The 144,179-nt window shown below is 33.6% G+C and overlaps 1 protein-coding gene across 1 annotated transcript; it reads right to left on the bottom strand.

Annotated features, from left to right (window-relative positions):
• Positions 1-37,634: 37,634 nt before the first annotated feature.
• LOC126771975 (lachesin-like) lies at positions 37,635-96,714 on the bottom strand. Its single transcript, XM_050492178.1, has 8 exons — positions 96,654-96,714; positions 52,689-52,795; positions 50,421-50,606; positions 46,066-46,258; positions 41,050-41,178; positions 39,013-39,132; positions 38,090-38,260; positions 37,635-37,888 (listed from the first exon to the last, which is right to left on the bottom strand). The coding sequence occupies exons 1-8, from the start codon at positions 96,712-96,714 to the stop codon at positions 37,635-37,637; spliced, it is 1,221 nt and encodes a 406-aa protein (XP_050348135.1).
• Positions 96,715-144,179: the final 47,465 nt, after the last annotated feature.

Raw genomic sequence — 144,179 nt, 5'->3', positions numbered from 1 at the left:
ACGAGATTACTTTTCTACAAATAGGCTTTTAAATTTTACACCATCTTAATAACGTTCAAATAATCATAAAGCGATCATCACAGACCGTAAAAAATGAATGTAATCTGGTTTTTTTAGATTTACCGTTTCTTGTTTTACAACTCAATATTCTAGAGGTTACGGGGAGTATTACAGATTTTATCGAATAATTTTATTTTTATGATCGACGTCAACATTCCTCGAATATCATCAAAATATTAGGCTATTCATTTATTATTATTAATATTGAATGTTTTGGTCTCATGTGTTATTTATTCCGGGATGCGGGATAATGGATCTATCGGTCTGGGAAAGACAGGTCAAAAGTAGGATTCATTAAATGAATTAAATTTTTATCTACCCACGTCTTGTCAACTTTGAAGTCGTTAAAATTAAAAGCATTCCACATTTTTAATTATTTTTTTTAAATGAAAAAGTGACTTAAAATATCCCTGCATGAATACTTATTTTACTTGGTGATAGGGCTTCGTGCAAGTCCGTCCGGGTAGGTATCATCCACTCACCAGATATTCTACCGCCAAACATAAATACTTAGTATTGTTGTGTTCCATTTGGAAGGGTTAGTGAGCAGTGTAATCACAGGTACAGGGGCCTTCTTATTTTCCAAATTTGTTGGCGTTTTAGGCAATGTAAGGAATGGTTAGTATTTCTACGAGTTCCAATATTTATTGGCGGTGATAACTTACCATGGTGGCCAATTTATTCGTCCGCCGAAACACGTAAAAGAAAAAGAATGCCAACACTACAAAAATTTTTATGTATTATTACATAGTTGCAACACAAAATGCAGTGAAAAATCCAATAGTTTTGCTACCCTTACGATTAAGATAAATTATATTAAAGAATCAATAAAGCAAACTTTACGATTTAATAAATTATCATCAATCATCACATCAGATTCTACCACCAAACAGAAATACTTAGTATATATTGTTATATATATATCGTTGTATATATGGTGGTGACCACATTAATGGAGGGCCCTTAGGTGGGCCAACCGTCGGCGCGTAATGGTAGAGTGCGTAAGCAATCCCCTGACGTTGACTACATATCATCACTTCCTCCTATATATTTTAATGAAGTAAATATCAATTAATTTTTTTTTATAGAATAGGAAGGCGGACGAGCATATGAGTCACCTGATGGTAAGTGGTCACCAACGCCCAGAGATATTGGCATTGTAAGAAATGTTGACCATCGCTTACATTGCCAATGCGTCACCAACCTTGGGAACTAAGAGGTTATCCCAAGGTTGGTGACCAACCTTGGGAACTAAGATGCTATGTCCCTTGTGCCTGTAATTACACTGGCTCACTCATCCTTCAAACCTGAACACAACAATACCAAGTACTGCTGTTTTACGGTAGAATATCTGAGGAGTGGGTGGTACCTACCTAGTCGAGCTTGCACAAAGCTCTACCACCAGTAAATACATATACATGAAAGTATTTAACAATTTTAAATTAAAGAAACATATTTCTCAAGTTACCTTATTATAAAATTAATAAAAGAGCAGTAAAAAATTATATCAACGCAATTATAAAATATAATAATTCGTGTACTTTTGCCAAGTACCAATTTGCAAAGTTGTTTAGAAACTTAATATTTGAAAAGTTATAATTACTAATTTACATACAACGCAAATTACATGTAAATTTGTTTCCATAAAATCGAATGAATCGTTAATTCATTTGATTCATTTATTTATTTCCGCTTATAGAAGCAATTACAAGCATTAATAAAGATTAACAAAATTCCATAAATTTGAATGTATCCATAATATGAAAATATGTAATATTGGTCTCAAAAATTGAACAAAAAAAAATTAAATCGGTTGCAATTTAGTGCGTAACAGAAGAGAAAACTTTTGTATCAGAATCGTTTCACAGAATCGTTACATGTATAAACGTTGCACATGAAAACAACCGTAAAGTTCAATCTCACAAATCCCAAAGAAAGATTAATAATTTTCTTATATCATTATTATTAGGATGTTTTATTAGGATATGAAATAACTTCTTACATGCTATTTTATAACTAAATGATATTTTACTATATAAAATATAAATTCCAATCGTGTCGAATTTGCACACACACATTTTTTTTAATATATGCATACATATATAGTATTCTACATGTCAAATCCTCAATAGCTTTAATTTTACGAAATCACTGAACTAATAGTAGTGTGAGAGCTTTATTTGTTAAGTTTTATTAGTTACATTTTCTGTATTTTTATTTTATTTTTGTTACTGTCTACTCTACTGAGCTTACATTAATGAATCAATGTACACTACGGTACACAGGACCAACCTAGCCTCAGTGACGCATACTGCGGAGGGAGGAGGGGTGCATAGGTATTTTTCGACGGAGTGGGTCAGCGGAGGCATTCTCCTCACGCTCCTGCTCACCATTGTTTCTGGGGCCAAGCAAACCGTACTAAGCTACTAATGTCTTAAAATTTTTGTTTTATATCAATAAAGAAATATTTTATTCATGTATATAATATAATTAAATTTTAAAATAATGAAATGAAATATTTGCTTTTATATTTTTTGGTCTCACCTTCCTCGATACGAGTACGCTGACACAGCTTTGACCAACAAAATCTGTACGACAACGCGTACAATTTCACCCAACTTTTAATATAGTTACTCTTCAGTTACAGAGCTTTTTAAGCACATTAAATATTAACAGATCCTTTGTTATACGGGAAAATACATATTTTATGTAAAAGAATTAATTAAAATTAAACATTACGTTAATATTAATCGAGTATATTTGAATGTTAACATTTATAGTAATATTTAAGAAACATTAAAAAATACTAAAGTTCAGTATTATATTCTTGATATTATAATAATAAAGAGTTCTAATATATAGATAATATAGATATAGGAATTATATATTATGTGCGCATACACAAGCTGAGATGGCCTAGTGGTTAGAACTCGTGAATCTTAACCGATGATCGTGGGTTCAAACCCGGGCAAGCACCACTGAATTTTCATGTGCTTAATTTGTGTTTATAATTCGTCTCGTGCTTGACGGTGAAGGAAAACATCGTGAGGAAACCTGCATGTGTCTAATTTCATTGAAATTCTGCCACATGTGTATTCTACCAACCCGCATTGGAGCAGCGTGGTGGAATAAGCTCCAAACCTTCTCCTCAAAAGGGAGAGGAGGCCTTAGCCCAGCAGTGGGACGTTAACAGGCTGTTACTGTTACTGATACACAAGGAAATAAACAGGAGAAAAGAGCAGCAGCTGCGGCCCAATCCTCCCCAATATAAATTTCACATAAAAATCACTTATAAAATATGGATAAAAAATTAATAGTATAACTTGTTTTTTGCGTACAACGCTGTGTCGCATTTCATATATAGACAATAACCTAAAGAAATAGTGTATATATATATATATATATATATATATATATATATATATATATACACTTATTATTATATATATCATATCATATATATCACTTTATATAAATAAACAAATAAAATTTAATGCGCAAAGTAAAAAAAAAGTGATTGTCTGCATTTATTATTAAGTGAATCTATACTTTGTTTAACATAAAAGGAAAAAATACCGCAAAAGGACAATGAATAAAATGATTATTATGAGTTTTTTTTTTTTATAGAATAGGAAGGTGGACGAGCATATGGGCCACCTGATGGTAAGTGGTCACCAAACGCCTATAGACATTGGCATTCTAAGAAATGTCAACCATCGCTTATAGCCAATGCGCCACCAACCTTGGGAACTAAGATTTTATGTCCCTTGTGCCTGTAATTACACTGGCTCACTCACCCTTCAAACCGGAACACAACAATATCAAGTTTTGCTGTTTTGCGGTAGAATATCTGATGAGTGGGTGGTACCTACCCAGACGAGCTTGCACAAAGCCCTACCACCAGTAGTTGCTTACAGTATCTTAATTAATATATACTTACTACTACTACTGTTAAATAATAGAAATTACCTCCAGCCAAGAACATGCTACGTATATTCAAAACTAACGTAGACAGTTCGTTAATAAAATAAATTAAAAATAATTTAGCTCGTTTCTAGTTACAAAAATCTCATAATTAAATTCTGAGATCTCTAAGAACTATGAAGTGTTAAAACTATATTAAAAGTAAAGTTTTCGTAGAACATTTAGCAAGAGAAGTACTAGCGACGCTTTACAATTTGTAGATTATAATTTACAGACTAGTAATAAATTCTAGACTTGTATGAACAATAGCCATTGATTATATACAAACAAACTTCGAACAGATAATCGGTATCGTTATTAGCAACCCTCGCCATGACATCGTCCGAAAAAATATAACAATGAAATAAAGTCTAAAGAACTGATGGCCTAGTGGTTGGAACACGGGAATCTTAATCCATAATTGCAGGTAGATAAGCCTGAACAAATACCACTGAGATTGTATGTGAACACGAGAAGCGAAGCTTTCTTCCTTTCTTGGGTAAGGTGTTCACTTCTATAGCAAACTTCCTCAAAAATTTCAGCTAATAAATAAATGCAAATTTCATATTAACTGATACTTCATATTAACTATACTGAACGTGAAAAGTGTAAAAACTGCGAACAGATTTTCATAGGGTTTTCACCCAACGTCGGAAAGATTCGTGAGGAAAGTTTGGGTGTATAATTTTTATGTAAAAGGTTTTATGAAAACTGGCTGAAATATTGCTGATATTGATTGTTGCTAGCATTCGTTGATTTATATCAAGAATAAATAATAATTAAATTATATTAAATTGCGTATACAACTTAACTGTTGAAAGAATAGCAGATAATAATAATAACTGAATTTCTTGCCGGTTATTCTTGGTAGAATCTACGTTTTAAAACGATGGTAACTTTAAATTTATCTTAATCCTATGAAATAACAATTCAATAGTGCTCGCAAGATTTGACGGGCTGGTTGGCGTGGTTGGTAGATTCTTATCTTTCACGCCGAAGGTTGTTGCTTCGGTTACCACCCAGGACAGAAATTTATTATTATTGTATGAACATGTTTGTCCTGAGTCTGGATGTAATTATCTATATTATTTATTTACAAAAGAAAAGTAGTATATCAGTTGTCTGGTTTCCATAGTATAAACTCTGCTTAGTTTAGGATATTATTATTATTATAATAGCCTGCTTGAATAAAGTATACTTTGATTTTGTGCTTAATTTGTTATTTTAATCATTTGCCTCAAATTCTGTTAGCATAACGCATAACACGAGTATACCAATATTGTTTAATAACTTCCTCATATCAAAATATTTACATACATTTCAATCCTTATTCATCATATCATTCATATATTTCCAATATTTTCAAGAAAACTGTGATATTACATTATTGCATAGATTTGTAATTTTTAAGTTTTAATTTTTTTTTTTATTGGCGAGCGGACTAGCGTATGGGCCACCTGGTGTTCACCAACGCCCATAGACATCGGCATTATATTGTGTTCTAAAATATATATATTAATTGACGATTTTAAAATGTTATTTTAAAATGAGTAACTTAAATATGTTGCTACATACTCTACTGGTTCAATCATAAATATCTGATAATGTTCAATGAGAAAATTAAATCGATATAAATTTTCAAAAATTAAAAAAAAAAATATTGATCGTTTGCGTAATGAATTATTGAGCTGACTGTAACATTGTATTGGGTAATGTACAATAAACGTAAAATTTATATATGAATGTTGTATGATTAAGATTTTTTTGTAGCTGTTTTAAAGTAGTTCTAGAATTAAAATTGATGTGAACGTACTAGTGCGATGTATCGCAATTATAAGGATCTTACATAAAGAGAAGTAAGTAAATATATAAAAACATTATTTTGTCCTTTGAAAAATAAGTAGAAATAGTCCGTATAACATGTGTATGGGCAAAATATAAAACTCTGTTGCACTGAAGTTGACGCGGTACTTAAACGAGTATTCATTCTACTTATCCAACCAAAGTATTCATGTTTAAAACAAATAAAATATTCACCCGCGGTGCCGGACGATAGCTCTGGTGGAGGCATGTTTTCCATGTTCCACGCTTATAATGTATGTCACATTTTACTTGTATATAGATATATACAGTTGCGAAGGCACCCACTATTTACGCTATGTATTAATCAAAATTATATAATTTGTTCCTAGAATTGAATCACTAGCGACATCGGACTGTGCAATAAAATAAAGGAAATTGTTTTTCAGATGTGACACTTAATTAATGGTTAAATAGAAATAATTGATTATTAAAGATCATCAACAAAAAATAAATGTGTATTTCTTATTATTATAATAATATATACAAACGCAACACAACGAAATATATAGTAAACGCGCCAAGCAAGTTTTTCTTTGTTCTTTTTTCTGACGGCATCAGAACGTTCATACCGCTTGTCGTGACGATATACGGTCGGTCGGTTAAACCCGAAGGCGTGCCAATAGATGTTTCACAGTAAAATCATATCGGACAAATCAATAAAATATTTAAGTTAAAATAAACTAATTTAAATCAAACGGCTTAGAACACGTATTGCAAATTCACGATTATGTCTTACGCCCAAATATATTCTCGAATGTTCCTGATTAGTAGCGATTAAACTAGGTGACTGGAATGCGTATAGCAACGAGTAGGTGATTAAGCCGCTGTGACAATTTGCGACGGTTAGGGTCTTAGACGATCATGACATACATATAGGTTTCATAGTTATTAGCACTGAGAATTAGGTTGAATATATGTAAACGGTATAATTTGGTTTGTTACTATTTCAGCTATAAAAAAATAATTTAATTACATTTTTAAAGTCAAGTCAAAATAAAACTTTATTCAGTAATTAACAGTGTTAAAATTATTATCAATTTCATATATTGTTATTGTAAGTTAAATAAAAAAAAAACATTATTCTGCAATTGTTGTATATTACTTGTAATTGTAAAGGATGAAATAAATAAAAAAAAAATCCGCTGAATTTTTTTCGCCGGTTCTTCTCAGGTCTAAGGTACTTATTTCCGAACCGTTGAAAGATTTATGCCAATCAATAAGTAAGTGTAACGCTTTTTTTTTGAATAAAGATTCTTGACTTTGACTTGTTTTTAGGATGGTTAACGAGCCAAAAAGACAGTTAATCCTTTCTTCGTAAACAATTTAAAAAATGTAAATCGCTTCTTATGCGAACAGTTACTACAGAGATCAGAGATATTATATTCCACTACTGAAGTTAGAACACAACAATAAGAGTATTGATTGATCTTTGGTTGTAGAATGGCTGGTAATTAGTAATAATTAATACATGTCTACAAAGTAAATTAGTAGCATACATGTCTACAAAGTACCAGTGGTGACTTTTTTTTATTAATTCTTTTTGTTCTTATTTTGGATATTTTTTTTATGTATAAGCTATTTTTATTTATTTTATCATTATATATATATAGAGTGATGAATATATAGAGTGAATGAACTTCGCATATGTTTGAAACTTGTATATTGAATTAATCGTGTGCCTCTTACTAAACTATATATATAATATATAAATAATATTTTCTAAATATATATATATTAAATAAATAAATAAATAAATATATTTCATTTATCATATTTAGTTAATTTTGTTTGACGTTCAGCTAATAAATTTGTTTCATTCATCAATTAATTAATGATGTTATGTGAATGCAAATAACGGGACATTCTATAATTTTAATATTTGCAATATTAACTGAGGATGAGGCTTCCATTTTGCTGTGTCACATTATTGCATTAAATTATAAATAAGTATATGTATATATTTAATATTATTTATAAATGATTTCATTAAGTTATTTATTTATATATATTATTATTGAATAATACTGTTTTATTATATAACGACGAATTTAGAAAGCTATGTTGGTAAAATATTTTTTTACGTCAAAATTAGATTGATCAACGATTCAATCCAATCCAATATCCTAAAGCAAAAATACAGCAATCGTTTTCGACTAAAAAGCAGTCGCCGAAAATTTTCAACCGCAATATGCTATTGATGTCGGTTTGTATAGCAATTGATTTGATTATTTCGCCCAGTTGTTGTTAACAACCCGTATTCGGTTTTACTCAATTTCAATATTTCACATTTTCATATTTACGTAATGTTGCATTGACACGTCTGGATTAATAAAATAATCTAGTCATATTTTCGATTTATTCCTTCCCGATGTTATGTTTCTGATTTTTTTAATTACGCCTGAAAAAAAAATTTAAAATATATTTTTCTATAAATAAAATATTACTCACGGTACTCTCTTACAGACAAGCTCTAGGTAATCTCTCATCAATCAATAAAAATATATTTAACTTAAGTAGGTACCTTTGAATTTATTTTACAAGGTTTCATTTAATGTAAAACTCCAACATTTAGAAATATAAATTTAAATGAGACAAAATTGCAGTTACTCTTGTTAGAATCTTAAATTAGATAGGTATGTTAATTAAATACAATTGAACTATCATTTATCATACATGAAAATCAACGAATGTTACCTCCACTGTTTTTAATAATCTAATCATCTATTTTAAAATCTTAATCCAATAATACGCCGAAATAATTAATGTAATTTTTAACACACAATATCACAGTAACAGCCTGTTAATGTCCCACTGCTGGGCTAAGGCCTCCTCTCCCTTTTGAGGAGAAGGTTTGGAGCTTATTCCACCACGCTGCTCCAATGCGGGTTTGTAGAATTCACATGTGGCAGAATTTCAATGAAATTAGACACATGCAGGTTTCCTCACGATGTTTTCCTTCACCGTTAAGCACGAGATGAATTATAAACACAAATTAAGCACATGAAAATTCAGTGGTGCTTGCCCGGGTTTGAACCCATGATCATCGGTTAAGATTCACGCGTTCTTACCACTAGGCCATCTCGGCTTTAACATGAGATTTAAATAAAAATTAAGATATAAAAACACACACTACTTTGTCTTATTCTTTCGTCATGAAAATTATTTAAATGATTATAATATCTTTTATAGAGAAGATAGTGCTGTTAAAATGACCGGTACAATCAGAATTTAAAGCGTCGAGACGCGAGTTTCCTGTATCAACGTTGATGCTAGCTCTAACAACTTTTGCTTTGTCGTAACTCCAAGTAGAGCGAATAAACTTCGCATATGTTTGAAACTTGTATATTGAATTAATCGTGTGCCTCTCACTAAACTATGACAATTTCATACACGTAAATATCCACAGCAGACTTGGCATTTTGAAATTCGAGTTTTGTATACTTGGGAGTACAAAGGGTGAATTGAGAAGAAAAATTTCTCAGTTTGTCACATCTTACATATATATTGCCGTGTTGTGTGCCATAAAACTGTGGATCAATTGAACGATTCTTATCTAATATTAGGTTTATTATATATAATGGATCATTTTAGTGCGTGAATTTAGACAAATTATATATGAATTTAGATAAATTATTAATAAGACTATTAAGTTTAAGGATTTTAAGCTTTTAAGTTATATTTGTTATATTCGATTTCGGAATATGGAGATGCCTTTGAATTACAAATCGTGGAATAATAATAATGATGTCTTTCGGACTGATGTTGGCCGCTGCTCCAATGCGTGTCGGTAAAATACACATGTGGCAGAATTTCAGATGATGTTTTCCTTCACCGTATAGCATGCATGCAGTGCAGATTTCCTCATGATGTTTTCCTTCACAGTATAGCATGTGATTATGATGAATTATAATCACAAATAAAACACATTCAGAAAATTCAGTGGTACGTGCCCAGGTTTGAACCCGCGATCATCTTTTAAGATTCACGCGTTTTTACCACTGGGCCATCTCGATATAGATTAGCCAACTGCATAACAATTCGACACCGGGCTTTACCTGCTTTCCGAGGCATGGGAGTGTACACACTTTCAATTTTTCGACAGAAAAACTCAATAACTTTTAAAATAACCCAATCTGGGATTTGAACCAACGTCCTCCGGGTCATGTAACTAGAATATTTAGATCTCGTAGAATACAATAACTAAGAAAAAGCAATTCTTTTTTTAAATAATAATAACGGATCAAAACGTTCGAGAACGTTTGTAGCCTGTACGATGATGTAATGATAATTATGTGATTAATTGACGTGATAAGAAATCTCCTTTCTAATCTACTTACTCGAACATTTTCTTTGCTTATAGTCGAAGCGTACCATTAGTTAGTGGTAAGAACGCGTGAATCTTAACCGATGATCGTGGGTTCAAACCCGGGCAAGCACCACTGAATTTTCATGTGCTTAATTTGTGTTTATAATTCATCTCGTGCTTAACGGTGAAGGAAAACATCGTGAGGAAACCTGCATGTGTCTAATTTCATTGAAATTCTGCCACATGTGTATTCTACCAACCCGCATTGGAGCAGCGTGGTGGAATAAGCTCCAAACCTTCTCCTCAAAAGGGAGAAGAGGCCTTAGCCCAGCAGTGGGACATTAACAGGCTGTTACTGAAGCGTACCAATTGCAAAATCACTTTCCTTGTTAATTGATATCCACGATTACCTACTATATACTTAACAGTTGCTAGATACTCAATAGTTGCTCAATCAAAACAAAGCTTTGGATGTGATCGAAAAATAAAATTTGATCAAAGTAAAAATTCAAGGTAAAATTTAATTGCATGTTTGTATAATTATGTAATTCAGATTTAATTGCTTTTGTAAAACAAATACCTAATAAGTGGTAAACACCAAAATCAAAATTGCACGCGAAAGAGTTAAGGAATCGACTCGAACTATTGGACTGGTGTCAGGCGAACGTGACGTGAACGTGCCTAATTAAGTCTGTCTGGATCACGATCCTTTCAGCATCACAATGCCACCAGTCCCATTGGACCAGTTTACCGCACAAAAGCCTGAATCGAACTAATGACGCGCAGATAATCAACGCAAATTTCTCATTCATTGGAAAATTTTAGTTTCATTTTTATAAATCAAGGTAATGACTTACACGGCACGAGGAAATCATTACGTTTTAACTTTTTGTGATCGCTTTTTTATTAAATTCTATTATGAAGTGAATTATGAGATGAATAATGACTTTAAATTTCGAACCTAATTCTGGGCAATGTTCAAATAAATTAAACTATCACCAAAGGGCCACTTATGACGCAACCGAAATATTATGTTCGATTTATCAAGACATGAATTGTAATTCATTAACTATTCGCGGTTTATTTTAGTCCACATGTATTATGACGTGTCAATTATTTTGTCTTGTGATATATTTGTTGTTTATTGTTGTTGTTGTATGTGCTCGTCATTAGCGGATCTTACTTTTAACACGACAAAATAGAATTCGATAACTTTCATGCCCTGCAACATTTTAATTTACAAGGTAAGTAAATTAATTAACTTTAATAAAATTACAATTTCGGGGCCTCGTGTTGACATTTCTGCTGATATATTAAAAAAAAATATTTTGTGTATAATCGTATATACTATATGACGTTTGCAGAAGATATTAAAGTATAGTATCATTTTGTATGTTTTTTTTTCTCTGTAATAAATTATTAAAATGTACCCAAATATCGCTGACACGTAAATTCATTCCTATTTGCGTTATTAAACTTTACGCGCGGCGGTCTTCAGGGAGGGAATATATCTTGATGCCTGAGAGTACCGGTGTGTTCATTATTCTTCCCGGAGTACCGGATTAGCGCCTTTCACAATGTTTGCTGTCAACTTTTGTATTTTAAGTAAAAACGTGTTTCAGCTTCTTAATATTTATAACATACGTAAAAATTATGATTTTATTAAACAATACATGTATTAATCACAAGTCTATAATAAGAGACATTAATAAAATATCTTATACAGTGACTTCTAAACTTACGAAATGTTTTTTAATACGAAGCTTTTGAATTACGCCTCGAAAACAAATCTATCATCCGTTAGTAAAACGAATAATTTCTTGAATATTGCAACTTACATAATGAGTAATCTCAAGATAGACTAGCCAACTGCGCATTAGATATTATAGTGCAAAAATGTGTGGGAATAGAGAGTACACAGATGAACTCTCTATTCCCTAGCTCTCATAATCCGATAGGACGGCAATCCGACACGACCGGAAATAGTTCAGGCGCGTGACCAACGGTTTTACGTGCTTTCCCAGGCACTGGAGTGTACACAGTTCTAACTTCCAGACTCCGGGCTGCTACTGAGATATTTCTGATAGAAAAGACAGAAAAACCCAATAACTTTTTATTGACCTGACCTGGTAATTGAAGCCAGGACCTCCAGGTCAGCGGTCATCTAGCCACTAAACCAACGAGGCAGTCAAATTAGATAATATACTAAAACATAACATACATACTAAAAGTCTGTAATTCTCCTCATTGAAGAGAAGGTTTTTGGACTTAATCCACCACGATGCTGTAATGCGGGTTGGTGGCTACACATGTGATAGATTTTCATCCGACACAAGCAGGTTGACTCACGATGTTTATTTTCCGAGAACGAAATTAATTATAAGCACATGAAAATTCAGTGGTGCTAGCCTCGCATTGAATCCGCAATCATAGGTAATGTAAGGTATATAATATATATTATATACACAGGTATTTACATAATTGAAATACTTATATATTTTGGTATAATTTAATAACATTTTATCTCCATCATTATATGTTATAAGTCTAAGCGCTAATAAATATGACATCGCCTCAGCAAAATTTTCTTAAGCTTTGAAAAACCTCTCTTATCCGAATAGTTTGTTCTTCATTTAATGTTTCTATAAGCTGTTGAATGTTAAGCAAGTTCCAGACGATCGTTAAACCTAGAAACTAATCACTCAACCTTATAACTCCAAACATTTGCCCAAATCAAATATTGATCCGTTTTTAGCGTATAAACGCTTTGTGTATTTCCTATGCGTATAATTTAATAATTTCGTTAATATTGTTTTAATTGTAAACATAAGTATTTTTTTTAATTGTTTTACAAAATTCCAATGGCAGAGTAGCGATAAAAAAAATCAAGTTACTACTTGAATTGATATGACATTGGTCGACTTATCAAATAATCTGTGGTATCCATTATGGATTTGTGAAAAAAAAAACCTTTTGAATAGTCGACACAGTTGTCATCAGAACTTTAGAAGTAACATTAAAACAGATATACGTAATTAAGTGGAATAGTTGTGTTTTATAATGATATCAATAATCTGTCTATGTTCATTATAAACTATTGCATACAATTTAACGATAATTTATAATATAATTATATAAACACTTCACTAACTACATATTATCGGTGTTTAGGGTATTACGTCAGCCTTAGAATAGTTTCAACATAATTCAGTTTTAGTTTAAAGTTTAAAAGGTTCGTAAAGTACGTTTTGTTCGTTGCGTTCTGCAAGAGGGAAATATGCCGATTCATAAATCTGTAAGAACTTAAAGTTATATATTTGAAGGAGGTATTAAGGCTAGCACGGAATGGGGAATAAGCTGGAAAATAACTTTTCGTGAAACCGGGACTGTGCTGCATAATAATTGCTTTATACCGTATATTTGGTTCTCAACGTTTGAAGTTCGTACGATTTCGTATTCAAAATAAAAATTATATGTTTAAATAAAAGTAACATGAGTAAAGTAATTGTCCCACTACTGGTCCAAGGTCTTGTTGAGGAAAAGGTTTCGAGCCACCACGCTGGTCCAATGCGCTTTGGTGGCTATTACTGTAGATGTTATAGTTTTTCTATCGACAAACACTTCGTCACATACTTTGCCAATCCTATATAATTAGATGCTTCTCTCGATTGCTAATAGACAGTTCAAATGGATCGATCTCTACGTTAGTCTGTACTGGATTAGTAAACTTTATTGAATAAATAAAACTGCCAAAGTCTAGACAATCACTTCATAGTATTAACACCTTTTAGAGTCAGCTATTTTTAAATTTCGATAGCTGGTTTAAAAAAAAAATTTGAAATAAGATACCAAAGGATCATGCTTTTGAAAATATTATTATGTGTGAGTATCTGTGTATCTGATTAGGTTTTTATTAATGAGATAATATTTTTATTTAATTGTAATTTTAATATATTTAAAATTGAATTATATATTTTTATTATAAATAAATCATTATTAAGGATATTTATCACCTCTTTTAACCACATTCAATTAAAAAAATAATATTTTTTTATTTAAAAAAAAAGTATCGGCCAGATGATTAAATATAAGTAACGATTTAATTGAAAACAGTAATAAAGAACCACGTTTACAATTCCATGTATTTAATAAAGAAAGTTATATTTAAAAATTATGACTGTATTCTTATTATACTACTTAACAGAGTATTGTTACTCGTTTTTGTCATTTTTCGGAATAAATACCTATGAGAGGAGTTCAGAGGAATACTGTTCTTTTTTACATAAACTATAAATATATATATTTGCTCGTATGTTTTTGTAAATCTGTCTTATTTTAAAAAAAATAACTTGAAACTGTTTGTAGTTGTAAATATCAAACGAAGCTAATTAAGCATTATATAATTGAACAATAATACGGATTTAACAACACAACATTGTTGATCTATTCCAGAATGAGTTTTGGTTGCAGCAAAAGTTGTTGAAACTAGCGTAAATGTTGATACAGGAAACTTGCATCTCAGCGCATTGAATTGATAATGTTACCTCATTCAACTACGCTTCGCCATTTTCCCTCAACCTGTTTCTGTTGCGATAAATGATCAATGAATTTGAATTTTAAATTTTAAGATGGTTTAGATTTTGCGCCTTTAATATATCGATAAGTTGTAGAATTCTCTCTTTAAAAAAAATATGATTCATTTTTAGTAAAGATATCATGTGGGAAATGGTTTACAAACTATAAAACACCCTTATATTTTTAACATCGTTGTTAGTGTGAACAAACAGGAATCGAAGAGCATCGAAAAACAAGATAATCAAATATTGCATGCGATATCGTTTTACGAGTATATCGAGCCTGAATGCAAATATGAAAATTTGTTTTATTGGAATTGGATGAAAAGCTTTTTGACTACAAACGGAAGTGTATGAAATAATCGAATTGGTCTTCGTTAACTAATATTTAAATGATTTTGATATACTTTGATTAATATGATTCTATTACAAGGTTTTACTTCTGATTTCGCTCTTAATTCCTTTTTTATATCATGTTCTTCTCCAAAGAATGTTTCTACTTATTTTAATATCAATTCACAAAACTATACAACAAATTACTTAATCGTATAAATCTTAGAGTAATATATCTTTAGATGTATAATTCTTCTGTTCGCGTGCGTTACTGAACTTCTCCTAAACGTTTGGATTGATTTTGAGATTCTTTTTATGTGTGTTTGCCCTGGATAGCTTAGATGCGATAGGTTGAGCTGCAATGGAGTTCAAGTAAAAATTACATTACCTCTAATTTCGTCTGTACGAAGTCAGGACGGGCCGTACTAGTATATACCTTTACTTTAGATGTAATACTATAAATATACTATTGTAGCACTATATTCCTTACTTATCCTTTTTCAGTTTATAAAAGAATAATAGCAATGTACGTATTTTAAGGAATTACTCATATTTCTATGTATCCCTCCAATTAAGAATACAGCTTGTGTTAGGGGATGATAATAGCTTAAGGGGTTAAGATTAAACCTGCAAATTTTACATCACTATCGGCCCGTAAATCATTGTGTTAATAATAATAATAATGTCCTCCAGACCGATTTCGGTCACGGTGGCCAATCGCAAGAGAGATTAGCCAACTACGCAGGAGATATTATAGTGCACAAATGTGTGCACAAACACAGGTGCACTCTATATTCCCTAACTCTCATAATCCAATGGGACGGCCATCCGACACGACCGGAAAGAGTTCCGGCGCAGGACCAACGGCTTTACGTGCTTTCCCAGGCAGTGCAAAAATGTGTGGGAATAGAGAGTACACAGGTGAACTCTTTATTCCCTAGCTCTCATAATCCGATAGGACGGCAATCCGACACGACCGGAAATAGTTCAGGCCCGTGACCAACGGTTTTACGTGCTTTCCCAGGCACTGGAGTGTACACAGTTCTAACTTCCAGACTCCGGGCTGCTACTGAGAAATTTCTGATAGAAAAGACAGAAAATCCCAGTAACTTTTTATTGCCCGACCTGAAAATTGAACCCTGGACCCCCGGATCTGCGGCCTTGCATCAAGCCACTAGACCAACGAGGCTGTCGATCGTTCATTATATCATTGTGTTATTGACGCTTTAAATCACCATTTCAATTCACCACTTCGTTTTTATATCATACGAGCTATATGTATGTCCTAGCTTCACACATGTACCATTGGGGCTACATAGAAATTTTATATTGTACAAGATACATTTATAGATAAAATTTTGTTTTTTTTGGCTAGGAAGTTTTATGGGTATACACGAAATAACTAACCAGTTTTGGAAAAGTTAAGGAAACATAGACAAACATTTATTTTTATTTATTTAAATATAAGACTAATCTAATGGAATGACTGTTTATATATCATTATGTCAATCTTTAATAGCATACTGTATAAATGTATGGGGTGGTTCTAACAAAACGCACATAATTGAAGTTGAAAGAGCTCAAAGAATGATACTTAAAGTAGCTCTCTCTAAGTCACGCATATTTCCTACTGTAGACCAGATAGATAGATAGATAGAGATACAGGGAAGCAAATGTTCTAGCAGTCAGAAAACTTTACATTTTGAATATCATTTAAAAAAAAAAATTCCAGGATTAAGGCCTCACTGATTGCTGACTCTAGAAGTTCTTATGAAGTATGTAAATCTGTAATGGTCAAAACTTTTTTTGCCCAAAAATTCTTTGATTTTAAAGCAGCATGGTTTTACAATATATTAAATAAATTACTCTCTATTTCAAATTTACTAAAATTCGCATGTAAGAGGAAATTAACTGACTGGCTTTTAAAACTGGACTATGAAGAGACAGAAAAATTATTAATTTAATACACCCATACACATGCGCTCACTCCTTACTCAAGAGGGGGAGAGAGGAGACCCTTAGCACAGGGCAACCTAGTTTGGGCTCCTGTCTCCCACTGTATTTAAATATATAACTGTATTTATATATATTATTAAAAAAAAGTAAACATTACTGTCTGTGGGAGAGAATAAATAAATTTATTATTATATTATTATTATTATTAATGGCAATCTAAATGTTGGAAAGAAGTAATCACTCTTGTAACAGTAATACCGTATTATAAACGTAGCTTATTATATTATATTATACTCGTTAGAGTTATTAGTTAAACAATCCTTTCTTCTTCTTTAAAATGTCAAATTAATAATGACAGAAAGAGCGAAATCAGTGTTTAATTAAAAACCACTGAACAACATTTATCGTTTGTTTTTAAGTAAAATTCGTACTGTAGATGGTTATGTGCGTTTACTTGGTAATTTTTCTGTAAATTGTAGTGTAATATTATTATTAGTAATTGTAGTGTAATATATATCTTGAAAGTTTCATATATGTGAATGTTAGTTTATTTGACTGCCGACATGGCTCAGTTTAGACTAAATAACCCTTCCTAAAGCTTGACGGTACAAATCCGAGGAAGTATTAATTTACATGTGTTTAAATTGTTTTTACAATTCATCTCGTACTTGATGATGAAGTAAGCTGGTTTGAGGAGAGTGATAGAACAACTTCGAACTTTCTGTTTGAAATGAGCGAAGGGGCACATTAGTGCGTCATTTATAGGATATTACTTTACTTTAACTTCTTTTTTAAATGTGTAAAGGAAAAGAAACATAAGCCCATAAATGAGTATAATGAAAAACCCAAGCAGATATACGTATTGAATATTATAAAATATCTCTTAATATCTTAGTATGTTACCGTGTGTCTGCTATGGTTTCAGATTATTCCGTACAAAGTCCTAGTTAAGGCAAAACTACAGGCACAAGGGACACATCTTAGCTCTCTAGGTTGATGGCGTTTTGGTAATGTAAGGGTAATGTAATGTAAGGTAATGTAATGTAAGGAATGGTTAATATTTTTTCCGGTGCGAATGTCTCCGAGCGGCGTTGACCACTTACCATCTAGTGGACCATCAGCTCGTCCACCTATTAAATAAATACTTTAAGTAATTATATTTTTAATAAACATCCTTAATAATAAAATTAAAATAAACAGAATGTAATAAAATTTACGTAAAACGTAAAAACAATGTATTATTTGATATACAACTTTAGTACAGTAACACCCTGTGAATGTCCCACTGCTGGGCTAAGGCCTCCTCTCTCTTTTTGAGGAGAAGATTTTGGAGCTTATAACAGTACCAATTTTATTATAATTAAACCGCTATATCCATCCATTTAATATTCCGTACTAATAAATTGAAATACACATATTAATGGCCAAATTAACATTATTCTACTACGTATAATCTCTATAGAATGTTAATTATTATTAACCTCTGGCTTATACCTCATAAACTTAGGGATACAGCTACGGTATCTCATTCGGGTAGTTAAGGAAACTTTCGCGATAAGTAATTTTAGACTGAGGGATTCAATTTATACATACATATTATATAATTAATCTTCTTAATTATTGAATAAAGTTTATATGAAATTATAGACAGTAAATTTGTTATCCTATAAAGTAACCAACTTCAAATATTATTGTACGCCTCTAACACATCAATGAAATTGTAATCGGACCATTATGGAGCTACACTGAACTTAAGCCAAAAAACTAATATTGTTTCATAAAAGTAAAAGTTGTACTCTTTTTTTATAAAATTGGTAGGTCGACTGGCTTTGTTAGCATTGTTGCGTTCCGGCTTAAAGGGTGACCTGAGCCAGTGTAAATATGTAACATCTTCATTCCCAAGGTTAGTGGCGATGTATGAAACGGTTAATATTTCTTACATAGCCAATATCTATGTGCGGTGGTGACCACTTTACAGTATGTAGCCTGTTTTTCCGTCCGCCTACCTATAACATAAAAAAAAAACATCACAATTGCGTCACCAAACTTGTAAACCTAAGATGTTATGTCATTTGTATACTGGCTAACTCACATTTCCAACTGGAACACAACAATACCAAGTATTACTATTTGGTTGAATATATAATGAGCGCGTTATACCGACTCAGACGGATTTGCACAAAGTATTACACTAACTTCTTCTAACACATTGTTTTAGTAACATAAATTAATATATTGCTAATTTAATAATGGAATTATTAAATAATTATATTTGTTATAATAAGTTTTTTTTTAAATTTAAGTATGTATTTATGTGTTATATACAAAATTAAAAAAAAAAAACAAAATACACATTTAACAAAAACACGCCGTCTAAAAGATTGTCCTGTGGCATTGTACCCAAGACGCTGGCACTATTGCCTCCCGCAAAAGAAGAAATTAAATAGAATGGATTAAAAAATATAGTTAAAATAAGGTCAAAATATGTTATTTTATCTCATATTATTTTAACCATGATAAAGCTTGAAGATATAACTTATATTAACAACACACACAACTTTCGTATTTATTATATTAGTGCGATTATTATTATTCTAGTAATTATAAATAAATATATACATTGAATTATTGTAATGGCTCCTTACAATTTACATGCACCCTTACATATTTAGTGTAGTATTTCCATTTGCTACAACGATACATTAACAATCATTCTTATTTAATTAAACTATAAATAAGGATAAAACTGAACAAGGTTACCTTAAAAGTAGAAAGTAAAAACCAAAAATCTATAAAATTCACAACAAAAATATTACTTGAGAAGCTGTTGCGACCTAAAGTCATAAAGTGTTAAATATTATTAATGTAAATTGTAATAATGATATTAATGAAAAAACACAACAATCAAACGAAACGCCAACATATAACAAAGAACGAAACGCGAATATCAATATGTATTCAGTTATTTCAATATGTAATTTTTAGCCGTTTTATAGATTAGCTTGGACAAACAGATATAAACACAGACAAAAATAAAAATAATGATTGTTTTGGTTTTGTTAACTCGCAAATAGCCTATATTAACTTTAAAAAAATCAAATTGAAATCAACGACAGACACTTCAATGTATTTGTATAGATAATAATCTATATTTAGTACTGTTGTGCATATCTATAAATAGAAATGCAATTATCATGTATGTTTAATAATTATATAATTTTTATGTATATTATCTTTGTAATAGTGTTGGCATTTCTGTTGGTGATCCTAATAGACTGAGAGCCAGCGATCGGCAAACTTATTGTATGTTAGAAAACTGCATATTGATGCTAGATTTACTATTTACTAATACTCCAGAACAACTACTCGGCTTATACAAAGGACAAGTGAGGTCATGTATGGAGTACTGCTTTCACCTTTGGGATGGCTCTGCTAAGCACCACCTTCAGGATTTAGAGTTGATCGAGAGGCGTGCCAGGAGGTAGACAGGCTAATCCGTGCCGTGACGGAGAAAGAATACATTTCACTGCCCCTCTCTTTCCCATGGGTGTCGTAAGAGGCGACTAAGGGATATCTGAGCGACCATCTGCTCATCTGGTGGTAGGATGCTAACATCCGCCTGGCTTGTTACCACCGTACGCATGGTGAAAAACTCGTGAAGTGGCTTGCAGCCGCGTTTCGAGGTCAGCCAGCGTACAGCCAGAGCCCGAGCGAGTATTGCCGCGATGGGTGTTGGTCCAGTGGAGACGGCTGTTGAACCAATGCCGGGGGAAACTGTATTGACCTGCCGGACAGGGAGACCCGAAGAAACGGCTGTTCCGCTGGCCGCCCGTGGCATAGTACAGGGGCCCGAGCGTGCCTAACCAGCTCGTGAGGCTGCCCCACCAGGCCACGCATAATCTCGGGGTGGACCGTCGTGCCGGTTGGTGACCGGTAGGTGGGGTCCCGGCGGCCACTTCCGGGGGGGTTCGGGGGCCCTTCCGTCCGGCGGGTCAGTGTATTTTTCCTTTTGGCAACCACTTGGGGAAACACGCCTCCACACTTTGCCCATCCCTATCGTGGCAATACATCGCTCGCTTCACGTCTCTTTTCCATTCTATTTTTCCCAAATGGCGCAACAAAACAGAAATAACGGTCGTACAGCGGTGCACACCCCCACCATACCCTCGCTGTTTGAGGTCGAGTTCTCTAACATCCGAGGACTCCACACTAACCTCAACGCTGTCCACCACCATCTCGAGACAGCACGGCCAGCAATGTTGTTTCTCACGGAGACACAAATACTCCGTCCTGCCGATACCAGTTACCTTAATTATCCCGGCTGCACGCTTGAAGAATCCTTCAAAGCGAAAGCCGGAGTATGCTTGTTCGTCAGGACGGATGTTTGCTGTCACCGACTGCGCTGCTTGGAGGACCCCTCCTTCTCCATGTTGGTGGTACGTGTGGACCTGGTTCGTCAGAGCCGAGTCTACGTGTGCCTCTACAGATCCCACAATGGTGACTTGGAGACAAGCCGATTATTTGACCATCTTAGTCGGGTGGCAGATGCTGCGCAAGAGCAATTTCCTAACGCGGAATTGGTGTTTTTGGGGGATTTTAATGCTCACCACGAATCCTGGTTGAAATCCCTCAAAACTGACCATGCTGGAAGGACTGCTCATGCTTTTGCTCTCACACATGACTTGACCCAACTGGTTGATCAGCCCACCAGGATCCCAGACATTGATGGGCAAGCACCTTCTCTACTGGACCTTCTGCTGACTTCTCACCCGGTGGAATATCAGGTTGTGGTTCAGGCTCCTCTTGGCTCTTCGGATCACAGCCTTATTTCTACCAGAGTGCCACAGGCCAAGCTGCCGCCACTAGCGGTATGCAAACGTCGCGTTTGGCACTATAAGTCGGCGGATTGGGAAGGTATGCGCGATTACTATGCGTCGGTCCCTTGGAAGGAAAGTTGCTTCAGTGGGAATGACCCGACAGCTAGTGCCGCTGCTGTTGCTGGCGAGATCATGCTGGGAATGGAATACTACATTCCTAGCTCAGATCTCGTCAGTAGGAGTACGCGTAACCGTTGGTTCACTCGTGAATGTGCCGATGCTGTATCAGCTAAGCAGGCGGCATATCGCAAGTGGATCAACGGCTGCATTAGCGGGGCATCTAACATTGACTCACTGAAAGCAAACTATAATAAAATTTCCAAGTTCTGTAGAAAGGCATACACGAGAGTGGATGCACAGCGCATTGTACAGATTGGTCATGACCTTGTTTCGCATCCTAGGGGCTCCCGTAGCTTCTGGCGTCTGACCAAGTCTGTGCAAAACAATTTCTGCCAACCTTCGCTGCCACCGCTCAGAAATCCGGACGGATCGCTAGCTCACAGTCCGCAAGAGCAAGCTGATCTCCTGGCTAAACTCTTTGCCGACAATTCCGTCATCGATGATTGTAGTGCACTGCCCCTACAATACCTTCATGTGGCCATACGATGCCTGACATTAAAATCAGGCAACGTGATGTGCGTGCGGAGCTGCAATCACTTGATGTACGGAAAGCTAGCGGTCCCGATGGAATACCAGCCATAGTGCTGAAGAAGTGCGCAGCGGAGCTGTCTCCTGTGTTAACGCGCCTGTTCCAACTTTCTCTCTCTTCGGGAAGTGTGCCAGAGGCTTGGAGAAGAGCTAATGTGCAAGCGGTTCCCAAAAAAGGGGATCGGTCTGACCCGGCAAATTATCGGCCAATAGCTATCACCTCAGTACTTTGTAAGGTGATGGAACGGATTTTAAACAACCATCTGATCCATTACCTAGAAGATCACTCTTTAATTAATGATCGTCAATACGGGTTTCGACCAAAATGGTCCACAGGTGATCTTCTAGCGTACGTAACGCACCTCTGGGGTGAAGCTATCGACAAGCATGGAGAATCGTTGGTTGTCAGCCTCGATATCTCCAAGGCTTTCGACAGGGTCTGGCACAGAAGTCTTCTCTCCAAGCTGCCGGCATATGGTCTGCCTGCTCAGCTATGCACCTGGATTGCCAGCTTCCTACACAAGCGTAGCCTTCGTGTTTTAGTTGATGGTTGCGCTTCACAATTCTATGTAGTGAATGCTGGGGTCCCCCAGGGATCTGTGCTATCTCCCACACTCTTTCTTTTGCATATCAATGATATGCTCTCTCTTGGGAACATACATTGCTATGCAGACGATAGTACAATGCATGGTGGATACCACGGACGCGCAGTGGCTGGGCGAGCGGAAATTGAGGAGAGGCGGAAGAATCTTGTCATTGAACTCGATAGGACGTTAGAGCTCTTCGCCAAATGGGGCTCTGATAATTTTGTTGAGTTTAATGCCAAGAAAACACAGGTATGCGCTCTCACGGCGAAAAAGTCAACATTTTCCCCTCTTCCCTCCCTCTGTGGTACTCCACTGGTGATGCAAAGCAAAATCGCCATGCTGGGGATTGACGTTCGCTGCGACCTTAGTCCAAGGGATTACATCGAGGCTGTTATAAAAACAGCTTCACGGAAACTCTGAGTTCTGAACAAGGTGCGGCGATTTTTCACGCCACAACAACTGTGCCTGCTGTACAAAACACAGGTACGGTCTTGCGTGGAATATTGCTCGCACCTTTGGGATGGCCCCGCTAAGTACCTACTTGAGGCCTTGGACCGGTTGCAGCGACGTGCCGTACGCATTATTGGCGACGTAAAGGTCACAAACACCCTTGAACCTTTACAATTGCGTCGTGAGATAGCAGCACTGAGCGCTTTCTATCGACTGTATCACGGCGAGTGCTCTGAGGAATTATTCTCTCTAATTCCTGCTTCCCCCTTCCTTCTTAAGTCCACGCGAGCTGGTTCTCGATGTCACCGCCTAACTGTGACATCAATTCCATCGCGAACAAAGAAATTTGGCAACTCCTTTCTTTGTCGCACTTCCAAAAAATGGAATTCCTTACCAGCTCACGTGTTCCCCTCCTCTTACAACCCGGGTTCCTTCAAACGAGGCGTGAAGAGGCATCTTGCGGGCCGGCAAGGCGAAGGCGGCTAGTGCAGAACGTTTTTCCCGTCTGTACTGGCCGTCGTCGCGTTTGGACTCTACTACCACTTACCAACAGGTGGAGTAGAGTCATTTGCCCTCCCGGCGAATATAAAAAAAAAAAAAAAAAAAAAAAAAAGACAGGAGACGACACATTGGTCGAGTCTAGGCTCCAGTCTCGAACATCGACGTGTAGTTGCGTCGCTTTCAGTCTTCTATCGGATACATTTCGGAGAATGTGCTCAGGATGTGATTCCTCCCGCCCCCTTTTACATCCTAGACCGTTTCGATGCTTAACATTAGGCAAGTCAACGGTCAAACGCTAGCTTATAAAAAGATAATAAAAAAAAATTACTTGCCGTAAGTGAAAGGGGGATTCACTATTCCTGTCAGTGGTTTCTTTGGACGTATCTAGAAGTCAAAAAACGTCAAAATTTACGTTGTGATTGCAGGTTGTCTGCCGTTTTAATATCTTAAAGTATACATTTTATTGTGTTTTATAAAAGTTCGAAAATTTAATGCAAAAATGCGAAAGGGTATTTCAGCAAAGCTACAATTAATATATGTTTTATTTTTGTTTCATTATTATTATATATCACTTATTTTATTAGAATAGCAACACCACGCAACGTAATTGACGTCTTATGGGTTACTGTTCGTTGTCAGACGTAAAGTTGTTAAAATATATGTAGTTTGTTGAAAGTTGCTATGCTTTATTGAAAGGTGGATTGAAAGCGTTATCGCTTTATCCGGATGATCTGCTGAAAGCTACCACGTTTTGCAGTGAGATTGAGCTCAAATCTGTCTTGACCCAAGGTTGATGCTGACAGCTGCAACGCTTTGCAACGTGTTCCAAGTGCTGTTTCTGAGCAATGCTGAAAGCTCCAACGCTTTGCTATACGCTATTGCTGTAACGTGCTGAGTAATGCTGAAAGCTCCAACGCTTTGCTATACGCTATTGCTGTAACGTGCTGAAAACCTTTACGCTTTACTTTGTGTGAGATTGAAAGCTGTCTGTAAACACTTTGCCTGCGTGCGTACGTGCCACGGGCTGTGCCATCTAGGCTGAACGTGACGTTGAGAAGCAACGCGAGAGCGCTTTGAGGAACAGAATTGCTGTGTTAGAAATAATCAAATTACGACTAATTTAATAAATCAACATGTTGGACGACAATGGCGGCCATTTAGATGGCAATACATTTGAATCCGCGACATATATATATGAAGCAGCAGACACATAGTTCTGTTCTAACATGTGGGCAGACAATATAATGCTTTATCTGTTGTACTAATAAAGGTGTGCGATATTGACTCGCTCAATCTTTATCTCACAGGGAAACAGTATTCATGCACTTTTGTGAGAACGATGGAGAAGGTTTATTAACCTTCTTTGAATGAAACATATGTCTTTTTTCCGATTGAATAGGTATTTTACCTGACTGTAGTATATTCCAATGGAAATAGAAGAGAAGATAAATAAACAACTTTGACCATGAATTGACATGGCATTTCAGTTAAACAAGTGAGGACGAAATTACTGAAATGATCAATTATAAAGTAAGAAATATAGATCGCTGGCTCTTAGGCTATAAGAATAAATAAATGAATGAACAAATTAAATAACGATTAAATGAATGGCTGTATACATGAATGAATGACATAATAAACAAATAATTAACTGTAAAGAAAAAATATTTTACAAGTATCATTATTTAAGGATTTAGATCGCGAACATATAGACGAAGCAATTCCAAGTTGTATTTGATGTCGACAATATTACGTTAAGCGATGTTCTTTTAACAATCGTAAAAGTGCAGCTGTTTCGTTAGATACAGGAAGAAACGAGCTACCTTCACTTCAAGTCGATTAAAAGTTTCTCAATAACACATATCTAATATATATTGAGAATTTAATGCAACGTAATTTAACAGTAAATATAAATCTATGTTTTAGCTAGTCGAGTGTGTGGTTGGGTATTAATACGGGAATAACCGTTTCTTAAATGTTAGTTTTTTTCGATTGTTGAAAAAACGAATTTTTACCTTTAATTCGTTACGAGGAAATAGTTCCGCGCAAACAAATACAGACTAAAGAGATTATTTAGTTTATATAGGGACGTCAATATAAGACTTTTACGAATCATCTGTTCTCCTCTGTGTTAAATACATAAACTATAGCTGTTATCAAAAAAGGTATATAATGTATATTATATTTATAGAACATTTTTTTTGTTGTGATCTAATCACAGCATATACCAGTGAACTTTTGAATTATTATTTGACTATTAAACCGTTAAGTGAAGTTACCGGTTTCAAATTTAAATTCCATATTTTTAACTAAACTTCTTAACATTTTTACAAAATATCAATCAGCAATATTATTTCTGATTTTATCATCACGAGTAAGATGATGAGAACACACTCAACTGTAATAACTAAACAATCACCCTGTTTCGATTCACTATAGAAGTATTACGCTTATTGAATTAAAGAACAATTTGTAAGTAGAAAGAAATACCTATGTCGAGAAAGATCTGCGAAATAAACTTTCAGAAATTATCTTTATTCAGTTATCATTATTTATCTATATCTATACTAAATTATTGACTGCCTCGTTGCTCTAGTGGCTTGATGTAAGGCCGCAGAACCGAAGGTCCTGGATTCAATTCCCAGGTCGGGCCAATAAAAAGTTATTAGGTTTTTCCGTCAGAAAATTCTAAGTAGCAGCCCGGAGTCTGGATGTTGGAAATGTGTCCACTCCCGTGCCTCGGAAAGCACGTAAAGCCGTTGGTCCTACGCCTGAACTCTTTCCGGTCGTGTCGGATTGCCGTTCCATCGGATTATGAGAGTAAGGGAATACAGGGCGCTAGTTGAATATGAATAGAGAGTAGTTGGCTAATCTCTCTTGAGATTGGCCGTCGTGGCTGATATCGGTCTGGAGAACATTACATTACTATTACTAAATTATTATAAAGGGGTAAACTTAGATTTTTTTGTATGCTTGTTTGTAATGAATCAAAAACTACTAAACTTATTTTAAAATTTTTTTCACTTAAAGAAAGCCATTTTCAGCAATTGCTATTTTTAGCAAGTAACATAGACTTCATTTTATTATAAAAAAAATTAGAGATTCCTACAAAAATAGCAGTAATGTAAAAATTAAACTTTATCCTTTCTAAAGATGTATAATATTTATATATATTAGAATATATATCTTGAAAGTAATTTTTTTCTTTATTATTAATTTCATTTTGATACCAGTGATCGTTACAAAAAACATTTGTCTGTTTCTAAATTTAAGTTCAGTTATATGACTTATATTTCCTATCATCACAATAGTTGCTCAAACAGTGAATTCCCTATAAACAAAGTACATAAAAACTTCAGTGTTTGCTTGTTATTGTTCAACGTTAATGACTGTTTAATGGAGAGGCGCTGTTAATGTTTCCATTGCTTTGTTACCAATCGTCCACTTCTAGGGAATATTTTGCAATTTAAACGAAATATAAATAATGTGTTTGAATATGAAAAGTGCTTGATTATATTTATGTTTGGTGTTGCATATTAGAATAACGTAATATTATAAGGTAATAACAACAGGCTTATCTAGTGAAGTACTTAATCAATACCATTTTGGTTAAATAGTTTTTAATGTGAAACAACTAATGCGTGCCCTGTGAGTAAGCTCAACTCGTACGATGACTGCAAACGTTCTTTACTTCCTTGCCATGGCCAGTACTTTTATAAAGTACTATTTTAAAATGTCTGACCTATTTCAGTCACAGCGGCTGATCTAGAGAGATATTTTAGCCAACTGGGCAGGACATACTGTAGTGCATACATACATACATAGTGTAGTGAGGAATTATTCTCTCTAATTCCTGCTTCCCCCTTCCTTCTTAAGTCCACGCGAGCTGGTTCTCGATGTCACCGCCTAACTGTGACATCAATTCCATCGCGAACAAAGAAATTTGGCAACTCCTTTCTTTGTCGCACTTCCAAAAAATGGAATTCCTTACCAGCTCACGTGTTCCCCTCCTCTTACAACCCGGGTTCCTTCAAACGAGGCGTGAAGAGGCATCTTGCGGGCCGGCAAGGCGAAGGCGGCTAGTGCAGAACGTTTTTCCCGTCTGTACTGGCCGTCGTCGCGTTTGGACTCTACTACCACTTACCATCAGGTGGAGTAGAGTCATTTGCCCTCCCGGCGAATATAAAAAAAAAAAAGTGCATAAATGTGTGCGCAAACACAGTGCATCTGTCAGTGCGTCTCTCATAATCCGATAGAGTGGCAATAGGACACGGAATTTATACTTTCTAGACAGAGAAAAACGAAAAAATCAATATTTTTTTTGGCCTGGCTTGGGGTTTTCCCGCAGGACCTTGGGATATGCGCTCTAATATTTACCCACGATGTAGGCGAGCAGCGGCAGTTCAGTATACTATAATATACTTTGTTCAATGCACTCACTTATCACACGGGCTCCTCAATCACATGATAACTTTGGCTGTCAAATGCAATGCCTCACGATATTTTACGTAGATTCGGTTGGAAGAAAATACCTCTTCGTGCTTTTTGGCGTACAATGAATAAAATACCTATACCCTTATAAATAAAATATACTTAAAAAAAGTCGAATTTGATGTAATTTTAAGCTTTTTTTATATCCGTAACAAGCGAGCTATGCCGCTGTGCCCCAGCTATTATCAGTATGACATAACATTGCGTGGAAGATTAATCGATCTCTATAATGTCTACAGAAAAGACTCGATACCACCAATTTTATTAACAATATCAACAATTTTTAAAGATATATATAAAGCAAGCTCCGATGTATATGTCAAAGAGTAATATCCTTTTTGAAATAATTTACGCATTATTAATATAATTTCCTATAAATAAAAAAAAAAACTTATCACACAATCTCGCTTACGTGCAATGCTAATTTGTATTGTATCATATTATTAAAAATTTTTTACATATTGACTGGCTGGAAAACTAAATGATCGTGTGCCATCAATCACTCTTATAAGACAAAATTCAATAAGTGAACCGAAACCGAAACCGTCGTGGAGTACCGGCTTAGAATAGTACTCCCCCAATCTCATCCCGTGGGTGTCGTAAGAGGCGACTGAGGGACGGGGAAAAGGGGGGATGGGCAGCAGCGTCCCCTCTCCCATAAACATCTTACCCCCCTACTGCGCTCGCCAACACGCCTGCCCAGCGCAGCGAGTATGGGAAAACCCCTCCCTTAATGGCAGATGCACCCAAAAAAAAGGCCCCCAGTTACCGGCAAGCCCGCTAGGCCCGACCAAGGTAGCGGTCGCGGTATCGGCAGGGCAGGGGGTGCTAAGAATCACCGGTTCACGGCAGGCTACCGTATAAAACGACTGCACATGGCAACGTATAATGGACGCTCGATGAGGCTGGACCATCACCTCGCCGAATTAGAAGTAGAGTTAAGTCATATAAACTGGCATATACTGGGGTTATCTGAAGTCCGAAGACAGGGGGAGGACACGATAACTCTAGAGTCCGGTAACTTACTCTACTTCCGCGAAGGTGATAACCTCTCCCAGGGTGGTGTCGGTTTTCTAGTCAAAAAGGATCTCATTAGCAGCATTGTGGAAATCAGTAGTGTGTCGAACCGGGGAGCGTACCTTGTCCTAAAACTTTCCGACAGGTACTCCCTGAAGGTCGTACAGGTATATGCGCCAACTTCGACATACTCTGATGATGTGGTCGAAGCGATGTACGAGGACATCGCAAAGGCCCTCAACGACACCTCGAAGGCCCACTACAATGTTGTTATGGGAGACTTTAATGCTAAAGTGGGTGTACAAGATAGCGGTGAATCGAAAGTCGGACCTTACGGCTTAGGCTGCAGAAATCACAGGGGGCAAATGCTGGTAAACTTTCTCGAAGCGCAGGGGCTTTTTTTGATGAATTCTTTCTTTCAAAAGAAGCCTCAGAGGAGGTGGACCTGGCGAAGCCCCGATAACGTGACAAGGAACGAGATAGACTTTATCATTTCGAATAAAAGGCACATATTTAGAGATGTTTCAGTGATCAACAGGTTTAATACCGGAAGTGATCACCGCTTGGTTCGAGGCACTCTAAATATCAACTTCAAAGCCGAAAGATCGAGAATGATGAGGTCTACTCTCCGACCTACCATGCTCCAAGCTGCTCAAGGCTCCGAAAAGTTCCAAATGGAACTTCAAAATCAATTCACCGCGTTGGAAACCATAAGCAGCATCGATGAGAGAACCGACACGCTGGTCAAAATACTGCAAAACACATCCCGCAAGTGTTTTCCGACACAGAGAAGAGACAACGCACCAAAACTCTCTGCTGAGACACTCGAGCTCATGAGAAAACGACGAGAACTACCATCGTTTTTGTCAGATAAGGCCTTAAACCGAATAATAAAAACGCTGACGCGACGCGATCTCCGACGCTCCAATACCCGTACCATCAAGGCTGCGATTGAGCAAAATCGGGGATCGAAAGTGTTCGCTCGCAAGTTTGGGAGGCCGCGTCTGACAAAACTTAAAACTGAAAATGGTGGGGTCGTTACCTCTAGGCCTGAGATTGTCGGAGAAGTAGAGAGGTTTTATGGGCAGTTGTTCTCATCAAGATCGGGTAAACCCGTGGGAATCAGTATTGATGACCAGCACGCCCCTCATATGCGACATTACTCCGAGGAGCTCCCGGTCGTTGACCAAGGAGAGATTAGGGCGGCTCTAGAACAGCTTAAAAACAACAAAGCTCCGAGAGATGACGGAATCACAACAGAGTTGCTTAAGGCAGGCGGGACTCCGGTCTTTCAGGACTCTTTAGCCCTAGCAAGCCTCTTTAATTCCGTCATCCAACATGGCAAGACCCCGGAAACTTGGAGCGGGAGTGAGGTGGTACTGTTTTTCAAGAAAGGTGATAAAACCCTCTTGAAAAACTACAGAACAATCTCTCTCCTGAGTCACGTGTATAAGCTGTTCTCAAGAGTCATCACGAACCGTCTCGCCAGACGACTTGACGAGTTCCAGCCCCCAGAGCAATCCGGCTTTCGATCAGGCTACAGCACCGTGGACCACATCCATACTGTTCGGCAGATTGTGCAGAAGACCGAAGAGTACAATCAGCCGCTGTGTATGGCATTTGTGGACTACGAGAAAGCCTTCGACTTCATCGAAACCTGGGCAGTGCTCGACTCATTGCAGAGATGTCATATCGATTGGAGATATATCGAGGTACTGAGATGTCTGTACAACGCCGCTACAATGACTGTCCACATCCAGGACTGTAAGACGAAGGCGATCCAACTGCGCAGAGGGGTGAGACAGGGGGATGTAATATCCCCTAAACTGTTCACCAACGCGTTGGAAGTCGTTTTCAAAACGCTGGATTGGTCTAGGTATGGAGTCAATGTAAACGGCGAGTACATCTCACACCTTCGATTTGCCGACGATATCGTCATCATAGCAGAGTCGCTGGAACAACTCACCGAAATGCTGCGTAGCCTAGGCGAGTCTTCCCGGTGTGTCGGTCTCGGTATAAACTTGGACAAGACCAAGGTCATGTTCAATAGGCATGTCGTGCCGGGACCGATATACGTCGTGGGGAAACCTCTCGAAGTTGTTAGTGAATATACCTACCCAGGACAGATAATACAAGTCGGTAGGAACAACTTCGAGAAGGAAGCCGATCGAAGAATTCGCTTGGGATGGGCAGCATTTGGCAACCTTCGTCAAGTCCTCAAGTCGTCTATACCGCAATGTTTGAAGACGAAAGTCTTCAACCAATGCGTCTTACCTGCCATGACATACGGTGCCGAAACGTGGACACTAACTGCGGGACTAGTCCACAAATTCAAAGTCGCTCAGCGTGCTATGGAGCGAGCTATGCTCGGAGTATCTTTGAAGGATAAGATCAGAAATGAGATTATCCGGAAAAGAACCGGAGTCACCGACATAGCTTGCAAAATTAGCAGGCTGAAGTGGCAGTGGGTTGGTCACGTATGTCGTAGGACCGATAGCCGTTGGAGCAGACGAGTCCTAGAGTGGAGACCGCGAATCGGCAAGCGCAGCGTAGGGCGCCCTCCAGCCAGGTGGACCGACGACCTTAAGAAGGTGGCGGGCACCAACTGGATGCGGAAGGCGGAGGACAGGGAACTTTGGCGCACCTTGGGAGAGGCCTATGTTCAGCAGTGGACAACGATTGGCTGTTGATTGAACCGAGACCGAAACAGCCTCTGAATGTCCCACTGCTGGGCTGAAGGCCTCCTCTCCTTATTTTGAGGAGAAGGTTTGGAGCTTATTCCACCACGCTTCTCCAATGCGGGTTGGTGGAATACACATGTGGCAGAATTTCAGTGAAATTAGACACATGCAGGTTTCCTCACGATGTTTTCCTTCACCGTAAAGCACGAGATGAATTATAATCACAAATTAAGCACATGAGAATTCAGTGGTTCTTGCCCGGGTTTGAGCCCACGATCATCGGTTAAGATTCACGCGTTCTTACTACTGGGCCATCTCGGCTTCCCACAGCGATATTGAAGATAATTATTTTAAGCCGAGATGGCTCAGTGGATAGAATATGTGAATTATATACGAAGATTGCTGCTTCAAATCCAAACAATTTTTATGTGCTTAATTTGTTTTATAATTAATTTTGCGAACCGGTGTATCTCAGATGCTATTTTGTCACAGTCAGTTCCGCGGTAGTAATTATATAACAAAAGTAAACTTAAGTGCCAATATCGCTTCGTGCTTTCTGGGGCACTGGATTGTAAAACTGATACAGGTTTCTCCTGTATTGGCTCATTTTTTGCCCGATCTAGATTTAACCCTAGACACTCCGGATATGCAGCCTACTAGGCGATTTCTCAATGCAGGGAAAGTCTTTGAAAGAAGATGGGTTCCTGGCGAAGCAGCGAGTTACGGGGATATTTAATATACTAAAACCTCTGCGATTGCCACCGATTGAATCTTTTTTATTCAATGAGATCCTAGCCTATTTCCATACAGATACATACAGATTTAGAAACAAATAAACTAATGTTTAAATAAAATTTTATTTAAAAAAATATTTCAGGGTAAAACATTTTTATACTCGTCCAAAATTAAGATACAACCCACACGTAATAAAATATACTCAATAAAATGTAAGTATAAAACGTTGATTGTACCAAAATTTAATAAGCTCAATATTTTCTATGTCTAGACTGACTTTTTGTTATATTTATTCAAAGTTATTCGAAATCTCCTAAGCTGGCTTTGAAAATGGAATTTGTAGACCTCATAAAAACTGATAAAACATACGACTGTTTATTTGCCGAGATCTTATTTATAGTTTAGTGAATGTACTCGTTTTTTATTTTCTCGCTTTTTTTGTTTGCAAAAATATTCATTTTATTAAATATAAATCTATGATAAGCAATTTAAGCACCCCTATCTTAATGTGTACGTATGTGTACGTACGTGGATTTCCGTACATCCCTTTAAGATTTAGTCGAATTAAATTCGAACTTCTATGTAACCGATTATGTTTGACATGGGCTAACTTTCTACTAAACATAAAGCATGGGAGGAAACAATCTTTAAACAAAGAATGATTGATATTTGGTTCGCATATTATATTTATGTATATTCGTATTTTTATATAAAAAAACATAACAGAACCATATTGAGACACAACATTGTTGTTTTATATTGGTAACTAAAGTAACAGATATTTTTGGCATGAGCGTGGTGGAGACGCAGCTTTACACTTTCGTGCTTAAAACTTAAATTTGATAAATAAGCACTTTAGCACTTCTACTTATTTGGTCAAAACTAAAAAGCTGATTTATAAAGTATTGTGTATTTTACGAAGCGGCAAAATATAGATATATTTTGTTTATTATATATTTAATTCTTACTAATCAAGTTTTATAATACGCAAGCTTGTTACGATGTTTACAGATAAAAACCGGTAAACAGTCACGTAAAAACACTTGTTACACAGGCAGTGTAGACAGCGGGCATCAATCACGTCTACACCATGTTTAGATTGCCCAAATTAAGGACGTTAGTACAAGATCCTACTTTCCTTGAGAAAAATTATGGTTATAACTCTTCTCTTACGTTCTGATAATTTTGTGACGCATTAAATCTATTTATTTATGTAACTCTGTTAGACATACTAGCAGCCCAGAGTCTGGAAGTTGGAAGTGTGTACACTCCCGTGCCTCGGAAAGCACGTAAAGCTGCGCCTGAACTCTTTCCGGTAGTGTCGGATTACCATCCCATCGGATTATGAGAGTTAGGCATTAGAGAGTGCACCTGTGTTTGTGCACAAACTTGTGCACTATGATATCTCCTGCGTAGTTGGCTAATTTCCCTTGAGATTGACCGTTGTGGCCGAAATCGGTCTGGAGGACATTGTTATTATTCAATGCGCCATTTTATATTAGAATAATTATAATATTTTTAATATCACTTACTGAATTTTGTCTTATAAAAATGATTGACGTTAACCTATCAACTAATTTTCCGGCCGATCACTAAGTGAATGATTAAGCAAATTTGCAGTTTACTGATAAGCTTTCAAATACACGTTATTTGCAATTAATTACGATAATTTTATAACTCATTTTGCTATCGGTATTTTATATATAAATTGATGAATAATTTAGTTTAGCGACAAAAGCTCTTAAATTAATATTAATTTCATTGCTTTATGTCACTTAATCAAATTATTATAAAATTGGGTAACGCCAATCGATGCATTTACGAGCAAGCGTTAATTGGATTAATGAATCCTTTGGCAGAGCAAGCTATCAACGTAATTATAATTAATTGACGATAAATACGAGAGCATTTAAAAAGTATATAAATATATGAATATACGAAACCTACTTTTGAAATACTGTAGTTCAATTTATCAGAATTAAATATCTTTGAATTGTATTTAATACTTAAGGGGCAAATTCATTCGGTGTTAACTTTTTAAAATGATTTTTGAATATCGAATGAGTTAACACTTCAAAAATGACTTTTTTATTTTTATGAAAGGTGATGAAGATTATTATAATAAGGCCTTTTACATACTAGTAGTTGTAAAAATAAAGACAGAGATTTATATCGCCGTTATTTTTTGTAACGATCAATTTTTATAACGTACGTTGTACAGTTTTTTTTTGACTAGATACATTTGTGTGAAACACTTATTTTCTGAACGCAACTTAAAAAAAACATAATCAAAGTCAGCTTAATATTAATATTATTCAAATTATCATTAATCTTTTAAAGTTGTACCGGTATAAGTTGTTATTAAATAAAACAGTTTTATTATATTTACAATTAAACGTACAAAAATGCTTAATAACTCAATGTACAATGATATATAACACATCACATAATTATCTTAAAAAAACGCCATTACAAACCTTTATTTCATTGCCTAATAATTGGTAAGATACTTAATACTTATAATACATATTAAAAAATTGTTTTTTTTTAAGCTGGGGACTGACCTGAATTATTTGTAAACGTAACCAATGTGAGACATCCCGAATTGCCTGCGGATATTTATATACACCAACCAATTGTCGGGCTTTATACTCAAATGTTGTGACGTCACAAGTCGCTACATTGCGGCGTTGCAAGCTGCGCGCTTACTCGTATTGCCTTTAATTTCTACCTAATATCTATAGTATTAATAGATAACATTAAAGATAAAATTAAAGAGACATTAAAGATAAAATTAAATTAAGAGTTTAATAGATAACATTAAAGAGACGCCATAATGTATAGCACTCATTGCTAATAAGCTACTATTATATGTAAGGTCAGTCGTCAGCTTTTGATTAATATTAAATTAATTAAAACGAATTGCTTTCGTTCTATTAATTAACGTTTTACAAAAATCCACAATCAAGTTTACATTTCAATGAAGGTAAAATGAAATACGTTTGTATACACAAAACAGTTTTTATTATTAGCTTGTTACGTCATAAGAAACAATGAAATGACTTATTCACTTTGAAAATATATATTTAATGCACAGAAATTGTCTTTACAAATTGTATATTAATGTGTATAATATATAATAATCATATTTCATCTCATATAACCTGCTATAGATATTTTTATCAATAGCAATATACACAGCTTTACAGATATCTTATATAAACATTTACTATTTCTGTCCCAATAAATATCGCCTAAATAATAGAAAGTACATGAAAATTTAATTCGATTATATTTTCTCTATATAACTTATAAAACTATATACAAGTTAAGTCTAGTTATTATCACGTTACGCGCTGAATTATTAAAAATAACGCAAAATATTAAAACATAATTTAAACTTAATTGTCATTATTTAATTTTGGTTTGTCATAATAAATAATTAAAATAAATTATAGACCAATAAAAAACTTATAAAAATTTTTTGTACAGATACTTTGATACTTTGGCATACTATTTTGGGGGTAATGCAGCCGATACAAATACGGCCTTTGTCCTGTAGAAATTCGTGAAATCTATAATGTATGCCTAACTACTTATTTAGGAAATAATATTGAATTTCTCAATATTATGTACTTAAAGAAATATATGTTGGTCAAGACATATCAAATATTTCTAGACATTGTGACTACTATAATCAATACAATGGACAAGAAGAAGCTAATATCGCGCTATCCGATTCTGGGTAAGCAATTCTTATATAGTATAGAACACTTTTGAAAAAAAATCTGTAAAATTAAACAAAATATACATAAGGATGGAGATTGAGAGCTGAAGATCGAGCTCAGTGGTGTGCCATTGGAGAGGCCTATTTCTAGGAGTGGAGGACGAAGGGTCATCATAAGATGATGCTGAAAACAAGAGACCTCTTTATATCATAGAACGCCTTAAATATGAAACGATCAACTAAATACACACAAGCAGTTTACTATAAAAATATAAATATATTGATTGTAAAATCTATTGAAAAATTTACGAGATCTTTTCAAACTGTCAATAGTTTTATGACGATAAAAAGCAAGTTATTTGCATTTTATTTGTTAAATATTTACTTATAATAATATTATGGTTGACATTTTGATTATAAACCGCTTTCACTAACACAGTCGATCACCTAAAATCAACTTCAATCAACAATTAATTTTGATCGGAATTCTAAAACATCTAATCAGCTTCATTTATTATTTATTTTTAATGCATAATTATAAAACATTGCTAAACGTAAACTATTTTTACGAAAACATTATTTGATTGAATGTTATTTGAAAAGCTATCAGTAGTTTCGATTGAAAACATAATGCGATTGCATCGGCTTGATTAGTTGGTCGTATGGTTTTTACATTAAGCAGTCATTTAAATACAGTTTGTATGTAAAATAATAAAAATAACAATAATAAATTTGCATTATATATTAGTGTTCGTTTATTTTTTATTAAATCAGAATTAAATATTATAATATATTTATAAAATAATAAACCTATACATTTATAACAGCACGGTTTTAGGATTAATATAATTTTAGCTGAATAGTTTTAAGATAAAGTATTTAATAGACTTATGATTGTAACAATAATAATTGTAGCATTAAATATTGATGCATTATTATTAGTAACGATTACTTTGCCATCGTTTGAAAACCATTTGTTAGCTCTGTCTGAAATTCGATTGCTCTTCTCTGGATCTTTATCATCAAAATCTTCATCATATATTTCGGTTCCATACTCATCATCTGAGACCGTTCTTTCCTCTGGGTACTGATATATATGCCTGTCGTTACCTGGTATTTCTATAAAAAACGTTAAAAAAAATATTTTATATAAATTTAAAAAATGTAATTTTTTTTGCATAAAAATCGTATATTTAATACCCTTGAGAATTCTCGACCAGCGTAGCCTAAGCTAATCAAAAAGTTTTTATATCAGGTTGCAATAAATAACAAAAAAGACAACAAATAAAAAAATTATTATAATTTATACTGTTTTCATACCATATAACCTGATTTTACTCTCCACGTCTCCTAAGGAGTTCTTCGCAACACATATGTAGCTGCCCAGGTCCTCTCTCCGTATGTTCTTGATTGTCATAGACATTTCGGCTTCGAACATACTCTTTTGTCTGACAGTCATCTCGTGATGCTCGGATGGTATTATCAGCTCACCTGCGATACAATTTATTACTTAAAACATTTGCTTTCAAATCCAATATTAGAATTTCATCTTTCCTCCGCCAACTTTTATGAAAAATGTAAAAACTTCGGGCAGACACCTAGAGTTTTATATCCGCTTTATAATTTGTTTCTGTTATAATCGTGACGCTTTACCAACTTAATCATAATTCTATTAGCGTTAATACAAATTTGATAACAATATTGCGTAACGTTAATGTAATTATATGTAAGTAATTAATTTAGAACAAGACGATAGATGATCTTACGGTCTTTCTTGTATTGGAAGAAAGATTTACAAGGGAGTTTTCATTTACAAAATTATATTGCTTGGACGTCCAGGCTATTGTTAGATCAACTCGAACAGATAACAAGGGTTTTATCTTAATAGTGTACACATTTATAAAGAAACAACATCCAAAAGTTAAAAAAAAGAAACATTTTATCTGTTTGGGTTACATTTACTTGATTTAATATTATTGAAATAAAAATAAAATAAATTCAAAATAGGAATATAGATCTATAAAAAGAGCACAATAAATACATATTTATCTAAGCCCTATTCATATATGGTCTATATTTTTATTATTATTACTTTTCTCAGAATTAATATTTATATTAATGGTTTATAGAATAGACCTTCGTTTTGTTTTCCTAATCTCTCAGAAAAAAAAAATAATGTGATATTCGAAATTCTTAATGTTCATTATCGTCTTAAAGTTCTTCAATCACAAAAGAAATATTACCTGGATCCTTAACCCAGTAGTTGATTGATTTTGGCGAAGATTCAACGTAACATTCGAGGGTAACATCTGTGCCTAGTGGAGCACCGACGAGCTGATTTGGTACTTGAATTACTGGATGAACTGCGAATAAATAAATCTTCTTAATGTGAAAATATTTTATATTCATTGCGGTGAGGCGAGAATAATTATAATAAGAAATCAAATAAGAGGACAAAATTAAATTTACAACCGTAAATGGATTCGAAGACGTAAAATGATTGGGCTATTATTTAGCCGAGACGGTGCGCGTCACCTTGTATTCATCTAGAGTTGCGCCTTCCCCCTAATTAGTACTAGTGCAACAGCATTGAAACGGAATATGAATACAATTCTGTCTTATTTCTAGAATAATTTAGACAAAAGCATACAATTGACTCAGAAATTCAAATAGGAAAATTTATTATTAGATCAATGATTATTATTCATTTAGTAATTCCATATCCCTTTTTTTTCTTTAAAATAGTCGATTTTAAATATGTAGGCAGACTGGCAATGGAAGTATCTAAAAGTAAGTGGTCACCATCCTCCATTCTATCTCTTACATTGCCTATACGCCACCAACTGCCTATACAAAACCTAAACATAACAATACTAAGTATTGCTGTTTGGTGTGTGAATATTTGATGAGTGGGTGGTTTAAACGAGATTGCATAAAGCCGACCACGGAGTATATATTAATTTGGTACACATATGTATATGTAGGTCGAGTGGTTTACCTATTGGGATAAAACCAATTTTGCTGATACAATATTTTTGTTAAATGTAATTTCGTTTTATGTAAATTTGCTTGTGTTTATATTACTCTTATTTTTTTTTTTGATTCGATTATTTAATTTTTATGTGTTATTTCTATTAATTTTGTTATTTATTTTATTGCTATATTAAGCCAGGCTTGTCTACAATATATGCTGATTCAAATAAACATTATACGTGATGTGGTTTTTATTTTAGAGAAAAAACTGTTATAGGTCTTAATATAAAACGTATGTAGATTCAAATATCGGTTCTATTTCAGGGTTTCGACAATATTTAAAAAACAATACCTTAATAAGGAAAACGAAACATAGCAACACTATCAAAACTTTGAGTATTACTTTTATATTCTTATATTTAATTAAGTCCACATACAACATTTTTAGATTAAGCAACCTAAGTAAAGCAAAGTATCTTGTTTTCATAATATTGTAAAACATACTTACATTTTTTAAAAAGAGTTAAAAAAAGCAACAAAATTTCATTCATAATCAATACCAAAAATCGACTTATGTAAAGTTATTTTAAGATATATCATATTTGTGGCTGAAATATATCTAATTTTTTTCAAGTTATTTATAACAAAATAATTAAGAACATTTTATATAAAAGCATACGTGTGACAGTTTGGAATATACTGATTAAATGGTTATTAAATTCAACTGCGTTACAATAGATACTCATTTCATGGGTCTTCATAACACAATTTACCTACTAATTAACTTAATTACTCTTCGGACACTTATAACCCTTGCACCTCGCGTGCTACGATTCGATATTTAATTAAGATCCGCTCCCATAGGGGCCGTGACGACACATAATAGTTCTGTAAGTGCTGTGGCTTTTGTTTAATAAGGGATGTTCAAATTTTTATCGACTTAAGGCTTTTTAACCACAATCGCTACTGCTGACAAGTGTTAGTGAAATCTTATAAAAAAGCCTGTCTGGAAGGTGGTAGATTAGTGATAATCGACAATTAAGAGTAATATTGAATAAATATTTTTGACTTTCACTTTGTCTGTGTTTTGGATTATAATACTCAGAAAAAATTAACACTAGACGAACATTCAATATTTTTACTGTGCACTCGATATTAAATCATATTATTACTTAGTAACGAATAAGAAAAAGAAACGTTACCTCAGAATTTCATACATTTTTATGTACACAGACATCGTTAACATTCGTTGTTAAATAAATATACGATATTATATTTTTACTTAATATAATATAATATCAACTTACAATGAACGCTTATATGAATCCTCTTGCTCACTGTGGGCGGAACTCCATTACCCGCAATACACAAGTATGTTCCCATTTCGGAACGCGATATCTTCGTCAACTTTAATACTTCACCTTGGTACCCGAGCACTGCAAACAATCGAATCATTTGTACAAGAGAATGACGTAGTTTAAGCTTGAAATATTGGTTATTTCGTAGAGTAAACTTTAATATCATCCATATATAGCTTATTACACAGTTTTTTTTTCAAAAATGGAACGTAATCATGCGACGTATGATTTATTCAATTTTACGCATATTGCATTCCGACTACTAAAGCTAAACAAAAAAACTTTATATCGAAACGTAAAAATCTGTTTAAATTTGTATTTTCGGTCCCAATATATTTAATATATTAGCCATAAAAATATTATATTTTTTGTTAGTAAGGCATACATGAGATTATAATTTTATTTCTATTATTATAGAGGCATCTAAGACGCTTGGAATATATTGATTCTTGAATGATATATTACTTCTAAATCTATGCAATTGCTTCAAATTAAAATAAAAGCATATGAACTATAATACTTATTTCATGAGTAAAATGTAATTGATTAATTGTTTATTTAGATGTTCAAAATTCTTGGATGATTTTCTATGAATAGGAAACGGTTATAAAAATAGATCGTGTGATTCGCAAATAATATTTAAGTCACATGAATGAAAAATTAATTGTTTTGTGTCTATGGTCCGGCTATTATTTGTTGAATAAACAATTGACACATTAATGTATATTGTTTCCTACATAATTATTGTTTTCACAAGAATAATTATTTCTATAATTTCTTTCAATACATATAAAAATGCGTTGTATTATTTGCACAAGTATTGTTCAACATTTAAAAATATGTATAAAATACATATATCAAAATATTTATAATAAGTACTAATAATAATAATAATAATAATAATATCCTGGGACATTATTCACACACGACTATCTGATCTCAAGCTAAGCAGAGCTTGTACTTTGGAAACCAGACAACTAATATACTACATATACTACTTTTCTTATGTAAATACATACTTATATAGATAATTACACTCAAACTCAGGACGAACATGTTCATGCACACAAATGTCTGTCTTGGGTGGGAAACGAACCCATAACCTTCGGCTTGAAAGGCAAGTATCTACCAACCACGCCAACCGGCGTGACTAACATTAAAATATTTATTTAGAGCATTTCTTTTTGAAAATGGAAAATCATTTGATAAAAATATTTTTGCGTAACGACTACTATAACATTCATTTTAGTATACATTTTGACTTGACCCATCTGAAAATCATTCTTGAAAGAATATTAAACACAGCTGTGTACATTCCCCTTTATAAATAACTCGATTCAAATAAGAATTTTAGTGATCCGCAAAAGCGTTTTAACATTCCTACAATGCGACCTAGGAGTCTATTCAGCGCGGAACTCTACTAATTACGACAAACTTTAAACAATACTGGACGCGAAACTCATCCCGGGAATAGTCGCCGCGAAGCTCATTGTGGCGCCACGAATGCGGTCACACAGACGTTCGTATTATTATACATATTCAGAAAAACAATGCCGTCCTTGCGCTATTCAGATAAACTAAGACAAATGAAATATTTTTCCTGCAGCCCGCCGAGTTCGCTGTAATTTGAGGTCACCAAGTTGCTCTGTATTTTTCCAATTACCAGACCCAGATGATTTATTAAAATAGCGAAAGAATTTTTTGATAAATATTATTTAATTTTTTATCTGGTTAATTTTATAAAATAATTAGTATCGTAACGGTATATATTTGAATTTGTTACCGTACTGACTATTATTTATTATTATATATGTATATCAACCGTTCTTTCATATGTAATATTATTTAATTCACCAATCCGCAATGTAGCAGCTTGGTGGGATAAGCTCCAAATCTTCTCAAACTTTTGCTTTACTTCGGATTAAGGATTCCTTACGAACCATTACTTCGTATCTTATATTTGCCGATATATTAATACTCTATATTTGGCTTATTGTTAATTTTATATTTTAAGAAGGAAAGTGTTCATCCGCGGCTTTGTCTGCATGTTAGATGTTGGTATTCCTCGGCTTCAAGTTCAGAGTTCCTTTAGCATTTATAATATTAATATAGTTAGTAAAATTTATTGATAACTTGTCCACGGTGACTTCTATCGGTTTTTTTTTTTTCATTGACAACATCCATTGTGAATATGGCTCATTATAAACCTTAACTACATCGCCATCTAGACGAACCTTTTTTTTACTCTGGAAAAACGCATTACGCGTTTCCCCCACGGGAACAATATGGTGGGTATGTGGGGCTCGCCGATGTCCGAGGCGCCGAGTGCACCCCGAACAACGGAATACCCACTAAAAAACCAGCGGTACCCATTCCGTCATAACGAGGAACGCCACGGGATCGCTTGCGCATGCTACCGCGATGCTCTGACGGGCAGCCTGCCTATGCAGGCCGTCATTCTCTAGGGAGATTACCTGGGTACTGAAAACCCCCCTAGCCCCAGCGACGTCTATTGCGGCGGAGGGAGAAGGTGTGCATAGCGCCTCATTCTTCTCCTCGGTCGTCTTCGGTGGAGCAGGTTTGCAGCGGCGTCCTCTTCCCGCTCCCGCTCCGTGGCCTCCTTCTGCGACATCACATTTTCACAGAAGAAGACCATTTCCGACCAGCACTCCTCGCTTTCAAGCATCGCGTTGATGATGCTCGGTAAGGAGAGGTCTCCGCCGACAACGACCAGGGAATGCCTCTGGGGCCCCCACGCGGCACACTCCGTGAGGGTGTGTTGCGCCGTGTCGATTGGCGCACCACACTCGTGGCAGGAAGGTGACATTTCCCGCCGCGCTATCTTGTGCAGGTACTTACCGACCATCTAGACGAACCTACAATTGATTTGATAGATTATCTTGAAAACAAATACTTATTTTAAGTATTTAAGTTGATCAAGTGGACGCACAACGAGCTTATAACTTTAAAAACATGAATAAGACTATTCCTATATATGTTGAGGGGGTAGTTAGCTAAACAATAAGACGTCTCCTTCTTTCAAATGTCAAATCAATATAAAAGAAAGAGACGACGTGTGTTTAACTAAGCAAAACGCAAAACATTGTTTATAAATAAGGCCGGTAAAGATTAGTCAATAGTAAATGAATTTTTAGTAGAAATTATTTGTAAGATACCGAAACATTTTTTTCATCTCTTAAGTGTTTTTATAGCAACACTCGTAGTTTAAGTGAGACATTTAAGCTTTGTAGTGTGTATACTATTACAGTCATGGAAAACATTTGAAAGTGTTAGGTTATAAGTATATGTAATTATTTTGATTACAGTTGCGAATAGGCCGGCACACGCTCCAATCAAAATAATCGCGACTGAACTGTTTTGATTTTATCTTTAAATATTTGTTACCGTACAAAATTTCTCCCCGTTTTCCCACAAATGTTCTACAAACATCAAGGAAATTATAATCCGGTAATCAGATAAGGCGGTGTACATAAGGCTGAGTTCTTGCTATGACATCACTTATAATGTTATATAATACGCTTCGGTGATTTAAATTAAAATTAATTTTCGTAATATAAAAAAGGATTTCATATTATACTTCTATAAATTGTAAGTTATATTAAAAAAAAACGGGTAAATGAGCTTTATTTTCAAGTTATATTACGCTCTTTCATGCGTTAGTATCATCCTTATATCAGTGACTTCAAATTTTAAAAGTAATTAACCAAAAAATCCAATAGCTTAATAATAATAAAATCATTTATTTTGACCAAACTGGGATCGTAAATACAAAACAATAAATAGTAAAAAAAAAAACAAAAATTACAATAATAATATTTTACAGATTTAATAACTGGCCTGACCTAGGGTTCGAACCCAGAATCTTGGTATCAAAAGCGTTATAATCCAGCTACTGTTCTAACGGAGTAATCAGATAACTGTGGAGCTATACTGCTAATTTACTGATCAAAATGCTGTGTCTCTTAGCTTGAACCACAATCGAAGAAAATAATTTATATCTCAAGATATATTATTAAGTCCTTAGAGACAAGCCGGCTTAATTCTATCTCGTATTTATAGAAATACTGAACGCCTAATACTATTCCAATGTTAGTAGCAATAATTGTGTCAATAATAATTAGTTATTTGCTTAAACAAATATAGCATACAAGTCTTTCCGTCTCTTGGCGATTATTATGAAGCCAACGATTGGTAGACAAATCGTAAATATTAAAAAATGGTAAATGTAATTCAAAATATAAATTACGCAGTAATTTTAAACACATTCCGTAAATATTAAATTGCATTTTATACTGCTTTTTTTTATAAGCCGGGAATACCAATGACTCCACCCCACCTGATGGTAAGTGGTAGTGGAGTCCAAACGCGACGACGACTAGTACAGTCGAGAAGAATGTTTCACTAGCCGCTCCTGCCTTACCGGCCCGCAAGATGCCCGTTCACGCCTCGTTTGAAGGAACCCAGGTTGTAAGAGGAGGAGAACGCGTGTGCTGGTAACGAATTCCAATTCCAACAAAAAAACGTAAACAAATCGTGCGCGATGGAATTGAAGTCATTGTTAGGCGGTGACATTGTGAGCCAGCACGCGTAGACTTGTGAAGAAAAGAATAATTCCTCAGAGCACTTGCCGTGATACATTTGATAGAAAGCGCTTAGCGCTGCTATCTCTATGCAATTGTAAAGGCTCGAGGCTTTTTGCGTCCTTTACGTCACCAATAATGCAAATCGCACGTCGTTGCAACCGATCCAAGGCCTCGAGTTGGTACTTAGCGGAGTCATCCCAAAGGTGCGAGCAATATTTCGATTTACAAAAAATAAATGATTACTATAAGAAATAAAAAAAAATCCATAACCATAAATCGAAGTCCCGATGAGAAGTCGCTTAGAAAAATAATAATATGACAAAAAAAATGTACAAATTGTTAAGACTAAAAGTTTTCTTACCTTTGGTCTTTGCTCCTGTATTATCTCTAACAACGATTTCCTGTCCATCCTCACGTTTCCACATAACTCTTGGTGGTGGGATACCCCTCGCTTTACACGATACTCGGGCTGTTCCACCTTCAGGAACCATCGTATCGCCTGAAGTCTCTTCAGGAATAAAGTCGGGTGGTATAACTACTTCAAGGTATCCCATCTGATGAAATAAATACGGTTACATATCGAAGCATTTTTCAATTGCATATATTTTTTAAAAACATGTACAAATTTGTTTTTTTTTATTGTTAGCGAAATGATTGATTCGATTTTGTAGTAATATATTTAATTAGAAAAAAAAAACTAAATTTATGTTCTTAAAATAACAATAATTAAAATAATATATGTTCTGTGCTGTTATATATTAAAATCCAAATAAAACAATACTTTTTCTTCCAATTTTTTAATTAAAAAAAAAACAAATATTTTGTGTAAATAGTATTTCTCTAAATAAACTTAGTAACAAGAAAACAATCATAAAATGCATTGAGGAAGGTTGACAAGCAAATTGCGATGGGTAAGTGCTCACCATCGGAACTGTAAGAAATTAACTATAAAGTACACCTTTAATGCGGGAGTAGAAACTTATTTGCTATCTTCATTGTGCCTGTAATTATACTGCTCAATCATTCTATAAATTCAAACACAAAAGCTGCTGTTGTGCGGTTAAACTGCCAATAAATAGTCGGTATATACCTAGACAAAAATTGGCAGGGAATTTTAATAAAGTATTTCTTATATTATAAGAAAAAACTTGAAATTTTGTAAAACCATCTAGTTAGATACAATGTCTTCTTTTATATTCTTCTACTTCTACGTTGGTCTTAAGTAAACAAATATTGTTAATTTGTTCTATTTTTTAAAAAAGCCGAGATGGCCCTGTGGTAAGAATGCGTGAATCTTAACCGATGATCGTGGGTTCAAACCCGGGCAAGCACCACTGAATTTTCATGTGCTTAATTTGTGATTATAATTCATCTCGTGCTTTACGGTGAAGGAAAACATCGTGAGGAAACCTGCATGTGTCTAATTTCACTGAAATTCTGCCACATGTGAATTCTACCAACCCGCATTGGAGCAGCGTGGTGGAATAAGCTCCAAACCTTCTCCTCAAAAAAGAGGAGAGGAGGCCTTTAGCCCAGCAGTGGGACATTCACAGGCTGTTACGGTTACGGTTCTATTTTCAGAAAAAACAACCGTATTACCGATTATGCTTTCAGTATGTAGTAAGTTTTAACTTGTAGTAGGATTTTTTGCAACCCAGTCTAGATAGATACAAATTTCATGTATTTTCTTCGACTGTCGACCAAAGACACTCTGTATTGCAATGAACCGATTTTCATATCATTTGTATATCCCAAAGTTGATACATTATTGGTGATATAAGAAATGGTCTGTAAACAGTGCCGATGTGCACTGGCACAGGACCTACCACGAGCTGGTCGATTTGCTAATCTACTTTCCTTGTAAAAAAAACAGAGTCGTCTAATTACAAAGGCTGTGTCACGTTTGCCGTGAAGCTACTACTTGTTCGGAATTTTGATTACACTGAAAAGAACTGGCTTGAAAGTAAAAAATAAAAAGGTGTTTTCAAGCCATTGCTGCTTTTTGTTTTTTTATTATTTGAAAGTAGAATCTTGCAACGGTCACGTTATAGTACGTCATCTTACGTACTTAAATATAATTATAACAGTTAAACTGTTTTTGTAATTTTTTTTTTTATTATTCATATACTTTGTATTTCTAAACTATCTATCTGATATTTTCCCAAAAAATATTCACGTTTATATTTAAATTCATGGAGTGATGATGTTTTCCTGAACGATCTTAGCCAAGGTCATTTACATCGAAGACTAGCTAATTGCATAGGGATAGGATTGCATATTGCAGTGCACAAATTTGTGAGCAGATATATTCTATTTCCACACGCATGGAGTATGCGTGTGGAAATAGATGGAATAGCAATATGACATGATTAAATGGAGAGATCAGATGCAAGGCAAACTGCTTTACGTATTTTCCAATCACATTTTTTTTTATAGAATAAGATTATACATTAATGAAGCGCCACCAACCTTGGGAACTAAGATGTTATGTCCCTTGTGCCTGTAATTACACTGGCTCACTCACCCTTCAAACCGGAACACAACAATATCAAGTACAAGTTTTGCGGTAGAATATCTGATGAGTGGGTGGTACCTACCCAGACGAGCTTGCACAAAGCTCTACCACCAGTAAAATTGTTGTTCAAAAAACATGCTATTCCATTGGCCCAGGCTACAGGATTGATAATTTCTTGGTCTAAGACCCGAACCACGGATCCGACAAACTGCAGCCCTACAAGCAACCAATAAGCCTGCATCTTCAATAAATAGTTCCCGAGGCGTGTTGATTCACAAGCAGCTTTCAGAAAATGATTTATATCGTGCAGTTTTTCGGCTCAATAATCACATTTTAAATTAATTGAAACCTTTTCAGTACTGTGCACGATATATTGAAGCGGGCGTCGAATATTAAATAGACAGAACGGGCAATTTGCTTTACGATTCTCGTGAATGGTAATTTTATTATTGCTTCAATGATGGTGAATTTTTTAAATTTATTGTGATACGCTTTCAAAAATGATTGTGATATTAATGAGAAGGGCAATTTTTTTTCCTCATGTGCATGAGGAAAAAAAAATTTTGCCCTCACGGGACGCCCGGCAGATGTGAAACGTTGAAATGGATGGTTATTGATAGAATTTATGATTAAAGAAGACAAAGAAATGAATTTGGAGTTAAACAAATAAAAACATAGAATTTTATTACTAAAACAAACATATTTTTCTTATAACATACACATACACATATACATGCTATTAACATGTAGCAAAGAAGTACGCGTAACGTATACTTTATGTATACACTTTGTGTGACAAAGGAGTAGAGATTAATAAATAAAAGAAGTGTATTCATATGGATAAGTACTACTAGTCAAACTAGCCTAAAAAATCATCAATTTTATTTTTTAGGATTGCACTAAAATAAGATGGATATTAATAGATTGTGATGTGCCTTGCATAATAAAATAAATAATTATGTCCTCCAGACCGATTTCTTCCACGGCGGCCAATCTCAAGAGACAGCCAACTACGCAGGAGATATTATAGTGCACAAGTGTGTGCGCAAACACAGGTGCACTCTCTAATGCCTAACTCTCAAAATCCGATGGGACGGTAATCCCACACAACCGGAAAGAGTTTAAACGCAAGACCAACGGCTTTAAGTGCTTTCCGAGGCACAGGAGTGTACACACTTCCAACTTCCAGACTCCGGGCTGCTACTGAGAATTTTCTGTTAGAAAAACACAATAACTTTTTATTGGCCCGACCTGGGAATTGAACCCACGACCTCCGGGTCTGCGACCTTACATCAAGCCACTAGACTAGCGAGGCAGTAATATATATGTATTAATTATAAATTAATACATGACGTAAATAATTTACAGACAAAATACAGCAAAAGCACCGATAGCAAGTCGGTGGTAATACAAAAATAATAAATAAAAAGATAAGTTTATATTCTCGATTACAGAAAGATAATACTATCGATTATTAGCTAGATCGATCCACATACCTTTTTTTATAGTATTGGTAGGAGAATGAGCATATGCTCCACCTGAGAGCTAAGTGATCATCAACGCACATAGATATTGGCATTGTAAGAAATGTTAACCATCGCTTACATCACCAATGCGCCACCAACCTTGGGAACTATGATGTTATGTCCCTTGTGCCTATAATAGCACTGGCTCACTCACCTTTCAAACCGGAACGCAACAATACGTACGAAACGGTACGAAAGATCAAATACTGTTGTTTTGCCGCAGAATATCTGATGAGTAGGTGATACCTACCCAGAGAAGCTTGAGAGCCCTACTACCAGTAAAAATGTTAAGAATTATGTGCAACAAGAAAATAACTGGCATCTAGAGATAGATACGAATGAAGGAATGATGTTAAGAAGAAAGATATATAATCGACCCCAAATAAATTAGGTGAGGCTAACAAATTGTATATATTATCAAGATTTTTTTTTCATTTATATTATTTGTCAATGATAGAATAGAACATTATTTCGTTTAAATCAATATGGTAATGAATAATTAAATTACAGAAAATTGTAGCATACATTCTAAATAAAGATATTACAATAAAAAGTAATAAAAATTAAATAAAACACTTTTAAGAATTAAAATATGTGTAATAAACACACATGTCACAGCATTCATATAAAAATATTTAAATTTCGAATAATGTGATAAATAGAATTTTAACTCACTTGACTTTTCATGGGATCTGTGTTTATTTGGCACATGTATTGTCCTCGGTCCTCCTCTTGCACGTTCTTTATGTGCAAGTACCAAGTTGAGTGATCCGAGTGCGAGACTGATACGCGATGGTTGTGCGTGATTACGTGTTCGTGGATCGCCTGTATAGCCTTTGTATCCGCCTTCACCCAGCCCACCTGAATTCAACGTGATTTATTAAAATTAGAAATTAATTTTCTTTTCATCACGTCCTCAATATATTTTCACTTTTATTCTTAATTTTTGAGTTGTTTTGTGATTGCGTTATTATGAATTTTAAATAAATTTATGTTAAAATAATATTTTGTTTTTGAAATATATAAACACTATGATAAAAGTAAAGTATATCCATTATATTTATAAATATAACTTATTATTACATTAATCCTCATCACAGGGTTTATTACTGCTATCGTGTGAGGTCGAAATATAAACTCATTAGATTTAATTCCACCAAGTTCGTTCCCCTTTTTATTATTAAAAATAATGTAGTACAAAAAATTAAGGAAAACTTTTCGTTATTCACATATTAAATATAAATAATTATTAAGTCGATAAGAGCTATCTGGTTGGTATTAAAAACTAATTGTCTTTTGTTTTTATTAATATTCATTTCGGACAAAACATTTAAATAACACTTCGTACAGACAGCTTATATTAATTACACTACTGTTATTTTAAATAGTAGCATTAATAAAATATACAGCGAAAAGCTTTTCACTTTATATTCTTTAAAAAGAACAGCTGGTTTTTGTTAATTGAATTTATTGTAAGATACGGCTTTTATATACGTAACTCAGAGCATCCATGTATTAAAAAAAGACATAAACATCAGATATAATAAAAATATTATATTTTAATTCATTTTGAATTCGTACATCACGGTAGCGATAAATTATTCAATTTTAATTAACACGCTTCGTGCTTTTAATTTAAGTCTAATATGAAAATGTCAGTTTATTTTATATTTATATATTTAATGCTTAATTGAATTCTATTGATATTTTAAGCGCTTGTGTATCATTCTAGCTGTTTGGGCATGGCGACCTTTAGCAATAGAGTAGACGCAAATGCGCAAAATATTTTGAAGTGCATAAATGTTTGCGCAAACATAGCTCATTTCCTATTCTCACACTTTCATAATTCAATAGCATTTTTAAGTGCGGTGACAGAATAGAAGCATCACCAGAGGCTTCACGTGCTTTTCGAGGTACGAAAGATACGGCTTCTTGACAAAAAAGCGAATGAGATTCATAGCCATAACCTAATGGTCTGAAGATATCCACGCTAGCCATCATACATTTTTATTTGTGTATACGGTTGCTTTACATTTAATAAATACTATCACAAGTGTTCTTAGGAGTCTACTTAAATAAAGATTTTTTTTGGAGCAATCATAAGCAAATGGAAAACATAATTATAACGGCTATAGCAGATACACTAAGCAAATGAGCGTTTTATTTTAATATTACGTACGTAATTAATCCATAGAACACATAATTATTTTACAATAATTACGATCTACTTTAAGAGATGAACAAACGTTTCGAATTAATCTTAACTCGTACTTACTGTCTATTAATTAGCAAGTTGTAATTTGATAGAATTTACTATAACTGTATTTGAATTTCAGCGATCCTTGTGAGCCCATAATTTATATGCTATATGTACAAGGTGTCAATAACCAATGCGCTTCACCACATTAGTCAACATAAATGATTAGTGTACAATTTATGTTTGCGGAGATAAGGCATTCATAACTTAGTGTAAATACAAACAACAAGCCTGTATACGAGATCAATAAACTACTTAAATTGCTATTAAAACATAAGGAAGAAAAATTGACACGACGTAAGTCTTCTAAGCAGTATATTAACCTTATGGTATCATTTAAAATGATAATATCATTATGACAGAATTTCGGCCAATCACAAAGAACAGCGCAGAAGATAATGCACATGTGTAAGTGAAATAATACAAATGCATTTGCATCTCATCGTTCCTCATGGTTCTACGTAATAACAATCTAACGCCAACCCAAAATTGAAGAGAAATATATCTCTTCACTCTGGGGTTAATGACTCAGACTGCAAATCAGAATGCAAATGTCAACTTCTTAGGTTGCAACTAGAGGGTAACTATTGGCTACCGTTGTGAACCAGATTTTTTTTATCTACCCCCTAATTAACAATTACCAAGCTACTAGACCACAAGCTGTATGGTATTAACATGGTACTCACTCTGTAATTGCCTAAATTGACGACTATACACTTAAAAGTCGCATCGCGACCGATGGGGACTGTCAGGTTGGTGATTGGCTCCCCAAATTCCGGTACTTCTACACCACCTGCGGACAATATTTCATATAAGAAAATAACACATATGAAAAGCTAGCCGCAAATAAAAAATAGTCACCGACACCGCTACAACATCAAAGATGCTATGGAATCAACGTTGGGTTTTCAATCTTGGCTTAAATCGTCGTCATATATTTATGAGTAATTCTGAATACTTTTATTGTAGTTTGAATTTATGTGGCTTTAGCAAAATATAATATTATATTGAATACAATATCTTATCACAGGTAATGTATATATATTATATTGCATCCTATCGGATTATGCGAGTGACTGACAATTCCCCACTTTCCATAAAGTGCACCTGTATTTGCACATACATTTGTGCACTACAATATGTCCTGCGCAGTCGGTCTTGAGATTGGCCACCGTGACCGAATCAATTCCATATTCTAATTGAAATAATGTTTATATATATGTGAATAGGTAACATACATAATTACAGAAATTTTAAATATTATCCTTAGTAAATACTTAGACTTAGACTTATCTAAAACAGCAATTATATTATATGCGTGCTGGAGATGTAAACGAAGAATCATTATATTCTACACAACTCACAATATTATGACATCCCAAATTAAACACTGAATTTAGTCGTAACACTTGGACTTTATTTTATCTCGCTGGAAAAAACGCTTTTACTCGTTTCTCCCACACGAAGGATATGTGGGACTCACCAGCGCCGTTTGCGCCGAAATTACTAAAAACCAGAGGTACTGCATTGTCACCCCGAGAAACACCTTGGAGAAATAGTACGAAAACATTTCTAAGAGAATTAAAACAAAAACATTTAAAATTAAACATTTTAAGATAATATCACATTGTCGTATTGCCTCTACTGGGGACAAAAAATTACTATACTAGCTTCCGTCCGTGGCTTCGTCCGTGTGTGAAGGGAGTTCAGGTGTTGGGTATGTCCTTCTTTGTACCGTTAAGAACATTTACCCACAAATTCATGATCTGCTGTTGAATTCTTAAGACGTGAGAGCGTAACTAACAAATAAATACATAAACGCACTTTCGAATTTATAATATTATTATTTCATATAGTAAGACCGTAGATTCTTTTTATATTATATACGTAGACTGTAACAAGGACTTCGAAACAGTCATTTAACTATATTAAATTAAACTGAAATTATTTAAACACTCTATTTAATTAACTTCAGGGTATTAGCCTATCTCATACTACGTTTAATTAAACTTGGTATGATTAGGTGAACTGTGATATGGGTGATATTCAAAGTCATTGCCAAAATCTTTATAGAATATAGAAGTCAATCGCCTGTCTATTCATTGTTTTGATTTTTAACCCAGCAGATATGTTCCTACCAGTATGTATATGTTAAAATTCAATTTGAATATATATCAGTCATACTTTATGAATTAAAAGAAACATGTATTTAATGACCGTCGAATGAAGCCAACTTTTGAAAATATTACCGTTAAGGTAGCGTTCGAAAGAAACGCATTCGCTCGACCGTTTTTTTGCTCCTAAAACCTTATATTTGTCTCCTAAAACCCTTTTATTGTTTTATTGTTGAATAGCTTCGAGTTCAATCGACTGTATGATGACTGATAGGCACGTTCGCCTAACGACTCTGTGATTGTAACTTATGATTAACACAATATTAATTATAATATGGCTCTAGCATTATTTCACTGGTTTCGTATTTAATGTATATTTTTATAATATAGGTAGGTGGAGAAAATGGGCCACCTGGACATTGACATTGTAAGAAATATTCACCATACTTTACATCGCCAATGTGCCATCAACCTTGGGAACTAAGATGTTATGTTTCTCGTGCCTGTAGTTACACCGGTTATCGCAGCCTTCAAACCGATAGCAATATTAAGTACTGCTGCCTTGCGGTAGAATATTTGATGTGTCGGTTAGATAGCCCAGACGAGCCCAAAGCCCTACAAAAAATATCTCCTACTCTTAAAGTTAAGAAAACTATAATATAAAAATAACGTGATAATTGAACGATGATCATTTAAACTGTTTATTTTTGGAAATATGTGCATCATTTATAATAAAATAAAAAGTAACATTATAAAAGTAAATAAAATAAATAAAAAGTAATATTTTTTAATTGTTTTTATTAATTACTTTCACACAGATTTGTGCGTCTGTGCCATTGGTTTCATGTATTTTAATGCAAATAATTATGGCCCCGTATTTTATTTAAAAAAAAGATTAAAACAATACATAACTACTATTTTATATCTTATTAAATATTTGAAAAACTATATAAGCGACGTCTAATTCAAATGATGTTCGTACGAACTCATATTAATTGTTTATAGTATTCCATATACAGTTATCAAAGTATACGCAGAACAACACTTTAAATGAGTTTGTGAAAACAATAGTACGATTCGCGTCTTAAGACTGATGAAACAGGAAAGGAATCGCAAGTTTGCGGTTCGTGTGCTCGCTTATCTGCGACGTCGTCGCGAAGTTGCGAGCTTGTTTCTGTTGCACGTTTGATACTGTCAGATGCAATTGCACTTCAGCAAAGACCGCGAAACCAAACTCACAGCTCAAGTTTCATGGATTGATACTAAGTTTATTGATCGGGTTTATCTAAAGACCACAATATAAATGGTTAATATTGTACATGACGTCACAGTCAATATCGCCTTATTGTTACTACGATATATGCTGTATAATGCACTTACTGGAACGAAGGTCTTTACGCGGCTTACAGTAGAGTGAACTGGCAGAAATTATTACGTAACAAAAAAGCGTTATGAGGGCCATAAGCGACCTTTCCTATATTTATTATTATTAAAACTTATATTCTATGTACACCATAACCGAAAAAATAACGTGCGAGACGAGTGGCTTTAAACCGTACCGTAACCGTACAATTAGGAAGTTTAGCATACTGCTAAGTTACAGTCTTGAATATTAAAAAAAAACGGAACAGGAAGTTTTAAGCAATATAACAAAATTTTCTATCGGTATTCTATTTCCTTGGTATTACACGTCCGAATAACGTCGACACTCGACGTATAACGACATCTATGGCAGGGACATAACATTACAGAATGGTCTCGTTGAAGGCAGTAAAAACTGTCGTTATGCAACAACGGCGTCCACAATATCGTCACAGGCTGGGGCGCAGTAAAATGTTTACAAAATATCTTACTCTTATTTAGGTCGCTGTGCTGGATATTGTTTTAGTATTACAACTTTGGGGGAAATCTTGAACTGGCATAACTTATACGAATTTCTGTACTTTATGTTTAAGTTCAAACATGTGAATAAATAAGTGAGTAAATAAGCTTTAATTTAATCGATTTGGTCTAAACTAATACAAATATGAAGTCCATCGTTGTAATGAGGTTATGTACAGACATTTTTATTAATATATTCTAGAATTAAAATTAAAATAAAAAACAAAATAGGCATTAAAATTTATAGAAAAAACTATATGAGGTTTTATTTATTCCTAATTTTTATTTCTTTATACGAAAATCAGGTAGAACTGTAGATTTATACTGTAAGAACGAATTTATAGCTCACCGCGGAACTCTATCGCATAATTATATTAAAGTCATAAGCGACATTGAGTCAAATAAAAATTATGACATTTAAAGTAAACACGCATAAGAAAAGTAACACAATTAACATCCCGCGTTTTCAACATCACGGGAGACGAAGTGACTTCCTAAAGCTTAAAGGACATACTATTTTAATATGAGTTAGTGCTCATTATATATGTTTTACTATACATTTATTGAAATATATTTGAATATAACAACTTTAATAGCACCTATGATAAAAAAATAAGCTGAAACAAATACATAATATTTAATATATTAACACGTCTGGCGTGTATATATTAAAGTAAAAACGGTAAAGATTTCTCACTGAAACAGATGGCGAGCAACAGCTTGCAGCTTAGTGTTAAATAACGTGCTATTTTCCAACAATAAGAAGTGTTCCTACATTGTTTTGCAGTTTACAACGGCCTTGTGATACATGTGAAAACATCCTTATAATGTTGCAACACTGCAGTAATTTTAGTTCAACCTACACAACTGTTTTTACCCCTTGCAGTGAATTGTAGCCGCCGGGAATACACCAGGAGGCACAACACAATATCATTCATAACATTTCTTTACATGTGTATTTTATTCATAACTGCATTTCTACTGAGCTTAATTAATAAAAAAGTGAAGAAATATATGCAATTACAAAATAATTAAAAAATTAGTACAGTAATAGCCTGCGAATGTCCCACTGCTGGGCTAAGGCCTCCTCTCCCTTTTTGAGGAGAGAGTTTGGAGCTTATTTCACCACGTTGCTCCAATGCGGGTTGATGGAATACACATGTGGTAGAATTTCAGTGAAATTAGACACATGCAGGTTTCCTCACGATGTCTTCCTTCACCGTCAAACTCGACATGAATTATAATCACAAATTAAGCACATGAAAATCAGCGGTGCTTGCCCGGGTTTGAACCCACGATCATCGGGTAAGATTCACGCGTTCTCATCACTAGGCCATCTCGACTTCAAAAAACAATTAGTTTTGATCCTAATTAGAGAAACCGATAAAAAATAAGCGTTTTTTGTCACATTTTATAATAGCTTACAAGTTTCAATATAAGAAAGAAATAGCGAAAAAGAAAGAGGCGATCTATTCATTCCCAAGGTGTGTAATCATGTATGACTGCCTCGTTGGTCTAGTGTTCGCGGACCCGAAGGTCCTGGGTTCAATTCCCAGGTCGGGCCACTAAAAAGTTATTGGGTTTTTCTGTCAGAAAATTTTCAGTAGCAGCCCGGAGTCTGGAAGTTGGAAGTGTTTTTACTCCCGTGCCTCGGAAAGCACGTAAGTTGGTCCTGCGCCTGAACTCTTTCCGGTCGTGTCGGATTGCCGTCCCATCGGATTATGAGAGTTAGGGAATAGAGAGTGCACCTGTGCTTGCGCACACACTTGTGCACTATAATATCTCCTGCGCAGTTGGCTAATCTCTCTTGAGATTGGCCGCCGTGGCCGAAATCGGTCTGGAGGACGTTATTATTATTATTAATCATGTATGAATTTGCTTATTCCATAACAACGTTTTGCACACGAATATTCCTTTATATGTATTTCAATTAACCAACAGAGGTAGTTTGAACGCTTTCTGAGAACCTGTTGTAATCTCACAAAACAATAACTACAATGAAGTCGAGTATCAATCAATGTTGTTGTAGCAGTATTATGTTACTGGTACTACAAATTATTGCAATTTACAATAAAAGGTATTATTATTATTGAGCCGGTTGGCGTGGTTGGTGGATGCTTGCCTTTCACGCCGAAGGTTGTGGATTCGATTCCCACCCACTACAGATATTTGTGTGCATGCACATGTCTGTTTGTCCTAAATCTGGGTGTAATTATCTATATAAGTATGTATTTACAAAAGAAAAATAGTATATGTAGTATATCAGTTGTCTGGCCATAATACAAGCTACAATTTTTTTCGTTCAATTACAATATCAATTCATTGATCGGTAAACATCTCTTTAATTAGTAGACGCAATAAGACAGGCATTTAAAAACGTAATATCAATCTATACGCGATTTAAGTCCAACAACATAAATATATTACTTGAATCAGAGAAAAGATTCGTAAGAAATTTTCTCTCATTCAATTAATTAACGAGTATGTAACATTATACAATACGTATCTATAAGTACAATATAATATAATTTTAATATAAGTAAATATTGCAAGGTATGTATTTAAATAAAATTTCAATCGAAATGTACATGCTCTACATGTGTTACAGTTATGTGAGCGTGTGTGTGTAATTTCTAAATTTTGAAATTACACACACACGGTATGAAATTTCAAAATTTAGCATAAAAGTGAATCACTTATCGTATTCACCCGCTTCACTGATTCAATATTCTTAATATTGTTAAAATCTCAATATACATTTTAGAACCGATTAGAACGAGTTAAACGAATTTTAATTTTATAAAACACGAGCTCGAACCGTTCTTTGTAACGTAAGGTCTTGACACAGTTTCGCACTTTTGTTCCTTGATTTAATTTCTTTGTCTTTCGGTGATATTTTATTTTCAAATTACTTTTTTTTAACGAGACATGTACGTTTAAGTTGATTAGCATTTTAATACCTATAAATAAGATATAGTTGATTTTTGATCGTCGAATTAAAATACACTTCATATGAGATATATATCAATTCGTATGAAAACGTCCGAGTAAATAATCATGTCGGTATATCTATTAACTTAATGTTTTTAATACATTTACCCTCTATGTGATAACTTCCAAACGAACGTATAAAGTCTTATTTTCATTATCATAATTAAAAAAGACTCTTACTTCATACCATCAGAGTACCCGATGTTTATCACAATTTTACGTCCAAATTTTCAACCTCGCAATTTCAACGTTGATACGTTCATAAATTCAATGAAATTACCCATCTTTCTGCGCTTCAAAGAGGCCATATATTCGCCGGAGACAGCGCCTTGCGATGTCGACCATCAAGCGAATGATAAATCAGTAAGGCTGGTAATATAAAGTAAAAATCTTGCGCTCATGAAATTCGAAATTTAAATATTTAAATTTTAATGGAGAATTAATAATTATGTTGATAGTCGATACATTGATACCAGAATCAATAGTACAAACACAGTGACTGCTCACTTGTTTCAACTAATTCGATTTTTTTCATCACATTTTCTATCTCATTCATACGGACCAGACAATTTTAAATTAAATGGAACACCGTATGCATTTCTAATTCACTCACACATACAGTGTAATATTAGAATTGTAAACATTGGACTGGCGTTTTTGTCTTCAAATTTATGCACTCGGTGATTACGCATTTGTTTCATATGTATAGAGAGTGATAAATAATTTGATGTAAGATATTGCATTCATTTTTAAATTTGAACATTTTCCCATAGGATTTTAGGAAATTGTAATAATATTTTCATTTTCCGTTTTTCCCTTGATACCATATCAATGTGACTAAATTATGTTTTTTTTACGAGAATCGCTAAACTTAAGTATAACAGGTGATATCTTTTGTACGTGTAACACAATTTTATAATATTACACCAATTTTAATTTTACACCAATTTCATAGGCACAAATAAATTATTAATTATCCTGCATAAAATTCCACGAAAACAAACTCCACGTTTAATTATTGTCTTTATAGTCTTTCATAAAGTAACAATCGATCATTATCAATGTTTTTTTTAACATTAAATTTGAATTTACTTCCAGGCGAAGTTTTTTTTTTATAGAATAGGAAGGCGGACGAGTATATGGGCCACCTGATGGTAAGTGGTCACCAACGCCTATAGACATTGGCATTGTAAGAAATGTTAATCATCGCTTACATCACCAATGCACCACCAACCTTGGGAACAAAGATGTTATGTCCCTTGTGCCTGTAATTACACTGGCTCGCTGTAAAAAAAAATAATAACTACTTACTATATTGTTTCATACGGTATAGCTCTACAGGATTTGACTAAAAGTGAATCGATTTATTTTTAAATAACAATATAATTCCAACACTTAAGGTCTTTAGCTTTCGTAGAAATTATTTTTTGTAGCTACATGCTGTCAATATATCATACCAGTGGTTAGAATACGTATTTTTTGACCGAATATTGTTTGATTAAAAAGCAGTTTATATCGACATTTAACGGGATTAAACATACAAATACGGATAAAGCATTGAGTTTTCATGTACTCGTAATTGAAGGAAAACATGCCGTCGGATGATATTCTATCAACGACATTATACACAAACCAGCTTTACCGCCGCGGAATACAATTTCCAAATACTACGAGGCCTTTTTCGAGTTATATTAACTTTATTTCTTCAAAGGGAACTTAACGTATCCGATATTTAAGATTTCTTTCAAATTCGATAAAAAAACGGAGCTTAATCAACTAAAAAACGTAATTGAGGAAAATCAATATGATCTCAGTGAAAGTTTATATTGGTCCCTATTCGGACAACGAGATGAGAGGGAAGCATTTTGCTATTTCAAGGCAATCTTTTGACATCCGGTCGAAGCACCATCCAGGCAATTAAGTACGGGAAGTTTACTAATGGTGTACACAGTAAATGTAATTTTCAAGTCTCAAGCGGCAAAACCCATAGCGTTGGTCATTACTTTTAATGACTCATTATGATATATTAATTATTAAGTTTAGGAACTTTAATGGTTTAAGACAGAAGTGGGATATATTTGCGTACTAAGTTTATAACTTCAATCGTTTTAACATGTAATAATGAAATCATTTCTACATATATTATATAATATAATGTTTTATATTAATTTGAACGTTTTATTGAATATTTTTGTATCTTTTTGTTAATAATTTTATTTAAAATAAGAAGTGAAATAAACCACTGGATAATTACCTGAAGGTAAGTAGCCCCCACCATAAGGAGTTGAAGAAGTAAGAAATATTAAATAGTCCTTATAACCCAAAGCGTCAACAAATATAAGAATTAATATTTCAGAAGCGTTATGACTATAATAACACCGTCTCACCCACCATTTAACCAGAATACAGTAATGAAATATTGATAATATTTAGTCGTAGAATAAATTTTGAGTGGTTTACGAGTTCGGAAAAAACCTGAACGCCAATTAAACTTGCTAATAATACCACCACTGAAATAGATAACTGTTCTTAAATTTTGAAAATGACCGGCTAAGTTAGCATGCACTTTAAGACTCTTATTCCATTACTTGTAGAATATTAACAATAACATTATTACAATGATACCATTATTACTTTCGTTGAGAAATAAAAAGCTTCTCAATGTAATTATATCTGTTAACGTAATGTATGTCTGTAAAAACATAAAAGCTATTTCTAGAAATTGTGATGTACATCCTGTTAATAACAGAAAAAATAATAAGCTAGTATGAACACATGGTTGATAATTCGTTTGTGGATTTCGTATACATTTTTAATAGAGTACCTATCCCAGATAACGTTCAGAAATGCTTAAGTGTATAATTAAAATAAAAAATAAAGAACGTTTGATTTGTTATAGTACATAAAGAATTAATTTTTAGATGAAAATATACCTTGGGAAATAAATGCTCGTCTCTGGATCGTTTTAAATAAAAATAAAATATATTAATTATTGAAAAAAGGATAATATGAGAATAGTATAAGCGGCAAGCGATAGTAGATTGACAATCATTAAGTAAAGTTAATGCTTATATTGAATAAATATTATAGCCTTTATTAAAAATGAAATAAAGTTCTATATAAACTCACATCGTTGAACATAAAAAACCGTAAACCAAATCATTGGTATATTTATTGGTACATAATTTGAAGTTCAATTCCTTCCGCTCCAAAACACAGGAAACTTCGCTAAGTTTATTCAAACCAAACAAGGTGTGCTCGTGTGAAATCTCATTTACGAAAATCCGCAGAAAAGTTAGAGGAGGCGGCGGCAGGATACATTAGGTAAACAGGTGATGTCGAATGGTATGTTCCAACCTTCACCCGTAATAAACTGTCGGGACGAACTCTCCAATCTTCTTTTATTTCAATTTCCTTACCTTGTTTCCAAAGTTTGTTTGTTGTTTTACTCTTTGATAAAATTGAAATACTAAAAAGACATTTCATAACAAAAATAATAGTAATAATTCATTATATATATAAGTATATATTTACAAACGTAAATTAAGTACCCGGTTTAAGAAATAGCTTTCAACAATTTTTACATGTTTTTTTGTAGTAAAAAGTTGAAGTAACGTGTTGTTTCAGTCGCACTTCTGCGTAAAGGTCTTCTCTCCCGTGGAGTAGGAAGACCACGTGTTCTAACCACTATGCCATCTCAGCTCACCTGTTTATTCAACTTTAAACCAGTTCCACCAAAACGATTGACCTGAAATTTGGTATTGGTGATAATATAAAATAGGACATGGATTCAATAATAACAATCATATTAAAACTTATCGAAACATATAACTAAGATATTGAAATGCTTTGTCGATGATTTTATCTTTGCTGTCGAAATAAAATGTAATTTGCTTAAAATTTAATATAATTTTTTTTTGTTTTATTATTCCTTGACTATCCTGAATTTTACGGCGTACAATTTTCATTAAGGTATTTCGAATAATTTTTCATAAGAAATAATGGTAGCGTCGTTTTTACTCCATTAATTTTCGCCATGATTGTATTTTTTTACTTATTTTCAACCTAAATTATGATAATATACTAATGTTACTCGTATAAAATCTTTATATAATAATAATTTAGAATTCAAAATCAGATTAGTTCACAATACTAATGTTATAAATACAAAGGTAACTCTATATGTCTGTCTGAATCGCTATCTGTTACACTTTATCTGATAAACCACTGAACCAATTTTCGTGGAATTTGGTATGAAGCGAACTTGAACCCCAAAGAAACCTTATAACTAACAAAATCATAGGCAAAATCATAAATTAAAAATATCTTCTACAGTAAGCGATTAAAATACGATCATTTTTATTGATTTGATTTCGACTAATTATTTTAAATATCTATCAAAAAAACACATTATATTTCCAGTGGTATAAATATAATCTTATACATATTAGCAAAACTTGGAAAACAGTCTGTGTATTAAAATATAATTACGATCGGTTTAAGTATTCAAGACGAATTGCTGAAGAGCTTGAAAGTATTTTCCTCGTAATAATCACATGTGCCTACTGTCATTGATATCTGACAATCAGCATCGAAGTCTATTAACATGCGTTTCTATTAACATTTATATATGTTAGTAAAAAAAAGGAACGAATTGTTAGTAAGAATATTTTCACTAAGTAGGTATTTAAAATTTTGTAACAAACATAAAAAATATATATTTATAAAGAAAACCAAAAGCAGTTGTTTTAATACACTGCTTAAAGTAAATTATATTATGAGGAGAAGTGCGATTCTTCGTCACGCGATCTCTAATGGCGTAATAAAGTTAGCAGAAAGAAAACTTTGTGCTACGGGTTGCTATTTTGCGTTTTATTAACGCGTCCAGGATAGTAGGTCTCTCCTTGCTTTTAAATCTTATAAAATTGTATAACATCGTTTTTTTTATCTTAATAAACGCGTCCATAATTTGATTGGGATGAAAATTTGCAATTGTTAAATATATACATACATATATAGCAACGCATACACGGCAATTATATATATATATATATATATATATATATATATATATATATATAAATATATATATATATATATATAGAATACATAAAGTAATTTACTGCACTATGTTAACTAATAATTACAATTATGTGAATTTTTTATACTTTTACAGTTTTCGTGAAACGAAAACAATGCCTAAGTTAAATATTAACATCATAATACTACAGTATCTGACTTAATAAGTAAGTTATTGGTTAATTTATTTATATTTATATAAATTGGCTAAATAATATTATAATTAAAATAATATTTGTATACTCAGAGAACTCATTGATTTAAAGATTAGTTGGTCCAATTTTGGATAATTTTATAAGTTGTAGTGTTTGTATATTTGCCTGCTTTGTTGTTTGCAAATCTGCATTTATACAAGAAAAATAAGCTAATTTACATTAGATTTGGTATTTATTGCATACAATGAAGTGGAGTTTTGAAGGACAAACCATGAAAACATAATTTGGGAACATTACCTGCATGTATCACCATCATCTTCATGAGGTGATGAGACCTCTGCTCAACAGTGAGATATTTACAGGCCGTTACTCTTAAAAGAAAAAGAGATTTTTTCAGTTGCAAACTTGTTACTTACTTACTGGCTCTCCTTGTATTTATTATTTATTTCAAGCGAACATTTCTGTAAAAACGGTGCAGATCTTGCTTAGCTGGTCGTATTCTGAAATCTGTTTGTGCTAAAGTCGTCACGTGCAGCCGCTGATGAGCCGTAGACGTGATATCACTCACTCGTACGTGACCCAAGTTTTATTTCAAATTTAGCGCCTAAACTTTAATGCGGGCTTAAAAACACTCATAGTCTTAATGTTTCTTGCTCCACTTCCCTTTGACACTCATTGTTACTAAAATGCCGTCCTGTAATAAGTTTTATGACTACCCCGTTTTAGTTTTCTTAATTTAGGTGTAGCTATATAATTATGAAAATTTGAAAAATGGGAAAAGTTTTGTCATGCCATAGCCAGCGTTGGACTACATTTTTAATAAAGGTTGAATTTTTTTCGGGTCTTTTATCTCAATGTCCGAGTGGAAACATGGAAGTGTCTTTAATGATCCTCAGGGTAGTTATTAATAGGTCAAATTAATCTTTTCAAAAAGAATATTCTTTTGTAGCGTTGTATTTTTTAACTTTCATTAAATTTCAGCTATAGTTTAAGATAATATTTTAATTAGTTACTTAGCCTGTTTTAAATATAATCGTTACTTTGAAAGTGATTTATTTATAACAATCCCAGTAATCCAGTAACAGCCTGTTAATGTCCCACTGCTGGGCTAAGGCATCCTCTCCCTTTTTATAACAATCAATTTAATTTAAATAAAGTTAAAAATACAAAATCTAAATTAAAATAGAAGTACATGTGTGTTTGTGTGTGTGTGTGTTGTGACTGTGTTTTTTTTTTAATTAAACTTTTATAAGCGATTTTTAAGATTAGAAAGTAGATTAGAAGCTACCACTGGCTTGGACATAGAAGTACCGCCTTTAAACTCAATAGTTACTCTTTTTCATCAATCATATTACATGAAAATTTGAAAACAATAAAAAATATACATCATTCCTTTAAATATTTCTTCTGATATTAAATAAATAAAAAAATATATACTTAAACATAAATATCACAAAAAAAATCTTAAAGAGACATACAATCAACGGTTTGATTATAAAGGAAACGTAATAGAGCCCTTACGACGACCCTAAGAACTGATATAGAGTCTGAAAAGTTGACCCTTTTCCACAGATTTAGGACCGGAGTTTAATATAAATAAGCAGCTTCGAAAATGAGTAAAGTTTCAATAATCGGATATTAGTTTACTTTAAAAGATATTTGGTGGATGTAACAACGACTGAGGACCTTAATAGTTAAGTACAATTTGTTTTTAGGTCTTTTAAGAAGGTTCACGAGCAAGTGATTTGATATACATAAGTGATCATATTACTTAGTGGTAGGACTTAATTAAGCCTGTCTGGTCTAATGACTCCTAACTTATTCTAATGCTAAACGTACCTCGGAAAGCTTGTAAAGCCCTTGGTCCTGCGTCTAAGCTGTCCGATTTGATTTCAGAGTGAAAGAATAGTAGTATTCCCCGTTGAATGATCGCCGTCTTATATTTATTATTTAATAATAAATATAAGACAAAAAACTGGACAAAAATATATTTTTTGTAATACAATATCGTTAAATGATAATACAATTAAAGTAAATAACGCCTATGAAAGATTACTTGGTAGAAAAGCTTTGTGCAAGCCCTTTTTGGTAGGTAGCACACACTCATCATATATTCTCCCGGCAACAGCAATATTCAGTATTGTTGTATCCCGATTGGAAGTCAGAGTGAGCCAGTGTACAGGCACAACAGACATAACATCCTCGATCTCGACGAAAGGAATATTTTTTATGAAGGAAATATCTATGGTGGTAGGCAACTAACCATCAGGGAGCCCATTTGACGGTCCACCAACCCATATTACAAACAAAATGATATGCCATAAATTGAAAGACCGTCATAAATATGAAATATTATGTTTTCACTTTTTATGTTTACAACATAAGATTTTTATACAAAATGCTGACAGCTAATAAAAATTGCTGTTAAAACGTTTAAAGCTACGATGTTGGGATAAAAACGTTTAGAGGCTTAATCGATTCCGAATGATTTCCAAAGACAATCAATCATTCCACAGCTCATGCAAACGACATATTGTTTACTTAGCAAAAAGCACAGCACAAGCTGTGCAACAACCACATTAATAATTTATCAGGCACATGACGTCTGTTTGCTAATAAAGCGTAAATTTGCGATGGAAATATTAATAAAAGCAGCTTGCACCCGGAACTCGCTACGGAACCGCGCCGCCACCCCACCCGATGACAAATGACCAGTTGCTAATTTCATTTAGTTTTCATTTAAATTAAACAAGCAAATCAACAAACATTGTCTAGCAAAAATTGTATTCGCATTTCACAATTGTGGTTTATAAACGTTTTTAATAATGGAAAATTGGAACGATTATATAATTTATCATTTAAACAAACAGATAATGTTACATAATAATTTAGTATTTATGTTTGTATAGTTACTCTTATAAAATAAATAAAGATTATTTGCATTAAACTATTATCGTTCCTAAATCTATTTAGAAAATATATTTCATAATTCTTCTTATATGTGTGCTGTGTGTATGTTGGTAACATATAAATATTCCAACTATGATAATACGAAGAATATTTTATGTATACAAGCACTATTGAATGCTCATATTAATTATAATAATTATAACACTTAAACAATATAACACTTAAATAGCAGTACTTGGTATTGTTATTGTAATTACAGGCACAAGGGACATAACATCTTAGTTCCCAAGGTTGGTGGCACATTGGCTACGTAAGCGATGGTTAACATTTCTTACAATGGCAATATCTATGGGCGTTGGTGACCACTTACATCAGGTGGCCCATATGCTCGTCCGCCTACCTTTACTATAAAAAATATGTTTTTAATTCTTTTACCATGCTTATAATATTTAATAGTAATATTGATTCAAATAAACCACATGGAATGGTTGTAAGCATGCTAGCAACATACATCTTTATATCGCAATGCCGATTGATTACCTCTGCGAAAAATGAACCAGCCATGTCACCAGTGGCGGCAACACGAAGAAATTTTCTAATTTAATTACAAAACAGCACATATATATACTTTTATAATAAGCGACGATTTCAAATAATAAATAATAAAAAATATATAATTATTTAAGCTTCTTTTATGATTTCATACCATATAGATATATTTTCAAATCATATCAAATCTCTATCATCGTAAGCAAATCCCTTCTGAATTTGATTTGTCATACTTAATGAAAGATATTCAATTCTTTCGATTCTCCTCAGGATTTGGTCATCTTCTATTATGAAGATTAGCTTTTGTACGGCTTCGTCATAATATATTGCTTGTTATATCATATAGATGATACAATTACAAATGAACAGGACAAAGGTAACATTTTTTTTGTTCAATTAAGGAATGATGGTAACAAATCTATGATTCGGTATTAATAATAATAAATTAGTATATTTAACTTTATTGCAGTGTGTTCAACACTGACTTTTGACTTTTTCGTATTAAGCCGTGTTCACGCAAGTCGAATTTAGTAGATTGAGCTAAATCTAAACCGATTTAAATCATCTACACAGACCTACAAGCGATTTGAAGAAACGAAGAATTATTCTATAATAGTGTGTTAACAGCTTGTAAAAGTCCCACTGCTTGGGTATGGTCTCCTCTCACCTTGAAGAGAAGGTTTGGAGCTTTTTCCAACACATTGATCCAATGCGGGTTGATGGGTATGTGTGGCAGAATTTTATCCGACCCATCCTTGCGCAGATCGGATGTGAATTATAAAACACAAATTAAGAAAAAGAAAACTCAGTTATGCTTGCCCGGGCTTGAACCCGTAATATTTGATTTAATATTGACTCACCTATTCTAGCCACTGGGCCAACCTAGCTGTGAAAATAATAAAGTAATTACTATAAAGCACTAGGTGATAGGGCTTTGCGCAAACAGTTATCAGATATTCCGCCGCTAAACAGCAATAAGCAACTTAGCATTGTTGCGTACCGGCTTCAAAGGTGAGTGAGCCAGTGTAACTACAGGCACAAGGGGACATAACATCTTCATCAAAGGTACAGTTAATATTTCTTATATCACCAATGTGGGCGGTGGTGATCATTTAACATTAGGTGGCCCATTTGTACGTGTGCCTACCTATAACATAAAAAAATTAGAATGTTCAACTAAAATATAATCACACTACATACGGAAAATATGAACATCAAACAACATAAAATAAATATATACAATTATTATTACGAACCGTTTTTCTTTGAGGGTTAATATTAATATAATAACAATTGAGATTTTTGCCGTGCTATTGCGACTGTGCAAATAAAACTATGCGCAGCTTCGCACATTTATGCGTTTTCTCTATTATATTCGGGGCTAAAACAAAAATGCGTCAAACATAACTTAAAAAAATTATCTTTGCGTTCACCGATTAAAACAATCTATGTATCTACAAAAAATATCATTAAGTAAATGGTATAAGGGATTACATTTTCTTTGATTTAAGTAACAATGCACAAAACTAAAATGGAAACATTGTAAGGAATCTTAGCAAACTTGAAGACAATTTAACACCTAAATAATAAAAAACATGCACAATACGAGTGTAGTTGCCTTTTGAGTGACAGTAATAAAAACGTACAAAATGGGAGTAGTCGAGAGCCACAATGACGAAACTAGACACGGTGTCAAGCACAGAAAATTATGTCCATTCATCCAGAGCGGAGGATTAAGCGAAACGGGGTCGCATCTTCAGTCTGACTTACGACCCCCGGGGCCCGACGACAGACAAGTTTAAGCATCTCATTCAGAATATAATACACACTCGTTAATTTAATTGAATATAAAAAGAAAAACATGTATAAATATAGTAAACGTAGACACAATTAAACATAGTTCCTTTTATAAACAAATGTGTTTTCGTTTAATGTAATATAATAATAATACCAAAATTAAATATTCACTAAATTTCCAATAATAATAATTGAAATATCTATCATTGTGAAACCACACAAATAATGTTACTTTCTGAATACCATTGGTCGGTTGTGGTTAATTTGAACGATGATATTGGAAAACCCGTAATTACAAATGACCTTTGTAAGCAAAACAAATATAAATTAATATCAACATTCGATCCACATAAATTTCTTTGTAAACTTTGATGACAATATAAAATGCATGAAATATTTAATAAAAAAACAGTGACAACGAATAGATATGAAAACGCCAAAGTTTTCAAAAAAGTTGATCCGCATTAACACGGATTTTTCGAAAAAGAGCTTCGAATAACGGATACTGAAGTAAGAAGGATCTGGATAATGTCCTCTGGCACTAATTAAAACTTTGGAAAGAACGAGAAAAAGGGTTGAGAAATATGGCGTTCGACGGATAGTAATGGCGCTGCGGGCTTACTTAATTTCCTTGGTTTTTCTTTTCGTGGATAAGAATTGGAATATTAAAACATTAGGGGCAATTAAAGGTCCAATCATTAATTTTACGATAATCTAAACATAATATTTAATAACAAGCTTAATGCAATTATTGATTGATTTTTACAACACAAGATAATATTATAAGAAAGATCGGAATAAGAATTTAAATATGGTATCCGTTTCAATATTTATCACGTAAATTCACAGATAATGAAATAAATATATTTTTAAATTTAAAAAAGAATAGCTCCATAGTTCTATTTAAATTCAAATTTAAAAACAAAAACATCAACTCTTACGATAGTAGCGTGTGTTATAACTAACATGCCCATTGCCTCGAGTGTTTTAATCTTGAAGTAAGCGATCTTGTTTTTCCAACATCAAAAAGGAACTGACGTATTAATTAATTTCCTCATCAATCATTGCCTCTTTTCTCCTTGAAGTCAAAGTCATTCACATTGTTACAAATAAAGAAATCTGGCCAAAAATAGGGAAGAGTACGAATCACAAATTATATTTAATGTTTATTATTTTATAACAATGTGAACTGGGTGTATTTTATGAATTAGTAGTCGGTAGAATAGAATTTCTAAACACTAATTCATTTCATTCTAAATACTAACACACATAGATATTTGAACTTTAAGAAATTCAACAAATTTCTTCTATTCTTCATGGGAACGTAGATATTATATTAAGCATGTAATTATTCTGGAACACTCATCGTTCAAAATGGATCAGAACAATACATACAAATTGATTCATTTACAACTACATGAGACAGACCTACTGCTGTACTGCAATTAATTTTCACTGGTGGTAGAGTTTTGTAAGCACACACATTTTTTTTTTAAACAATACCAAGTACTGCTGTTTTGCGGTAGAATATGTGATGAGTGGGTGGTACCTACCCAGACGAGCTTGCACAAAGATACCACCAGTTTAAGTAGCGTTTCTCCAAATAATATAAAGCTTTGTTTGGAATTATTAATGTTCGTGTTAACAATTGTTAGCGTATTATAATATTATAGCAATTATTATTGGTCATATCGGTGCTTATAATAAATAATTGCAAAAAAATTTGCAACGCCTGCTATGTGCTGTTTAACGAGTTGCTATTATTTGGTCTTGGATCGTGAGCATGATGAGCATGAAATTCAGCAATTCGTTCGGAGTATGACGACGTGAGGTTGCTTCAAATCAGCTCAATGCGTCCCATGCCGCACTTAATTACGAATTCATTATACATCCAAACATAATTTTGATTTATATTATCGTTTAGCCGCTTTTTGGAAGCATAATCATGTATTCCCATTAAATTATATTAAATATAATATTAAACAAGCTCGAATCGAGTCAATTTATTAGAGTGTATGCAGGAAAATTCAAAGAAAATTAATTTTGTCTCTGTATACAAAAATTATTCAAACGTTTGTAATTTAAATATATATATATATATATATATATATATATATATATATATATATATATCAACATACTAAACATTGATAAAATGTTTATAGAAAAGTTATTTGGTGGTAGGGCTTTGTGCAAGCCCGTCTGCGAAGATACCATTAATTCATCATAATATATTCTACCGCTAAACATTAATACTTATTATTGTTGTATTCCGGTTAGAAGGGCGAATGAGATGTTATAGCATTGGCATTAGTAATGGTTAATATTTCTATGGGCGTTGGTGATCACTAAAAAACGAATGTTGTATTATCATGAAGAATAGCTCCTTAAAATGATTTCGACTACAGCATGACTGACTACAACATGATTGAAAAGAGTTCAGGTGCAGGGCTTTGCGTGCTTTCCGAGGCTAGGTAGCATAAGCTTCCAATTTCTCGAAAATCCCGGACCTGGGGCTTGGACCTTGGAATCTGCGAATTTAGCTAATCAATACAGCAACGGGGCAGCTGTCCAACTGTTTATATATATACTATATATATATATATATATATATATATATATAATATACTAATTGTCATGGCGATAAGTTAAACGGTATGGTTGATGTGCTGCAACGCATCTTAAAACCTTCTCCATTCAAATATATGCCATCTTGCATAGTGATCAATCAAAGTCTATTAATTTGAAACAGATATAACAACAAATATTTTTTTATATAAGATATAAAATAAATTTAATAAAATAATAGTTTAATAGAAAATGAAATCACATTTTCGGATTAGTTATTTTAGAACAGAACTAGTCATCGAAATGAATATGTCCGATGACATTTTTGTATGCATAGTCAGCATTCATTGAGTAATGGCCGAGGTTTAATGCCGGCAATGCGAAATCGTCCGAGCAATGAAATCTGCGTGCTGTGCAAAATTTGTTGAATCACCAATTTATTGGTTTCAAATCCACTGCATATATAATAAAAGCTTTTATATTTTATAAAATTGATACGCTCAAAACCGCGATCATAAAATATAGGCTTAAATTATTTTTATGGAAAAAATGTTTTTACTTTAAAATGTATTTTTTTGTTTTTCATAGTAATCGTGATTATATCTGTATTATATAAAAATGTACCTTTCATATATTATAATGCTTAAAATTGCAATCACTATTCAACTAGGTCGACTTAGTGCATATGACAGCGGGAAACAGCTCAAGGGAAGGGTCCAATCGAAAAGGTGCAAATTAGATTAATGTCTAGCGTACTGTACTCAACATAACAACATCAGAATTAAGTCTGATGACAATACTATAAAATAGGATAATTGTTTTCCTTATTTAAATTTGGATAAAAAAGTGGAGTCAACATTACAATTAGTTAATTGTATTTTTGATGTATGTTGTGATGGCAAACGGCGGGACACATTCTTATACCGTCATGCTTCCTCTCCTCCGCTACATTTTATTCCCAATGGTAAGACCGCGTGAATCTTAACCGATGATCGTAGGTTCAAACCCGGGCAAGCACCACAAAGTTTTCATGTGCTTAATTTGTGATTATAATTCATCTTGTTCTTGACGGTGAAGGAAAACATCGTGAAGAAACCTGCATGTATATATAATTTCACTGAAATTCTGCCACATGTGTATTCCACCAACCTGCTTGGAGCAGCGTGATGTAATAAGCTTCAAAATCTTCTCCTCAAAAAGGGAGAGGAGCCCTAAGCACAGCAGTGGGACATTCACAAGCTGTTACTGTTACTGTGCGTATATATACTTCTCTATATAATCTTATAAAATTAAAAGAAAAATAAAATAATAATTTTGTAACGAAACTTTGTTTTTATTTATTAATTGGTCTATTTCATTATAAATAATTTCAATAACCATCAATTCCGACGTTTTTGGGCGTGCCGGGACGTTTTTTTTGCGGGACTGAACGAGTCAATGCGGGACAAGTTTACAATTTCAACCTTTTTATTTCTGAAATGACGCCAGTTATTAACATGTTATGCTTTCAGAGGTAAGATAGTTCAGTGTATAGAACGGAACCAACAAAAGATACACGACCTTAATCTTGGATTGCGGCTCAAATCTAAGAAGGCACCTCTAATATTTTATATGCTCACTAATATTATAAATGACAAAGTGTTTTTTTTTGTTTCTTATGCTTTCACGTTTTATTTACACAATGGTCCATTATAAAATTTAGCATACGCGTGGTAAACAAAAAAAATAAATAGAATACCACTTCACCGCACACATGGGGACGAAGCCGACGGTGGAAGCTAATAGTAAGCTAAATATAATTCGTTTTTATGCATAGATTAAACAAAAGCTTGTATTTTATAATCATACCACCGAGCTGATCTAATTAAGAAACTAGATTGTATATATATTGTAATTATTCTCTCTAATTCCTGCTCCCCCCTTCCTTCTTAAGTCCACGCGAGCTGGTTCTCGATGTCACCGCCTAACTGTGACATCAATTCCATCGCGCACAAAGAAATTTGGCAACTCCTTTCTTTGTTGCACTACCAAAAAATGGAATTCCTTACCAGCTCACGTGTTCCCCTCCTCTTACAACCCGGGTTCCTTCAAACGAGGCGTGAAGGGGCATCTTGCGGGCCGGCAAGGCGGGGACGGCTAGTGCAGAACTTTCTTCCCGACTGTACTGGCCGTCGTCGCGTTTGGACTCTACTACCACTTACCATCAGGTGGAGTAGAGTTATTTGCCATCCCGGGGTATATAAAAAAAAAGTATAAATAGTAAGTAAGCCTCTCAAGTTTTTGATCATTTGTTCGTTTTTACGTCTTATATATAACATTCACAAAAGCGAAGCATATTATCCTCCTTAACATAAGACGTCTTACATACTCATTAAGACATATACTCTAACATATATTTAATTTGCTAATAATTTCAACTTAAAATTTATTACATGAACAATGAAATATATATCAAAAGTGAACGTAATTGTTTTATTCATAGTAAATTGGCTTATGAAAGCGATTTAAATTTGCAAGAGATTCGATTTACATAACGGCAGATTTGTACCTCATAAAGATTATTAAACGTTCTACAAACCCCCCCTCCCTTTTATTTGCAAAAATCGTTTTTTCTTCCTATTATAAATGGCCTCTGTAGATAACCCCACTTAAAAACGATTCATTTTATATAGACTTAGTGGCTTTTGTTTTTAGTCAGAGTGCCTTAATTGATTGGGTATCTTCAGATTTTTGTGATTACATTTCTTGATTAAAGACTGCTTAAAGGTAAAAAACAAATATTTAAATTCAATCATTGTGTGAAAGGTTTATTTAACTCGTTTATTTACCACAAATTTTAGTATTAGAAAAATATTTTCAAAGATCATAGAACGTTCAACTGAAATTTATTAATTTGTCCGTATTTAATTAATTTTGAACTTGACAGATGAATTTCATAGAGATATTTTAATTGTTATTTTGTGTAATCTATAATATTTTGACATTAAAACTTTGATTGTTTTGAAGTTGAATAGTATTGTTTTTCTTTTTCGCATTCGATTGAATACTTTTTAAGCTATCATTTGTTTTTTTAAATAATTTTCTATATAATTATTTAATTTTTTGTTTTTTTTTTTACATTCAAAAACAGTTTACGGACGGATCAATAAATAATAAGTTAATAACGATCGTTTATTATATATTAACCGATTTGTTGAAAACAGTAGGTAACTATTGAGTTTCTTGACGGTTCTATATAATAGAATTGCATGACGATTCAAAAGTGCTTTCATGAGCCTACTACGTATTTTGATTTTGCTTGAAAGGTTTTGCCTAAATTTTACTTTAATGATAGAAATATTTAATACATTAATTGTGGTGTAGCTTTTACGATATATAAAATTAATTCAAGTATATATATTGTTAAAATTATAAAACAATACAGCGGTTAATTGAAGTGAGGAATATAAAATTCTCATTTTATAATATACAAAGCTGTAACGAATAATTAGTATTCAGTACGTATAAGGTACTTCTTGCTTGCATACAAAATTAACACGTTTTTCGTATTCAGACTTGGATGTGTTCAGAATTTTTTTTAGTTTTAGCAACAGTTAACGGAACTGTTTATAAATACTTAAAAAATATTTATTGGCACCGACTATTTAATCTAACATGATTATTTTATATCACTCTTATTCAGGTAATTTTTTTTCTTTCAATCGTTTCTTAAATATTAATAAAATAATATTCCAAGCTTTGATTGCCGATTTGCACCGCAATAAAATTCTCTCATTAACCACAAAAGGGTAGGAGATGATGACATACATTTGAACCGTAATTGTTCTCAACTTGACAGACCTGATCGTAAATTTTATTTTCACTAAGATTAAACAAGGCGTTCTGCGGTGAAGCGGTAATAAATGTAAATGGCTGCGGTTCCTCCATTAAATTGAGACCGAGGACCCAAGACTTGTGACGTCATATTTTTACTCATTTGATGCTCACTTACAAATTATAACGCTCGAAGCGTAACATTTTCATGACTATGATTTGTGAATTTGGTTTACGCTTTTCCATTCTAATGTTATTGAATATACAAATTATTTATATATATAAGTAAGGACTTAACCAGTATCAGTAACAACCTGTGAATGTTCCACTGCTAGGCCTCCGTTTTTGGGAGAAGGTTTGGAGCTTATTCTACCACGCTGCTCCAATGCGGTTTGGTGGAATACACATGTGGCAGAATTTCAGTGAAATTCGACACATGCAGGTTTCCTCACGATGTTTTCCTTCACCGTCAAGCACGAGATGAATTATAATTACAAATTAAGCACATGAAAATTCGGTGGTGCTTGCCCGGGTTTGAACCTACGATCATCGGTTAAGATTCACGTGGTCTAACCACTAGACCATCTTGGCTTTTCGACACATGATAAATATTTTTGTTTATTCATCATTATCTCTATAACTTTAACTAATTGGTACCAATTATAATGAAACTATGTTAATAACCAAAACGGTTTTCGTTTACTCTCCGAGGAATACAGGATTAAATGAAAATTTCACGTCAGCTATGACAGAATCACTCATTCAACAAAATTGTTGGATTTTACGACTTCTAGTGTAACATTTAGTTAGCGTAACAAGGCGTATCATTGGTATTTCGATTAAATAATATTTTGAATTAGTAATAAATCAAAGAACCAACGCTTTGTTTATAATGACAGATATTACGATACTATTGAATTTTATACATGCTGCATTTGTGCTATAAACACTTTTATCTCGTACACGGGGAAGAAAATACTGCTCGGAATTCAATATAGTTTTAAAATCCCATTGCTTGGACTCCTAGCTTCTTGAATAAAAGGTTTGAAGCAGGCACCACCACGTTACTCCGACGTAGCTACAAGAATACATATGTGGCACGTATCCTCACGGTGTATTCTTCACCGCTGAGCACAAGATAAACACATATAAGCATGAAATTTCAGTGAGGCTTGTCTAGGCTTGACTTCGTAACTATTAATTAAGATTCACGTTTTCTAACCATTGCACCATCGCATGGTCGCATGAATCTCTGCGAAATACTCCAAGACTTTTCTTAACAAGAGAGGATTCCTTGGAGGAGAGAAGAGGAGCAATTGGATATATACGTATTGCAGTGGCATAATCTTCCCATATAAATATGAGGAATTGGACGTTAAAAATTTTAAGACAGGGACAATATCGTTAAAACTTTAAGAAAGTTAATTTTCTATTCATCCGTTACGTCGCGGCTTGAATGTCAAATTAAAACAAGGCAGGTACTTTACCGAGCGCTTGGATTGTACCCGTGAGATGTATGTTTTGTTTTTGTGTTTTATTACATTTTACACCGTGAAAATTTCAGTATTTAGTAACACCTGTTATACGTAAATGTCGAACTACACAGTATACAAGATATTTATTATATAAATATATATGTGTTCCATTTCTTACATACAGATGTGTTCGACCGTTATATTTATATGATATATTGATATATTTGGTTCCGTTAGATTATTAATATTCATTGAATGAAATAATAATAGCTGAGTATCTAATAATTACGTGACTGGAATACTATTTCAAATTATTTTAATAATTATAAATAACAACCAATAAATGTTATAGCTACGTATTTCTAACAGCTATGAATTTCACTAACGATGTTCGATTTTTTTTAGTTCCACGTCACGTCACTGTTCAAGTTTTTTTTTGTAAGTAAAATTGACGTAGATTTATAATATTATAATAAGTATTCAATTGTAACTATTTCATACAATTCAATGCTCGTTTGAATAAAACATTTTTAAAAATTACGATACAAATAGATTTTTCGATTCGTGTGCTAAAAATCCTATTCGGAAGCTCCCGGTATATCGGAACGCTTTTGTAGAAGCCCTGATTTTAAACGAGAACAGCTTGAAAAAAAAACAATTTTGCACCAAAGAACTACAATTTCAGCTCCAGTACTATTGAATGACAAGTTTATCTCTAGGAAGCTGATTGTTTCAGAGATACCTCTGGTTATCGTTTTACAAAGCAATACTAACAACAAAAGTATGCGGGCTATATCTTTTCTTAGTGTGACCGTTCCAATGCTTAAAGGCTCAAACTATTTTACATTATAGTTTTGACATGTTAAAAATGATGTTTAAATATTATTAAATAAAAATTCTGTCTTTGAAATTTCACTGAGTAAACTTATTGTTTGTTTATTAACAAAAATATAATTAGTAAAACCAGAATATAAAAATGAATGAATTTAATGATTCTCGTGTTTTGTTTGTAATTTCATCAATTTTTTTTATATGTTAGACTTCATTCAAGAAGCTCTTAATACTTTTAAATCGACATTTTAAAAGAGTAATTTAAATTTAAAGATTTGGTAAATTTCGACTTATAGATCGATTAACAGAATCGGCAAGATATTCAATAGTCACATTTTTCAGTTAGTTAAATTATAAAAGAAATTAAGTACAATTATTTACTTCCGAACTGATGGCAACGCTTGACGGTTCAAAAAAATTTTCGAATAGAAATATTTTAATAAATTTCGAGGCCATTCAATTTGATTCGATGATTAGTTAAATGAAGTCATAAGCTGGTAGTTAGTTAAACGCAATGAAAAAATAAATGTTTAATAAAGTTACATTAAGCATTGTGAAATTCTCACATAAGTCCTTCAGGTAATGAAAATATAAATAAAAACTAGCGAATGGAGACTTCAGGATGAGTTCTTCGTCGTTTAATTAACTTTCCAGCGCGTATTTTTTATTATGAATGAAAGCTTTAATGTTTCTTAAGGAAAAATCTATTTTTAATTTTTAATATTGAGTCGTAACATTGAGAAAAATTATAATTGCTTATTGAACAAACTTGGCATATTATTACTCATAATATAAAATATTAACTTGTTGTTTTATCTGATTATATATTTTTATAGTATTAGTTTTGATTTTTTGATAGAACTACGGTCTATTAGATAGAACTACGGTATAAACCTTATAAAAAACACATAAGAACTTAAAGTATATATTTTTTTGCTTATTTCGATACATATATTTTAAAAGCGCTAAAGCGATCTGATGGTGCTAGATACTCGTACAATAATAAGCTAAGTTTATTTTTTATTTATTTATTTATTTGGTTCACTTACTTACACTAATATATTTATAAAAACAATAAATTATTATCAAAGTGTAGAGATCAATTACAAGTATGCACAACATACGATTTATAAATGGAAAACTGTTCATAAATACAAATAGAAAGAAACTTTAAAAAAAGGTAAAAAAAAAATAAGCTGGTGGTACGTTATAAAAGAAGGTCTTCTTTTGCAATTCCTAAACATACGTAACAGTTTAAGATATTATTGTTCAAGTAGTTGGGCAAATAGACTACGACTACGAACTACGTCTTGTATTATTGAGTAAAGTAGTACGAATCATTATTACTATTAAGTACAATATTCTGCCAAAGGAATTGCCTTTATAGTCTTTATAACAGAAAGAAACAATTCGACTATTTTATACGAAAATACGGTAGCAATTAGTATGGTATTGTTCATTATCAGTATCGCCCTTGGGCATCTAATCCTACATTGCAACCAAATGAACAACTACCTTCGTCTTGGTTGAAGGATAATCATAATTTTTCGATTACTTTGCTTTTAGAAATATAGTGAAAAGTCCAGGTTTTTAATGTGTATATTATATTAAACGTAAATATAACATACTTATACCATTCACTAAGAGATGCATTGAAGTCAAAAATTTTGCATTTCAGATTATTAATATCGCAGCTTGGTTGTGAATATTCCATCATTTTTGTGATGGATGGACGTATTACATCAGTTCACAAATACACTAAAATATAGAACGATAACTTGACATTAAATAAAACTTATAATATTGTTTGTAAAAATATTTTATTTCTATACTGCCAAAGTTTCTTCTAAAATGAAATAATTTTTATTTATTAAAAATTCGATTACTAACTCATTCTGTCTGTGCATAAATATTTCAAAAAAAAAAAACAAATATATATATATGTAATTACAGCGAGCAGTGTCATTATCATCACTGATACATAACTTAAAATAGTTCACGATTGTTTAATTCCATTTATCCAAACATGCCAGGCATGTATCGAACATTAATTTGTATTTTAAATCATGACAGCAGTTGTCAAATTCACATGGGCGAGCGAGTTCGCGCGTCATCGATTTCTGGTAATTGGATGTAACTTTTCACAGGCGCACCATTTTCGACAGCTTTGGTAGCTGTCCATACGTCCTGTGCGTGAACCAATACGAATATTCCACACGTCACTTATTCATGGCACATTCGATGAATACCGTGTTAACTCACGAACGCATCAATCGACCGGTATTCACTTTAGCGAGCATCGTCTCTCTTTTATTAACATTCGTTCCGTGTATGTTTCCTAAATTGAGTTTTGTTTATCTACTATTTAAGGGGGTTTGGTTCGCCTTAGTATACCTTGAAATCGCTTTACACCAGTATTGTAAGTGGTTACGTACTAGTGAAATAGAAATCACAGTCATTCGCATGTTATTTCTTAGGTGCTATGAATAATCAACCAGTTGACATTCCCAATTTATCTACACGTGAGTCTATCTGAACTGGTAAACCACTAGTAATAGTCAAATAAATACCACATTGAAATATGAGTGTCATGCAAAACAAGAGGAATTTTATTTCATTCATGATTGGTGGAGCGATGGCCCATTTGTCTGTTTTCTAAATAATAAAAATAGCAAATTATATCAATTTAAATAAAAGGTATTATTAGACATCAATTAATCAATTTTCAAATCATTAATTTTGTATTTTATGATATTTGCATTTGCGAGTTTTTTTATTATTTTACCTCCAACCGAGTGCCGAGTTATCACAATAATTCATACATTTTAATATGCAAATACATGAAACAACAAGCTATTATCGTATGAGCGTTCTGTGTTATTGAAATATAATTTTCGATTATGTTTTTCAAATTTAATACTAATAAATATCTTTATTGGACATGTAAACAACGAAAAATATTCAGATAATCTACCGCAAAACAGCAATACTTAATATTGTTGTGTTCCGGTTTGAAGGGTGAGTGAGCCAGTGTAATTACAGGAACAAGGGACATAAAATCTTAGTTCCCAAGGTTGGTGGCGCATTGGCTATAAGCGATGGTTGACATTTCTTAGAATGCCAATGTCTAAGGGCGTTTGGTGACCACTTACCATCAGGTGGCCCATATGCTCGTCCACCTTCCTATTCTATAAAAAAAAAAAAATATATAAAACAGATAGAAAATTTAGACTATGAATATAAAATAAAAGTATCAAGGGGAGGTCTTATTACTTAAATAGTGTTCTCTTCCAGACAAATCTGCATAAAGATACTTGCAGGATTGCAGGGCAAATGCGTTATATATGTACTAACAATATAACAATATATATATATATATATATATATATATATATATATATATATATATATATAATTATAACAAGACACATAATATAGTATGAAGGTACATAATAATTAAAATTAAGTATTTATTGCATTATATTATGCTATGGTAAGATAAGATGACCAATCTTAGCCAATAGACACTGGTAATATAAGATGTGCAAGCCACTTCACACTTTCAATGCGCCACCGAGAATGGGACCTGTGATATCATGTCTCTAGTTACTGACTTACTCGATCTTCAAATCGTATCGTAAAAAATACAATGTGTTGCTGTTTTAATGAGTACGAAATTGAAGTGTTAATTGTTTAATGGTACTTTTCATATCCAAGTTACATTGTTTAATGAAAATAATGGAATCAAATTCAGTAAATAACAGTTAATACAACATCTTTCATTTTGATTTCATATTTTTTAAATAATATCCCTGTCTTTAATATAACTTATTACAAGTACAACTTATAACAAGTACATTACATTACATTATTACAAGTACAAGTTACAACTTATAACTTATTATTCATTTTGTAATTTTTATAATTAGATGGTATTTAATTATTTTTTTTAAATATGTGGTGTGCTCTTCGGATATTTTTGATCCTAACAAATTACCATTCAAACTATTAATAACTAATATATCCTGTAAAGTTTTCGGTGAATTTATTTGACCTCCAATTGCACCATTGTAATAATCTACAATCTTTTTTATTTTATTTTTTCACGCAGTCTTAATCTATACTCTGTAATAAGTCATAAATAAACAAAGAAAACACAACAAAAAATATTGTAATTGTTTTGACGACAGTATTTAACTTCATGTTTAATTAAACTATAACACGAAATACTTGTTTTAAAAGGATACTTGGATATCCAAAAAAAAAGGGATTTATATTTTTTTTAAATTTCAAGGTCGAATTTTGAGTGCAACGTTTCTATATGTAACGATTCTGAACCACTTTTCACTTTATTCAAATGTACTGAGTCATACGAGGGCTTTCTTTTGACACTTGACCGATTTCATTTCACGAGTCCGTACGTCCATTATTTCCTGTTTTTTTCTTTGTAGCCTTTATTCATTAATGACTTTTTTGTATTCCATTTTTAAGATAGCACTCTTCTCTAAGCCACTAGTTCCTTCAACAAGTTGAATTCAGCTGGTTTTCCTTAAACTTTATACAGGAAACCGTCTCTTGAATTCATGAAGTAAATAACAATTATACTCGTTATAATTATATTATACATATATCGTCGATAAAATCACACTTCAAAACGTTTGAAAAGATCACTTTGTGAGGTAAAGGAATTACGGGATAAATATTTTCTTAATATAACAGTAAATAACTGTTTTTTGTCATTTGGCAGTTATCACCTGCTTCCAGCCGGTATGTAAGACTTAGCTGAGCTCGGGCGCGTTATTTCATAAAGTAAATATTTATGAGGGGAAGGAGTTTCTTCTCGCGTCCTCCAGTAAGCCGCCTGATCCGAAAAGACATAAACCTCCAGGGATCCAGTTGTAGTTCACAAAGGCAGCATTCTGTACTTTTTTCTAGCAAATTCTTATAAATAATAGTATTCTTTTTACCTTTTGCTAACATTGTATTGTGATCGTTTTTATGTTGTTAGTTATCTCTTTTTACAACTTTCTGATAAAAATAATGATAATCTTGTGCTATCCTATATCCTCATACCTTATTATACTCGTGTAAAGGACTGTTTTAGTCTTTTTTTTATTTTATGTTATAAATTCGAGTGTATTTGTTTATTTGTTTGTCGTACGCGGAGCAACGGAAGAATGTGACTTTTTAATTTTGATTGAGGAGAAAGAGCATTAAGTCTTAATGATTTTTCTCAGTAGAAGTTACATTATGAACTGGTTGTAATTTTTTATTCAATATATTTTGTAAGATAATTTCAAGGTGTCATTAGGAATTCCACTTGAATAAAGTATATTTCCACTTGAATAAAGTATATAGTCGAGATGGCCCAGTGGTAAGAACGCGGGAATCCTAACCGATGATCGTGGGTTCAAACCCGGGCAAGCACCACTGAATTTTCATGTGTTTAATTTGCGATTATAATTCATCTCGTGCTTTACGGTGAAGGAAAACATCGTGAGGAAACCTGCATGTCTAATTTCACTGAAATTCTGCCACATGTGTATTCCACCAACCCGCATTGGAGCAGCGTGGTGGAATAAGCTCCAAACCTTCTCCTCAAAAAGAGGAGAGGAGGCCTTTAGCCCAGCAGTGGGACATTCACAGGCTGTTACGGATTACGGAAAGTATATTTATAATATTTATATGATTTTGGCTTGACGCACTACCGACCTTAGAGTCGATAAATGAATTCAATTATTAAATCAATACAAATTGAAGTATTATTCAATGCTATTCGAATTTATTGTTAGAATATAATAGCATTTCCCATATTGATAGTGAAATTAATAATAATAAAAGCTCTGAGTTGAATAATAAAACAACCAGACTTCAAAATAAAATTATAGTTATCAACTTTTGTTATAAATTAATGATAATGATTAAAATTAATTTTATCATACTCATAAAACAAAAAAGGTTTAGGTTTGTAGGGCTTTCCCGGTTTCACTCAAAAATATTTCAATTGATTTGTCATATAATTTTATTTTTAAATCTAACTTAGGTGATATATAATACTATGATAGTATGTTGCATAAATTTGAGATATTGTTTAATGTGCTTTTGAAACGAACGCAAAACTATAATATATAACAAAAAACTTTGTATCAAAATTTTTAGATCGCTATAGAAAAGTCAGCGACAGTATATCTTTTATAGAACTCACAGTAAACAATTTCATTTTTAAAAAAAGGAAAAAAATAACGATAACGATAGTTTTTTTTTATATTATAGAAAGGCGGATGGGCCACCCGACGTTAAGTGGTTATGAGTGCCCAAAGATATCTGATGAGTGTGTGGTACCTGCCCAGATACCTTGCACAAAGCCTAAAATAAATATAATTGTCTCAGATATAATTGTCACAAAGGATGTATACTTCTTCTTTTTGGCTCTCCACTATTGAAGGTTAGCCGTCCTTTTTTAAATTGTGCAACGTCAGGTATACCGGTCTATTCCCAATGCTTCTCTTTCCCTCAATAGGAAGGCATTATCCATATAACTAATCTTATAAAATATCATACGAATGTTACACTTTTTATATAGATAAATATTGTACGAATATACAAATGTTATACTTATAAATTTATAGTTTTGGAAATATTATGACATAAATGAACGCGTTATAAATACGCGGAGTGTGTTGTACGACGCTTCAGCACAATACGCCCGTACTACCGTCTACATTGCTTGAGGTTTATTTACATTTGATCGGTTAAAAAAATCTCGGGATAAATTTTTTTCAATATCCATACTATTATTTTCAAAGAAAAACGCTTTTGTCTGGGTAATGTATTGTTAGGAATATCTTCCAAAGGGGCCGAGCAATGTTTAATTTTTAAAAAACAAAGTAATGTAGCTCAATATAGCAGAAGTGACGAAATCAGAATGACTTGTTAGTTACATACAAGTGTCGCTTCAAATAAAGCCTGTAAAAATAAACCATAATTTTTTATTTATCTCCACAATATTTGTATTTAGTATTCAAATGTGAAGATCTTGATATTTTTTTATCCACTCGGCTCACAGGGAAATACAAAGCCTACGGAGATAATACGTTTTTCAAGGGTTGATGTTATTCTTAAAATAATTCTCTATTTTAACAGTCCTCTTAATATAAATTTATCAATTCTTAAAAGTAACTACTTCATCGGTAATTCGAAATAACAAACCGGTCCTTAAAGTAAGCTTGAGTAACCTATAAAATTAATTTACGAACCAAGAAACTAGGGAATTTTTAAAGCAATGAGTGAGGGACCGCTGAAGGATGAGCCAAAGTAAAAAAAAAGTGAACAGGGCTCTGCGAGGTTTATGCAAATTTAACGCGAAAATTTTTTAACTTAGCGAGACTAATATTATTATTTGCAAACAACAGCGGCTGCGCGCTTAAGATATTTTGGGATGAAACAACCAAGTTTATTACAGGCGAGCAATAAATGTTTAAATGTTTAACTTAAAGTGAAAACTTTTAGCTGTCTAACTTCATTCCACAACAAGGAACGTTAAATATTCGATTTTAACTAATATTAAATTATGATTGGACTTAGTTATGTCAAGGCAAGTACGAGTCTGTCTCCCGGGAGGCTAATGCTGTCTTTGAAACCGCAGTTTAATTAAAACAAAATATACTCTCTATCTATGGTTACACCAGAGAAAATTATTAGACTGCTATTACAAATTTCATTTTAATTTTGTCTTTTACTAATAAGTATTCGTATTAGCTACCTATACATTATGTGAAACATTTACCTTTTATCTACTGTCATAAAAAAATAATATATAAATTTTTATTTGTTGATTTTCATACAGGTTATTTAAATTAATTAATTATCACTACATATTATAAAAAGTGCCCCTCTGTATCTGTCTGTTTGTATGATCGCGATAAACTCAAAAACTAACAAATGTATAAGTATACGATTTTCGCCAATTGACAACGTTTTTTTTTTATTCATGAGGAATGTTTAGGTCTACTAAATATATCGGTGAAGGAAAACATCGTGAGGAAACCCGCGGTATTCAACCAACCCGCATTGGAGCAGCGTGATGGAATAATAATAATTGCCGTGGAGTACCGGCTTAGAATGGCACATGGCAACGTATAATGGACGCTCGATGAGGCTGGACCATCACCTCGCCGAATTAGAAGTAGAGTTAAGTCATATAAACTGGCATATACTGGGGTTATCTGAAGTCCAAAGACAGGGGGAGGACACGATAACTCTAGAGTCCGGTAACTTACTCTACTTCCGCGAAGGTGATAACCTTTCCCAGGGTGGTGTCGGTTTTCTAGTCAAAAAGGATCTCATTAGCAGCATTGTGGAAATCAGTAGTGTGTCGAACCGGGTAGCGTACCTTGTCCTAAAACTTTCCGACAGGTACTCCCTGAAGATCGTACAGGTATATGCGCCAACTTCGACATACTCTGATGATGTGGTCGAAGCGATGTACGAGGACATCGCAAAGGCCCTCAACGACACCTCGAAGGCCCACTACAATGTTGTTATGGGAGACTTTAATGCTAAAGTGGGAGTACAAGATAGCGGTGAATCGAAAGTCGGACCTTACGGCTTGGGCTGCAGAAATCACAGGGGGCAAATGCTGGTAAACTTTCTCGAAGCGCAGGGGCTTTTTTTGATTAATTCTTTCTTTCAAAAGAAGCCTCAGAGGAGGTGGACCTGGCGAAGCCCCGATAACGTGACAAGGAACGAGATAGACTTTATCATTTCGAATAAAAGGCACATATTTAGAGATGTTTCAGTGATCAACAGGTTTAATACCGGAAGTGATCACCGCTTGGTTCGAGGCACTCTAAATATCAACTTAAAAGCCGAAAGATCGAGAATGATGAGGTCTACTCTCCGACCTACCATGCTCCAAGCTGCTCAAGGCTCCGAAAAGTTCCAAATGGAACTTCAAAATCAATTCACCGCGTTGGAAACCATAAGCAGCATTGATGAGAGAACCGACACGCTGGTCAAAATACTGCAAAACACATCCCGCAAGTGTTTTCCGCCACAGAGAAGAGACAACGCACCAAAACTCTCTGCTGAGACACTCGAGCTCATGAGAAAACGACGAGAACTACCATCGTTTTTGTCAGATAAGGCCTTAAATCGAATAATAAAAACACTGACGCGACGCGATCTCCGACGCTCCAATACCCCTGCCATCAAGGCTGCGATTGAGCAAAATCGGGGATCGAAAGTGTTCGCTCGCAAGTTTGGGAGGCCGCGTCTGACAAAACTTAAAACTGAAAATGGTGGGGTCGTTACCTCTAGGCCTGAGATTGTCGGAGAAGTAGAGAGGTTTTATGGGCAGTTGTTCTCTTCAAGATCGGATAAACCCGTGGGAATCAGTATTGATGACCAGCGCGCCCCTCTTATGCGCCATTACTCCGAGGAGCTCCCGGTCGTTGACCAAGGAGAGATTAGGGCGGCTCTAGAACAGCTTAAAAACAACAAAGCTCCGGGAGATGACGGAATCACAACAGAGTTGCTTAAGGCAGGCGGGACTCCGGTCCTGAAAGAGCTAGCAAGCCTCTTTAATTCCGTCATCCAACATGGCAAGACCCCGGAAACGTGGAGCGGGAGTGAGGTGGTACTGTTTTTCAAGAAAGGTGATAAAACCCTCTTGAAAAACTACAGACCAATCTCCCTCCTGAGTCACGTGTATAAGCTGTTCTCAAGAGTCGTCACGAACCGTCTCGCCAGACGACTTGACGAGTTCCAGCCCCCAGAGCAAGCCGGCTTTCGATCAGGCTACAGCACCGTGGACCACATCCATACTGTTCGGCAGATTGTGCAGAAAACCGAAGAGTACAATCAGCCGCTGTGTATGGCATTTGTGGACTACGAGAAAGCCTTCGACTCCATCGAAACCTGGGCAGTGCTCGACTCATTGCAGAGATGTCATATCGATTGGAGATATATCGAGGTACTGAGATGTCTGTACAACGCCGCTACAATGACTGTCCACATCCAGGACTGTAAGACGAAGGCGATCCAACTGAGCAGAGGGGTGAGACAGGGGGATATAATATCCCCGAAACTGTTCACCAACGCGTTGGAAGACGTTTTCAAAACGCTGGATTGGATTAGGTATGGAGTCAATGTAAACGGCGAGTACATCTCACACCTTCGATTTGCCGACGATATCGTCATCATAGCAGAGTCGCTGGAACAACTCACCTAAATGCTGCGTAGCCTAGGCGAGTCTTCCCGGTGTGTCGGTCTCGGTATAAACTTGGACAAGACCAAGGTCGTGTTCAATAGACATGTCGTGCCGGGACCGATATACGTCGTGGGGAAACCTCTCGAAGTTGTTAGTGAATATACCTACCCAGGACAGATAATACAAGTCGGTAGGAACAACTTCGAGAAGGAAGCCGATCGAAGAATTCGCTTGGGATGGGCAGCATTTGGCAACCTTCGTCAAGTCCTCAAGTCGTCTATACCGCAATGTTTGAAGACGAAAGTCTTCAACCAATGCGTCTTACCTGCCATGACATACGGTGCCGAAACGTGGACACTAACTGCGGGACTAGTCCACAAATTCAAAGTCGCTCAGCGTGCTATGGAGCGAGCTATGCTCGGAGTATCTTTGAAGAATAAGATCAGAAATGAGATTATCCGGAAAAGAACCGGAGTCTCCGACATAGCTTGCAAAATTAGCAGGCTGAAGTGGCAGTGGGCTGGTCACGTATGTCGTAGGACCGATGGCCGTTGGAGCAGACGAGTCCTAGAGTGGAGACCGCGAATCGGCAAGCGCAGCGTAGGGCGCCCTCCAGCCAGGTGGACCGACGACCTTAAGAAGGTGGCGGGCACCAACTGGATGCGGAAGGCGGAGGACAGGGAGCTTTGGCGCACCTTGGGAGAGGCCTATGTTCAGCAGTGGACAACGATTGGCTGTTGATTGATGGAATAAACACCAAACCTTCTCCTCAAAAAGGGAGAGGAGGCCTTAGCCCAGCAGTGGGACATTTACAGGCTGTTACTTACTTACTTAAATATATAGGAAGCACCATGGAAAAGGAAAATATTTACGCGAAATACCTGAGTTTCATTACTTGAGTGATTTATTAATTACTTCAATTAAAAGTAACAGACTGTAAAGGTCCCACTACTGGACTAAGGCCTCCTCTAATAAGCCTAAAGTAAGCATATAGAAATCAATGGTTCTTGCCTCGTTTTGAACCCGTATAATATAATCTTTGGTGTTTACGTGTTCTTTATTTTTTTATTTCTTTTATTAATTCTTTATTTTCTTTCTTTATTTCTTTTATTAACTATTAGATAGAAAAATTACGAATATTCGTTCTCGGTACAAAATTAGAATTTAACAAACAAAATAAAAGCAAAGGAAATAACTTTAGAGGACTGTTCTGAGACGAGCCCGTAAGACTCTTGTCTAATCGGTTTCTCTCAGAAGAATCCTTATTCAAAACCAATGGTAGCTCCATGTTTCGCTGACTTGTAATATTGTAAGTCGACTGATTCAAAGAGCTTACTTTGATAAAGTTGATTTCATAATGGTTTTATCTAAGTTTCATGTCAATTGAATTTGTATGAATGAATAAGAAAGTTTATAAACGAATTTATTAATTTTATTACATCGTTATTTTTGAATTAAATGCAAAGTTAGTTTATAATTATGTAGTTACTTAATGAAAGTAAAGATAAAGAATTTCTTTGTCGTAGGACTTTTTTATATCAAAGGCCAATACCAAGACAGGTCTATTACAGACAGTACCAAAAAAGACTATTCAAAAGAATATGCCTATAAATCGAAAAACGCTTCATATCGTACATGTATGCACCATTCTAAGAAATTTTATAGCTAACGTACAACTCTAATAAATACAAATGATATATTTGTCATGAAGATCAGTATAATAAACTTGCGTAACTGCTGGAGTTCTTCAAGCTAATAGAAGTAGTTGATTGTATAAAAAGATTATAAAGCAATTTAGAGAAAATATTTAAAGCGTGATTCAGATTTATAGTACGACTACAGATTTTCGATACTCTTTAACTGTACATCAAATATGTATACAAAGGAAATGCAGAAGTACTTATCATAACAAACATATTTGTACAATAAGGCGGTCTTATCGCTTAATAGTGACTTCATCTAGACAACCTTGGACATAGAATTTTACAATGAAAGAAATGGACCAGCTATTTTACTTTGGTTTTCAGCTTTCAGTCCGTGAATATGTGAGTATTATGTTTCAAAAAAATATATGCATAAAACACATTGACTATAAGAATTATAACATTTAAAGAACACGTGCAAAAAAGAAGCGTATCAACAAGGTCTTCAAACATTTTACGAGTGTGATATGAAGCGAGTTAATACATAAAAGCACTTTAGTTTATATTTTCGTTTCATCTGACATCGCTTACCAATATATATATATATTATGACTACCTCGTTGGTCTAGTGGCTCAATGTAAGGCAACAGACCCGGAGATCCTGGATTCAATTTCCAGGTCGGGCCAATAAAAACTTATTGGGTTTTTCTGCCAGAAAAATCTCAGTAGCACCCCGGAGTCTTGAAGTTGAAAGTGCGTACAATCCCGTGCCTCGGAAAACATGTAAAGCCGTTGGTCCTTCGCCTGAACTCTTTCCGGTCGTGTCGGATTGCCGTCCCATCGGATTATGAGAGTGAGGGAGGAGCACTCTGCACCTGTGTTTGCGCACACGCTTGTACACTATAATATCTACTGCGCAGTTGGCTAATCTCTTTTGAGATTGGCCTCCGTGGCCGAAATCGGTCTGGAAGACATTGTTATTATTATTATTATTATATATATTATAGAAGGAATTAGTTACTATAATTTTATTACAGTTAGTATAATTTTAGTACAAATTCTATTTACAACTATGTTTTAGTGAAATTGGTCTTTTCCGATGCTTTGATGTACGAACTACCGAAGATATATGCAATAAATAATATCTCATATAAGAATTTAATTGATCTAATCATTTTGTACACACCATTATATCTACTTATTGCTTGGGTGAGATACTTGAAAAATAGGTTTAAAAAAAACAATACGGAATTTAAATAAAATTAACAACATATATGTATATAACTACTTGGTGGTAGGGTTTTGTGCAAGCCCGTCTGGGTACCACTCACTCACAAGACAAGATTATATAAGTAAAAGACAACGTCGAGCTAAAATTTTTTGATTTACACGCTATATAACATATATACATTTGAACCTGTGAAAGCTTTAAATTTAATTTAATATTCTAAAATTATGATTTTCAAGTGTTTACTCAAATAAATCATTTTTATGTCTGATTTTCTAACTGAGCCAAAAATAATAAATAGTGGATATTTTATCGATTCAATTTTATACTCGTATTAAAATAACACACAAGAAAATCTACCTAAAGTTGTAATATTCGGTGTATCGAGTCGAACTTTGATATCAAAAAATTCCAGCGGATACAAACACATATATAAAAATAGATGTTTGTGGAATGGAATTCTACTGATAGCCTTCTTACCCATCAACCAATAATTGATATTGGACGCATGAGACCATTTCGATTCTCTCGACATTTATTATTTACCTTTCAACAAATTTTGTTGACATCAGGTATTTTCTTGTTTTCTATTTATAATATAAATCTGAAGAGCTTGTATACGCTAATATACGAAACATTTAGTATGTTTGGAAAAAAAAAATGAAATGAAAAAATGCTTTCGATTTAATATAAAATTCGTGGTCACATCGTGAAATAATATAATAGTAACGTTTATATAATTTTTTAATCATTTGTGATATCAATATTTCCTTTAAAACTAGTATATATTTCCATATTAAGAAAAAGAACAACAATTTGACGAATTTTCATGGCGATACGGTAGTGAAATGATAAGGTTACAATGAAGCAACTTGCAGAATCTAAGTAATAGGTGTATTCTAATTAGTATATAACGTGAGATTCAGCCAGTTTATCGTTAATTTCTTTTTTGAAACATACTTAATTTTTTAGAAGTGACGTCGTAAAATAATTTTTAACAACTTTTAAACTATCAAAATATGTCATAATATTATAAGAAAAATACAAGATCAATTAACAATAAAGAACGAATAATAATTGTTATCAATATTAATTATAAGTTTTATAGACATTATTTGTCGGTACATTTGTGTCGTGATAGCAAGGGTGGCCGGTAGCCGGTAGTAGGTGTTATTTATTTTTATTTTATATTGCTCGTCACTACCACCCGGTATAAATTTGACACTGTAATTTGTGACATTGCGCCAACCTTGGTAACTAATGTATTACGTTCTTTTTGCCAATAACTACATAAGCTTTAAACCGGAGTACAACAATACTATGTTTTGCTGTTTGGTGGTAGAATCTGTGAAATTTGCACAAAGCCCTACCAGGTAATATAAGTAATCGCAGGGTAAAGTGTTAAACACGAACCAAATGATATTGAAAACGATATAATTTCAAAATACCCGTTTGTGAAAAATACTATTTGTAAAATATATTCATAGCACATACAATTCCAAGCGACAAATCATCACAGTAACCTGAGCATAATATTAACACAACACAATTATACATGTTTGCTTCAATTACAGAGCTCCAGTGCAATCAGTGTCATTGTTGTACAACAATTGTTATACTAATTTCACATAATTTTGCATTTAGTTTTGTAAATGCAGAATAAGTGAGCCCGTGATGTATGATAGGAGTTTTCGTCTAGCGTTTTCTCGTTAGTGTACTATTATACTCGCAGTTCAAATTCAATTGATTGACTATTCGAAATAAGGAATAGTTCCTTCTATTTTTCAATTGATATGTAATAATAATCTGACTGCCTCGTCGGTCTAGTGGCTTGATGTAAGGCCGCAGACCCAGAGGTCCTGCACCTATGTTTGCGCACACACTTGTGCAATATAATATCTCCTGCGTAGTTAGCTAATCTTTCTTGAGATTAGCCACCGTGGCCGAAATCGGTCTGGAAGACATTACTAATTAATGTTCTTATAACAAAAGCATTTTAAAAATATTTATTTGTCGTTTTATTTATTACTTTATTTAAGTTTTATAGTCATTATATTTAAATGAAACAGACGTTTTTTTTAATTATTATTATATTTTTTAAACAAGGACGGTGGTTGTAAGATGAAAAAAAAAACGAGGGACACGATCAGTAGTGCGATAGTTTAAGAACACTTCATCACACACCCGAGAAATGTTGACAACTAGCTCATGGTGATATACTATTTTGATGCATGAATTTTTTCTGTTACGATTATTATGATCAATGTCGCATATCACTAACTGTCATTTCACGACCGTTTTCTGCGGTGAGTTTCGAGTTTTTTTTTTTTTTTTATAGAATAGGAAGGCGGACGAGCATATGGGCCACCTGATGGTAAGTGGTCACCAACGCTCTTAGACATTAGCATTGTAAGAAATGTCAACCATCGCTTACATATCCAATGCGCCACCAACCTTGGGAACTAAGATTTTATGTCCCTTGTGCCTGTAATTACACTGGCTCACTCACCCTTCAAACCGGAACACAACAATATCAAGTATTGCTGTTTTGCGGTAGAATATCTGATGAGTGGGTGGTACCTACCCAGACGAGCTTGCACAAAGCCCTACCACCAGTGAGTTTGTTCGTACAGAATATACTGATGACACGATGAAATGTCATAAAGTGATTGGACATTTAATATAGTAATTATAACATTTAAAGGATACCAGCATCAATAAGGCGTATCGAGTAAGTTTTCGATATTTACAGGAGGGATACGATGAGTTCTAACAGAATAGCACTGCTGGTCCGGTACCACCGGCGAGGTAGGTACCTCAATTAAAATTACCTAAATTAAAATATATATATTTACAATACAACAATTTACTGCCGACCACCGATTTCTAATTGAACACGTGAAGAGTATGAACGCTGACATTATATTTCAACAATAAAAAAAAACATTGTCATTATGTATGTGACTATAAAATATATCTAAAATAAAAATTTATACTCGTAGCTATATTTTTAAATAAGCTATGTTAAAGTTAAATTCATGAACTAAAATTCATAGTCATGTTGGAATTTCAAGCTAAAACAACGACACTACGACTACTAATTATACGGTCCCCGTTACTACAAACGAAATGATTGGTAGACCTTTAACTAGCCCTTAATTATTAACTAATATATGAGGACAAACATTGATAAATGACTTTTTACCAGATACAATAACCTCAAGCATATCAAGCTATATAAACCATTCTATATAATAATGATATAGGAGCTGATGGCCTAATGGCTAGGACACGTGAATGTTAACCGAAGATTGCGAGTTCAAGTGGGCGTCTACCACTGAGTTTTATCATCATATTCTCGGTGATGGAAGAATCGTGAGAAAAATTGCATGTGTCTGATGAAAATCGTACAATACAATCCACCAATATACATTTAAGCAGCGTGGTGGAATAAAGTTCAAACCTTCTCTTCAAAAAGTGGAGGAAGCCTAAGTTGGAATATTTACAAATTTTAACTTCATATTCATATTAATAGTTTATGGTTCGTTCATAAATAATATAACCATTGACTTTTCCGACTTAAAACGTATCGAATTTTCAATGTTTAAATTTTTAAAAGTTAATATTTTACCTTTATAATAATTAAATAAATATTTAATAATGGTAAGAAATTTACTGAGTATTACAATTATTATGAACTTGAGATGAAAATAATCTTCTAATTGTTAGTAAAGTATTAAAATGTGATATTATAATATCCCTACTGATAGAATTTCGACGGCGGCAATCAATTTAAATACTTGCTGATTATATAGAAAATTTGTAATATTACACAAGTCTAATAACATGGAAGGACATAGCCTTCACTATTATAGTTCGAGAGGACCGATCTTAAAGGATCGAAGAGAGATCAGGTACAGTGCCAGCTTTGCGTTCTTTCTGCGGCGCGGGAGTGTAATTTTTGTTTATTGTATTAGGTGGGTAGACTGAACCTGAAGGGTGGGTCACCTGAGGGTAAATGGTGACCACCGCGCATTGAATTTGGCATTATAAGAAATATTTACCATCCCTTAAATCGCCAATGCACCACCTATCTTAATTAAGATGTTACATCCCCTGTGCCTATAGTTACATTAGCTTATTCACCCTTAAAACCCAAACACAACAATACTAAGTACTGCTGTTTGACAGTAGAATATATGACCGGTGGGTGGTACCTACCCGGACGGACTTGCACAAAGCCCTACCATCAAGTAAAATGATACAGCGTACTTTTATATTAAGACGAGCGTTGATATGTGTATGGTAAGGTTATTTGAATTATATTACCTTTTTCGTGGTAATCATTACCAAAAAGGCATTTAAAATAAATGTTAGACTATATCATATAAAGCCTTTCCTCACACAAAAAATAGGCAAAGATAAAACTGTTATTTATATTCTTATATTAAAATATCTTTTTCTTCTCTTATTGTTAACTGTTTTTTTTTTTTTTTGTACAATTTATAACAAAAGTCCACAAGTTGCCTTAGGAAATATATTGTAAAGAATAAAGATACTGACTATCGCTTCTCCAGGTATTTGTTATGTATATCCTTAAAATTATAATAGGTTTTTCTAGATTTTTTTTTGTTTATAGTATAGGTAGGCGGACGAGCATATGGACCACCTAATGGTAAGTGGTCACCAACGCCCATAAACATTGGCATTGTAAGAAATGTTAACCATCGCTTACATTGCCAATGCGTCACCAACCTTGGGAACTAAGAGGTTATGTCCCTTGTGCCTGTAATTACACTGGCTCACTCACCCTTCAAACCGGAACACAACAATAACAAGTACTGCTGTTTTGCGGTAGAATATGTGATGAGTGGGTGGTACCTACCCAGACGAGCTTGCACAAAGCTCTACCACCAGTACCATGATGAAATGGTGACGTGCACTCTAATAACAATAAAGGAAACCTGTATAAACTTTTTACCTTCATACATAATTCAGTGTAGTCATGGTTAGTAATTATTTTGTAAAATAGAATGGCTGGTTATTAAATGTATTACCTTTTGTAGTTATAAAAGGTAAAAGCCCCAATTTACTTGATAGCAGATTTATTTCAGGCCGTGTTAAATAAAAAATGTTATCTTTTAATTGTAAACAACAATTGTTCGAAGAATAATAAATAGTTTTTCAGCTGGTGGTATTTTTTGTACCAATAAATAACCAATAAATGCTTCTGTATTGATAAACTTAAACAGAGAATTTCATAACAGATCGGAATCCGAAACCTCCAGGATATCTACATCCGTATAAGCTAGACCCTTGAGTTATTATTGGCAAACAGAGCGAGATATATCATCCACAATATAAGGATATGGTTAGAAGCGAGATAGATGTTTTGATAGTTACATACCGTGTTTGCCGCTCGTGGCCGCCGCAAGCGCGGTGCTAAGCACAAACAGGTGCACAAGCATGCTCCCGCGTACGGCGCCGGGCGCGCATCGAGCCAAGAGCTTTCCTCACACACGCTTCTGAAACAATATACATTCAATTTTATATAAATTACTAATATATTTAATTAATCTTGTAAAATACATATGCACTTGGAATAACGAGATGTATGTTATGGTTTTTAATTTATTCGGATTTTACAGACTGACCAGAATCAGTGAGCTCGTTCCCACGAGGCAACGAATCAAAATAATAAAAAAGTATGCGGTTGGTATCCGAGTAAAATAACAATAAAAGAAATGTGTTATTTTATGTACACACGTCAGATGCAATGTAGATTTTTTTTATAGAATAGGAAGGCAGACGAGCATATGGGCCACTTGATGGTTAGTGGTCACCAACTCTCATAGACATTGGTATTGTAAGAAATGTTAACCATCGCTTACATCACCAATACGCCACCAACCTTGGGAATTAAGATGTTATGTCCCTTGTGTCTGTAATTACACTAGCTTACTCCCCCTTCCAATAATACAACAATACCAAGTACTGCTGTTTTGCGGTAGAAGATCTGATGAGTGGTTGGTACCTACCCAGACGAGCTTGCATAAAGCTCTACCACCAGTAAGAAGACTAATTTGAAACGAAACTATATTTGGATGTATATTAATTTATAAACTAATTTTCGTTACAATGAAGCCATAGGTTTATGAGTTGGTATCATAAAATGAAGTAGAATTATTTATATATATCATATATGTGCTTGTACTATGATAAAAACATGGTGGTGGCTACTTAAAATACCAAATAATACGATAAAAATATATAAGCGTTAGTTTTTGCGGCGAAAGGAAACATTAGTACGCTGTTACTCAGTATTATTAACATTTATTTACCGCTAGTGTCTCAAATAATTCACGTCAATTATTATATTTAAGCCACGAAATTTATCTAATTAACATAGGAAAGAGCTGAGAACAGGGTTAGTGTATAGCGTACGTCTCAAGGTTAGGACAACGTTCAAACTATAATTTGTCTACGGGGTTTATGTAGTATGTATAAATTAATTAAATACAAAAAGCCTACATATGTTTCAAAATTAATATCAAAAACAACCGATCATTTATTGATACAACGATATAACTTTTACCCAAGGATTTAAAAACATTATTTTAAAAGCCTTTTAAGCCGTAATATACATAATTGAATTGACTTTGATATAAAGAAAAATTGTATCTTTTCCTGGAGTTCCCGTTGATTACAAAAGCTTCAAACAGTTGATGCCCTGAAGTGTATAAGAGAAAAATTATATTAAGCGTTCAAAAGCCATCGATACATTCTTATAGCGCCAAGAAACTGTATGTGGTAAGCTAACGCACTAACAAGAAAAAAGGAACAATAATAAAGTAGCAAGTAATCAGCCAAACGAAAAAGTCTATAAAAAATGATCCTGCCCAATAAAATAACAAAAACTTTTTTTTATGTCATTTTAATATTTTTACTTGCCAAAGGCGCCATATATCTGTGTAAGAGGCCACATACATTGTATTTTTCAGTATCATAAAACAATTCTATCACATTTCTATACATGGAATACATTATTCGAACGACAAGTGTCTATAACATGCACCATTTTATTTTGGTTCCGAATCTTTTAGCTGTAAACTGTTACTAATATTATACTAAAATTAATTTACTTATAGTAGTACTTAAACGTATAAATATTTCGCTTAGTGAAGTAGATATATTGATTAAAAACTTGAATAATTCTCTAGTGTCTAAGGAAAACCACCAACCCGCATTGGAGCAGCGCGGTGGAATAAGCTCAAAACCTTCTCCTCAAAAAGGAGAGGAGACCTTACCCCAGCAGTGGGACATTCACAGGCTGTTACTTTTACTGTACTGTAAGAAAAACATAGATAGATAAAGTCAAAAAAATTACAAAAATTAAAACCCGGTAAAAAGATCATCTCTACATGCTAAGTAGAATAATATTCTTATTCTTAGTAGAGAGTGGACGTACAGATAAGTATTAATTGATAAGACTTGCATATGCAAGTAATTTAAAATTGTGTATTTTGTTCTTTTTATTTTAATTTTATATTTTATAAAAAATGTCTGTACGTATAAATTCATTAAATATATAAATTACAAGATAAAAAAATAAATAGCTAGCTAATTGTATTTTGAGTTATATACATAATATATTAATATTAACTCATTGCCATTTTTTACAACATATACACCATATCTATCTTTAATAGATAAATAAGAGTGATATTTTTTTACAAAGATTCAGTAAAGCCTTGGAATATAAAGAGCTTTGATTTATTTGACACAGTATTAATCTTTATCTAATTGAATTATACGATAGTTTTTAAGCCGCATGGCTATTTTTTTTTGTAAATGAAACATGATACATATAAAAAAAACCCGCTGAGTTTCTTCCGCCGATTCATCTCAGGGCTGGGTGTTCCTTTTCCGAACCGGTGATAGTGTCTGGTTTGACTATCAATAAGCAAGTGTAATGCTTCAATGTTGAAAAAAATATTTAGATTTTTTGATTTTAAGCGTATCTATTCCACTAATAACGTTGTTTATTTTACATTTTAGTAGTATTTTTCAATACTTTCTGGTTTAAGATTTTTTATTATTCTCATAAGAATTAAATTCACTTACATGAGAATTTAAAGTTATAATTAAAATGAACACATATTATATGCGAAAGTACAAAAGAATACAATTTAATAATAAAACATTTAACTAAAATCGATAATACACTATTATCACATATGTGGGTAGTTTTGTGATATTGTAACAACTTTGGTTCGAATGCCGGTGATGAGCTGATGAAGTGTAACTTAATATGACTTGAAAATTTTTCAATGTTATCCTTGTAAAGTCGTGCTTAAATTAAAAAAATGTACGCATTATTTTCATTGAAAATTTATAGTTTTAATTAAAAAGAAATAAAAATCTTGACAAGAAAACTGAATCAAGAGAAAAATGTTACCAGGTTACGAAATCATTGATTTCATGTTATATAACCCTTAACAGATAACTTTGCTGCATTTTATGCCTGGTGGTAGAGCTTCATGCAAGCTCGTCTGGGTAGATACCACCCACTCATCAGATATTCTACCACAGTACTTGGTATTATTGTGTTCCGGTTTGAAGTGAGCCAGTGTAATTGCAGGCACAAGGGACATAAATCTTAGTTTTCAAGGTTGGTGACGCATTAGCGATGTAAGCGATGGTTAACATTTCTTACAATGCCACTATAGACAGTATGGGCGTTAGTGAACACTTACCATCTCGTCCGCCTACTTATACTATAAAAAAAAATGCCACGCAAACTAAAAACGTTCAAGATACAAAAAAACTTTCTTGGAGCAGTTCATAAAAATAATATTGTAATAACATTTAGTTTATTTTTTAATATAAAATGATTACAAAACTATTTTTAGAACAAGTATATTACTAATTAATTATGCTATGTTATGTTATGTTTATAAAAATAAACGATACTTCATGATCGCAGTATGAAATAATAAAAAGAGCTTTGTGCAAGCTCGTCTGGGTAGGTACCACCCACTCATCAGATATTCTACCGCAAAACAGCAATACTTGATATTGTTGTGTTCCGGTTTGAAGGGTGAGTGAGCCAGTGTAATTACAGGCACAAGGGACATAAAATCTTAGTTCCCAAGGTTGGTGGCGCATTGGCTATAAGCGATGGATGACATTTCTTACAATGCCAATGTCTAAGGGCGTTTGGTGACCACTTACCATCAGGTGGTCCATATGCTCGTCCACCTTCCTATTCTATAAAAAAAAAAAATTTTTTTTTTTCAAGACCATGTATTCCATATACAATGAGAGCAAGTTTTAATATCAATAAGAACTTAATCTAAAATTTATAGAAAAGATGAGATGATTTCAAAATTAGAACTCTTCTCATGAGTTCTAGTACTCTAGGTATATTAACCATTTATTTAACTACATTAAAAATGGTGGTGTTAGGCTAATCAATAAGAAGCACAATAAATATTATATTTTATTAAAACTTGAAAATGTATAATTTTAAGATTCAACTTAGAAATTTTAATGCGTAAAAAATTTTGTATTCTTTTCATAAGATTTATTTTTCCAATATAGTTTTAATGTTTCAAAAATTGTTAATGATATATGTCTTATTATGTCAAAATGAATGGGTAATTATCGGAGATTAAAACATAAAACAAAGACGTAAGTCCAGTTAGCCGGCGGTTAGCCGTAGACGTATTAGCGAGTAATGGCTGGCTGAGTACGGGCTAGACATCGCTTCCCTGATTGCTAATACTCTAATGACGTGATTTTATTCGCTATTATTTAAACTTAAATAAAGACAATATTATAATATGTTTTAATGAATATTGCACGAGTCCAAAGTTGGGGCACGTACTTTTCTTCAAAAACTTATTACTTAATATTAATATTTACTTATATTTTCTGAGAAAGTGTCATTCAATCGACTCCCTAATCCGTTCCCGTTCACCTCTTCGCGAGTCAATTTCCGTAAAATCCATTCTGAGTGGTGATTCACGAGGCATAAGGGATACCTGTCAAATATTAAGTTAGTCTTGATTTGTTGATCTGCTGATGAGTAAGTGAATTGTATTAAATAAAAGTACCAATGGACCATTTAATAGTGATCATCTCCGCCCATTGACATAAATTCGTCTTCTTCTTTTTTACTGTAGCTAGTCTGGCATATGGCCCCCCTGATGATAAGTTGTCATAAGCGCCTATACTCAGATAGGTGTTGATAGAAATATTAATCTACTCATCCTTCTTTCTTAACCACCTCTTGAAAACAGAACACGACAACAGTAAGTTTGCTGTTTGGCAGTAGAATTTGTGATAAGTGGGTTGACATCGACAATTTGCTATTAATCATGGCATCTATGATGTTATGTCCCTTGTGAATGTTACAGCAGCAATATAAGTATTACTGCTTAGCGGGTGAACGGCTGAGGTTTTAGTGGTACGGATAAAAACTACCATCAAGATTTGGTTACAACAATTACCATTTCATTTCATAGAAAGCGAACAACGAATGCATTAAAATGATGCGAATTCCAAATTCAAAAGCAGTGTTACATAAATAGTAATATTATACGACGCGGAGCAGTGCACTACGTTTATACGATGGATGAGTAAACGTCGTGAGCAAACAGGCTCACATTTCTCACATGATTGCGAGCAGAACCTTCGTCCCTATTTACATTCTCGTCGTATTCAGTCGCCAGCTATGCAACTGTTAACTCGGACACGAATGTTGCCGCAAACTATCCATTTACACTTTCTACGAATGCAGTTCTGCATTTGTTAGCACTATTTTGGATTTGTTACCACTTTCAGAATCAGGACGCTTACTAAAGTTTAGTTTTTTGGTTTTGTTTAGCATTACTTTTGTGTGTGTGGTTTCATGCGCTAGTTTTTGTTTGTGGCTTCGTTCGTTCGTGTTCGTTAGCAACTTAAAAAGCAAAACCGATGTGTTTGAAACAAGTTTTGACTTCAATATGAATCAGCATAATTTAAAATACAAATCCAGTAACAGCCTTTGTTTGGAGCTTATTCCACCGCGCTGCTCTAATGCGGGTGGGTAGAGTACACATGTAGCATAATTTCAATGAAATTAGACATATGCAGGTTTCCTCACGATGTTTTCCTTCACCGACAAGCACGAGATAAATTATAAGCACAAATTAAGCACATGAAAATTCAGTGGCGCTTGTCCGGGTTTGAACCCACGATCATCGTTCACGTTCTAACCACTAGGCCATCTTGGCTTCATATGTGGTAAAATACAAATGTATTTTTAAATTAAATTGTGACTCGTTTTGTGTCACATCAAATTGTTTCTTTTGTAGTGTTATTTATAATCCCTCCAGTAAGGGTTCGGTAATTATTTCAAGCTAAATAAAGACGGATATTGTAGGCGCGGCACATCTTTTATATTGAATAAAGATTTTGGCTTCATCGTTCTCGTGTTAAGGTCCAACAGTTGATCACATCCAACGGTCCATAGCATCGACGTTATAGTGTATAGCTAAAAGAATTTTGGTGGTGCACACTAGTGTTTTTTAGTAAATATATACACGTATATCTGTAAATTGAGTATACATAAAAATTTACTGTAAAATAAAAAAAAGCTTAACCACCACGATACTTTGCCGTGAAACATTGAAAACACGCATCAGATTTCGACGATTTTAATACATGATTTTTATTTTGTCTTAGTTTTTGACATTCTATATAATAATAATAATGTCCCACATTATTCACACACTGACATCTAATCCCAAACTAAGCAGAGCTTGTACTATGGAAACCGTACTACATATACTAATTTCCTTTTGTAAATACATACTTATATAGATAATTACACCCAGACTCAGGAAAAATAGACACGTTAATGTACACAAATGTCTGTCTTGGGTGGGAATCGAACCCACAACCTTCGGCGTGAAAGGCAAGTATCTACCAACCACGCCAACCAGTCCGTCAATTTGATTGTCTTATAATATTTTCCTTTGCCATCGAGTTCTTTTTAAAAAATCTCGTTATTGTATCCTTAATAATTTTAAAGTTAAGTTAAGAAATATACATTTTATATCAAAATTTTACTTTTATAATAAGAAGCGTTTTTATTAATATTATAATTATTACTTTTAACCTATAAAATATGTAAGACATTTTAATTAAAATTTGAATACAGAAAAGAAACAATTATTAACATAAATTGCTACGACTCGTTTCTTTTAAGATTAAACTGGTGCTAAGTAGAATGGGAAATAAGTATCCATCAGAGTTTTCGCTTCGAAATAAAACATAATTCCGTCGAGGAACCGGGAGCGGTTTGAATAACAACTCTTTAATTGAAAGTTTAGCAATTTGCTCTACCCTCCCAAATGGACCCGACGGGGTACGGGCCAAGTCTCATCCACTGGGTTTCAAAATTGAACGTAGGCAGATGTTCTTAATTACCAAGCCAGATGCTGTGCTCGCTCATCTTGAGATGAACCCGCTTGTTCAAACGATATCGTTTAGTTACAACCTTAACGTCTAACTGTAGCATTAAAAAATGCGATATTACGAATAAAATTGAACTTACGAGTACGTAGATACGAAGGCTATATAGGTAATTAATACTGACATATCAGTCGTGACGTGCTTATCGACCGTTGCCTGTCGTAAATATTTTTGGTGCTAGCATTTAATTATAGTAAAAATTTATAAATGAAAAACGTCAGGCAAAATTACCATAATCAAAATGATTTTTGTACTGAAATTTTATAATTGGTAGGGTATTGTGCAGTCGTGCAGAGTGTTTATCACTTACTCATCAATTATACTTTTTCGCTAAGTAGTAATACTTTATAAAATTCATATATTACTGCTTTAATTATAGTGAGCTATTAATTTAACACTTTCTGCCCACTTACTATAAGTAAGCTCAATTACTTAAAAAATGAATTTCATGAGTACCATTATTATTTGATAGAAAAACACACGATTATATGTAAAAAAATATTAATTGATTTAGAATGGTCCACGAGGCGTAATTCAAAAGCGTCCCTATAAAAAAAAACATTCGTACGTGTATATTTTTCACATGTAACATGTGATGTGAACAAGAACTAATAGGAATTACTTTAACGGCTCGTTACCCGTAACTCATCGGTACTCGTCAAACGATCGGTTACTAATACACAATAATTATTCATTACATTTATAAACCAAAGGGCTTTACAGGGTATTATTGTAAAAAAGTCTTTTGTTATTCAACTGTTTTACAATATCTATAATATAATGTAACAGAATATAAAACAAAGCTATTCCAGTATAGAAACGTGTAACGAGGCCTCGTTGACGAGCGGCACGCTAGTACGTGCGCTGTCACACAAGTGAATCAAACTCCCCTTTACATTTTATCTAACTACAAGGGCGGTCGAGTTTATGCCTCTCGCCTTACTTGATTTAGTTTTGATAGCGGATGGGAGCGGCTTTTAGATAAATGATTTCACGCTGTCGAAGCTAAAACTGACTTTGAGTATTGGGTCTTCGACAATGTTTTAGAACGACACCCAGAGGTTTCATTGGCTGCTATAAGGGTTGTAATGAAATAAATTTCGTTAGGACACTTAAATAGATTAAATATTCTGAATAAGAGCTATCAATTCGTATTTGAATATTTTTAGCCGAAAACGATTGTATAGTTTTAATATTTTAAAGTGCACCCCAATATTGCTTTTATTTTATCTCAACTAAATTACGGTTTAATAAATTTAATAAAAATAAAGAATTCAATTTTATTTATTTCGAAAATATAATTTGCTTCTGTGTATAAAATTTATATGCGGAATGAGTCGTATATAAATACAAATTATGATTAGACTGATACATTTACTTGGTGGTAAGCCCGTCTGACTTAGGTATTATACCGTTAAACAGAAATAAGTATTGTTATGTTTCGGTTTGAATTGACTGAACCAGTGTTACTTCACACACAAGGGACAATATCTTAGTCCCCAAGGTTGGTAGGGAATTGGCGATGTAAGGATGGGTAAAGTTTCTTACATCCCCAATTTTATGGACAGTAGTCACCACTATCAGGTGGACAATTGGTATATAAAATATCACAAAATCACAAAATTGTCGAGCGCAGACGCAGTCGATTGAAGCTGTAACTGTTACTAATCAATGTTAATAATAATAATACTGTCCTCCAGACCTATTTCAGCCACGGCGGCCAATCTCAAGAGAGATTAGCCAACTATGAAGGAGATATTAAAGTGCAGAAGTGCACGTGCAGTGACGGCATTCCGACACGACCGGAATGAGTTCAGGCGCAGGACCAACGGCTTTACGTGCTTTTCGAGGCACGGGAGTGTACACACTTCCAACTTCCAGACTGCGGGCTGCTACTAAGAATTTTTTGGGTATTGAACCCAGGACCTCCGGCTCTGCGGCCTTTCATCAAACCATAAGACCAACGAGGCAGTTCAATTTAATAAATGTTACTATTAATAGAAACTATGTGATACTTCCCTGCTAACCGCCTATAGAATAGGCACATAGCACAAACTGTTATTCTATAATAATAATTGTCATCACAGCTAGGAATTATTTTGGTCGATTCAAGTAACATGTTTGTAAAGAGCCTTTGATGTTTCTGTTTATACAATTAATCTGATGCTGTTTCGTGAACATGATAACAGAATAATAATTATTATTTTTAAGAATAATGGTTTTAGAAACATATCGTAATGGTGTTTATTTTAGTATAATTCGTAGTTATTATAATTCGTCCGTTTATATTTTTTATGTTTGTTTGGGTATAAATCTTTTATTTATATAAAATAATTTGATGACATTTTTCGGTTGAGTTCAGTATAGCTTGATATGTGTACTCAATGTCAAATAGTGTCAGCTTCTGGTTTCGGTTGTTTTGTTACACAATGCTTGTCTTCTTTCTTCAAATGTAATATGAGATTACAAAAGGAGAGAAAAAAGTTTAACTATTATACTCACAATTCAATATTATACTCACATACAATAATTAATAAAGGTTGTAAGGAAAGAAATTGCTAGGTTTTGAACTCGCTATATTCGGTGAAGATTTACATATTCTAACCACTGGGATAGTTCGGCTCTTACAAATATCTATCTCGTAAAATGTAGTATGGAGGCAGTCATGTTATTGTATCGTTGTGCACAAACAACCAAGTTTGGTTAAGCTATCATATTCGTGGAAAACTATGCATAGGTTATTATCGAATGTATCGTATAATATCAGAATTTACCACCCACATGTTACAGAGTCGAAAAACAAATACCAAGTTCATTAAAGTGATTACATCATTGTACCTACATATAATTTTAAACATTAAAATATCTTCTAATTTGACTAAATATTTCTAACCTTTAATATTTTTTGTAACAGGCAATACGTGCAAGTTATGGTCAAAAGAAGTAACACACTTAATACAATTATAAAGGTGCACCATTGCTTCGTCATTTGCATCGTGCACAGTATGGTTTTTTAAATCGCATAAAGTTCTTTTGAGCAAAAATCGATTAAGGCGATTATATAGATAATTAAATTATAGCTAAGCTAATTTTATAGCCCAAATGCGTCGGTAATTTATCTTCTCTATCTCTTATAGTCCCATATGACGGCGATCCTACACAATCGAAACAGATTAAGCATCGTTCGATAGCGTTACGTGTTTGATACCAAATTTCAAACACGGGATTTGAACCATGAACCTCCGGATTTTCTGCCATATAAGCTAGCCGATAACAGCTTTTGTTTAGAGTAACAATAGAAGGACAAAATCAGAACCAGTGCGTATTAACGGTAATAAGATTTATATAAATGAAACACACAACCTAAATAAATATAATTACATTATATATGATAATTATACATATGAACATTAATATACGTGTTATGTTCTCTCTCATATCTAAATACATACAGTAATATGACTTCATTAGCCGTCGTTTATTCGCGTAGTATTGTATGCATAGCGTTTTGTCGTCAACAATTAATCTTCATTAATGTACGCGGTATGCGGTTTACTTTGTCCGATGCTGGATGAGCCTTAATTTCAAGATGAACTAACTGTTACAACTTAAAAACCGTAGATTTTTGTATATTTTTACAGAAAAAATAATGTGCTACTGAATATTTTTCACCAGAGTGGTAAATAGCTAGGTCAAGTGAATTATGTAAGATATATTTTTATATCATAGTTCATAAATTTGTGCGGAAACACTTTTTTTTCACTCACACACTCCGACAGGATCGCAATGTCTGAATTTAGATCTATCTCAGTTGCCACAGCCATACCTGTTTTCCGATGATATGTAACACTTCAATTTGTCAACTTCATTACATCATTACATCATTTGGCTGTTAAAATTTACGTTTCTACTCCTTTTTAGATACTTAAAAATATCTGGTAATCTAACTTTGTACCTTATGATCTGCAGCTGATCAGTCTGACTGATAAGAAAAAACAAAAGACTCACGGCCTTACTTCTAAGCGTTTAAACATTGAATTCTCTATTTCTATCATAATTTATTTGAAATTCGAAAAAAGAAACACGTGATTGTAATAACTATTTATCCACTAAACAATATTTATATGTAAATTCGTTTGTCTCGTTCAATTATGTCTGATAAAACAATTACTATTTTAACTGCTAACGATACAATTTTGAACAATAGACGAATATTTGCGTAAGATGTCATAATAATAATAACTATTAATAATAATCTAACATTAACATATTTTACGTATGTCATGTGATAAGAGAATTATATTTATCAGTGTTTCCCACTTAACGCAAAACGTCACGATTCGAATTCGTAATGAATGTGAAATTAATGTAAAGTGACCGGTCGTAAATTTCGGGTGTTTTCGTGCAATAAAACAAAAAATGAGTATTACCAGTTTGATAAAACAAAAAGTTTGTTTGGCAAGTTCCCTCGAGGACAGCCCTCTAAACCGAGGCCTCAGTGCGCCTCTGTGCCCGTTTTTGTTTCGGACATTTTCAGTATGGCTCTGTGTGTATCAGTTTTCACTAGAGTACAAAGGAACGTCTACAAATTAAAGCCTTATCGCTGTGTAACTGACCGCAAAAATTCAAAAAGAAATTTCCCTATACAAGAAATAAAGTTATAGAGTTTCAAAAGAATTGAATTTTCAATATAACTATAACGATTAATTATATATAATTTATGTACATAATATAAATGATTAAAGTGAAATAAGTGTTCTGTAAATAAAATAAATGAATCTATAAAAGAAAAAAAATTAATTATGAGTCGCGTATTTTGTGTTTGAGTTGACGTTATAGGTTTCATGGATTAAATATTTTTTCAAAAATTTATTTAATTACGAATCAATTCAACAGTAGAAACATCTTAATAACTTTGTAAGTTGTATATCAATTAAAATAATATATCGGATCCATATAAATAATTTGCGATCCCTAATCCTTGGCGTTGAAAGCATTTGCTTTAACGACACCAAATGGTGCCAATTATTATTGTTCCCAGTTAAATGGTTTGCTTGAATAACTAGGCGAACTTAACTCCATGTTCAACCAGCCAACGTCAAGACGTACAAAAGGTTGTTAGGTAAAAATATTAAAATATATATATTTTGTATACAAACACACATTCACGTATACTTTTATTTATTACAGATTGATAGATGTAGGTATATAAAAATATTATAAATTGAAATACTACATAACATAAATACATTATTAATTATATAAATATGATATCTATACAAATAAATAGAATTCAGACAGACAGTTCGTCTGCGTGTGATTTCAAAATAACTGCTTCTTTTGTAGTTACAATGGCTATTTGCGAGTGACCAAAACCAAAACATTTTTATTTTTTATTTTTGTCTATGTTGCAATTATCAACTTGGCTGTTAATTTTGTTCTATAAGTCTTAACTTCTTAAGTAATATTTTTATTTTTTATTTTATACATTGTTACTTTTTACTTTTAAGGTAACCTATTTCTTAGTTTTAGGTGAACCCTAAAACAAACAATGTTTACATTAAATTGTTTAGTTTTATCCTTATTTATAGTTTCATTATATATCCCTAATACCATAAATACAAAAGTATTGTAAATATTAGTTATTTCAACAAGCTTGATCACAGCTTAAATATGACAATTACGCTTATCCAGTTTAACTGGATTTTCTATCATGACCCGGGCGAAGCCGCGGGACAAGCGCTAGTCCTTGATAAGAAAATAAGAGCAGTTGAATCAATTACTTGGGGTAACAATAAATAATAAATTAGCATACGGCATGCAAAATACATATAAACAGCTAAATAAACATTAAGTTAATGACTATTTATGTTTGTATCCTCGAATCTTCATTCACAATATGCCATGTTAATTAATATTTCAAAGATTACGACTTTACCTAACCTAACCTTTATAAGTTATTCTGGGTGTCATTAGTTAAGCAATGACGTGTCTTATTCTTTTGTATGTCAAATCAATGATGACAGAAGGAATGAAATTAGCGTTTAACTAAATACCGTTTGTGACACAAAAATATTCCACTATTTTAACGTTTTGTTCATTTTTTATGCATAATTTTAATTATTTCAAAAAGCATTCATGCATTAATTGTTTTAAAATTTGACGATTTTCAATTCATTATTAGTATCCATTACGACATCAGTTCGCAAAACTTGAAATTTTCAGTCTTTCGCGAAGCTTTAACATTAAAGAAGTAAAGTTTTTATTGCTTAAGTTTTCACATTCCACACAAAAGTTTAAGCGCTTGCATTCATGTGAGTATGACATTTCAATGTATGGCTGATCCTTTTTAAATACCTATATTGTGTGAGTGTGGGTTCTTGTTTATAATAAGTGTGCCGTATTCTAGGGCCATTTGCCCTGCTATAAACATGAATGGCGCCAAAACGTCTCTCTTATCTCGGGTATTTCTCAGAGGGGCGGATGCAGGACCCTAAAGGCCCCGCTTATATTCTCAAGTGTAGTCCTAAAGGAACTTGGAATAAGAGTCTCAAAGAACTCGTACAGAAAGCACTACGTTCTTAGAGCAAATGGATTGTGAAGAAACTCGAAACCAATTCTGATATTGATTTTTATTTAGACGATACCACTGATTCCATAGGCCGAGGTTAATCCGGATCCTTTTGTAATTTATAAGAGCATATCGCATTTGTTCCAACTTGTAAGTATTTATTATTATATTTACCACATAACACAAATTATAGATATAAGAAAATATAAATATACAAACAGAATAGTATTCCGCATAAAATAAGGTCGTATCGCTTATTAGCAATTTCTTTCAGACTCTTAGTTTAGGAGATGTTTGGGGTTACCCGGTAGTATTGGTACTGTGAGACTTTCTAATATAACCACCGATTATGTACTGTCAGATCGTGTCATTGTTCAGCCAAGCCTTATTAAGTAGTTACAAAATACATTGTTATAGCACGATGTAAAAGACAACTAGCATTAATTAACATTAATTAATTAATCCCTCTATAAAAAGATAAAAAAAAAAATTTGGCATAATATCATTTAATCTTGAACAGGATAATTAAAAATAAATGTAACTATTCCATTACCTTTCAACATAAATTATTATTAAATTAAACATAATTATTAAATATTAATATAATATGTTTTTAGTAACATTTCCTCATTATAAATGTGAATCTTGAACATATGAGGGATGACTGAAGACTGAAGACAAACTGAATTAAAGCGGCTCGGCATAAATTTTCCAATCCACACCACTGCATGTAAGAAAGCTTATCTTAGACGTCTCATGTGGCTACATATTCATGGGACGAACTTGATGCGGCGGATAAGTCGCTGAATTCGTCACAGTTTCACTTGAGAGAAGTTACCCACTCATGAATATTAAGCAGATAATGCAGTTATAATACGCCGAGCTTGATGTTGATGTCGCATTTAATTATACGTGCCTAGTAATTCCTTGGATCTTTACTGTCAACCGGCGTTCACTCGGTCCGGATTTACATTTTAATATCAATCGCACTGAATTAATTTGTGTCTTAGTTCAGTGTGTACGGAGACAATGTTGTAGATACGCGATTCATGTACTCGTTGTGTGTCATGAATCATGATTGCTCGCATGAATGATGGCACTCATTAATCGCTTGGTTGCTCGACTAGCCGTCAACGTGAACGTCTCGGTCTACTAACTCGCTTTTGTGACATTTTATATTATATATGTTACATTTTGATTAAGTATGATTACAACTGAATGATTTATTAAAAAAAATATGAAAGGCCTTGAACATATATCGAAGATAGGCTACAATATATTTTAATCCGAAAGACTTTAACGTTCTAACAACAATACGATGTATTTTTATTTTACCAATTCGTGGGGAGATATCCGGGTAAAGCATGCACTTCGCAATAAAGGATGTGGATAAGCGGTCTGGAGTTGACGGCTGAGGTATAGGTTACTAATGATACTTCGCTGTTTTTTCAAAGGGGAGACGATGAGAGGCACAATTGGAGGTTTTGAATTATTTTTCTACTCCTATTTAGAAAAGACTAAACGCTCAGTCTTATTAACGGTTGTCGAATTTGATGAACAATGTATGTTTGTTATACATGATTATTACGAAATCAAAAACTGAACTATGCATTAAATTTCTGAGCACTTATTATATCTAGACTATATATAAGGAAACAAGACAAATATAGAGAAGTATACATTTTATAAACAAAATCACCGCTTAGAGAAATGTAAAACAGGTTCCACTGCAAAGATCCCGACAACAAAATCCTAAATCGTGACATCTCTGCAAGGTTGTCTCATAGCGTCTGTCTAAATGGCATCACATTATAATAATGAAATTTCGTAACAAAATTTAAATTTAACGGAGGGTTTTACTTTCATTTTATTTCAATTCTCGACAATCTTAAGATATAGCTCAGGATTTATTGTCGTTTTTTATACCATTTACTTTGATTTATTTGTAAGTCGTTTAGGAGATTTCAAACACAAACTATACGCATATATGTATATCTAAATAAAATACAAATATTGTGCTTTTACAATTAATTATTTTTCAACTAGATATCGCCCACGGTTTAGTAGAAAGAGCTATATCAATTTTTAACTAAACACCCGCTGGATAGCGTTTATACGTAAAGCCGTTTAATAACGTAACAGCTGTAATAATCCAGTATTCATAGCGTAATAAAGTAACGTCTTATATTTTCAACTTATTCAGTCGTCTAATTTTGTTAGCAGAGCTAGCGGATATAGGTGTAAAATTACGAAATGGGATGAGATTGTTTGTACGCAAACAGCCAGTGTCCGCTTATTAGATGGGCCCCAAGTAATAAAAACATCGCCTTATTACACGCGGGACGTCCGACCCCTCAGGAACACTGAAATTTAAATTCTAACATAAAACGATTTGTTTTTGTCGGAACAATGAAAATAAGATCGAGTTTAACGACGTGAGCCTTTATGGATAATGCGATCGCTGACATTGATAGCCCTCGTTTATAAAAAAAACAAACATCACAAGTAGTTATAATGTTATATATTATTACAGTTTTAATATCGTTCAATAAAAAATATTTAATCCAAAAAAATTTAGTGTTTTAACAATGACTATGAATACTACTACGGGTTCCAAGAAATATGAAGTACAATTATGTTAAGTAAATAAACTGTCAGATCACATAGACGATTCCCGGTATCGGCATTTAAAAGTAAAATTAAAACATTATTTCTTAGAAAAATCATATTACAAAGTATCCAAACCTTTTCAATAAACTTTAAAATTATATTTACCTTCGCGGTTGCTGTTCTTGATATTGTTTAATAAATTGCTTTCTATTTTATTTATTTTTAATATCAAAACTCGGGGGACGTGGTCTTGCCTGTATAAAATATTGAAACTAATTTTAAATATATATTTTAATCATATTTTATCAATTAACTGTAATATGGACTATTATAGTAGTAAGTGAACTTTTTTACAGATTTGAAGCTCTACAAAATTTGACACAGAAAGCATTCAAATATAAATAATATCGATTTATGTTTTCTTTTTAGCGGAATAATATTAAGCCTATATAGCCATCCTGAAGCTTCATTCCAAACATTGGTAGAAGTAAAAGATTTTTTGTAATCGGGTAAGTAGTTTCAGAGATTGTTTTCAAAACTTACAAGCATTACTACTATAATATACATATTGTAAGATAATCATAGTCTAATATTTGTAATCAAAAATAATTTAAATTTTAATATTACATTAATCTTAATGGTTTTATAATATGTCTAAAGTATTTATTACATTAAGAATTTCATTTGAATTAATTTGTATGTTTAAATAAATTATTTCGATTATAAAATAAATAAATTTGAATTTGAATAAATCTCAAGTTTCTTATATGTTACGAATAAAAATATTTCTATGATAATAATAATTAATTGTAATAATAACTTCGATCAAGTAATAATAACAGTTGAAATACAAATATTACTTGTTTATAAGCAACGTGTTAAATTCATCGCCACTTCGGTGTTGTTAAAACGTATAACGAAAATTTGCTCTCGACCCCGAGGCTTATAAATATTAATATTTCCTATCTCAGTTGTTAATTACCCAGACAACTAAGGATGAACTCCTCCCTGTATTCATTAGGCAAACCTTATTAGCGCAGACAAACCCGGGTGAATTGGGGCAAATTCTTTGACGAGAACCATTGACCATTATCTTGTGTGGTTTATGTTGTGTTGATTAGATTTAGATTACTTGTAAGTAGAATTCAGCTATAGTTATCCAACTCGTTGGTTCAGTGGTTAGTTTATAGGGCTGTGCATTCTGAGATCTCAGGTTGAAATTCGAAGTTAGAAAGTTGATAATGTTACAATGCCGTGCTTCGAAAAGCATGTGAAGCGTGTCGGCCTACACTTCAATCAAGCATGATAAAATACACTTGCATAAGATTGTCGTCCAGTTCGGTCAAATATAACAACTAAACTATTAGAAATATAAATGGAGATTCAAGAAGATTCAAGGGGAACTAAATTGCTTTGCGTAAGCGTTAGAAGTAAAGACAATCAACTATTTGCATGCCTGTGAGTCCGTAACCAATTACGTAGCGTTTATATTACCGTTATAATTATATAAGAAGTATATATTAATAGTTTATTTTCATCAATTCAATCATTTGAATTTTAAATAAGCTACAAAACACTTATCTATACAGGACAGACTTAAAATTATTTCTGTATTTCTTTTTTTTGTTATGTTTTCACGTTTTAATGATTTAAAGGATTACCTTATATATATCTTGGTATCTTGAATTTTTAAATACACGTTGTCTATGATTCAGAAAAGGATATAGAGTATTTAACTTCTCCTCTCCCTCATGCGGAGATGAAAACTAGTAATAAACAAGTACGTAGTTTGTATCTAAATCAAAATATATACTTTTGTCAAGTATGCTGTCAAAGTAATTCCAAGGCGTCATTCCATCATCCATGATGATCAGTTAAGTAAATATAATGTTAAAGCTTAACAAACAAACGATTTCGCTTACACATTTATAATATTAATAAGGACAAGTAGATTAAAAATATCGAGCAAACTTATACAAAGAGTCGTCTTGTATCTCAGATAGTAGTCATGAAAGTTTAAGGTGTTGAATTTGTATATACTCGTACTTGTATGTTTGTGTTTTACGGCCTACAGGCTCAGCGAGTTGTTGGATTTACACAAACGATGTGACATTAGATTTGTGTTGATCCGGGTAGCATCATAAACAAAGGTCAAAATGTCAGGATTAAATGTATAAATTAAGCATTGCCATAAATAAATAAATACTTGTAAATAATCGAAATATTAAAAATTAAAACGGACCGTAATTGTCATAAATTGCTGATCCGCCTAATCTCCACTTAAGGGAAAGGTAAGAAGAATCGTAAAGACTAAAACCGGACTCAGAGGGATTACATAATATATTTATTTTATCCTCAACTTGCTTACAATAATTATTTATCGTACGAAATGTCCTGAAGGTGATTTGTCATTCCCAAGTTGTGCTATCATCTATAAAGTCCGCGTAAATGTAACAGAAAGCCATCCGACGCATTCTTGGGATATTTTCCTTACCTCCAAACATGAAACACTATGATATAGCCATTTCATCTACTGATTACATTTCATTACTGATGCTTATAAAATGGTCAATATATAATTTAATTTTAATTCAACATCAAAATCAAAAGATACATTAATCAACAGACTCTTATGAGTACATTCGAATCGTTTTACAAGATTAATTTAAACTTCCCAGCGGTTCGGAATGTAGACTGTACCGAGAAGAACCAACAAGAAATACAATAAATAATAATTACTCTTTTCCGAAATTTAAATTACACAAAGAATTGAATCCTCACTCCAGTAACTTTTATCACATTTATAACCTTATATCGAGTAAAATATTTTAGTAATCAATCTTTTTTTATTATATAGTAATTAAATATTAATATATTTTTTACAAATATTCTCAGCATTATTGAACTAAGATGGCTTTTCAATACTCTATGGGATCGCAGGGGACAGATAGGGGTACATTCGACTAAAGTAATCTGCCATTAAGGCAAAAAGCTCTCTTCGCTTATCTGCGACATCTGGCCGATGTTTATATTTTGAGGGTCTACGACAACCTCTATAACGACTCAGCTTATCGTCTGGATGTCTAGGTAATCTGCGATTATTCTTTCAAAGTAAAATGAACTTTAATGTATATGCAGCTGAGTTGGTATTTCTTGAATAATATATATGTGTAAGTTATACGTTTTATTTTTGTACGGCTGGATTATTTAAAATAATTAAATTATAATTGCTTTATAATACAATTTTTAATCACAATTAAGTGATGGAACATGTTTTGATGTCAACTCGTTCGTAGATTACTAAAAAAAATGATTTATTTTCTATTATTTTATCCTACTTTTAAAAATTGTTGAAATTTTTACTTTTAACTGACTGACCTGACTGCCGATTAACCCAGGGCCTTAAGGATTCATATCTTCATAAACTAGCAACAAGACTTACGAATCAATTTTACAAAACATATTAAATATCGACTTACCAAAATAAAACCAGATCGATAAACATTAAAGTAATTTATTTGTATAATATTTATTAATAGAATTACTAGTTTAAAATTTAATACTTAAATCAAATTAACCCAATTAATCATGCAATTAAGCGTTCGCGTAACATCGAATTATGATGATTATATAAATAACCAGGCCAGAGTTCATTCAAGCATGTTTTATTCGACCATTAACTTGGCTGTCACCAGACTTGATACAGTAATATAAAGTTAATACAAACAAGTGCACATGGCGAGCGCCGCGGGACGTATGAGTCATAGAATTTCATCGTTGAAGTTTTGGTAGATTTATTTAGCCTCCGGCCTTCCCCGCACGGCTTAATGGCGCCTCAAGCGGTAATATGTAGTCATAAATTAAACGATAATAAGTCCAGACAACAACGATGCCGTTAATGACCCCTAGAATATTGAAATAAAGGCGCCTTTAGGGTACTATACATTCATTGAACTAAATAAAAACTATGCGAACTAAATAAAAACGTTGTGATGATCGAAAACTAACTGTTAAGCAATTTGATAATTTAAACATTTATACATAATTAATTGGTCACATTTAATGGTTGATAAATATTTTTAATATTTCTCTTTTTCTGGTTCACAAAGCCTCGCAATGAAATATTGCTTATACCCTGGAACAACAAACGGATTTTATATCCATGGAAATGAATGAAATCGTCGACACATCAACCCATTGTTTCGTATGTCGTATCTTAATACAATACCTCGATAACTGACGCTACAGAACCACTTGAAAACAATTTCGGTAAACCTGCCGCGCATCTATAGGGTGCAGTAAATAAAAGGAAACCGGTCTATTTATGAGATCTAGTATGTATAGTTTTAAAATATAATATATACATACATGTATAATATTCATTAATCGTCATTAATTATTTTGGAACGTCTTCAAAATAGTAAGTGATTCTTATATCTTATATCAGCCTGTGAATGTCTCATTGCTGGGCTTAGGTCTTTACTCCCTTTTTTGAGGAGAAGGTTTTGGAGTCTATTCCATCACGCTGCTCCAATGTGGGTTGGTCACCGTCAAGCAAGAGATGACTTATAAACACAAATTAAGCACATGAAAATTCAGTAGTGCTTGCCCAGGTTTGTACCCATGATCATCGGTTAAAATTCACGCGCTCTTAGCACCGAGCCATCTCGGCTTATTCTTATTATTATTATATAATATAAAGTATAGCCAATGTTACTCGATGATAATGTAGCTTTCTATAGGTGAAAGAAAAATTTCAATTCGGATAAGTATTTTTTTAAATTTATCCATTATAAATATACAAAAAATCCAATAATTTTATAATAGTATTATAGATAAATAACTTTTTATTTTAGAAGCGATTTCGGTGTTTATTTTTGTATGGGTTCAGTATAGCTTCAAAGTGTTTCCAACTCAATTTAATTGCTACAGGAGATTGTTAAGTTCTTATTTGAAGCGTACCTTAGGTATGTTTCATTCGGTTATTAAAGGTTGATGACTATCGATAACAAACGTGTAGATTTATAGACGGACAAACTGAAAGGATAAAATAATAACTATCATTTCAACGAAGATGGATCTGAAATAGAAATAGAACTGTCAGCGGGCTGTCAAGCTGATAAGTGTCTTCGACCTTAGTTAAAGTAAATAAAATATTTTGACAAGCTCTGTTTATAATAAAGTGTATGCATAATCTCACAAACACCGACATACTATACCAAGAGATAAGATTTTGTGAATTCTTAATTTTATACTAGTAAGAAAAAAATGAGAAACTCAGTTTGGTACCACCAAAATGAGGTTTTTTTTTATCTATAATTTCACTTAATAATTTGGTTTGTGGAAGTTAAACCGTTCAATTCTAATTGAAGATAGTTCGACCTAACCGATTAAACTATTTAATTAAATCTATAAAATATACAAAATCTTTGAACACAAATAAATAAATGCTTGCTTTTAAAGAGTTAATCATTTTTGAACTCGGAATAAGAAAAAATCTCATGGGGTTCCCAGATAGCCAAAACGTCAGAGCATGTTAATCTGAATCAAATATCGCAGGTTCAAACCAGGCAAGCACGACTTTATTTGCAGTGTGAGTTCTTGCGTGATGGAAAATCTTCTTAAAATTAGAGGAAATTTTTGCCTAGCATTGTTATTTCACTTTTAAATAAAACGGAATTCGTTTTAATTGTGTTAAAGTAATTCGTCAGGAACATTACTTAAATAGTGGTTCAACATAGTTATCTTGTTTAAAAATATTCACACTACACTGGAAAGTAATCACTTAAAGAGTTTTCGTTCTGCAGAAAGTTTTATAGGATCCGTGAAAGCCGAACCCTATTACAAGTAACTAATCCGAAGAGAAAGGAAATGACTGAAGTTGAAAAAAATCAGGGAGACATTTTCTTATTCGCAAGATCTTTTTAATTGACTTTTAACTTATCTGCTTCGTTTCGTTATATTTATACTACAATTAATCCTACACATTATAAATACACTACACAAAGAAACTATGTTTATTTATTTATTAACTCCATTTAGTAATAACACTAATGAAATATCTTTTATTAAAAAATTTCTAATGAAATTCATTTATTATTTATTGTTTAACAAAACATGAATTATTCAGAAATGTATTCGTAATAAATTTTAATAATAAAATGTAGTTAATAGAAACGTGGCAGAAATTTATTCGACGCGTAAATATTTCCTTAGCGTGATCTTTAGCTTTATGGACAGCATATGAAAATTCATTTCGTTTTTCACGTAACGGCGAAATCGTTATTGGATGCAACTCATTGTTTATTTTTACACGTGAGTCTTATCGGATGATTGCGGCCGATCAAACACGGCAAGCACTATAAAATTACTTAATTTGTTTTTATAATTCATCTAACGTAAAACTATTACATGTGTACTAACCCGCATTGGAACCTTAACCTTTCAAGGAGAGGAGTCCTAAGCGCAGCAACGGGACATTTTCAGGTTGGTTCTTTATCCGCAAACGTCTTATATTTAGAAAATTAATATATTATTATTGGTACTTATGACTTGTGATCAAGCTTACAAAAAAACTAGCTCTCTCACACGGTTTCACTCACGTTACACTAATGCTTCACTCCATGGCCCGTAGCCTAATATTATATAGTCTATAACCTTTTTTTTTTTTTTTTTTTTTTTATATCGCCGGGAGGGCAAATGACTCTACTCCACCTGATGGTAAGTGGTAGTAGAGTCCAAACGCGACGACGGCCAGTACAGACGGGAAAAACGTTCTGCACTAGCCGCCTTCGCCTTGCCGGCCCGCAAGATGCCTCTTCACGCCTCGTTTGAAGGAACCCAGGTTGTAAGAGGAGGGGAATACGTGAGCTGGTAAGGAATTCCATTTTTTGGAAGTGCGACAAAGAAAGGAGTTGCCAAATTTCTTTGTTCGCGATGGAATTGATGTCACAGTTAGGCGGTGACATCGAGAACCAGCCCGCGTGGACTTAAGAAGGAAGGGGGAAGCAGGAATTAGAGAGAATAATTCCTCAGAGCACTCGCCGTGATACAGTCGATAGAAAGCGCTCAGTGCTGCTATCTCACGACGCAATTGTAAAGGTTCAAGGGTGTTTGTGACCTTTACGTCGCCAATAATGCGTACGGCACGTCGCTGCAATCGGTCCAAGGCCTCAAGTAGGTACTTAGCGGAGCCATCCCAAAGGTGCGAGCAATATTCCACGCAAGACCGTACCTGTGTTTTGTACAGCAGGCACAGTTGTTGTGGCGTGAAAAAGCGCCGCACCTTGTTCAGAACTCCGAGTTTCCGTGAAGCTGTTTTTATAACAGCCTCGATGTAATCCCTTGGACTAAGGTCGCAGCGAACGTCAATCCCCAGCATGGCGATTTTGCTTTGCATCACCAGCGGAGTACCACAGAGGGAGGGAAGAGGGGAAAATGTTGACTTTTTCGCCGTGAGAGCGCATACCTGTGTTTTCTTGGCATTAAACTCAACAAGATTATCAGAGCCCCATTTGGCGATGAGATCTAACGTCCTATCGAGTTCAATGACAAGATTCTCCCGCCTCTCCTCAGTTTCCGCCCGCCCAGCCACTGCGCGTCCGTGGTATCCACCATGCACTGTACTATCATCTGCATAGCAATGTATGTTCCCAAGGGAGAGCATATCATTGATATGCAAAAGAAAGAGTGTGGGAGATAGCACAGATCCCTGGGGGACCCCAGCATTCACTACATAGAATTGTGAAGCGCAACCATCTACTAAAACGCGAAGGCTACGCTTGTGTAGGAAGCTGGCAATCCAGGTGCATAGCTGAGCAGGCAGACCATATGCCGGTAGCTTGGAGAGAAGACTTCTGTGCCAGACCCTGTCGAAAGCCTTGGAGATATCGAGGCTGACAGCCAACGATTCTCCATGCTTGTCGATAGCTTCACCCCAGAGGTGTGTTACGTACGCTAGAAGATCACCTGTGGACCGTTTTGGTCGAAAACCGTACTGACGATCATTAATTAGACAGTGATCTTCTAGGTAATGGATCAGTTGGTTGTTTAAAATCCGTTCCATCACCTTACAAAGTACTGAGGTGATAGCTATTGGCCGATAATTTGCCGGGTCAGACCGATCCCCTTTTTTGGGAACCGCTTGCACATTAGCTCTTCTCCAAGCCTCCGGCACACTTCCCGAAGAGAGAGAAAGTTGGAACAGGCGCGTTAACACAGGAGACAGCTCCGCTGCGCACTTCTTCAGCACTATGGCTGGTATTCCATCGGGACCGCTAGCTTTCCGTACATCAAGTGATTGCAGCTCCGCACGCACATCACGTTGCCTGATTTTAATGTCAGGCATCGTATGGCCACATGCAGGTATTGTAGGTGGCAGTGCACTACAATCATCGATGACGGAATTGTCGGCAAAGAGTTTAGCCAGGAGATCAGCTTGCTCTTGCGGACTGTGAGCTAGCGATCCGTCCGGATTTCTGAGCGGTGGCAGCGAAGGTTGGCAGAAGTTGTTTTGCACAGACTTGGTCAGACGCCAGAAGCTACGGGAGCCCCTAGGATGCGAAACAAGGTCATGACCAATCTGTACAATGCGCTGTGCATCCGCTCTCGTGTATGCCTTTCTACAGGACTTGGAATTTTTATTATAGTTTGCTTTCAGTGAGTCAATGTTAGATGCCCCGCTAATGCAGCCGTTGATCCACTTGCGATATGCCGCCTGCTTAGCTGATACAGCATCGGCACATTCACGAGTGAACCAACGGTTACGCGTACTCCTACTGACGAGATCTGAGCTAGGAATGTAGTATTCCATTCCCAGCATGATCTCGCCAGCAACAGCAGCGGCACTAGCTGTCGGGTCATTCCCACTGAAGCAACGTTCCTTCCAAGGGACCGACGCATAGTAATCGCGCATACCGTCCCAATCCGCCGACTTATAGTGCCAAACGCGACGTTTGCATACCGCTAGTGGCGGCAGCTTGGCCTGTGGCACTCTGGTAGAAATAAGGCTGTGATCCGAAGAGCCAAGAGGAGCCTGAACCACAACCTGATATTCTACCGGGTGAGAAGTCAGCAGAAGGTCCAGTAGAGAAGGTGCTTGCCCATCAATGTCTGGGATCCTGGTGGGCTGATCAACCAGTTGGGTCAAGTCATGTGTGAGAGCAAAAGCATGAGCAGTCCTTCCAGCATGGTCAGTTTTGAGGGATTTCAACCAGGATTCGTGGTGAGCATTAAAGTCCCCCAAAAACACCAATTCCGCGTTAGGAAATTGCTCTTGCGCAGCATCTGCCACCCGACTAAGATGGTCAAATAGTCGGCTTGTCTCCAAGTCACCATTGTGGGATCTGTAGAGGCACACGTAGACTCGGCTCTGACGAACCAGGTCCACACGTACCACCAACATGGAGAAGGAGGGGTCCTCCAAGCAGCGCAGTCGGTGACAGCAAACATCCGTCCTGACGAACAAGCATACTCCGGCTTTCGCTTTGAAGGATTCTTCAAGCGTGTAGCCGGGATAATTAAGGTAGCTGGTATCGGCAGGACGGAGTATTTGTGTCTCCGTGAGAAACAACATTGCTGGCCGTGCTGTCTCGAGATGGTGGTGGACAGCGTTGAGGTTAGTGTGGAGTCCTCGGATGTTAGAGAACTCGACCTCAAACAGCGAGGGTATGGTGGGGGTGAGCACCGCTGTACGACCGTTATTTCTTTTTTGTTGCGCCATTTGGGAGAAATTAGATGGAAAAGAGACGTGAAGCGAGCGATGTATTGCCACGATAGGGATGGGCAAAGTGTGGAGGCGTGTTTCCCCAAGTGGTTGCCAAAAGGAAAAATACACTGACCCGCCGGACGGAAGGGCCCCCGAACCCCCCCGGAAGTGGCCGCCGGGACCCCACCTACCGGTCACCAACCGGCACGACGGTCCACCCCGAGATTATGCGTGGCCTGGTGGGGCAGCCTCACGAGCTGGTTAGGCACGCTCGGGCCCCTGTACTATGCCACGGGCGGCCAGCGGAACAGCCGTTTCTTCGGGTCTCCCTGACCGGCAGGTCAATACAGTTTCCCCCGGCATTGGTTCAACAGCCGTCTCCAACCGGACCAACACCCATCGCGGCAATACTCGCTCGGGCTCTGGCTGTACGCTGGCTGACCTCGAAACGCGGCTGCAAGCCACTTCACGAGTTTTTCACCATGCGTACGGTGGTAACAAGCCAGGCGGATGTTAGCATCCTACCACCAGGTGAGTAGATGGTCGCTCAGATATCCCTTAGTCGCCTCTTACGACACCCATGGGAAAGAGTGGGGCAGTGAAATGTATTCTTTCTCTGTCACTGCACGGATAAAAAACCTGTTTTAATGAATGCTATTCTAACCTATATTTAAAAAAATCGAATTGATAGCTCAGAAAAACTCTTCACTATTATACATTTATTTATTTGAAAAAGGTTTGCTAGCAGTTATCACCGTTTGGTAACTATAAGATGACGATAGTATGATCAATGAAATAAAAAAAAAATTCAACTATATTAAGGCAAACTCAACTTGCATTATTGAGAATCTTAGAATATATTATTAATTAATAATTCAAACTTATAAATAAAAAACTATATATCAATATAAAAACTATTTTAGAATATTGTGGAAAAATGAAAATAATATAAAACTATTTTCAGTTATATAACAATTATATATTGATTACAAAATAATAATTAAATATTTGAATGTTCAAACTCGACTTGCATATCTCTTTCAACAGAAAAGGAAGTTTATTTGTTTCAGCTAAATCCGGTAGTCGGTTGAGCTCATGTTCGATATGTTATGTGTTCCGTTTAGTTAAGTGATTGAATTGATTGCTTTTCGATTGGCTATGTATGGGGTTCTGAAAGAATTGATTTATTTTAAAGACGCAATATGCCTTATTTTTACTTTTCATTTAACCACATTGAATAATTATATACATTGTATATCTTTCTTTTTGCCATAAATTTGAGTATATACTCAGTGACTTATTAATTATGTATAGACATACAATCTCAAAGGAAATTAGTTAACTTGTCTTATCAACACGATAAATGTTATATTAAAATATTATAAAGTTATAATAATAATATCCTGGGACATTATTCACACACAGCTATTTGATCCGAACATGTTCATGCACACAAATGTCTGTCCTAGGTGGGAATCGAACCCACAACCTTCGGCATAAAAGGCAAGTATCTACCAAACACGCCAACCAGCCCGTCCGTTATCATTAATTGTAGATATAAATTTATGTATATTTTAGTGAGTTTCTGAACATTTATTTAGAACCGCAAACATTTCCCATTAAAATGCACCTCCTCACATAAATTTTTTCTTATAAAATATTATTTACATATTAAATCTTCTTAGTTACAGACTACGGACTCGCGTCTTTTGACTTACAAAATTAAGAAATACTTTATATAAATAATTATATTTTGAAAATAAACTGCTCAAGAAAGAAAGTAGAAGATATGTTTTTGAATTTTCGAGGAATATTTTTTTCGTTTTTCTTTTGTTTCAAAACTGATTTTAACAATAATACTAGCAATAAAGATCTGAAAAAAAAGAGTTAATAACGAATTTCTTGCCAGTTCTTTACGGTAGAGTCTACGCACCAATGGTACTTTGTTTTGTTGTGTTCTGTTTTAAAAGGTAAGTGAGTCAGTGTAACTACAAGCACAAGGGACATAACATCTTAGTTCCCAAGGTTGGTGATACACTGACCAAGTAAATAATTGTTAATATTTTTAACAATGCCAATATCTATAGGCGGTTATGACCACTTACCATTATCATGCCCAAAAAAATTAAGTATATTGTATCTTTTTATTATCTGAAAATAATTCTTTGAACTAATTTTGAAGGTATCATTACATTTCCAGTATGTCTTCCATTGAAGTTTAAGTTTGAAAACTTTTAGGTGTATCGACGATAATGATCTAAACGCTCAAACTTAATCCAACTTAATTAAATGCTAATTAAAAAATCCAACTTAATTTAATACCAGTTATGTAAGTATAACTAGCATTAAATTATCGATACTTCAAAATAAATCAAAATTGAAAATGCAAAATTATTTCGACACGTTTCATATTTAAACTTCATTCAGTTACAATAACAACGAGGTTTTGTGTTATTCACATAGATGCATGTTTTCATATGTTGTAGAATGAAATTTAATTAAACCGTAACATTAAAACATGAAATATTAGCTTTAGTCGCGTCATTGTTATATACTCGTAGTAGTTAGATTCGGTAATTATAAAACATCACGTCCCCTTAACTTGTCTTGTCTTAAAACAATGCTTAACTAAATTCCCTTTTTTCCTAATTATTAAATATTTAAAGAGAGTAATATAATAAATGATTTATTATGTCAGTTCGTATGAATATTGTTGTAATACTAATGATTGGATTTAAGATGCCGATGCGCATTAATCAGATCGGATATAAACATTTTACTCACGCACACGCAAACACACACATAGACTAACTTGCAATAAGACTAATTATTTTTCCTTTTATCGTTGACAAACTGGCAACAAAGTGATTTATACAAAAGCCGTAGGTATGAGCTGGAAACAAAGCACTTTGAAAGAGAATTGGGAGGTCACAACGAAGCCGTCGTTCATTTGATTTTCTTTGTACTTCGGAATTGTACGTATCGTTCTCATCGCTTTTAAATGATTGTAACAGGGCTTTAGTAAATCCAAAAACAGAGGCATTTTAAAAGTTATATATAATAATCCTTTAATTTTTTTTAAAGCCTTTAAAACTTTTATTTCATTTAACTAATTAATAATCTGTACTGGCCGTCGTCGCGTTTGGACTCTACTACCACTTACCATCAGGTGGAGTAGAGTCATTTGCCCTCCCGGCGAATATAAAAAAAAAAATTGAGATTTTTAATATTAAATTATTTTTAAAAAACAATTGATAAATAAATATATTTTTATCTTAATATTTTTAAATATATTTAAATTTCGTTTATAGTATTAGAAAATTACTTACTAATTTTTCACTCAGAAAAAATGCCACATATTTCTGCAATCCATTTCATAAACACTACAAAAAATACTTTTTACTTATAACTTTTTCAAAACAAATATTTTTTTATCGTCCATATCAAATATCATCTCAAAGTTAACTAAATTTCGTACAAGCGACGTCTCAAACTTTTCGTATCGGCTACGCGCGCTACAGCACGGTTACGAGCAAACTGTTACGGCGTAGAGCGTCCGCCCAGATCCGCGGGGCGCGTCGAACTGAGCTCAGAGCCTCTTGACAAGACAATCTTTCCTTGTACAGTAGCCCTCAACAGATAACAGCAACTTGTGAGCTTTCACACGAGTAACGCTAACGGGACCTTTGTTTTCCCGCTTTTTAAACGGCTACTTATTGTCCTCTACCTAAATTGGACGAGTAATCTCTCACAAATGTTAGTTAAGTTTTACTGATCATTAAAAAAGTAAATTATTTATTTCTTGTCTGGTGTAGTGTTTTATGTGCATGAGAATATACAGTTTTAGTTTTACAAATTAACATTTATATATGTGGTAAATTTATTACCTGATTTTGTTTTAAGAAACGGATGAAGGTGAAATAACATAACTTATACCCATTTAATCCAATAATCTTTATGTTTATTTTGAAAATATATATATTGCAGATCGTAGTGGCTATATTGTAATATTTCTTTCTTCTAGATTCTGAACTATTAATTTTATTTGATTTAATCTTTGAAAATTTCTTTTTTAAAGTTCTTGTAAAATATAGGCTTTGGATCATGTATATTCGAACTTTAATTATTTTAATAATACAGTTATTGATCCACATTTTATTAAAATTTCCTTCCGAAATTTTAAATTAGAAAATGTAGCTGTCTGCGAAAGACGCATTTTTTTATATAATAACAAAATTGAATACCGCACTAAACGAAATTACCTAAGTACATTGAAAAAAGAAACAAAAAAAATCAAAGAGTTCGTATTTTCACTCGAACATTTGTTTCAAAGGTTTTTCTTTTTGAAATACGATTATTTTCCGCGCACATGCATAAAAACAGGCAAATCACAAACAAGATAACATTCGTTGGGGCCTCCTCTGCGGGAATCTCATTTTCAATATGTTTTTATAACTTTCAGTGAGGAAATGAGGTGGCGCTCGCGGCGCTCGGCGGCGGCATTGTCATCATAAACCAAACGAGACCTCCTTCATAAATCCCCTCCAAATGTACCTTTATACGCATTATGCCATAACATCGGTATTCTTTTTTTGAACATAATACTTTTAAAACCAACAAATAAGTCGTCGCTATCGGTTTATTGTTACTTTTTCATTTCATTACGTTTACAATATATCATGTTTGTTCAACACAACTTCATAGTTTGAAACGACCGGTCGTTATAATAAATTGTCGAGTGAACCGCGGCTCAACTGTTTAAATGTAAAATTTTGCACCAAATATTACAAACATAATTACATTAATCTGTTAATTGTAGTTGTGATGATTTATCGTTTATATATTCCGCTTTATAATATAACTGGCTATGTCCCGCGGTTACTAGCGTGTAAAATTTTAATTATACATGTCCGTTCAAGCAGTGCAATAAGTATTGCACATATAAAAGTATTTTTTATACTTCTTTGAGCGTAATGAGTATTTTAAAATTTAATTTAAAAGCACCGTTTTGTATGTAGCGATTGAGTAAAACTTTACTGGTGAAAAAACGTTGAACTTCCTTTGGTGCATCGAGTGAATTTTATGTAAGTTCATAATAGTATATGTTGTATTTATTATTTACGTGTTCTATTTATAAATTTTTACTAATAATATAAATGCCATAGTGCTTGTTTCACCCCCCCCCCCCCTCCCAAACAACACGCGGGCGAAACTGCTCACGGAAACTAGTCAGCTACAAAATCGCAATTAATATTACGATTTGTAACATAATGATATACTAAGCCGGTTATAATTTTTTTATATTTACTTAGACCATGAAAATTATTAAATAATATAAAATTTTTAAGACCAGTAAATTTAATCGCAATTAATTTAATAGTTTTAAATAATCGTAGATTTATATAACTCAAGCGTTAGCATTCATTCGTTCGTTGGCATCACCGCGCAGTCTTTTCTTGTTCAATTTTCGCAAGTCTCAACATAATAACCCGTTGTTGACACTGCCCCGGCCCCGAGCACTCCACAAGCAATAAGACAGTAATAAATGTTCAGATCCAAAGATAAGAATAAAAAGGAATATAATAAGTAGATATTGTGAATCGGTACTTGGAAGTTCAATATTGCGTCTCCTGAAATATCACAGACGAACTCAGCGGACTTTATCTTTTTATACTTATAACTTGCAGTTTAATACGACAACTTAGTAAGTGTATAATAAATATTTATTAAATTATATATAAATTATTTATTTTAAATTGAACCGTCATTGTTCCTACCAACAATCAAAACACTTATTTATTTATTAATACTATTCCTATGTAAGTGAGGACTCAGGACTTACTTACATAGGACAGCAATGAGTGGAAGAGATCAGGTGCTGAATTGGTTTAAAAAAATCAACAGCTTTTATTGGTCTGACTTATATTTGATTATGAAAATATAATTCAAATATAAGAAATGTATTATTATCATTCTTTTAGTATTATTATATTTATAAGAATAAGATGTAGTTTTTTATTCAATCAGATGTTAATTTCATTTATATTTATGAGTCTTTATAGTGTATGAAAGGGTTTTCATATCATAACAAAATAACATTGCATTCCTAGCTGAAAGTTCAGATATACATAGGTATTACAATACTTTACACACATTTTATAAGAAATATTACGTCGTGTAATTCTTAAAAAAATAGAAAAACCAAATTGATATGTGGGTGTCGATAGAATCAAAACTATTGAGAATTTATGCAACACAATCAATTGAAACGAACCCACGAGCGAAAATAATCTCAAGGAGGATTGGCGTCAGAAGGGCTTGATTTAATTATACAGTAATAAAATTGTAATAATGTGTTGGTATATTATATAAAAAAGGCTGCAGACTTCAGACCCACTAGACCAGAAAAATATACTTGACCCGTTGGTCTAGTGGGTTTTTCGTTCTAGAAATTCTTAGTGGCAACCTGAAGTCTGGAAATTGGCAGTGTTTACACACCCGAGCCTCGGCACGTTAAGATGTTTGCCTGGCATTTGATCTCTCTCCAGCATCTTGCAACGTGTCAATGGGTTTTAGTAAGAAAAAATCGAAAAACAATATCTCCGTCTGTACTCAGCCTTTCTATTATCATGCTTCTTACAGTATTTCCCACGCCTTTTTCCTAATGAATTCTTCTCGATTTTTACATATTTGATAATATTGGTCCTAATAATAATCATGCTTGTCTTAACAAAATTAATTTCTAAATAAATTACACCAAAAATTACTTTTCATTTTTTAAACACTTTATATATAGTCAATGACCTAAAAGATTTGTAAATAATGTCAATGAAATCCATATATTTTTATTAGACATAGTTTTACCAGTATTTGCCATTATCATAAATAAGAAAACGCCCTTAAATTTTAAGGTACAATTATATGAAAGTTCTTTGTAAATCAAATTTGTATGTGTAGATTACGGAAAAAGCCAACTTTAATGAAGGTGGCAACACTGAGTTTATAAATAATAGCATAACCAACCAAAGAATATGGTATAGTCCATGTAACTATAATAATTAACAAATACAAAATGCTGTCAATTATTTTTCCAATGTCCTCTTAACTCACAAGCGCTGCGGCGACTTATTAAGAAAAATATATGTTAGAAAATATATCCGTCCGTATCTGTAACAGTCTGTGAATGTCCCACTGCTGGGCTAAAGGCCTCCTCTTTCTTTTTAAGGAGAAGGTTTGGAGCTTATTCCACCACACTGCTCCAGTGCGGGTTGGTGGAATACAGCACAAAAAAAAATGTAAAATATATATACGTCACACATTTTTTTTTAATACTGTGTGATATGTGACAGATGTTGTTTCTCGTAGAAAGTAAATGTAATAAACTTCAAGGGCTTTTTATCGTTATAAAAACAAAGTGAAAGGGTTTTACAAGAAATCTTTAATGATAGACCTAGATTGTTTTAAAATGTAATTACTTGTTTAGTTTCTGTCTCAATGAATTTCAATCTCAATATTACATTACGAGTATAAATCAAAGAAATGCAAAGATTCTAACATTTTGTGTTTTTTTTCCATCGAGAAAATTTTATGTTTTTATCTTACTGATCAAACACAATCATTGAAAGTCTAACATAGTTTACAAACAATATTTTATTTTTAACTTTGAAATACGCATATAAATTCAAATAAAAGGTTAACAATTTTGCTTTATAAACCCCCCTTAGCATTTATAAGGCCGATTAATATTCGCTTTATAAACAGTTTGATAGTTATTTAAAAATCAACTAATTATTCTATTTATTTATTTAAATTGAGTATAAATTATAGTAATTAGACAGTAACTTGAACTTTAATTAATTTAATGATATACAAATTCAATATCTCCATTATAAATTGAGGTTACGGTTATACATCATTTCAACGTGAAATTATTTATTAATTAATAATTAATTTAATTATATTATTTTTTTGGCTTATGGACATACCTTTTAGCTTTAAATATCGATAGGATTCAATTGGTACCTTGATTTAAGTTTAAGATCCATGTACTTATATATAATATCAACTAGGCCCTAGCTTTTCTTAAATATAATTTAAAATATTAATATTCATTTAACTTCTTAAATTAAAGCCCAGTATCATGTTTAATATTAGATATTATTAGTATTTTAAATTTAGAATACAATACTTAGCTGAAATAAAATATTATAAATATCATAGAAAAATATAAATGTAAACATTAATGTGAAAGGTTCAGCATTGAAATCGAAAAGGTGTTAAGGTAAAATATTTGAGCGTTTTTGTCAGTTAATGGAAGTTCTTTGTACAATGTTCCGAGCGGACGGACGGTGCGACTTGAAATCGGTTTAGTGACGCTGAGCGCGGAGCGTGAGAGAATCGCCCGTAATACTTTTACTATAATACATTTTGGCGTTTTCTTAACCCTCTCGACATTTTTAGGATTAACTTTTTATATTTTTATAGGTACTAAAACGTATTTTCTTATTTCTTCCGTTTTTTTTTATATTGACGATTTTCAAAATCTTTTATTTTATTAATATGAACAATACAATTAACATTATTTAATAATATTCATTTATTCATCAAATGTTTAATAAAAAAAGCTATTTTATCTTTTAAAATATCGATGAACGATACATCGATTAACTTAATATTGTCCATAAGAAAATTCTTAAATATTTTAGATGGGCATATATTTTGTCTAATACTAAGCATGTACTTTATCTTACCTTAATAGGATTTCATTTTGTTATTTGATATATTACAAAACGTAGGTGTAGCAGCACCTGAAAGGGCTCTTTAAATCTAATCGAGCGTTCCAGACGAACGAGACTGCTACCGCATACGATTTGCTATCTTTTCTTCAGCACAAGCCAACCCGCCTCCGTTATTTTATAGCGATTAGTGTTATTTCATTCTATGCGTTTCATTCTCATGGATGAAGCAACACCATATCTACCAATTAATAAATATACATTAATTGATACACACATATATAAAATTCTTGCCCACCCCTTTGTTATTCTAAGATTTCGAAAATATCCTAACATAAATTCCAGCAAACGCCACACGTCCTACTTAATAGCAGAATGTTGAATGGTCACGTGCTCAATTCGAACGAAGTAAGTGTCTTAAATAATAATAAAAAAAATCCTTTGAAAATTTCAAAATTAAAAGTAGAGAATTTCTTTTTTCCAAGCAAACGAAAGAATCCCGTTACATGTACACGTTTCCGCCAACCGACAAGGGAATAACGTGACAGATTAAGCTCCTTAAAAGTGGTTGTGAAAAATATGTCTAACAAATGATTTTTTTGTAAACGATATAACAATACGACAATGTAACATTTAGATATGGAATCATTTCAATGTTAGTTTATTATTTATTCGATTTGCTGTGTACCCATTACATTAGTTAAAGACTGATTTCTCTCTTTCTCTCGTCATTAATTGGACATTCGATAAAAGAAGACAACATTGTTTTAAATTGCACTCTATAACATTTATAGATAGATCCGTTATTTAGCTTATGATGTAATGTTCTAAAACTTAATAATATATTATTTTAATTGTACATTGACGAGCCGGTTGGCGTGGTTGGTAGACACTTGCCTTTCACGCCGAAGGTTGTGGGTTCGATTCCCACCCAGGACAGACATTTGTGTGCATGAACATGTCTGTTTATCCTGAGTCTGGGTGTTATTATCTACATAAGTATGTATTTACAAAAGAAAAGTAGTATATGTAGTATATCAGTTGTCTGGTTTCCATAGCACAAGATTTGTACAAGCTTAATTTGGGATCAGATGGCCGTGTGTGAAAAATGTCCTAGGATATTATTATTATTATATAAAGATATAATTACATCCTGAGTCTGGGTGTTATTATCTACATAAGTATGTATTTACAAAAGAAAAGTAGTATATGTAGTATATCAGTTGTCTGGTTTCCATAGCACAAGATTTGTACAAGCTTAATTTGGGATCAGATGGCCGTGTGTGAAAAATGTCCTAGGATATTATTATTATTATATAAAGATATAATTACAAATTTATATTACATTCAAAATAAGCTGAACTATAACTGAACTATAACTGTTAATATTAGCTAATTACTTCTAAGAATATTATGCATAAGTCCATACTTAAAGATAATAAATATATTATTCTAATATAATAATGCGTCAGATGAATTAAGTTTGGATGTAAAATCATACTTTGTGCTCTAGATATGGAAGGTCTCTTAGATCGTAACTATTAATAAAATACATATTGAATTTTTTTTTTAATTATATATATGTAAGAGTAGGCCAACTAGCAGGAAGCTCACCTAATGGAAAGTGACTACCACCGTCCATGGAATCTGGAACATAGACCTGAAGATTTAATAATGAATGAGTACGCTTTTTTCTTGAAGATTTTTATATCATATCGGCTCGGAAAAGTCGACGGCGAAAGCTGGTTCCATAGAGTGGTTGGTCTAGTTGCTAATTTATAAGGTTGTAGATCAGCCCTGGTTTCAAATACTGATTGATTCAATTCAATTTTTTCGTTTCGACAAAAAATTCTCAGTACATTGGCAGTAGTTATATTTACCGTGCCTTGGAATATGTGTAAATCCGCTTATACTGCGCCTGAGCTGTCTCTGGCCGTATAGGATTGCCGCATCGGACAATAAGGGTGATGAAATAGTCCTACGCATTTAGCTGGTTATCCTTAATATCACCGCCGTGGTAATCGTATCATTAAGTTTTAATTCAAATGAAACTGAAAATATATATTTTTTGAGTTTCGTTTAGAAACTAAACGTCGCTAATGTTCATTATTTTCAAACGGTAGTTGGTAATAATGTTTGCCTCTACGTCATTGTAAGCAACATCATAACTCATTACCGCAGTGCACTTTAGGTAAAGTATCTGCTTAATATTCTTTATGTAAAACATCGCCCTTAAACACGACACTATGTAGAACGAGCACTTTGTCAAAGCTGAAGTACAGTAAAATTCTACTACCGTCTGAATTTAGGTATGTTAGCTATTTTTTTGTTTATCGTTCAATTGTATGTATAACGCCTTACAAAATTATATCCATTGATTTAAAAGGGGCGTCTTGCTTAGAAACTACTAATAAAAAAATGTAATATTAATCTAACTGGTTAGAGTGAAATTGTTTTATATTAATAAAATAAAAAATAAATAAAGGCGTTCTATTCAACTATCTTTGAAATCCAAATAATTATCCAAAATAATTTAAATGAAACCTTAAAATCTGAATTGATTTTCTCATATTATTAGAATATTAAAAATAAATTTATATTATTTGAAATATACAACTTTAACCAGTTAAATACACATAGATTTAATAAATATGATAAAATTTCAACAATATTTATGTCTTTCAATTACAGCCTCTTAGGTATGAGATTTCTTGAATAATTCAAAGCGGTCTTAAGATTCTGGCTTGTAATTAAGATATAAATTGTTCAATGTAATTTTGCGGTCTATTATTTCAACCTTCCTATAATTTGTTTATTGCCATTTTATATTGACGACTTTGTAATAATAATACCTGGCTCTAAAATACTGTTCGCTATTTGTATGGGCGCGGTATTTTTCATAAGCCCGTGCCCTGTATTATATTCTATGAATCCGACTTTACAACGATTTATGTACTATGTATATACTTAAACAACTACTATAATAATTGATAAGTGTAATTAATTACGTATGTAGAGATATGTATTGTATTAAAATAATTGTGTCTTCGTCCGAAAGCGGAAACAATCACTCGAATCAGTAAAAAAAGTTGCCATACTACCCTAAGCCACTTGTGTAGCGTGATTCTTAACAAATAGTCCATACAAATTATCAATTCTTCGAAAATAACTACAGATTCAATTTTAAATATATTAAAATTGAATTGATTTTTAGTTACTTTGTCTTAAATAACTTATTTATTTATTTTTCAATAGTTCAATAAAATAAAAGCAATTTAAAAAATAAATTATCTATAGAAATATCAATTAACATAGATTGACAAATTCATTATATTACGTAAAGTGTAATAATTTAACACCTATACAATATAAACGTGATAAAAATAGGTGCTAATATACCTTGTGATAAGGAAGACGTAGAAAAGGAATAATGTAATTACCTATTAGTTCCTGTGATCTACTTGCGTAACTTTGGAACACAACTTTACTTAGCATGGCATTACTTTAATCAAGCGTATGTACACTTTGTACTTGACTCCGTATAAGTTGTCCTTTGTCCAATATTCTTAATTTAAAAAAAAAAAAACGAATAAAAATGTTATGATTTTACAAGAACTGCAATTAAAATCTTGTTCTAAAGAGAGAGACGTAAGAGTTCCTTGCTTAATGAAAGGTATTTTAAAAGAACTCAACGTAAGGCTTTTTTAAACTTAATTAGTTTTCAGGCTTATTCATTTAAATAATATTTTATAGACATCAATGATTAATATTATTTATTCGTGATATAAAATATTATCTCATATGGTTTAGTTGGAAAGAACAAGTGAGTCTCAACTGAAAATCGCGAAAACACTACAGATAAAATACTATTGACTTATAATTTGCTTAATTTGTGTTTATAATTTATTTCACGTTCGGTTTTTAAGGAAAATATATTGAGTAAATCTGCAAGAGTCAACCGAAATTGTACCACAAATATATCCACCAACATATATTCGAGCGCTGTGGAAGCTGCAAGCTGTCTCCCTAAGAGGAGAGGAAGTCGTTGACCTTCAGTGGCACAGTTACGGGCTATTATTATACTCTTATATATAATAAATTGATAACATTTAAATAACAAATGTAGAAGCAACAACACAGTAAATCACAATGGTGGTCTTGTTTTCCGTGCGAAATGAAAAAAAAACAATAATGAAGGGAATTAAGGCCGGTAAGGAACGGCGCGTGGAGTTAAGAGGAATCCAACTAAGATGGATGACGTCATTTTGCCCTTCATTAACCCATTTCCTTGCGCGCTACAACCTAAATAGTTCTTGAAGTCAACACTTGGTACACGAAGCGAGAAGCCTCTTTAATATAGCTTATTTTATCTTAAGCTCTATAAATAGTTAAGTACTCGGTCTTATGTGTAAGTAAATTAAGAAATCAAAATTTAGACATGAGAAATAATAATAATAATGCTTCCAATATTTAGCTTTTACTTCTTTTTTTTTTGTTAATCGTTCAATATTCTTATTAATTGTGTGTGTCAAATTAAAAAAAAACTAACCATAAAAAAAAATTAAAATAAAAAATGACAAAACATAATTTAACTTTTTAGCCAATGTTTTGTAATATAACATTCAACATAAATAACAAATGTTTTCCGTTCATATCGTACTCGAAGTCTATTGAGTGTGACGATTGTACCCAATATTTCAAAGCAAAACAAACTATTATTGCCAAAAAGAAAAACATATATCTATTCGACTGAACGTCCTCTATAGTTATTATTTCTTGAATTTAACGTGTTGGTATCACATTTTCAAGGGGCAGAGTGCGATGCCTTTTATCGACTCAGCTCTGGAGAGCACTCAAAGCCAAGAGCTGTCCGATTTGGAAAATCACGTTACTGTGAAGCGTTGAACTGAGCCAATATAATATATATGTAAGTGTGTAATGGCGGGAAAAGATTGGTCGTCAATATTATTTGTTTTATTTTATCTCTCAGTCAGATTCTTTAATTTATTTATAAATAAATTTAGTAATGTGTTTGGGAAAATAAAATTAAAGTTAATGTGGGTTTTGAATTCGATAATTTGTGTTTTTGTATACAATAAAGCCCTTTCTTTCACCATCCGAAATATAAATGTTCTTGAATATAATCCGTCCCTATTTAGTATGTAAGTACGTTATTTATTGATTGATAATTCATAAAAAATATTTTAAAATGTAATCAAATCATAGTATCTTATTAAGTTATTTAAAAAAAATCTTTTTAAAGTTTATTTGAAATTTATTCATTTTTAAATAACCCAGTAAAATAAAAAGTCTTTTAAAGCTTAAAGTTTATAATGGAACACAAATTTAGCTACATTAATGGTTAATTAGGGAACAAAATAAACATCCGATTTTTATCGAACAGGCAAATTTAAGTACGAGAGATTCTCCTGTTAAGGTACAGTCTTATCTAGTCCCAAGACACGAATTGTTACTTTCAGCACACTAAGTTTTCCTTACTCCAGATACTGTACGTGTTCAACAACGGCAGCCGACGCTACTAGAACGTTGAATCTTTATGTTATTATTTTGGCCATTTAGAATCTTGCAGTTAATATAAAGAAGAAAGGAAAAAAAGTATTTTAGTGCACATTGTGAATATGAAAAATATTATAGGTTTAAAATTTAAGTAAAGGCAACGATAACTTACATACAGTATAGTATGTATACCTTTATAATAATATCGTCGATATAAATGATTGATATTGATATGTTCCTTTATATATTGTAAGCGATACTTAAAAAAAATTTTGTAATTTTCTGACGGTTGTTTCCTCTCCAAAATAAACATTGGAATCAGAATTCGTTTTTTTACTCTGTAACTTACACGGTGTTCCGCATATGGACCATATAAATTTGAATTCGGCCAGTAAATAAAAGAGGCAAGGGTAGATAGAAAAACCAACACACACGGACCATTTAGACAGAAATAAAAACTGATAAGGTTTCCGTTTTTGATCTAAGAAGCCCTGACATTTGGCCTGGATGCAAAAAATCACAATCATCGTCCCTTTGGAGATGTTTCTGTTTATTAAGTTTCTATTTATATTATACAGTAACAGTAACAGCCTGTTAATGTCCCACTGCTGGGCTAAGGCCTCCTCTCCCTTTTGAGGAGAAGGTTTTGGAGCTTATTCTACCACGCTGCTCCAATGCGGGTTGGTAGAATATTTATATTAAATTATAATTATAATTATTTTTAAAAAAAATAATTATAATTATAATTTATATTATAATTATTTTAATTTTAATAAGTTACCTTGTTGTTTTTTTGTTCAAAAATAATATTAGCAATGCTTTTTTTTAGGGAATTACAAATATAAATTTTTACTCGAAGATGTGATTTTTATACTGTTTGTGGGCGGACCCTTAAACTATTACGCTTTTTTATTTAAAGATAGTTATTGTTTTCAAAAGAGTAATTAATATTATTGTTACATTACAGTGTTTAGATAATAAATACATATGAATAATAACTTCCGAATTTGATGTTTCAAGGCTTAAAAATTTATTTCCTACTAGCGCTAGCCGGTCCGCGCCAAAATCGAAAATAAAATAGAGACTAAACGGTATGTTGAATTACTTCTTACAATAATTTAGTTATTTCAAATTGTTATGTTGAGCCGTTTTAAAGATTAGCCCGGACAAACAGACAGACAGGCAAAAAAAAAAAAAACTATTGTTTTGGTTTTGGTAAATCGCAAATATTAACCATATTAACTTGAAAAGAAGCAGTTATTTTGAAATCAAAAACCTCAATTTCATTTATTTGTATAGAAAACCTTCATATTTCAAGAAATCACATTTAAGTATTAGATCTTGAATAAATCAATGTTGTCTTGCGCAGAGTACGATATATGATAATTATTCTGAAATTTATCACTCATTCCAGCATGTTAGTGTCAATATCAGAGGTCGGACTTGCTGATGACTGACGACCATGTGAAGTGCACTTTAGTTGAAGATGGGCACGATAGCTCGAATCATATAATATGTATCATACGATGTTGCTTTTGTACAGGATTACTATCTATAAGGATAAAAGCCATTTAGTTCTCCATTAAATACGCCTCCCACAGGAACATTAAACGTCACTCACGTGTATGGCACGTTAAAGGATAATCTTGGATAAGAGTTAGTTTACTTTTGTAATGTCGGCATCGGTGGTCTTAAAAGCTTTTATAAATATACTAAATATGCCCAATATTTACCGTATTTCGTTCGAATTCTCAACACACTTAAATATGCGTACGTGACACCTTACCGTCGATATTATATTAAGATCCGTCCTTTGTTGCCGGAATACTTGTGGAACATTAAGGTAATAGAGAACTAGCAAATCACGTTACGCCCCAAGCTATTAGGGCGTCCTCGTCCGCTCGCCTAAGTGTATTACTGGCTATTTATCGTGTCACTGAGATCACCGGCTCATCAGGGAGACCAATGTCATCAAGAGAATGACAGACGACCGCCAAATTAGTCTTTTATAGCCAAGTTGTAGCTCCTTAGAAGTTGATAATAATTGAGTTACTCATAATTAATAAAAAATATTTTTAATATAATTTTAGGAATCAGGATGGAAATAGGTTTTTTAAAAAGATAGATCAAAACAACTATACAACAATAAAGTAAACATATATGGACACGTACAAGTTAGACACAAAAATAAAACAAAGGAATCAAAATTGAGCACAACCGAAAGCCCAAGTAGAAGTGTGTAATGCCAGCCAACACCGAATAAAGGATGTAATATAAACATAAATTAAGCATATGAAATTTTAGGTGCTCACCTGGGTTTGAACCAGCGATAAGATTCACGTGCTCTAACCACTGGGCCATCTCGATTTAATGGCTCTCTGATTTAATATTATACATGGTATTGTTCAATTTTTTTTGTTTTAATTAAAGGTTTTATACCATAATTTAACAAACGTTAGCAAACCTAAATATATAAAATACAGCGGTGATACGGAAAATCGAATATAATAAAATAGATTAAAATGTATACTTTATGATTATATTCAACATTTTTTTAGTTATTTTAGTCACAAATAAAACACGAATAATTCAATATATTTGTATTGTTTCCATAGGGAGGTTTGCATTGCAATTCGCATCCACTGCGCGTAATCGTCCGTGCAATGACAGGAATCGCGGATGCATAACAGGACTAGGAAATTACATACATGAACTGTACAATAAATTTTCCCCATTCAAAGCAATTTAAAAAATTGTAATAGCAATTTCGTTTTTACATTACCTATATTTTTTCGAATATTTCTACTACTAGTGAGTTACATTTTTTTAAACCATTTTTGCTTGTTTTAGTTTTATTTTATTTAGTTGGATTTTTTAACAGATCCCGATTTCAAATCCGGGCAAACCACATTGACTTTTGATGTGCTTTATTTGTGTTTTTAATTAAAATGCTCGGCACATAAAAGATATAGCTAGAAATTTGTATAAGTCAGATGAAATTCTGTCATTGATTTTCAACTAACGTGCAATGAAACAACGTGGTATAATAAACTCCAAAGCTTCTTATGAAGAATAAATTTTATGCAATTATATATAATATATATAAATATATATAATAAGTAGAAATAATGATGATTAACTTTTAATTAAAAATCAATCTTGAAATAATTAAGATCAGAAGTAGAACGTAGCTTCATAGGGAGCATCTTACGACCAGTGAATTGACTTTCAAGGAGTTGAGAATTTTACAGGGTGAATCGACCCGTAACTCATGAGTCGTGAGGACATCTTATAAAAAGGGAGATACGGTCCGGAACAAACAAACGTATTGCATTTCCCAAGAAAATACGACTTGTGTACATTGGACGTTGACTCATTGCAGATATATACAGATAATAAACGATACCTAGTAAGTATTTATACGAAATTAGCTTTGATATATTTTTTAAGAACTATAAAGAGTTAAAATTGTATATTTAATTATGGAACATATTTTTTGTTTTAGTATCGTCTGTGTTGAAATGCATTGTAAGTGTGTATAGTATATATTATAGCGTTATTTTTAGAAAAATCGATATATTGATTGAAAAATACATTTACTTTTAAATATTTTCACGCCAGTATTTAATTGTTCGCACTGAAATATTTTGTATACATTTATATGAAATTGATTTTAATATGTTTTTTTTTAATATATATATACTATATATACAACATTTTTTCGTAACTTTAATTTGTGCTACACCCAAATCGTAATGTCTATTTACTCAAAGTTAACTTTGAACATCTTCTTCTTCTTTCTTCTTTGTTCAAACCTTCTTCCCAGTTCAGCTGGGGTCGGTTCTCCTTGTACATCTGCGCCAGAGAGCTCTGTTCTGGGTTGTCTGTGTACTCAGATTCTCTTTTTGTAGGTTTGACCACCAGGTTGCAGGCGGTCGCCCTCTTCCCCGCGGTCGGTCGGATATTTAAGGCTTTCTTGAAAGGATGATCATCGTTACGTTTCAGGATATAGCCGTACCAGCGCAGTCGACATTCCTTCAATTTTTCCACAATTGGTGTTACCTTGAATGATCCCCTGACATACTCATTCCTTACTTTGTCCAGCCGGGTTATTCCTCCCGCCCATCTAAGCATTTTCATCCGCTTGTATGGTCCAACACTCTGCCCCGTAGATCATGAATGGGCGTACTACCGTTTTGTACACTTTTCCCTTTTCACGAATGGGCATTCTATGAACACAGAGAACACCCGAAAGTGATTTCCATTTTATCTGTGGTGTGGTGTGGTGGTCCACGTCCTTATCGATATTTGCATCAGTAGTAAGCACAGATCCAAGATACTTAAAGTTGTTTACTTTGGGTAGTGCGCGGTTGTCTATGTAAATATTACATCCCGTCTCTTCTGTCCCTCCATAGTCACACAAAATATTCGGTCTTACTTCGACTAATGCGTAGCCCATGGTTTTCTATTTGTGTCACCACCGGTTAAGGTTTTAAAACCTGTAGGTTTTGTGCATTTTTCGCCACTAGGACTATATCATCTGCGTAAAGAATACACTCTAGTGCTGGCTTTTGTATGCCTCGCGTGATGTAGTCCATGCACAGATTGAATAGCAATGGGCTCAAGGCAGATCCCTGATGTACTCCTACATTTACGTGGAAGGGCTCGCCAAGACCCGCTGGACTTTTGACGCGCGTTTTGGTGTTTATGTACATATCTTGTATTAGTATCACATAATACTCCGGAGGACAGGGAGCTTTGGCGCACCTTGGGAGGGGCCTATGTTCAGCAGTGGACAACGATTGGCTGTTGATTGATTGATTGATTGAATACTCCGGGATGTTTTGAGCTCTCATAGCCTGCCAAACTAGATTTCTGGGTACCCTATCGAAAGCCTTTTCTAGGTCGATGAACAGGAGATACAGATTTTCTTTGTTTGAACGATGTTTCTCCGTCACAACTCTAATTAACTGAATGGCATCAATGGTAGATTTGCCAGGCGTGAAGCCGTATTGGTTCTCAGTTATACGGGTACAGTCATTTATGCGTGCGGCGATGATTGTTTCAAACAGTTTCAGTGTGTGTGATGTGAGTTTTATTCCTAAAACTTCCTAAACTATAGGAGTTTCTGCAATTCGCAATGTCCCCTTTTTGTTTATATATTGGTGATAGAATGCTGTTACGCCAGTATTCAGGGATCTTGCCATCTTTAATAATAGCGTTAAAAAGCTTGATGAGCCAGGGTGTTGCAGATTCTTTCAGCTTCTTCCAGAGATCTGCTGGTATCTTGTCGGGACCAGTGGTCTGATGGTATTTCATTTTTGATATGGCCTTGCTCACCTCCTCCTCTAATATAGATTTTATAGGCCCTTCAACAGGCGGCATATGGGGCATTTTTTGACTAGAAAACTCCTCGTTCATTAGTTGTTCGTAGTATTCCTTCCATCTTATGTTTATATCCTTGTTCACCGTTAGTAAAACACCCTGGGAATTTTTGATGTATTTGTTACATTTAATATCGAGAGTAGACCTGTGGAGTTGTCGGACTATTTTGTAGATAGAGTTCTCATCCTCGGATTTTTCCAATCTATCATAAAAATCTGCTCTAGATTTTGCCATGGATTGTGCTACAGCAGATTTAGCTATCTTTTTAAGATTCTTATACAGTAGGTGGTCTTCTTCCAAACCCGATTTCTGCCATGCTTTAAATGCCTCTCTCTTTGACTTTATTATGTGTTGTGCAGTTTCATTCCACCAGGACGTTGCTTTACTTATGCGCATTGCTCCACGTGAAATACCCAGGATCGTTTTGCCCTTTCCGAACATAGTTATTCGAAATCAGACCACATCTGGTTAGCTGATTTGTCGGTCTCAATGTCTTCTTTCATATAGACGTGGGCCCATTCTAGAAGCGGTGAGCCCTTGACGGAGTGCAGTTCTTTCCACTTAATACTGTCTGTTCTGCCGATATGTATTGTTATAGGTTTGGGTAGTTTCATGATTGAGACGAGAAGCCTATGTTGTGAGGCAAGCCCATTGCCGGGAATCACTTTACAGTCCTTATAATGTTTAAAGATGTTGTTGCTGGCGAGGATATAATCTATTTGTAAGTTATATTCAGAGCATTTGTAGGTGATAAGGTGTTCCGGTTTTTTTTGGAAATATGTATTAATTATTTTTAGGAAGTGCCTGTATGCGAAATTAAAAATTCTTATTCCTTGTTTATTTCTAGTGCCAAATCCATAGCCTCCATGGATGTCGCTATAAAGGTAGTTATTTTCTCCTACATGTCCATTCAGGTCTCCTCCTATGTGGGCATGTTCTGTTAAAGGAATAATTCGCATAATTTTGTCAAAGTCCTCCCAGAAATCTTGCTTTTCTTGTTCAGAACATCCCGTTTGTGGTGCATACGCAGAGATTAAGTTCAAAGGCGGTTGGCCGTCCATTGCTAGTTTTATGCTAATGAGTCTGTCATTCTTCCTATCCACGTTGATTATTCTCGTTTTCAGGTTTTCATCCAATACGATACTTACTCCGTTTCTTTTGGTATCAGTACCATGGTATATAAGCTGGTAGCCATTTCCGCTATCCCTGGATTTTGACCCTTTCCATTGACCGTTTCTTGGACGCAGCAAGCGTTTATTTGTCTTGTTTTTAGAATTTCGCTTAGTTCGTTGCTGCGTCCTGTCATTGTGCCGAGGTTCCACGATGCGAGTCTGAGTTTGTCAAAGACTTTTGGATGCGAACGTTGATTCTTGTCTTTAGCGTCGCTTGTGGGGAACACCCTAGCATGTATCGCATTCATCGCATCTACGTCGCTTGAGGGGGACGCCCTAGCATTTAACGTTCTCATCTTTAGTTTTGCTGTCATACAAGGAGTTTGAGTTTTTGGCTAAAGTTTTACGGCCGGTTGCCACCTGACGCCAAGGTCATACTTCTCGTGGAGACTCTTCCGCCGCCATCCCTTTTGTGAGTCCCATCCTAGGCGCACAACACTAACTACAGCCTTTGCTCCAGATATTTGAGTAAGCCTGCAGCAGGGGTTTGGTAACGAAATGTCCTTCTCCGGCCTGTTGGTCCACGAGAGGTATTTTATTTCCCTCCTACCCGGCATACCTGCCGAGTCCTCCCCTGTCCACCACCTGGGGACGCGTTCTCTAGGGGTGAGGCTCCCCCGAGAAACATACTATATTATAACTTTGAACATCCGTACCGTACACCGTAACAGCCTGTAAGTGTCCCACTGCTGGGCTAAAGGCCTCCTCTCCTCTT

Source organism: Nymphalis io, chromosome 1, assembly GCF_905147045.1.
Source record: "Nymphalis io chromosome 1, ilAglIoxx1.1, whole genome shotgun sequence".
In the NCBI taxonomy this organism is placed as follows: Eukaryota; Metazoa; Arthropoda; class Insecta; order Lepidoptera; family Nymphalidae; genus Nymphalis; species Nymphalis io.
The sequence above is the reverse complement of the archived record's forward strand: the minus strand, read 5'-3'. Positions and strand labels throughout refer to the sequence as shown.

What these genes read in the sequence shown, in the direction of transcription:
- LOC126771975 (XM_050492178.1), bottom strand. Translation starts at nt 96,714, where the DNA reads ATGCTTGTGCACCTGTTTGTGCTTAGCACCGCGCTTGCGGCGGCCACG. An exon ending in GGCCACGAGCGGCAAACACG is followed by an intron (nt 52,796 to 96,653) that starts GTATGTAACTAT and finishes TATTGTCCGCAG; the next exon opens with GTGGTGTAGAAGTACCGGAA. An exon ending in CTACTGGGTTAAGGATCCAG is followed by an intron (nt 38,261 to 39,012) that starts GTAATATTTCTT and finishes ATTGTATCGCAG; the next exon opens with GTGAGCTGATAATACCATCC.